Source organism: Coffea arabica, chromosome 1e (assembly GCF_036785885.1).
Source record: "Coffea arabica cultivar ET-39 chromosome 1e, Coffea Arabica ET-39 HiFi, whole genome shotgun sequence".
NCBI classification, from domain to species: Eukaryota; Viridiplantae; Streptophyta; class Magnoliopsida; order Gentianales; family Rubiaceae; genus Coffea; species Coffea arabica.
The window spans coordinates 35,490,857-35,624,808 of record NC_092311.1 but is presented as its reverse complement, the minus strand read 5'-3'; the positions used below and the strand labels follow the sequence as shown (position 1 = coordinate 35,624,808).

The 133,952-nt window shown below is 34.7% G+C and overlaps 10 protein-coding genes, 3 long non-coding RNA genes, 1 other non-coding gene and 2 pseudogenes across 18 annotated transcripts; 9 read left to right on the top strand and 7 right to left on the bottom strand.

Annotated features, from left to right (window-relative positions):
* The first annotated feature begins 1,930 nt into the window (after positions 1 to 1,930).
* On the top strand, positions 1,931 to 2,994 carry LOC113693531 (protein EXORDIUM-like 5; annotated as a pseudogene).
* Positions 2,995 to 10,077: 7,083 nt separating this feature from the next.
* Positions 10,078 to 11,301, top strand: LOC113689148 (uncharacterized). The gene is made up of 2 exons (XR_011825189.1): positions 10,078 to 10,801; positions 10,963 to 11,301. It is a non-coding gene; the product is annotated as an uncharacterized lncRNA (long non-coding RNA).
* Positions 11,302 to 11,690: 389 nt separating this feature from the next.
* LOC113702375 (mitochondrial fission 1 protein A) lies at positions 11,691 to 15,695 on the top strand. The gene is made up of 5 exons (XM_027223559.2): positions 11,691 to 11,974; positions 13,559 to 13,697; positions 14,797 to 14,918; positions 15,134 to 15,197; positions 15,359 to 15,695. The coding sequence occupies exons 1-5, from the start codon at positions 11,882 to 11,884 to the stop codon at positions 15,442 to 15,444; spliced, it is 504 nt and encodes a 167-aa protein (XP_027079360.1). The 5' UTR covers positions 11,691 to 11,881; the 3' UTR covers positions 15,445 to 15,695.
* Positions 15,696 to 16,668: 973 nt separating this feature from the next.
* Positions 16,669 to 16,741, top strand: TRNAR-ACG (transfer RNA arginine (anticodon ACG)). Its single transcript has one exon. It is a non-coding gene; the product is annotated as a tRNA-Arg (tRNA).
* A 348-nt stretch (positions 16,742 to 17,089) lies between these two features.
* Positions 17,090 to 21,981, bottom strand: LOC113702362 (cytochrome P450 94A1-like). Of its 2 annotated transcripts, none has more exons than XM_027223538.2 (3): positions 21,832 to 21,981; positions 18,057 to 19,207; positions 17,090 to 17,917 (listed from the first exon to the last, which is right to left on the bottom strand). In XM_027223538.2, the coding sequence occupies exons 2-3, from the start codon at positions 19,024 to 19,026 to the stop codon at positions 17,271 to 17,273; spliced, it is 1,617 nt and encodes a 538-aa protein (XP_027079339.1). In that variant the 5' UTR covers positions 19,027 to 19,207; positions 21,832 to 21,981; the 3' UTR covers positions 17,090 to 17,270. The 2 variants fall into 2 exon arrangements, with proteins under 2 accessions (XP_027079339.1, XP_027079348.1); XM_027223547.2 differs by lacking the exon at positions 21,832 to 21,981 and adding an exon at positions 20,726 to 21,817.
* A 4,564-nt stretch (positions 21,982 to 26,545) lies between these two features.
* LOC140009380 (uncharacterized) lies at positions 26,546 to 29,997 on the top strand. The gene is made up of 2 exons (XR_011816793.1): positions 26,546 to 28,494; positions 28,691 to 29,997. It is a non-coding gene; the product is annotated as an uncharacterized lncRNA (long non-coding RNA).
* Positions 29,998 to 31,680: 1,683 nt separating this feature from the next.
* Positions 31,681 to 35,621, top strand: LOC113702341 (protein PATRONUS 2-like). 4 transcript variants are annotated; one of them, XM_027223499.2, is made up of 5 exons: positions 31,681 to 32,012; positions 32,816 to 32,920; positions 33,719 to 33,976; positions 34,888 to 34,922; positions 35,026 to 35,621. In XM_027223499.2, exons 2-5 carry the CDS (start codon positions 32,839 to 32,841, stop codon positions 35,224 to 35,226), a joined length of 576 nt encoding a protein of 191 aa, XP_027079300.1. In that variant the 5' UTR covers positions 31,681 to 32,012; positions 32,816 to 32,838; the 3' UTR covers positions 35,227 to 35,621. The 4 variants fall into 4 exon arrangements, with proteins under 4 accessions (XP_027079300.1, XP_071910779.1, XP_027079310.1 ...); XM_072054678.1 differs by having other exon boundaries at positions 32,163 to 32,920; XM_027223509.2 differs by having other exon boundaries at positions 32,141 to 32,920.
* A 1,909-nt stretch (positions 35,622 to 37,530) lies between these two features.
* Positions 37,531 to 41,955, top strand: LOC113693526 (uncharacterized). The gene is made up of 4 exons (XM_072070740.1): positions 37,531 to 38,322; positions 38,427 to 39,455; positions 39,541 to 39,669; positions 41,899 to 41,955. Exons 1-4 carry the CDS (start codon positions 37,531 to 37,533, stop codon positions 41,953 to 41,955), a joined length of 2,007 nt encoding a protein of 668 aa, XP_071926841.1.
* Positions 41,956 to 42,861: 906 nt separating this feature from the next.
* Positions 42,862 to 44,768, bottom strand: LOC113702332 (premnaspirodiene oxygenase-like). The gene is made up of 2 exons (XM_027223487.2): positions 43,808 to 44,768; positions 42,862 to 43,708 (listed from the first exon to the last, which is right to left on the bottom strand). The coding sequence occupies exons 1-2, from the start codon at positions 44,720 to 44,722 to the stop codon at positions 43,082 to 43,084; spliced, it is 1,542 nt and encodes a 513-aa protein (XP_027079288.1). The 5' UTR covers positions 44,723 to 44,768; the 3' UTR covers positions 42,862 to 43,081.
* A 4,628-nt stretch (positions 44,769 to 49,396) lies between these two features.
* Positions 49,397 to 52,247, bottom strand: LOC140016814 (uncharacterized). Its single transcript, XM_072070732.1, has 3 exons — positions 52,150 to 52,247; positions 50,392 to 50,837; positions 49,397 to 49,875 (listed from the first exon to the last, which is right to left on the bottom strand). Exons 1-3 carry the CDS (start codon positions 52,245 to 52,247, stop codon positions 49,397 to 49,399), a joined length of 1,023 nt encoding a protein of 340 aa, XP_071926833.1.
* Positions 52,248 to 61,215: 8,968 nt separating this feature from the next.
* On the bottom strand, positions 61,216 to 63,051 carry LOC113693524 (premnaspirodiene oxygenase-like). The gene is made up of 2 exons (XM_027212055.2): positions 62,124 to 63,051; positions 61,216 to 61,988 (listed from the first exon to the last, which is right to left on the bottom strand). The coding sequence occupies exons 1-2, from the start codon at positions 63,027 to 63,029 to the stop codon at positions 61,365 to 61,367; spliced, it is 1,530 nt and encodes a 509-aa protein (XP_027067856.1). The 5' UTR covers positions 63,030 to 63,051; the 3' UTR covers positions 61,216 to 61,364.
* An 8,311-nt stretch (positions 63,052 to 71,362) lies between these two features.
* LOC113693517 (premnaspirodiene oxygenase-like) lies at positions 71,363 to 72,164 on the bottom strand. Its single transcript, XM_027212048.1, has 2 exons — positions 71,849 to 72,164; positions 71,363 to 71,721 (listed from the first exon to the last, which is right to left on the bottom strand). The coding sequence occupies exons 1-2, from the start codon at positions 72,162 to 72,164 to the stop codon at positions 71,363 to 71,365; spliced, it is 675 nt and encodes a 224-aa protein (XP_027067849.1).
* An 8,874-nt stretch (positions 72,165 to 81,038) lies between these two features.
* LOC140021443 (uncharacterized) lies at positions 81,039 to 81,602 on the top strand. The gene is made up of 2 exons (XR_011825180.1): positions 81,039 to 81,113; positions 81,204 to 81,602. It is a non-coding gene; the product is annotated as an uncharacterized lncRNA (long non-coding RNA).
* Positions 81,603 to 89,873: 8,271 nt separating this feature from the next.
* On the bottom strand, positions 89,874 to 90,401 carry LOC113693509 (premnaspirodiene oxygenase-like). Its single transcript, XM_027212039.1, has one exon. The coding sequence runs from the start codon at positions 90,399 to 90,401 to the stop codon at positions 89,874 to 89,876; it is 528 nt and encodes a 175-aa protein (XP_027067840.1).
* Positions 90,402 to 112,624: 22,223 nt separating this feature from the next.
* On the top strand, positions 112,625 to 114,254 carry LOC113693503 (premnaspirodiene oxygenase-like; annotated as a pseudogene).
* Positions 114,255 to 117,448: 3,194 nt separating this feature from the next.
* On the bottom strand, positions 117,449 to 120,376 carry LOC113702328 (uncharacterized). Its single transcript, XM_027223476.2, has 3 exons — positions 120,195 to 120,376; positions 119,873 to 119,910; positions 117,449 to 117,747 (listed from the first exon to the last, which is right to left on the bottom strand). The coding sequence occupies exons 1-3, from the start codon at positions 120,265 to 120,267 to the stop codon at positions 117,640 to 117,642; spliced, it is 219 nt and encodes a 72-aa protein (XP_027079277.1). The 5' UTR covers positions 120,268 to 120,376; the 3' UTR covers positions 117,449 to 117,639.
* Between the last annotated feature and the right edge of the window lie 13,576 nt (positions 120,377 to 133,952).

Below are 133,952 nucleotides of genomic sequence, written 5' to 3'. Positions count from 1 at the left end.
AAATATATTTAACAATCCATACTGAATAAAATCTAATTATCAAATAAAAATTTGGATGGTAATTAAATGTTGACCTTGTTGAAAAAAATCAACAAAAATTGAATTTTTTAAATCAAATTATCGATTACTAACCGATAAATATTGTAGCTATCACCTTTTGATGCCACCGTATGGAAGGAAAACTTAAAAGGCATAAAATTCGACATATAATATGTGTGATCATATATATACACACACATCAAAGAAGGAACTTATGTCTATATATACACACACACCGAAGGAGGGACTTATGTCCCTCTCTATTGACCATTGGACCTAAGTTTAATAGTTCAATATTGAATTATTGATCGTGTAAATTTAATCCAAATCAGTTTATCCGACTTAGGTTCCGTTTGATAAAATTGAATCTGAATACTGAAACAATTAGTTTACTGAATTTAAGCACTGAAAAGAAATATATGAATGTCTAAATTTTAATACTAAACTTATTTATACTGTTTGGTAAATATTTATGACTGAATGCTTAATAAGTTTAATTTAATAATTTTGCCCTTATATCTTTTCATTCAAAAAAGAAATAGAACCTATGATTTAATTAACTTAAAATTGTTAAGTATGAAAATGATAATATTTATTTTTAAATCAAATTAATATAAAAGATGAAATATATTATATGAGGAGTATGGAGAAGATGTGAAAGTTATTAAAAAGGAAGAAAAGAGAAACAAAAAACCATTAGATAGAGAATATCAGATTGTTTAATTAGATAAGAATTTTGAATATAATTAACAAATAAGGGTAAATTTGGTAGATAAGATAAGATAGTTGAAGTAATTCTATTAATTCTTATAAGAATTAAACATTCAGTTAGGATTCTTATGCTGAAAAAATACACACAAGTTCAACAGATGAATTTTCATTTATCAAACACTTAAAACATTCGAATGTCTGAAAAGATTCAATTTTAGCACATTTATATGTTATCAAACAAACCCTTAGACCGTTGGTTAGCCTATGCAATTACAAATAATTTCGTGTTGTCTCCAAATATAATAAACTAAGTCGTTCTTAAGACCCAACTAAAATGATATGTACATTAGAGTTGACCTTTCTCCTGTTTCGACTAAATTAACGCGTCCATAATTATTTTGAACTGTGACTACAAAACTAATATCTATACATAATTGAAAAGGAATATAAGATAAAATCTTTAGTGCTAATATTAACATCAAAGTAAGATCATCAATACACATATGTTATAAGGCTACTATACCTTTTCCTTTAAGTGTAAGGTGTTATATTTACATTCTTTTTCAGTAGGATAGAGATTGATTTAAAAGTCAAAAGGGGATAAGGGGATTTGAATCTTAAACTTATAATTCTTGATGTCACAATTTCAACTATTAAACTAAGGCCTCATGTTATTTTTGCATGATTGGAGCAATCCAACACAAATTAATCATGAGATAGTGAAGTGCTACATTTATAATTTAGAGGGCAAAAACAAAATGATATTAGTTCAAGGGAGCATTTTTCTATTAATCCCAAATAATTTAGATACCGTCAGTTAAAGGACGAAGTTGGATAAAAGGTATAAAATGTGGCGACTATATAAAGGGTTAATTTCACATTCCTCCTCTTTGGTTTGCCATAATTGTAGGAATCCCATCTCATGTTTCAGAAAGGGAAAATGGCCAATTTAGTCCCTAAACTTTTTTTTCTGTCGATTTCGTCCTTATATATTATTTGTAGCTAATTTGATCCTTAAACTTATATTTCGGTTCAATCAAGGAACTCAGTGGTGGAGCCACCCCACAATTTCCTTCAAACTCCTAATCGAGCAACCCAAAAGGGGTATTTTATGAACTTTAATGTTGGGGTTGTAACAAAAATTAAAAAGAAGTGATATTAAAAAAAAATTATACACGAAATGTTGATTACTAAAACAGCAGTAAGAGGAGGAGGAGGAGGAGGAGCACAGACACTATTGCCATTGCTTCTTCTCCTCCTTATCGTCCCCTTCAACAATGCTGTTGCCGCCTCTAATTCCCCCACTAAGCAGCAGACTCTCCAAACACAATCGGACTCCTACTTCAACCCAAAGCTTGCCCCTAAGTCCCTCTCCGCCTCCAAGAAATTTGAGGGCTCCTCCGACTTGGTCGACCTTCCCTACCACATGGGCCCCGTCCTCTCCTCCCCGATCAACATCTGCCTCATCTGGTACGCCCGGTGGGCCGCCTCCCACCAGCTCCTCATCAAGGACTTCCTCCTCTCTATCTCCACCTCCGATCACCACGCCGCTCCCTCCCCCTCCGTCTCCCAGTGGTGGCGCACTATCTCCCTCTACACCGACTAGACCGTCGCCAACATCTCCAGCTCTGTCCTCGTCGCCGGAGCACTCCGACCCCCACTGCTCCCAGGGCACCCACCTCACCCGCCTCTCCATGCAGCAGGTCATCGCCGCCGCAATCCGATCGAAGCCCTTCCCCGTTGACCACAAGAACGGCATCTACCTCATCCTCACCTCCAGGGACGTCACCGTCCAGGACTTCTGCTGGGCCATTTGCGGCTTCCACTACTTCACCTTCCCATCTGTGGTGGGCTACACGCTGCCGGAGATGTGCGCATACCCGTTCGCCGTGCCCGGGTACATGGGAGGAGGCAGGCCAGGAGCGCTAGCCCCTCCGAATGCCGATGATAAGCGTGATCGGGCACGAGCTGGCGGAGCTGGCATCAAACCCACTGGTGAACGCGTGGTACGCGGGGAAGGACCCCACGGCGCCGACGAAGATCAGGGACCTATGCGAGGGGCTGTACGGGACGGGGGGCAGGGGAGGGTACATTGGGCAGGTGATGAGGGACAGAGAGGGACAGAGAGGGAAGGACGTACAACGTGAAGGGGAGGAGGGGTCGGAAGTTTTTGGTGCTGTGGATCTGGAGTCCTATTTTGAAGGCCTGTGCCAATCCGAATGCGTTGGACTAGGATTCCCGGAGAGGCGATTCCCCTCTTCTCCTCTCCTGTCCTCCACAATCCTACTACTACTACTATAGTTGTAGTTGTAGTTGTAGTATACTACGACGGTAGTACTCCATTATTCTTTTTAATTCTATCTGGTAGTCTACATTCATTCTTTCTTGTTACAGCCCCACCACTGAAATTCCAAAAATACCCCTTTTAGGTTGCTCAATTAGGAGCTTGAAGGAAATTGTGTGGTGGCTCCGCCGCTAAGTTCCTGAATTGGAACTGAAATATAAGTTTAAGGATCAAATTGGCTACAAATAATATATAAGGATGAAATTGACCGAAAAAAAAAGTTTAGAGACTAAATTGGTCATTTTCCCTTTCAGAAATTATACATATCTCCTTTAATTTGAGGTTTTTCTCTAATAAATTCAGTTCATGTCATATTGATAAGATATAAAAAACTGATTTCCTATGTAAAGTAGCATTTTCCTTCCCATAGTACCCTTATCATGGCCTATTTGAAGGTAACATGAAATAAGAAAAAAATGTGATTTGATTAGAATATAGATAAATTGCATGGCCTATAATATAAGTTGACTATGACTTGAAATATTGCCAAGTTCAGTTGGTCGCTAAAAAGCCGTTTGTACTGCAATGGCTATTTTAAGAAATTGAAACATATAAAGAAGGACTTAAAGAACAAATCTGGTGGTCAGCAACAATATAGTTTCATTCTATGAACTTAATATGCTTCCGATAACTAGAACGCTTCATGTATAACAGTTTCAGTTAAGGGTAAATTACATTTTACCCTCATGTAGTTTGATACTTTACCACATAACCTCCCTATAGTTTGAAAATCTAAATACACTGTTAGTTTTCGGTTACAACTAACGATCAATAGTAAAAAGTCAAAGTCAAACTCATAAATTGACAAATTCACATTTACTATGTTTTTTCTTTTTTCCTTTTCTTTCTTTTTTTTTGGAAAGAGAAGAGATGATTTTGAAAATCTATACTTTGGCCTACAAAATCTTAATTTACTCCAAATACAAAAGAAATGGAAAGGAAATAAATAAATAAATAAATAAGAAACAAAAAGATGGAAAGGGAATACAAAACAAATAAATAAGAAACAAAAAATAATTAATTTTTTTACTACAAATATCATTTTAGGTTTTTAAACCAACTATTTAATAGTATTTTTTTTTCTTATTTATCTATTTTTATTTCAATTTCTTCTTTTTTGGTTTGGAGGAAAAAAAAAGTAATGAAAGGATAAATTAAATCAAATTACTAGTTTGACATTGACTTTTTATTATTGACTATTAGTTTTGATGGAAAAACAAAGGGTAACACTTTAATTTAATCCATGAAGGGGTTATATATAGATTTTTGAACCATAGGGAGGGTTAAGTGGTAAAGCACCAAATCATAGGGGGTAAAAGATAATTTACCCAATCCAAAAATATCACCATTACATGATCCCAATGGAGTCATTCCTAGCAAAAGAGCACAAGTATTTAGCTTCTATGTTCAATTGCTACTTGCTATCAACAGAGTAGTACATTGCTTATCCTTGTACTATTATCAACAACAGAAGGCTACTAAGCAATCTTGATTTATCCAAAACACCATCTACTTCCTTGTGAAGATGATGAAGATTGCAAAGGCTGCAGAACTATATATGTATAGTTCTAATGCATTTCCACACAAAAGTTAAGTTCTACCATCCAGCATACCATTTGACAATCACTAGGCTTATATAAGTTTGGTTCTATAGCACCTAAACATTTCAAAAACTACTTTACTACTGAGTTGTTCTTTATAGTATTTTACTACATAACCCCCTTAGTCAATTGTAGATATCTTGCTAGAATTAGCCACAGACGCACTTCCATCCAAACGCGAGTGCTCTTCTGAATTTCTAGTAGTTTGCAAATGGCGAGATTGAGTAGCATCCCAAGCACTCTGTTTAGTGGCTCTCCCTCTTTGTAACAAATTATTTTCTTAGTCAAACTGTACACTTCATTTTGATAATTAGCTTAATAGAATATGTTTACAATGTAACTTTGGAAATCAATTACCCTTTTTTTGTTGAAGATTGGATCTGGCCTGCATATTAGTTTGATTATCTAGTTGAATGGCATAGGCGTTTCCTGTGTAAAAAAGTCAACAAAGCTGAATATTTAATTAAAACTTTAAGTAAAGTACAAGGTACGTTATGCTAAATACCTCAACTTCAAGACTTTGATTGCCACAATGACTCAAGTGGACTAATAAGAACATTTCCAGTAGCATGCTCCAACAGAAATAGTTAGATCAGTGGTATTTGGATTGTAGTTTTCTATCAAAAAAACTCTTGTATTTTCTATGAACACACTTCTCAATCATTTTTTTTCTCACACACATCAAATCATTACAATATAATTTTCTATAAAACTTCAAAAATAGCAATCTAAATAGAAACAAACAAAAATAAACAAGTTACCCAAAGCATGGCCCCTGATAATTCAGTGCCTGCCTCACTTTTGCCTAATTTGGGTCTTCTACTTGGCTCCTGATATGACTTACAACGCATAGCATTTAGTAGACATGAAGTTCATAAGAAATGATGACATTTTATATGATCATTACTTGATTAGCAACGAATGTTTTTTTCCTAGTTGATTTCACTGAAGCCTATATTAGGCATTTTACGAATGGATATTTTGTTGGAAAATTCATAAAATATTTTTGTTTCTAGAGGGTAAATATGTCCAAATGTCCTTTCTGCTGTCTGTTGTGGGACTCAAATAATTTATAAGGGAGGTATGTGTAATTTCTAAAATGTGAGGGGAGGTTTCCGCAACTATGGCAAACCTCAAGGGAGGAATGTGAAATTAACCGTTATATAAATGGATGACCAATTGAGAGACACGAAATTTTAATGACTAAGATGACACTACATTTATATAAAAGTTCAGTGACCAATGGTGTATTTTGCACCTATACCAAAAAAAAAAAAGCTTTTTACACTTAGTTGGAGAAAAACACTCAAATTAATAAATTCAAAAATAAAATTCCAAATCCTTCATGATTTGCCAAAAAAAAGTAGAATGACTCTATATGGTTCAAAAATGAACATCGAAATATGGAACCATTTATTAAAGTTAAAGGGAAAATGACTATTTTGGTTCCTCAACTTTGGAATTTTGACTAATTTAGTCCCTTATTTATTATTGTGACTATTTTAGTCCATTATCTTTACCAAAAAACAAAAATCCAATTTAGGACCTATAATGGAAAATAAAAAATTCTAATAGAGTTCATCACGTGCATGGTATGTGCATCATTAAAAGTGACCATTTTAATCCATTATTATCAATATCGTTTCTAATTTTATCCATTATATATCATTGTATACCAAGTGAAGTGCGTGTGTGCATTTGTTTTTGTTCTATTCTACTTTTTTTTTTTTTTTTTTTCCAAAAGGAGGCTTACAGCGTAAGGAACCAGTATGATTATGGTTTTTTAATTTCCTATTAAAAATCCTTTATTAACTTTATTTTGTGAAAATAAGGGTTTGAATTGCTAAAGGGACAAAATTAGACATGACCTTGGAGAGAATAGATCAAAACAATCATTTTTAACGGCGTACATATTGTGCATGTGACTAAATTCACTAGAGTTTTAATAACTTTTTGTTAGAGATTAGGGAGTGGTTTTTTTAATAAAGATAAGGGACTAAAATAGTTACAGTGATTGATAACGGATTAGATTGGCCAAAAATTAAAAAATGAGGGATCAAAATTACTATTTTTCCAAGGTTAAAATTGTACGGCAACCATCAGCATTGACAAAAGGATGATAATTTATACACTGCTCTCCATTTTAATTTTTTTTTCCTTCCTTTCTTTTTTCTCCTCTATTTTTTCTGTTATATTTTCCTTTTTGCATTTACTCTTTTATTTTCAAATTTTCAGAACTTAAACCTCCAGCCTCCTTCCTTTTTCAAGAATCCATCTGCAACAAAGCCACGATGGCATGACCATGCAGAAGTGGCAGCCTGCTAATAATAGGCACAGGCAAGCATTGACTGGCTAGTTTGATAATTAAGTATCGACAAAATTAGATTAAAGTTTTTGGTAGGTTAGGAAGAAAAAATAACAAACAAGATTAAAGGATTTAAGAAAGGAAAAATAAATAATACAAAAATAGAATAAAAGAAGGGATATAAGAAAGAACCAAGCTCTTTTTTTATTAAGTTTAATTATACATAAAATTTGAAAAATATTTTAGTCATATCAATTATAAAAAATTATACGTGGGCAGCATTTGAAGTTTTTGATGGAGTCTGAAAATGATAGGATACAAGACATCCATAATTTACCATATTCAATTACATGATACGATATACATTCTAGCAAAACAGTTGTAAATACTAACACAATAATATATAAAAATACAACAAATTTTTTTAACACATTAAAATAGATGTCTTACATTTAATCCACTCCACCTAATTTCAAAACACCTCATCTATTACCATGATTATGTTTTGCACTCACATCGCAGAATCTGAGCTCAAAAATCGCTGCTGACTAAATCAAGAGATTCTACTATCACCAGTGATGACAACACAGTATAATGCAGATACTACCATAACAAATGTAGATGCTAATGGCCCCTCTGGGTTCGGTCCCGTGGTTGTAGTCTCAGTTGGGGGAGAGCCACGTCCAGGGATCGAATCCCGGCTACTACCGTGGCTGGTGATGCTTGGGGCAGGCCGCTCCCAACCCGCTGTGGGATTAGTTGGGCCGTACGGTATTACCAGTCCATGGGCCCAGATACCCACAATGATGCCAAAAAAAAAAAATGTAGATGTTAATGTAGTAAACATAACATAATAAGATTGAAAAAACACAACAAAATTTTTGGGCACACATTTTGATGATATAGAAAATTTATTATATTTTTACTTATTGTTGTGTTAGTGTCTATAATTATTATTTTAATATTGATATTTATTATTCTTTTAGTATCTAGGGATAATTTCAGATACCTACCCTAAGATTTTTGACAGTCTCACTCTCCTCCCTTGTAGTTTCAAAAATATCACAAACCTCCTCTGTCAGAATTTAGGTCCCATTTCTTACATCATCCAAAAAGACTTAAATACCCTCATAAGTCAGCTAATATTTCGTGATTATCAGAACAAATATATTCCAACTCACGTAATTACTTTTTTCTATGCTATATCTAATCTTTCTTTTACATATATACATAGTCAAATACCTAACACCTAACATGATATATATTTTTTTAACACCTAACCATTCCAAATTTATGCATACCATTACACTACATTTTATAGATATACACAGTCAAGTAATTAACATCTAACATAATGGATATTTGTAAACTGATTGTACCTCATAGATCACCCCGTGTAAGGTGTTTATAGGTAAATTAGTATTAGTCATATAGATAAAATTACATACCCACTGAAGCTTGTAAGGAGATGCATAAGTGGGTCAAAGCACTAACAACCATTCCAAATGTATACATACCATTGCACTATGCATATTGCTGCAATGACTAATTGCAATATGCATGTAAATAAATAACTGCATGTTCAACAATTTCTATGATTCGTACTTGGTCGATAACACGATGTACATTATTTCAACCAGATTGTACATTCACTAAGTATTTATATACATGCTACTTATTGAAGTAAACTACTTCTCTACTAAATATTTAATGCACTCTCATAAGCACTAATAGTTGATTTAATATGCAATTGGAACAAATAACCATCTAGTAAAAGTTTTTGATATAATATTATTGATGAATAACATATTGTATCTGAAATTATCCCTTTTTTCTAATTTATTTTTTATTTTTATTAGTTTTCATTATTTCACTAATATAATTTGTACACTTACCTCAGGGGCATTTATGGAAACAAAATTCCCTCTCTTTCCTGAAAACACTTTTTTATGTTCACTTTTGATATCATGGGCTGATTTTGTTACAAAATCCTAAACCTCAGGGGAGGTTTGTGATTTTTTGAAACTACAGGGGAGGAGAGTGAGACTGTCAAAAACCTCAGGGGAAGTTTCTGAAATTATCCCTAGTATCTACACTGTATCCTACTATCACTAGGCCCCGGATCCCTATAGACTTTTTTCCAGAATTAGATGTGGCATTTTTTTTCGGGATAATTTCAGAAACCTCCACAAACCTCCCTTGTCAGATGGTGAGGTCCCATTTCTTACATCATTGGTGCCAAAAAGACTTAAAGACCCTTACAATTTTGCTAATATTTCGTGATTATCTGAAAGCTATTAGTTAAGTTAGTTATAAACACAATTAATGTAATTAACCATAAATTAGAGTCCTAACAACCAAAATAGAAAAGCGAGTGTAGTGAAATGGAGCCAAACTTAGGCGCCATGATCTTGATCTGATTGACATAACAGCTTGAAAAAAATCTGTGCATATAGAAGCAAGAAACTTACTGGACTCCCGCCATTGTTGAGATAGAGCAACTGAGCTTAATGGTTGGCAAACAAACTTGTTGATTCTAAGCTTTGTTGAAGAGTCTCTTAGCTTGACCAGAAAAATTTACCAGGTAAGTGTTTAAGATTTCGGAGACTGTTTCAACATTCCTTGGCAGCTTATGATGATTTGTGCGTTGTTTGTATAAGCTTGATATATGTTTGCTTATGATTTTCTGGTTTGTCATGTGACTTGGTTTGCTAAGCCTCTACCAGATTATGCTTGCTTGATTCTATATTTCTCGTCTTACTTGGGTTGTTTGATATAGTTAGATGCCAAACCTCAGTACTTTGAGAGCTCATTCTTTCTCTGTAACTTCAACAACCAATGTTGCAAGATGGTTAATATTGTAACTAATATTTTCTGTAACTTCAATAACTAATATTGTAACTTCAGTAGGCTATGATTGTCTATTGTAGGATGGTTAACACTGATGTTCATGATATTGTGCTCCATTGTATGGGAAGAAAAGTAAGAGTGGCTAAGGTAGATCCCTAAAATACATTAGACATCCTTTATTAGAGAATGCAGCAGCAAGTTTGCTTATTGCAGAAGATGGGCTATAAATCAAATACAAACGATGAAAATAGGTCATAGCATCATAATGTATCATCCTGCCTGAAATCTGACACTTTTACCATTGAGTTATGCTTTAGTTGAAAGTAAAGAATATACAGAGGAGCCTGCAACAAAAGTAAAGTTCCGAACGTCATTAAGCATTCTAGGCTGCTCCACCTCAATGTCATTAACTGGAACTGGTCAGTTTCTCAAACATCCTTTTAGTGCAAATTAAGGAGCTTGCTGCTTGAACTTTGAAATGATTCCATTCAATTTGGGATTGTAGCTGCTGATTGAAAAATTTATCTTCTGCAAATATTAAATTTATTGCAATAATGTCAGGATACAGGGAGAGAGTTTTTGCAATCATTGGTGTCAAGGTGTATGCTGCTGGGCTATATGTGAATCAGTCAATTTCACTAGGATAAAACTGTTTGCATTTATCAAATCTGATTGAACAAGGAAAGAGAGGAGAGGGAAAAGTAAATTAAGAAGCTAATATTGATTGGAAACTGCAGCTCCTTTGGAAAAATCTCTGCAAATTGTTCTGGTGAGAGACGTGGATGGTAAAACGTTTTGGGATGCCTTAGATGAAGCCATCTCTCCAAGAATTAAATCGCCTACTCCAGTTGATACCTCTCTCTTTCTACATTTAGTACTCTGTTTCAAGGAAGGCCTCTTAATAAGGGTACCATTATCTTCTTGACTTGGCCGGACTCTACCAAAATGCTTGTAAGTTGCATGTAGTAAAATTCAATTTTCCTGCATTTCTTTATATACTGATGGCTTTTTGCTAAAGATGTGTTTCCTCTTTTCTTCTTAGTCTTAAGCTTCTACTGTGCTATTTTCTTTCTTGTAAACATATCAGCTTGACTCTCTTAAAAAATCTGAAGGTTTCTGTATCGAGTGATGGGTTGCCTTCTGGTGTTGATGCAACTACTGAGTCAACAAATGTGATATCAGCTCTTTTTGATGTATTTCTGGGAAGTGATTCAGTTTCTCCTACTCTTAAGGCTTCAGTGACCAGTGGATTGACAGCATTGCTGAATGGCTGAAGTAAAGAAAACAAGGGAGATTTTCTGCTCAGTTGTTTTAATTCCTGACACTCAATGTTCATCATAGCTTTCTACATTAATGAACTGCTCTAAATCTTGTTTTGTACACTATGAACACTTTGGAAAGAGCATTGCTCCACTAATCTAATAACCAGAAGTAAGAACCCTCCACTAAAACCTCCCCTGACGTTGTGTGCTTGTCTGTTGATTGGTCTCACTTACACCCCCTCAAGTTTCATTCTTCTTAAATTCCCTCCCAATTCTTCACATCGGATTAGCTCTCTAACCCAAGATAATGAGGGCATTTGTGGTATACACTTGTTTCTCTCTCCAGATACTAATTTTTTATTGTTTGTATTTTTAAATTGGGTCTATTTTGGCATTGCCTATCAAGTTTTAGGGGAGGTTTGTGGAATTTCAGAAACCTCAGGGGAGGTTTCTGCAATTATCCCTTTTTTTTCTTATCTTTCTCTTTCACAAAGTACTAAAAAAAAAATGAAAACAAAAACAAGACAAAGATGCCGCTACCACTGCTTAATGCTTAAGTTCCAGTCGAGAGTTCACACACACAAAATAATTCCAAAAAAACAAAAAAAGTCTCCCAATATTTAAAGCTTTAATTTTAAGGCTTAACTTTGACTTAAAAAGCAAGTTCTCTTTTCTTTGCCGCTCCTACTTGATCCAATAATATTTCCTGAAGAAACTAGAATAGAGGAATAAGATATAATAAAACATAAAAGAGAAAGTAAGAAAGGAAATGGAAGCTAAGATGGCGAAATTCTTCGAGTCTGTCGGAAATTTCTTCAGCGGCGGTGACCAGATTCCCTGGTGCGACTCCGACATCGTGGCGGTAAGTTCTTCCATCCATGTATATCTCTCTATTCGTGTAGGATCACCATTTATGCGTGATTATTGCATGCAGCATTTTTTGAATTCGTGAAATTCAATTAGGGTTTGGAAGTTTGGGGATTTGGGGATTTGGTGATTGGGGTACAATAAATCCAAGATAATACTTCAAAAACCTAATTAAATAAGATTTACTAGAATTTTGAATTTAAACCCTGAGCAGTTGCTGCCAAAATCAAGTCTAAATTTAAAATTTTTAGTTACAGGCTTTTGTATTGTTCAGTGTCTTAACTCACAGCTGCCAGATTTTCTTTTTCCGCCTCTCTCTGAAAAAGAAAATATTTTGCTGCTCTTAGGAATTGGTGGGAGGTTGAACGTTTAAGTTTCTTGTAGGAAAATCATTGTAATCCTGAAATTCGAACTCCAACCTCTGAACCTGACTTGGCATTTACAGTAATTCCCAGAAAAATACAACAGGAAAACAAATTAAGTTTAAGCGTGTTTGGCCCATTGGATCTTGTGATCGGAGTTTGAGGTGTATGGTGATGTATGTGTTATGAGTGGTTTTTTGTCCCAAGAACAGCCTTGATGTTTTTTTCCTTTGGGTGCTTGATGCATTTCCAGTTTTTGTTATTGACCTGTATTTATGGGTGAATGAATTAATTCAACTGTCACAGGCTTTCTGACTGAGAATTTTGGGAAATGCAACAGTTAGAATCATGATAGGGCCAACAGTATGTTGCCTAATTATTTGACCTCAAACTTTGTTAAACTATTAAACTGCTGTCTTTAAAACGAATAGTAAGTTAGCCTGATTATTTGCCCTTGAACTCTGTTAAACTATTGGAATAAACAGCTGTCCTTCAAAACCAACAGAAAATTATTTTTCGTCTTATGACTATGGAAGTATTTTAAACTCATCATCTTGTCCTTTATAATAAGTTTCCAAAGCAAATTAAGGTACATTCCATGGAATGGTGTGTGTATATATTGCAATGTTGAGTAGTATCAATCATACATGCTTTATATTTGTATGTAGATTTCTTGAATCTCATTTTTCGATAGTGAGAATGACTTCCTTTTATAAATGATTCATTGGAATTTGGAGCAGTATTGGTTTTATCTGTGTTCTTTGGGTATGGAACTATAGAAACTGATGTAGGCAAAAGAGTTAGCAGTACTCCTTTTATTAAAATGGGTTTGTCGGAGTTAATAAAGTATTCATAAGATGAGCCAGATAATGACAGCTGTATTTGTTTTCAAGCAACTGAAGCCTTTCTGTTTTGGATGGTGGACTTAAACAATTAATATCTTCTCTATCCCTTGCTTGCTGGTTGTTTACTCTGAAAATGTTGTTATAGAATCTGTGGCCTATGAAGTTGGTTATACCTAGGGATTAACATGCATTTTTTGTGATGATATTCTTATGCTACTTCTCAAACTGCATTTGGTACAGTCATGTGTCATCACTGCTAGGTTGTTTGTTTGGTTGCACATTTGTGCCAACATGCTCATGGCATACTTCTCTTCTTACTTGTTTACATTATGTAATTTCCCTTCGCTGATTTAAATAGTATCATGTCTACAGGGTTGTGAACGTGAAGTTGCTGAGGCTGAGAAAGGTTCCACTGATGAACTTAAAAGTGAATGTATCATGCGCTTGTCCTGGGCTCTTGTTCACTCAAAAAGGCCAGAGGATGTACAACGAGGGATAGCAATGCTCGAAGGTCAGTTTGGAAATGATAAACATGGGTCTCTCTCTCTCTTTGCTGCATGTTTTTGTGCAAATCTTTGAGTTTGTGGGTTTATCCATGCGATTTTTTCATGGTACTCTTTTTAAGTAAAATGAATGGAATTTCCTGAATCGCTGTTTGAGGTTATAAGGTTTTGATTCTAGTAGAACTTGCTTTCGTCTTTTTCACCTTTTTCTGCTTCAGTGGTGTATCGGGACATTTAGTGTTTGATTCTTTCTCGGGTAGGGAATGTAACTTTTGCAGTTTTTCTTCCTCCTCCTTTCTTCCATTTTTATAAAATACCACATGGTTTCCCATTGGTAGCTCTGCTGATAATGCACTTGTCAACTCTTGGTATTTGTAATGTTTGCTGTTGATCAATGCACTACATGCTAGGGCAAAGGTATCCGCACATGCCCTTTTCTACCCCTGCTATTTCTGTGTACGTTCATCAGAAAATCCTTCTTGAACCATACATGTTTTCTTGAAGAAAATGGAAAACAGTATATGACTGATTTCCCCTGTTTATTTCTTCCTCCCATTTTCCTGCCCTGTGTCTTTTTCTCTTTCTTTACATTCTCATGTTACTTTGTCTCTTTCATCTTTATGTGTTACTCTTTTTAATTTGGCTACCTGGGGATTTTTATTCTGTCCCTTTGACTTGCATTTTGATTTTGTCTAGCTGACTTGCCTATTTCTTCTATGTTGCCAATCTTGTGGTTGGGTAATAACTGCTTCATTGTTTGCATAGTTCCTGAAATTTTAGCATGCGCTTCACAGTAAATTATTAGTTGGATGAGGTAGACCTTTCTGCTACAATGCACTTCGCATTTTATGCAGCAATACTTCTTACTATTCTACCTCCCTCTCTTCATTATTTTGTTTACCACCCTTTGTCCTCTCTCTCTCTCTCTCTCTCTCTATATATATATATATATATATATATATATATATATATTATTTTTTACGTATGTTTTCCTTTTACATCTTTAAATGAAGTTTCTTTTGCATAGCGGGTTGGAAATTGTCTCTCTTGATTTTTCCCTCTTCTTGTGTTGAAATGGTTGATATTAACTGTAAACCATGTTTGCAGCTTCTCTGTCTGGCAGTGGTAGCCCACTGCAAACTAGGGAAAGAATTTATCTCCTGGCTGTGGGTTACTATAGAAGTGGAGACTACACAAGGAGCAGACAACTTGTTGAGCGCTGTTTGGAGGTCTGATCTTCACAAACTGAAAGTCGTAATAATTACTTTCATGTTCACTGACTGAAAAAGGGCTCTTTATGTATCTGAGTTACCGTATAGAAAGCAAAAGGCTAATATATTTGTCATCCTTAAATACCCTGTAAATTAAGGACAGGTTCCCATATATTTTGGCCTCTCCCCTGTTTGACTTGTAAGTTGAAAAATGTTACTCATGGTTTCTGCAGGTTGCACCTGATTGGAGGCAAGCCTTAAGCCTCAAGAAAACAATTGAAGAAAAAATTACAAAAGGTGGTAACCTGATTTTTTTTTTTTTGGCTTTAAATTTAGTAAACACTGTATTTCCTTTGAGCGACACATATACGACTCATGAAGGGAAGTATTAGTTACTTCAAGTTGATTTAAGAAGCCAATGGCTAATACTTTCTGGTTTTCCTTTTCCTCTGTTGCAGATGGAGTGATTGGGATGGGCATTGCTGCCACTGCTGTTGGTCTTTTGGCTGGTGGCATTGCTGCGGCACTTTCTCGCAAGAAATGAACTTATCTTAATTAAAACCCCATCTTTGTGCAGGTGAAATCCACAGTACTTAAATATCCAGTTTTGTCTTCTCCGATGTTTGGTTGTCCTAATGAAGCGATGTCTGTAAAATGAAAATAAACCCTTGCCTCTACTTTCTAGTACAGTGGTTTACCTGACCTTTATGTAGATATTCAAAATGGTCTCTGATTTCTGTTTTGTGGGTTCTTATCAGTATTTTATGACGCACTTGATATGGTTTTTACAGTTTATTCCTTCTTTGCTGGTGCAATTCCCCCCCTCTCTCTCTCTTTCCCTCCCAACAAAAAACAATTCTACTATCATTCTTGTGTTTATTCTCATTCATGAATTCGAGTGAGGAATGCTTTTTCGCAAAATTATATCACAAAAAAGTAGTGATACAAGTGAAATGAAATACTGTGTACTTAAATATTGGGGTTACAATTAACAGAAGATGACGTGTTTGAATTTGTGTGCCACGTTGCCGCTGTTGAGCTGTGGATGAACCGTTGAAAAAAGAGTCTACAGTGAAAACGAGGAAATGGCAGTCAAATACCTTTTTCAAACTTCTTGCACAAATTTTTTTTTTTTTAGAAAATTAGCATTTCTCAAAAAAGTAGGTATTCCTTCATTTGCATTAGATGAAATTTAAGGAGTGTCGATTTTTTGAAAAGTATTAATATCATTTTCCTTCTTTTTAAAATTTTTTATTGGCATATCGTCTTCATTTAAAGTGCATGTAAGAAATTAAAAATTAGCGTGACGTTTCTTTAAAGGAGGGCAAAAAAGAGGATGAAACTTAGCCCGTTTTACTTCAAAAAATTGATAGGATAATTGCACCATGAATTATCTCGAACAATCCACTTCCTTATTATTGAGGATCCAAATCAAATGAGGAGGTTAAACAATACAGGAGCAATCAATTTAGAGTTTTTTCTGAATTTGTGTCATTCTCGAGACACATGATAAGCACATAATAATAATAATAATAATAATAAAGAGATGGGTCCAAAATTACTTTCGCAAAAAATTTAGTAAACAAATAAATTCTTCAATCTGGCCTTAAGTTTTTGTTTTTTTTTTTCATCCATTTGTGAGTCAGTTGAAGACAATATCCGATATGTTCTTATCAAATTGTATTTCGGTAACCAGTGTATTGAATGCGAAGGATTAAAAAGATCAGAAATATAGTAATAAATTTTCTGAAGAAACAGATCAACAAGGGACTCCATGGCCCAATGGATAAGGCGCTGGTCTACGGAACCAGAGATTCTGGGTTCGATCCCCAGTGGAGTCGGTTGTTTGTTTTGCTTTGGTACTCTATTATATTTAATCTTGCTCAAATTGTAAATACCTCGCTTAAGCAGTTATGGATCCCTTATCTAGTTATATTGTATATAATAAAAATCAGCGATCTGTGTTTAGGAGTTTTTCTCAATCATTTATTTTCAATTCATGATCATTGATCAAGTTTACCAGATTTTTGGAATTTTATGCAGTCAAATTTCTTTCTTTTGTTTTGAATTTAGTGGACCCTGCATTGGCCATTCTGGATGCAAGTACAACTGATTAAGCCAAAAGATGCATTCTTTGCAATGCTTGAATTGCAATTAAAAGTTTCCAGTAAGCCTCATAAGACAAAGAATTTAGTAATTGGTACGTCAGCAATTGTATTGAGAAAATGAAAGTAAAAAACACATCAAGCCTCTCATGCATATTCCCCCCTATATTATTGACAGAATAGTTTCACTTGTTTTGCAACAAACAGGTATGTACCTGTGTTGATGGTTGACCTTGCATGCTAAAATTTTCCCTAGTAAAATGGTCTATTTCTGAGTCCAACTTGAGGTTGTCAATTGCCTTTTCTTGAGCTTAACAGGCAATCCACCACTCATCTTGAGGAGAAGGGATAATGTGTAAGGTGGATGAAAAATCCTTTCTGGTAATCCACCTCCATCAACAGCCTTAACTTCAAAACTATAAATAACAGATGCAGCAACAGATTTCATTTGCATGTAAGCCATGTCCTTCCCCAAGCACATCCTAGGACCACAATGAAATACTGGGAATTTGAATTGATCACAGGGCTGGAATACACCATCTTCATCCAACCATCTCTCAGGCCTGAACTCCCGACAATCAGGACCCCACAGCCTCTCCATCCTCCCTGCTGCATAAGCTGAGTAATCAGCAAACCACCCTTTACCCACGAAAGTCCCTGTACTCAGGGTATCCTTAGATACAGTTAATCTTGAATTGATTGGCACTGGTGGGAAGAGCCGTAATGATTCTGAGAGGGCTGCATGTAGGAAATGGAGCTTCTTAAGCTCATCATAGCTTAAACTTTCTGGTGCTTTCTCTGGAGATGTCGCAATTGTTGCCAGCAGTTCACTATAGATCAACTGCTCATACTGAGGATGGCCAGAAATTAACCAGAAAAACCAAGTCAATGCTGTTGAGGTACTGTCTTTACCTGCCAACAAAAGTTAAACAAAAGATCTCATATTACTAACAGGCTTGTAAACTAGACAATCAATACTATGCTAACAAATTCCTGTCATAAAGCTATATATACCAATGTGAAAAATATACAGCAGCTGTATAATCCATACCTGCAAGTATGAAGCTGATCACTATATCTCTCAAGAACTTCCTCTTTCCATCTTGATTATGAAATCCGAGATTTGACACTGAATCCATAAACCTAGATAACAAATCTTGATTCTGTCCCAGCTCATTTCCCTCTTGGTTCAGGCGCATTTTCTCTTTGGATCGTATAATATCCATGGCATAATCATTTATTACTTGAATGTCTTCATTGTATTGTTTTTCACTACCAATATTCAGAAGCCTCTTCATCTTCCATATTGCAGGTAAAGGTGACATAAACCTGTCTGAACTAACCTCCACGGCATGATCAAATGCACAGACAAATGACAAATTCCGTGAGTTGTGATCAATCTTGTTCAAGTCTAACCATGCAGGGTCAACACCAAATGCAACGTTGCATATGTTATCGAATGCAAACCTGCGAAAAACCTCTTGTAAATCGATGACTTCTTCCTTATCACATGCGAAGGATAGGTATGGAATCAAGCGGTTTGAAATTTGACCTTGGACAGTGCTTGAGATGAAATGCTTGAGAGATTTGGTGTTAAACTCATGGCTGGCAATTTTGCGTTGTGAAGACCAGAGTTCACCATCAACTTTGAAGATGCCATCACCAAGAAGATCTTGTAGTACATTATGGAAACGGGAGCCTTTCACGTAATTAGAAAAATTGGACCGAAGAAGATGGTCAAGATTGACAGGGTTGGCAGTGCAAATGCCATGAGAAAGGCCAAGGAAGCCATTGACCTGAAGAGTAAGATCTGGGGTGCATGAAAGCATTTCAGCAACCCAATCATGGAAGCGGTGGCGGTTGAGGAGGAAGCCAATGATATTTCCAACCAGAGGGTATGACTGAGGAGATGGAGCACAGTTGGGTACAGAAGAGTATTTCCGAAAGATGAAGTATATTAGTGAGAGGAAGCCAAGAGAGATCGTGAGACAGGAGAGAACATTTGCTTGGAAATCCACCATTCTGACAACTTTCTAGGCAACAACTAAAAATAACTGAACCTCTAAGGTGAAGGGACGAGACTCTGACAGAAGAGATGCCTAATGCTTCTTGCTATCACAGTCATGCAAATACATTATAACAGCTCCAAAATTGGTTGGTCTACACAAGGCTATCCACAATACTTCTGTCCAATATTTTGGCCTGTTTACACGTCAAAAATTGACATGGACTAAAAGAAGTCAAACCATTATTCACTTTAAATCACAACTTTACAGTCAATAAAGCTTTTGCAGATACATTGTAAACACATAAACTGTTTTATACAGCTACAGCGAAATAACATGATGGTGTACATATACTCTTGCTGGTGATGACTACTAAGGGAATCCCATGGCTTTTCTTATATTCAACAAGTTGAACGAAGTACTTCAGTACTTGAATAGTCTGTATCCAAGTATCTTAGAATGATCTGCCTCCCCTATTCTTGTGCATAACCAAATGCTAATTCTACTTACTGCAGGCTAGATTTAAGTCCAGCAATATGTTTGATATATAGAACTAACAGAGTTTGATTATGAATCCTCAATTGTCGAGAGAGGAAAGTTACAAATTAACCATACTACCCTGTGCATCTAGCTGCCTCCCAAACGATCAAAGTCCTGTTTGCCATCAGTTAAGCACTATTAAGGCAACTAGGCAAGCAAAAGTCATCAAATATAAATTAGGGAAAATGATCGGTTTCATCCTTTACATTTCACAAAAATATTCTTTTCATCTTTCACTTTTAAAAGGAAGCAATTTCGTCCTTGACATTTAAAAACTGAAGTTCTTACCTCCTTGAACCCAAATTTCAATCTGAATCAAACCACCAATCAACCTGATTACAAATTTTGGGGGTCTAATTGATAAATCACTTAGTTAACTCAACTTGATATTCATGTAAAATTTAATGAACCCAAAAATAAAAAATAAAAAATTATAACATAAAAAAGAAAGATTAATCTTTTCTATATTATCATTGTATACACTGACGGTTTTATGTACCGCATATCATTTCAATTTAAATTTAAACATCAAATTTTGTATTTATGATACACATCTAGATTCGCAAGTCGATATACTAACGGTGTATGAAAAGATTTACCAAAAAAAAAACTCTACTATTCCAAGACAAAGAATGGTCTTTTATGTTATAATTTTTATTTTTTTGATTTAATAAATGTCATGTGAATATGATGAAATTGATCGAGTTATCTATCAATTCTATTTCCAAAATTTATTACTGGGTTATTGAATAGTTTGATTCAGATTGAAAATTAGGTTCAGGAATGTAATAGCTTTAATTTTTAAATGTCAGGGACGAATTTGCTTCATTTTAAAAGTGAGGGACGAAAAGAATATTTTTGCGAAATGTGAAGGATGAAACAGGTCATTTTCCCTATAAATTAATTGACATGGATGATATTTAATGTCACAGAAGGGATCTACACAAGTTAATCAATCTAGTGATCTACAGAAATACAGTCCATAAAAGCATGAAGGATAACCAGCATGAAGGATCAAATAACCAGCATGAAGGATCAAATAGAAAGACACTATTTGAGATTACAATAGCCAAAGAACAAAAAAATATTACGTAGGAAAAAGCATATCAGTGTTCAGTTGTCCACACTATTGGTATCACATTACACTATACAAAGATGCAGAAGTGCAACTTACTAAAATGATGCATTCTCTAGCATTTCTTTGAACAGATTTTCCTCAAAACTGACACAGGTCATTTTAGTGCAGAATTTAGGCACAATCTTAATTGACTGGAAACAACTTTTCCCCTGGAGCAGTAAGCACCCAAAAACTGTCTGATTGATCCAAAATTTTTTCCATAATAGAAATGTGCAATATGTCAAGTTTATTGCTAAGATGGTTTGACAGCTAATTAACATTTAGTACCATTAGCTGTTTGGAGAGTAGGAATTTGATTAAAAAAAAAAAAGAAAAGTATTGGTTTATCATAAGCCTAAAACTACATATTGGTCATCAAATTACAAGCCTGTTATGACAAACTTCTTTCCTAAACATAACACAAGCAACCTCTCATCCTCCAGAGTCTTGTTTTCTATATCAACCTGGTAAGAACCGATTTTTCTTCAGATAGTTACTCATGTTTTCTTGTTCTAATCACTCATGCAAGAATCAAAAAGCGTCGTTAATATCACACACAAAAATAGGAATTGCACCTAAAATCCCTAGGCTATTGCCCTTGGCAATCTTCAAAGCCAGATACCATCCTTCCTACACCGTTTAAACATGCAAATCTGCATCTAAAGAATTCAGTTCCTCCTCTTACTCGGATCTACCATCAACTGCAAATCCGCTCATTTATAATCCATTTCATATCAAAAGATAAGTCATTAAACGGGACTTCTCCTTTTATCTTCAAACTTACAACTACAAATCAAATTCCTAAAAAGCAACTAAAATTCCAAAACTATTTGTTCTTAAAACTCCACATTGAACTCTAAGCAGTGCGTTGATAATTCAGCTCATTCCCAGCAAAATTCTCTCTTAAAATTGCAATTTTCTATCTCTTTCCCGCTTTCTACCATCTCCCTTTTAACACCCCCTTGAAGATTTCATAATCTCCCTTTTTCCCAGCCTACCAAATCAAAAAGATAAATTCTAACTTCTTTTCAAATAAAGGGCATCAAGAATGTTTCCATCATACAACAAAATATTTAAAATGCAGGCTAACCGAAGAGACATATTCTTTAATTACAGGATAGTCAAGATTGCCCAAGACTAAGAAGAAGGAGAAGAAAGCCTACCAACTAATCAATTAATCAGAATGAAGAGGGCAGCTGCTCTACCAGGGCCACAAACCTCTTATCCGACAAGTAATCTGTTTCTTTATCCAACAATTCTACTCTTTTCTTGTTGAAGAAAGAAGTTCACTTCAGTTAAGGCTATTTCTTTCAAGTTGACTTTCTTTACTGCTAAATTGCTAATCCCACCCCTGATACCTTTGACCTTTCTTTTTCCTTTTCTTTCCCTCGAGAATGTTTTTCTTCTCACATGTTTTTAATTTTTTTCCCCTGCTAGTCTTTTTTTCTTTTCTCTACTTAAGAAATTAATTTTTTCTAAATAAAATACCAAAATGCAATAATGATGTGTAGTTAAGTGATTTTCGTTTTTACTTTAATTACAATGCTTTGTCATTTGAAAGTCTGATTTTATTTCAAATATATCTAGTTGAGTCACTTTTTGACATTTATGCATTTGGATTATGATTCGCCGTCGCGGGTCGTGGTCATGGTTGTTCCACGTTCGTCGCGGCATATCGGTAGACTACCAAGTGATATGCACATTATAACACATAAAATATTTCAAAAATTTTGAAAAAATTACTAAAATTAAAAATATCAAGTGATATACACATTATAACACATAAATTTTTTTTAAAATATCAAAAAATTACTAAAAATAAAAAATGCCATAAAAGACACAATTATCAAATTAAATTTACTAAATACCTACATTATCATATATAGTTACTAATTATTTAACTAAAATAATGCTGCCATTACCATAAACCTATAGCATTAGCAATAGGTGATTTTAGCATCAAGTGTGTCTTCTAATCCTATTTTATATGAGATCAAAAATTAAATATAAGAATAAAATCATCATATCTTACATAATACAATACAAATCAATACAAATCCTAGTACACAAAGGAAGTAGTGGTGTTTAGTTCAATACAATAAAAGAAACACATATCTATCAAATAATATTATAAAATACAAAAACATAAAGAAGCAAGCATTTTCACCATATTCTCAATAAATATTATCACCCTACATTGATCAACTGCCGTGCCCGAGTTATTGATCTCAATTTCAACTGCCGTGCCCAGTAATTAGGAGCTTAGGAGGAGTCCAATCTCCTAATTACTTGAGCCAAAGTTGGACTTTAAGAGTTTTAAATTTTTCCTTCGTTTTTCTTCCTTGTCTTTGGCTCTACTAGAAAAGTCCAACTAGTGTAATTTTAGTTTCATTCTTCTCACTCCAAATTTAGTTGTTCCTTCCGTTCTTTCTTCTCCCTTTCATTCTTTCTTCTCCTCTCTGCTCCCGATGATGTTCATAGAAGGTAGAGATAATTCTCATTCCAATTCCGGACCACCTCCCACTTAATCACTTCCAACTCCAGCGATAATTTCAGCAATTACTTCTCTATTCTTTCCTATTTTTCAATGTAACAAACTCATTTAGAGAATCATGGGTTTAATCAAGGCAACCCGGTGCGCTGCTTGATGCTCCGATTGAAGACAAATCAGTGATGAAATTGCCGATAAATTTCTCCATTACTTGATTCTCTATTGTACTCTACTTTCTACACCTTATCTTCCCCTTCCCTTTTCCTTCGTCTTTATGGCTGAAAAAGAAAAGAATAAAACATGAGGGGAAGGACGTTTGATAACTTTGAGCCTTTTATTGGTGCTTATTACAAGGGTTTTAAATTTGTATGGCAATAATTGAGTTGGATGCAATAACCTTTTTGTTGTTTTCATTCACTTTTTGGATCACTTTCCCTAATCTTTGTATTCATGTTTTGTTTGGTTTCAATTATTAGGTGCTCAATCTTTTGGTAAAAGTTTAAAAAAAAAAGAGGTGAAACAATAGAGATGTGATAGAAAACAATTGTTGTTGTAAAGCATTGGAGTAACTCCAATTTGTTGCATCTAAAATGATGGGGTAATAACTCTCTATTTCTGCAAATTTTTCGTCTTCTTTTGTTTGATTCTTGAGTTGACTCCGAGTTAACTAAAAAATTTGGACGATTTCAGGTATCACAGATTCGACTTGGCCAATATCAACCGAGTCAAAACAAGTCATTGTGGATATGAATTTATCCACAATTCGGGAATCGGTATTGTACCCGTCTCCTCCATTTCAATTATGACTCGGCCAAGTCATATCGGACTCAGCCGAGTTCGAGATGGCTTACCATGATTTGGATAGATGATTATATGAAATATTATTTGAACTAATCACTAAAAAACTTTTTTGTCATATTATTTAAGTAAGATTAAAAGGTAATTAGAAAAATAAAAATTTTATTGATATAAGCAAAATAATATTTGAATTTATTTTACAATCCAAAGACTAAAGTCAAATGAAAACTATATAATTAAAATGATAGTGGGGGTGTGATTAACAAAAATAGGAGTGCAAATAATATTTCCCTTGATTTTTAAGTTTCTTACATATTTCATTGCTAATTTAGCAAATTTTTTATTTCTGTAATTATGGAGGTGTTATCTTAAATTTCTTAAAGCGTGAAAGAGTTATAAACAGTAGAGTTCAATTGATTGGTACAGTTATTTTACAACTCTTGAGTCATTTGTGTCTTTTTGGTTTTTTCTCAATTTAAAAAATTTTCTTTCAGTTTGCTTTGACTCTTTTTTTTTTTTCAATCAATAGTATTATATTTGGCATCTTTTTCTCTTTTTAGCATTTTGTCCTACTATCACATAATTTGTTCATTAATTTTATCCTTATTGGTCTTTTTACATATCAAAGAGCTTGATTTAGGACCTGATTTTGATGGTATTTGATCAGTTTTTTTTCCCTATTTAACTCTTTTAGCACATGCTGTATAGGCATTTTCAGTTTTGGAGCCTTTTTATACATCTCTAATACCATCTTCGAATATTTCATGCGAGTATTCCTTAGTTTTTCTATGCCTTTCTTAAAGGTGGTAGAGAAGAAAACAAGATTCTTCTATTTCTTTTCTTCTTAAAAAATATTCACTCTTTTAATTTGTTCTTCCAAACTTTTGTTGGCTACCATTTCCATCTGCTGTGACAACCACAACTACAGTTGCTTTTTTTTGCTTCATATTTTGATTTCAAAGTTAGGCAAATTTTCTATTAATTCTCATTGTGGTCACTTTTGTTTTTTTTTTATTTAATTTATAAATTCGACTAGGGTTCAACAAAAATCTTAAAAAAATAATATCCAATGGCCAATTGCCCTCATGTATAGTTTTATATCTTTGTATGCTGGACTTTTTGTATTCTTGAAGTGATTTTGTCTAATTTTATTTACCATCAATTTTGTAAGATGTACTGATCATCATCGTTGAGCTTCAACTTTTTCTTCCTATAGTAAATTCTCTTGCTTTCAAAATACTTATTGTTATATTATACTTTTATTGCTATTTATATTAAAATTTTTAATTATTGTCTTCTCATAGTGAACATATTAATAACAATTTTCATTATTTTTCACTGTTTTCATTGGCTAAGAATTCGTATGCATTTTTTCCAATGTTGATTAAGTTCAGTTTTACACTTTTACCTATCCACATGAATTGTCCCTTTAACTCTTGAAACACATTTATATACATTTGCAACATTATGTCATCTATCTTCGGTTATTCTCCTAGCTGAGATAAAGAAGAATGCTTAATTGCCTATTTTATTTCAAGGGGTATAATTTTTTTTTGAAATAAAAGACTTTAGAAGAGTGATACTTGAGACTTAATGTAATTGCATGTTCGCTTGCTAAAATTATCAAGTGTCTCAAAGTTGGAAGAGAAAAAAAGTAAAACATGCTCCTAAATCACTTCGGCAGAGATGTGAGGATATTTGAATAGATATGACAGATAAAAGATAAAACATCTTCCTTCCCACCTTAAAAAAAGGTAGTGTGTATATGATTTACAAAACACTTATGGAAGACTAAGAAGTTTTGTAGTTAACCGTAGGGATGGCAATGGGGGCGGGTGCCCGGGGCTCTCGGGGCGGGGGGGAATTATTTCCCCCCGCTTAGAAACGGGGCGGGGGGCAGGGGAGTATACCCCCGCCCCGCCACCCGCAAAACAAAAAAAAAAATATATATATATATAAATATATATAATATGTAAGTTAATTAGTTATAAACTTATGATAATGATATTATTAGTTAGATGTATTATATAATGTATATTAGTTTATGTAATATAATTGATATTATCAATTATATGAATAATTATGCATGTCTACTAATAGAATTTATTAATTAGTTATACTAAATTTACTAATACATTTATACTAAATTTCTAATTACACTTAATAGAATAACACTTTTTTCTAAAAAAAAAGCACAAACACAATAAAGAATTAGTGATTGCATTTGTACTAAAAGTGAAAACTTGACTATTTTAGTTATATTTATTTCATCATATTGGATTGTATTCAAATAACTTCTGTTTGATTGTTTTTATGAGTTTCAATTGTAAAATTACAATGAATAATAATTTGGTGATGTGTTGATATTTTAGTACTTGATTATTTATTAAAATTTAATTATAATAAAATTTTATTAACCCCGTGGGTACCCCCGCGGGGGAAGTGGGCAAGGCGGGGCGGGGCGGGGGGAGCAGGAAACGGGGGACGGGGCGGGGGACGGGGGGGAACTAATAGGCAACAGGGCGGGGGGCGGGGGAGGGGTCCCCCGCCCCAACCCCGCCCCCCGCCATCCCTAGTTAACCGGTGGTCTTTTTTGAAAGAGACAGACGAACGTCCAGCTCACTAGATCAGTTACAGAGAAAGAGATCAAATTGGCTTTATTTTCCATGCACCCTGATAAAGCTCCCGAACCGGATGGATGGTTTGTCTCCATTATTCTTTCAAAGATTCTAGGGTATCATTAAAAAGGACCTAGTGGAGACTATTCATGACTTCTTTCATATGGGCTATCTTAACAAAGCTCTAAATGAAACTCTAGTCACACTAATTCCTAAAATTGATACCTCATTGAATCTTTCTTGTTTTAGACCAATCAGCTTGGGCAATGTTGTTTATAAAATTGTTTCCAAAGTACTTGTTAATAGAATGAAACCTATTTTGAATGATTTCAATGGTATTGCTCAAGCTGTTTTCGTTCCTGGGAGACAAATAGTTGATAATGTGGACTTCATTTGGATTAGCTATTTTTTGAGGTGTTTTTGAAATATTTTACTGTAACAGTGTATATGAAAAGCTTTTTATTGTGAATGTTTTTTGTGAAGTTTTTGGAGATTTTTTGGCATATATTTTGGGGGTATTTTTAAAGTTTAAAAATTTTTGTATTATTTTTTAACGCACCACCGCCACCATCCCCTCCCTTGTCTTCTCTCTCTTTCTTCCTCCTTCTCCCTCCTCCCTCTCTTTCTTCCTCCTCCATCTCTTTTCTCCTCCCATTTTCCTCATCCCTTTCTTTCCTTCCCTCCTTCCTTCCCCTTTCTCTTCCTCACCCTGCCACACCTCACCCCTCCCTGATTTGCCCAAGGCTAGATCGATGCCTCTAGTCATGACATCATGGTTAGATCATAGGAAGGGGAAGGGAGGGAGGTGTGGCAGAAAAGGGGAGGGGAAGGGGAAGGGAGAGGAAAGAGGAAAAAGAAGGGGATGGTGGTGCTGATAGGTAAGGGTGGTGGTGAGTGATGGTGATAGATGAAAGAAGAAAATAGTGTAGATTTTATTTTTTATTTTTTATTTTTGTATATTTGAAATTGTTTTTGATATATTGTATGAATATAATGTTTTTGGAGTTATTTTTGTTTGTGTGTGTAGTGCAGTATTGTATATGAAAAACTTGTTTTTCAAAAAATAAGGAATCCAAATGGAGCTTTGATTATTGCCCATGAACATATTCATCGGATTAACCATAAGAGGGGTGGTAAGGAGGGGTAAGTGGCTCTTAAATTGGACATGTCTAAAGCCTGTGAGGGAAGAATGGAAGTCTTGGCTTTGTGTCCTTAATAAAATGGGTTTTTGTCCTTTGTGGATCAAGGGATGCTTGTCTTCCTATTCTTACCCCTTTAACATCAATAGGAATAAGTTAGGCTATGTTTGTCCATCCAGAGGTATTCGCCACGGAGACCTACTATCCCCCTACTTGTTCTTTTTCTGTGTTGAAGATCTAGCTAGTCTTTTGAATCCTAATTGCATGAAAGGATAATTACTGGAATAAAAATCTCTAGAAAGGGCCCTGCTATATCTCATTTAGTTTTTGCCGATGATTCATTGAAATATTGCAAAGCCAATGCTTAGGAAGCTAGGGAGATCACTAGGATTCTTCAGGTCTATGAACAAGCTTCAAGTCAAAAAATCAACATTGAAAAGTTTATTGTCCTTTTTAATAGAAACACCACCCAAGCAAACAAACATGATGTGCTCCAAATTTTTGGCAACACCTAGCATGTAACCCAAGCAAAATATCTTGGACTTCCTATGGTTATAGGAAGATCCAAGAACAGCACCTTTAGATTCCTCAAGGATAAAATGACAGGTAAGCTACAAGGATGGAAAGGAAAAATGCTGAGCAATGTGGGCAAAGAAGTCCTCCTCAAATCTGTTGCACTAGCACTGCCATCCTACACCATGTCTGCTTTCAAGCTTTCAAATGGACTATGCAAAGAACTGAGTGGCACGATGGCCAAGTTTTGGTGGGGAAACAATCAGGGTAAGGGGAAAATACATTGGAAGAAATGGTGGGACTTGACTGACACAAAGGGCAAAGGGGGTCTAGGTTTTGAGAAATCCAGTGCTTTAATAATGCACTATTAACCAAACAAGTTTGGAGACTTCTTACTAACCGAAACTTGTTGGTTAGTAATGTCATGAAAGGAAAACACTTCCATAATTCCTTTATTTTGCAGGCCAAAGTAAAAGACGTGTTCTTCATGGATCTAGCAGAGCCTCCATGGTGCCATCCCCTTGTTGGAAAGTGGATCGGAAATGGAAGCACAACAGCAATCTGGCAAGATAGGTGGCTTCCCTATAGCAAATTTGAATTGATAACCTCAATAAAACCCCAGAATTGCAGTGTGGAAAGAGTTAGTGACTTGATCACAGGCAAGAGATGGAACACCAACCTCATTCAATCCATTTTCTCTCAAGAAGGAACTGAACAAATCATGATGATTCCCCTCAACATATAGGACAGGAATGACAGGTTTAATTGGAACCACAACACCAATGGAAATTATATCACCAAGTCAGATTATGTACAAGCTAGAATCAGGATGATTGACAAGTGCATGAAGGATCAAATATCAGGTAGCACTAGTACAAGAAAGGATGATTCAAGACTCTGCACCAAGTTTGGGATCTGAACATTAAGCACGAAGTGAAACATTTCTTGTGGAAATATCTTCATAACATTCTACCCACCAATGTGGAAGTGTATAGAAGAACAGGCAAAGGAGATAATTGGTGCAAATGCTATGAAGATGTGGAAACACTAGAGCACTTGGTGTTCCACTGCAAAGCAAGAAAAGATGCCTAGAAGACTTTCCCAATAAAATGGGATGCTATAAAAGAACAATCTTGGAATTCCTGGAAGTGGTGGGAAGCACTGCAGGGAGTTAGAGAAAGAACTGAGGGTATTAGCCAAATAGAAGCCACAGCAAATCTTCTGGGCAATTGTGGAAGGCTAGGAATGCATGGAACTTCAGCAATGAAACGTCTAATGCCAAACATATATCTAATAAGGCTATGGAGGAATGGCTCTAGTACAAACATCTGTTGATTACTGGAAAGATGGGAAGGAAAGACCTAAACTAGAAATACAGAGGAATGCCACCATCAAAGAATTCTAGAATCAACATGCAACTCTTATCTTTACTGATGCATCAATGGACAAGACAAGGAACAGAGGGGGTTTAGGTATTGTAATCAAAACCATAATGGTAACCTTGTCACTACTTGGGCCATCCCAACAAGAATGAAAAAAGATGTTGCCATACTAGAAGTAGAGGCAATCAGGACAAAAATGATTAAAGCCTTGGAGGAATGTTAGACATCTCTTCTTATCCACTCTGACTGTAAAGTTTTAGTGGTTAGAATTAATCACAGATGCACTAGAATCTCTCAATTAGATGCTTTGATAGATGATATTGTACATTTAGTAAGTCTTTTTGGCAATGCTCCTTCATATTTATTGGAAGGGAATGCAATCGCACTAGTCATGGTTTGCCAAAATGCCACTAACCTAATTGATGATTCTAGGTGGGAGGTATCCTTCCCTGTGTCCACAATGATATTCTAACTTTTGCCGGTAATATGCAATGGTAGTACTACTGTAACTACTTCTCATACATAAAATGATGACCTTTTGACAATAGGAAAAAAAAAAAATCTCATGATACGTTTATATATGAAAGATAGAATGGTTTCTCCTTGTGTTGATAAAGTTGGCAAATAGGGAAATTTGGAAGAAGAAGACAAGGATTTGATGAGTGGTTTGTTTGGACTTTCTATAGAACTTCTTGATCTTTATTTATTTTTTGAGATGCTAAACCTTTTGTTTTAGGTGAGAGTCTTTTGTTCACTCATGAAAATATTTAACACCATCTACTATTTGTTAAATTAGAGGAGATGGCTGATATTTTCTAAATCTCGGGATGTATCGATAGTTTGGAGTAAATGTAATTAAATCCACGCTTGATTTTGTATTGTGCTATAAACAGATATTTTTTTTTATTTACAATTATTTTTCTCTTTTTGTTGTCGCTCTCTCTATATGTATGAGAATCAAAACAATTATTATCCAAAAGAGGCACCCATGAGTCCATGACCCATATGGGGAAGAAAGACCAGGTTAGTTTATTACTTTTATCATTTATTTGACTCAAATTATCTATTACTTGTAAATTATAGACATGCAGTTTTAACTTTGGGATAATTTCAGAAACCTCCCTTGAAGTTTTTGATAGGATTAATTGGCACCAATTTTAAGAAAGTTTCACTTGTCTCCTTTACTTTAAACATTTTATAACATTTAAAATTCATTAAAAAATATAATATTAAAAAATTCATAATTTCATTCTAAATTTACCTTTATATTGCTCTTTAGTACAAAAACCTTTCTTTGGCTAGCTCTTTATATTATGAATATATAAAAATAAAGAAAGGAGGGAGACTAGACCAAAACCTCCAATACATTGTGATAAAAAAATATCAAATAAAAGACGAGTACTACTCTTTAATATTTATATAATAATTTTAAAAAAATTGAATATATTAATAATTTAAAAACAAAATCCAAAAGCAAGAAGGCTTAATTCTAATGGGACAAAATACAGTGTGCTTTTTAAAATATAAAGAATTAATATTTTGAAGTTTATTTAAAGTTTTTGCAAGTTACAAAAATGTTATTTTCTTTACAGTAAAGTGTGTTAAGTTAATTTAAGAAGTTTTATAAATTGTTTACCTTTTTTTCGAATTTTTTTAGTTTTTTTTTTGTCTAGATCAATGTCTTGAAAATTAAAAGAAAAAGAAATGCAGAAGATATATAATCTTTTTGTGATGTTTTCAAGTCAGTACAAAAGGTTATTTTCATTATTATAAAAATATTTCAAGTTATTTTACAAGTATTGTAAATTATTTATAATATTAAATATGTTAATATTTCTTGCCTAAACTAATGACACAAGAAAACAATTAAATGGTCCTTTTTCCATTTTCAATTAAAGAACCAAACCAATCAAGTGTATAAAAGTTAAGAGATAAAGTTAACGTTTTATGACAATTAAGAGTCTTAGGAAAAGGATAAATTTAGAATGAGATTATGCTTTCAAAATGAGGTTTTTTAATATTATATTTTAAAATACGTTGCAAAAGTTTAAAAAAAAAAAAAAATCACCTTAGAGCAGGGGAGACAAGCGAGAATTTTCAAATTTCAAAAGCGCCAATTGATATTGTCACAAACACGGGAGTCTGGCGTTCATTCTTCTTCCCTACTTCTCTCCAAATTTCACCGCCATCACCCGTGCGGCTGTGCATATGATATGAAAGCGAAACGCTCCTCGTCTTCTTCGCCCTTTTAGTTTTCCGTCTCCTTCTCTTGAATCTCTGCCACCCACTTGCTGTTTCGTGAAGAGTCTTCAAAGAGAGAATTTTGGGTTAAAGATTGATTTGTTACGGCTGTCTTTCTGTGCAATTTCTCATAAGTATTGATTTCCGTGCAATTTGTTACTGGTAAGTTTTTTTTATTTGCTAATTTGTTTATACCTTAAAAGTCTCTGAAAATCATGGCGAAAGCCTCAGTTCATGGATATCTGATGAGTCAATACGGGTTGACTCGGCCATTCTTTTGGGTCCCGGAGTCGACTCGGCCCGAATCTTCAGAGTCTAAATGAGTTTCCACCGATTCTACCGTCTCCGGAATATTGCGGACCTGTCGCGGAACGGAAGCTGAAATTCTCGCGACGACTCGGCGGGGCCGACTGGGACAGGGACTCGGCCGAATCTTTGAACCAATGAATCTTTGGATTATCAGACTTTTTAGAGAATCAAAAGAGATTGCACTTTAAGTCTTTCCGTCGTATCATTCATCTGATATCAAGTCTCTCTGAATGTGTTAATTGAAGTATCTATGTTCTCCTTATGGTTACTCTTCTATTACTACCACATATGTTGCCGGTGAAATATCATGTTTCTTCCTTTAGGTTTTCATGGTTTTGATTTCTCAATTTGTTTTATTTGAAATTGGTTTTATCTTTTCTATGTGCTGGCATGATTTATGGAGATAGTAGCCCATATTTTAGTAGCTTCATTTGTATTCAGAAACTAGCGATTGGATTACACAAAAATCTTTCAGCTTATTTTTATAGGGTTCTAGCTCACAGAACATTGCAAATTGCAAAATTTGCAAGATTATCGAAACTAATCTTTATATGCCAATTGGCTTCTTTTAATAGTATTGCCAAGAATATCCACAAGGAAGTAGATTTCTCTTTCTGTGTAGTATTAGAGCTAAGTGTGATAATTTTGTACTGCAGAACAATTTTAGCTTAGCTGTCAGATGCAACAGAGAAGCATGGCAAGACAGTTAACTCAGAAGCAGTTGATTCCGCAAGATGAGAATTTACATTTTCTAAGGAAAGGTAGAACTCCTTTCATTTGTATGTCTACCCTTCTTCAGTAGGAGACAAGTTTTGGTTGAAAGAATCTTGTTGATAAGCTTCAGCATTGAGCAGTCTAATAGTGTAAAAACAGATGCTGCTTAAGAGGGGATTGAATCTATCTCTTCATGAGCAGCATAAAGTTGAGCTTTTTTACATGGACACTTGATCTGAACCACAGTTAGCCATACCTGCATGATATGATATTGTATGAGATGTGTGTAGGATCTGGTCAAAGTTTGGCTTGGTGCACGAATGTGCTTTGACTCAAGATGGGGTTCTTGGACCCTAGTCATCCCTACTTAGAACAACTGCAGAGCTTAATGATAATTTTATAGCTTACTCATGGATGACACTATAGTACCGCATGTTTTTGTGTTGCTTCCCAAGTGTCTGTCATTTCGGATCACTAAACAACCTATTAGCTATAAGAACCGTGTTATATATCACAGTAGATAGAGAATGCTTTCTCTGCTATGTCTGTGTGTGCAACAACAATAATTTGTTCTGAATCATATGCATGAACCATTGTCTTATCTTTCAGCAGTATACCGGTATCCTGTATTTTAGGAGATCAGCGGACTTGACACCTGGATACATGCTCTTGCCAGATGCTGAAGCCATAGTCCATGTACCATAGGAAATTACAATTGAGATTTTAATCATTGCAGTTTAAGATCTTTGGACATTAAATTTTCTGCATTTTGTAAATATAGGTGGCGGTGTAGCTATTTCAGACCAGGCTATTTTAATACTCAATCGAATTAAATTCTTTTGTAGGGTCTGTTAAGGGTAAATCAACTGGCTTCAAACTGGAAAAAAAGAAAATTGGTACAGGGTTTGGGAATCGTAAAGCCCTCGGTGACATTACAAACAAGTCATCTGTTCACCATGAAGCATCATTGAAGAGAAAAAGTACACCAAAAGAAGAGCCTAACATGTCAGAGGAGATGTTTCTGCATGATCATAACAAGTGCATTGAATCACAGAAGGCAGCCATGAGAGCATCTTTCTGGGACACGCTGTTGCCTGGATGTGGTAAGTTTCATAGTTTGACTTGTCTAATTGTGGTATCTTTCACATGACTACTTTACGCAACACAAATGGACTGCCACTTAATCAAATCAATTCCTCTATGGTGTTAGATTAATATTTTGATTGGTAAAAATCAGCAAGTGTAAATCTGATGTCGTCAATAATTGGATTGGCATACTGGTGAGTGGCACATGTAAATGGCCCTTGGAGACTAGAATTTTTCATCCACAGCACTGTAATGTACATTATCTATTGGCTGTTAAGGATGTCGTCAATCAGATAAGTTAAAATTTGAACAAAAGGTTGTTGAAAACTATATGCTGGACATTTATTATATCATTTACAGTCTCAAACGGGGGAGGTTATGGCTGAAATTGATTGCTACCTTTTGGTTGACAGAAGTTAATGTCGGGCAACAGTTTTGGATATTATTGTTAGAACCATGCAGCTGAAGAAAGCATCCATCTTATGTTTCTAATTTTGCATGCCCCTGCATGGAGCCGGTAGTTAGGCAGATAAAATATGAAATCTTTACCCTTGAAAGTGAAGCTGCTTAACATAAACCCCTGGCTTTCCATACAAGTAAGAGGTGGATTTAGCTGAATTAGAAGTAGTGAAAAGCTGTTTTCTGTTCATGATTCCCTTTCTTAATTTGTTGACAGGTTCTAAAAAAAAGCCCCATCCCAGTCTTCTTGCCAAAATTTAGCTGATAACACGCTTTATTATACCTTTTGCCAGTGAAACCCGGACATTATATTGAATGAGATGTCCTAGACTTGCCTAATAAGTCAACCTCTCAGGCGTTAGAATACTGTCTTTATTAGTGAATGGAACACAAGTATATTCATTTTGTTGCTATATTTGATAAGAGTCACATTTTTCTGGATATGTTGATAGTATTATCTCTGATGCAGTTCCCCTCGAAATTCAGAAGATGAAATCTGCAAAGGTACTTGTCCTTCATCTTTCTAAGTTACACTACCGTATGGACTGAATTTCAATGGTTAAAGCATTTGACACATTTCAATTTTATCTTTCTATTTGAGGTCCAGAGTGAAATTGATACAGACAGTGAATGCTTTCATCCAGAACCAGTAGAGATCCCCATGTCTGATTACTCTGATCTTTTTCAGAGTTCAACATTTCCATCCTTGCCTACTCAAATATGGTTGGACTCTCCACCCTCGTCTCCATCTGAATGGGATCTCGGGCCAGTGGAATTCAAGCTGAAAGAAGACAGTAGTGATCCTTAAATCTAGAGCATGTTCATGATACTGTTCTCAATTTCTCTATCAGAAAGCATCTTCTAGTGGGTAGAATCAGAGAACTTTCTATCTTCCTGTTCTTAGATTCTAGGAAGCAGGTTTATTTACAGCAGATGATGAAGGTCGAGCTGAATGTGAACCAATATTGAAGTCGAATTTTGATTAGCATGACGATAGAAAGTTCATTCAGGATTCACACTTTTCATTCTTTGTTTACGTTAGAGAAAAATAGGTAATGCTATTGCTTCAATGAAAAATCTGTCATGATTTCACCGTCCTTTATGTTTGGTTATGGATGTTTCATCTAGGATCGCTTCGGTAAACAATGTCATGGAGAACTGAAGCTACGAAATGTCGATAAATGCAGATATTTTTTCCTTTTATTTTGTGTATATCTTTTGTTTGAAGTTCATTTATCTTTTGCATGTAGCGCATTTTTTTCCTTTTTGTGGTTGATGTTTTCTTTTTTATTTGAAGTTTTTTTCTTTCTTGAATTGTGAATTTTTTGGTTGTTTTAATTTTTCTTTTGTTCGTTTTATGAAGAAATTGTCGTCTCTAATTTTTCACAAACTCACATTCTCTATATGAGTTGGGAGGAGAATAATTAAAATTAAGGTTTCAAAAATGGGATAATATCAGAAACCTCTCCTGAGGTTTCTTGAAATATCACTAAGCTCCTCCCACATTTTGGAAATCTCTCTTACCACCCCTGAAGTGATAATGGGGTCAGAAGTCACTATGAAATTCATCAGCTGCCAATAGTACTCTTGTTTTTGCTGTTACCTTATTCAGCTGATAAAAGGAAAAAAAATGACAAAAAAAGAAAGCATGCAACTGTATAAAGCCTAGGAAACAATTGCTGCCTAGAAGCTGAGGTCCGTATGTATTGCATGGCGCCATTTTGCTCTGATAAGATGTCTAAATGCCCGGGAACTGAAGAGGAATGAAATACTACTTATAACTGTGATTGTTATTTGTAGCTTGGAGAACGAGTTGAAGCTATCTTTCTGGAAATCTCTCGCTGGATATTGCAGAGGAGGAGAAATATGGCACTTCAATGAATTGCATGCGTTCGGTTGGAGTGAAGTGATTTTGTCAAAACTAAGCTATACAACAGGTAAAAATCTTCCATTGTGATTTGCCTATAATATCTCTCTTTTAAGAAGGTGTTTTTGTGTTTTATTGGACTTGATGACCGAGTTTAAGATCCAACCAGAGCCTTTGTATGTGATCCTTATATTAAGTATTGTCGATGTTGGATGCTGTAAAGAATGTCTAATTTGATGAACTATGCTTGACCTTGATTTTATTGGTTCAAAAAAAGTTGATTAATATTGACTTTTTTCAAGCTGTAATACATAAGAACAGCTTAGCTTTGTAGCTTAAAGCTGCAATACATATGACAAGCTCTAAGTGTAGTGTATACAGTTGGTTTGTAGACAAAAGTGAAATTAGAAATGAAAAGCTGGTGTAGTTGAAAGTTCATGGAAGCTGCTATGAAGGTTCTATTTTGCAACCTGAGTTTGACTTTGAATGAGCATGCGTGTGTTATACTATGTCCCTTGTGAGCATATGTGATCCTTATAGCAACTAATTGAAACTTTTCTTGTGAACACACTGATATGTAGGATGGGAAGAATTATTGCACATGATATTGTAGTTCATTACATGGGAAACACTGTTAGAATTCCTAATGTCGATCCAAATAACTACCAATATATTGACCTTCTCGATGATGTTATTGATAAGGCAATGAATGATTTGCCTGGAAATTTGAACATGCTTGTGCATATGAAATGTGCGATTCCTAGGACAACAGGCTTTATGGACATCAGTAGTGACAAATTAATCCTTGATATGCTCAAACTTCATGAAAATGATCTTGTCATAAACTTGTACTTGCTGTACCTGGATATTATTCCTACTACAGAGGAGAATATGGTAGACAACAGGAATAACCAATTTCAGCTGGCACAGAAAGACATAGGAATCGAAGAAGCTCCTATTCCTGTAGTTGACAGTGAGGGTGATGATGAGATTTATGCTTCTAGTTCTGATGACTCTTGGAAGGATGACATAGATAGTGACTTGGAAGATGTCATAGCTGAAGATAGGGCCTTAATTTCTTCCAGTGACAAGGAGGAAAATGATTTGTCTGATTATGAGGAGATTGAGGATGCACAAGTTGTGCCTGATTCAGAATTTGACCAAGAATCAGATCCTATGAGAGCAATCATGCAGTAAAAAATGTGGACTTAAAATCCAAGAGAGGACATTGAGTATGAGAAAGGGATGCTATTTACCAATGTGGATGCATTTAGAGCAGTGTTGAAGGACTATGCTATTCAGAAAGGATTTCCGTTGGTGAGATTGAAAAATGAAAAGAGCAGGTGCACTGCCAAGTGTGGTGCTGAGGGTTGTAATTGGAGGATTCATGCATCCCTAGTTGCTGATACAACCACATTCATGGTTAAGACATATACACCTGAGCATACGTGTGTCATGAATAGGAAAAATTCAGAAGCAACATCTGATTGGATTGCAAAGAAATTAATTTATGTTATGAGAGATCACCCAGAGATGACAAGTAAGGGAGTAAAGGCTGAAATGCAGAAGCATGGAGTCTTGCCAAGTAGAATGCAAATTTACAGGGCAAAAAATAAAGTCTTGGAACAGATAGAAGGATCACACAATGAGGCCTATGGAAAGTTACCAAAATATGCTGAACTTTTGAGGATGCACAACCCAGGAAGCATCATGAAAATTCACTATGATAGGCCAAACCTTCTTATAGAGCCTAAATTTCTAAGATTGTTCATCTCTTTCAAGGCACAAAGAGATGGTTTCCTGGCAGGTTGCAAGCCATTTATTGGCTTTGATGGTTGCCATTTGAAAGGTGCATTTGGGGGCATTCTGTTAATTGCTGTTGCTCTTGATGGGAACAACAGTTTGTTTCCATTAGCTTTTGCTGTTGTAGAGTGTAAAAACAAGGAAGCTTGGAGTTGGTTTTTTTATTATTTTCAGGAATTCTTTGGACCATTTCCAACCAATATTTCACTCACCTTCATGAGTGATAGACAGAAGGTATGTTACCTGAATTTCTGTTTCATGTTTCAGATTTCTTCCATTGCTGTTATAGTGGCTGAATCAAGTATTTGAAGGAATTTGTTTCTAAAACTTCTGTATAGGGACTCAACCTTGCTTATGAGGAACAAGTGCCTGAAGCTGCTGCACGATATTGCTGTTGGCACATCTACTACAACTTCAAAGTGAAATTTCCAGGATCGCTTCTAAGGAGATTTTTTTGGCAAGCAGCTAAAAGCTATGATCTGATAGGACACAATGAGGCTATGGAAAGAACAAATAATATTAACATAGATGCTTGGAGATACTTAGTAAATATTCCTAAGTGTAACTGGGCAAGGCATGCATTTTCTATTGAAATTAAGTGTGATCATGTTACCAATAATTTCACAGAATCTTTTAATGCATGGGTTGGAGAACTGAGAGGGAAGAATATACTTGCTCTGGCTGATGGACTGAGACAAAAATTCATGAAGAAACTACATAAGAGGTATCAAAAAGGCTGCACATGGACATCTAGTGTTACTCCACATATTACTAGTAAGTTGAAGGGTATTGCGGCTGAATCAAGAAGGTGTTCACTAACAATGGCAAGTGAGAACACATTTGAAGTAGCAGATGTCGATAAGTCCTATATAGTCAAGTTGATTGAGAGGACATGTGCATGCCGGGCTTTCCAGTTGACTGGCATTCCTTGCAAGCATGCTGCTCTAGGAGCTACTTATAGAAGGGAGAAACTGAAAGGCTATTGTGATGCAGCCTTTTCCAATGATCAATATTTGAAAACATATGCATTCATGATCAACCCAATTTTACATATGAATAGGTGGCCTCCTATGGAAGATGTGACACTAGCAGTAGTTTTGCCACCACCACTTAGAAGAAGAGCTGGCAGACCAAGAAGAAATAGAAGAAGAGCACCTGATGAAGGAGCTTCTGCATCTCAACACAAGAGATCAATCAGTTTCAGGTGCTCTAAGTGTGGTGCATTTGGACATAATAGGAGAACTTGTCAAGGAGCTCCTATTGCTGAAAAAAGAGGCAGCAGTACTTCTACAAATCAGGTATCAAGTCGAAGAGGAAGACCAAGAAGAGGCATTGCCAATACTGGATTAGCAGGATCTGTTCTATGGGTAATTGTAGCAATGTCAACTTACAGTATCTTTATGTGTATTAATTCCTTGCAAATGAGCTTAGCTTTTGGTCATGATTTGTCAGGAACATGCACAAGGAAATGTCCCAGTCATTGTATCAAGTCAAGGGAGTAATGGAAGCACTCAAAATCAAACTGCTGGAGCTAATGTTCAACTTAATCATTCTGCCTGCACTAGTACTAATACCAGAAAGGTATAGTACATCAGAAATTAGTTTCATCACTTATTGCTAACTATTCTAACTATCAAGGCCATTAGTTTAATAGAATTTGTTGCATAGCTTCAGAGAGGAGGGCCAAATGCAGGGGTTGGAACTAGGGGTGCAAACGAGCCGAGCTCGAGTCGAGCTTTGGCTAATCGAGCCGAGCTCGAGTTAATTTTGTGAAGCTCGAACTCGAGCTCGAGCTCGAGTCAAATTCGAGTCGAGCTCGAGCTCGAGCTCGAGTTTAAAAAATAAAAAAAAATAATAATTATTATTTTATTTTTAAAAAATAAAAAATAATTTTTTTTAAAAAATGAATAAAACAATAATTTTTTTAACAAATAATAAAATATTAGGGATATATATGTAATTTTACAATTAAAATAAATAATAAAAAAATATATATAATTGAGCTCGCGAGCCGCTCGCGAGCCAACGAGCTTAATGTTTTTGAGCTCGAGCTCGAGCTCGAGATCGACTTAATTAGCTCGAGCTCGACTCGAACCGATATTGACGAGCTCGAGTCGAGCTCGTATTCGAGCCGCTCGCGATCGGCTCGCGAGCGGCTCGATTCGCGAAACACCCCTAGTTGGAACTACTGTTGCTAACAACAATAAGAGAGCCAGACCTTCCATTGCTGTTTGTCCACAACAAACTCCAGTAGTCACTCCATCTGCAAGATTTCCAACGGTCACAGCATCTTCAATATCCACTTCTGCAATTACGGGATCTCATATTGACAATAGCAGCATCAGTATGTGGTTCTAATTAGTACTAGTATTATGAGTTTTGCTTTGGGAGACTGATATGGTATTTTTGTATATGTAGCAATCCTCATCATCTAGAATGATGTTTTTAGATGATGTTTTCTGAGATTCTTGTTGATTGCTACATACTTTTGATTAGTTGTATATGTAACGTATGCCAAGTGCTTAATTGCATTCCCAGTCCCAGTGAACGACTAAACGACACATGTTTTGGTACTTGCTTGGGAATTGCAATTTACTCTTGTCAAGTATGCTCTGCTGCTATCCACAGATCTTGGAACATATGACTTATTACCTTTATGTATGGAATCTGCTAACTTCAAAGATGTCATGTTGTGGTTTTTTTTTTAACTCTATGACTCGGATTCCTTAGGATTATGTATGGAATATGAGCTGTTGTTTTCCAATGAACTTACCAGTAAAGTATTGTTGTACTTAAGGAACTTCACTTGTGTGCTTAATGCATTTTCTATCAAATATGATTGAAAGGTACAACAGTAATGCAACAAATTTGGTAGGCATACCTATGAAGTAAAATACAGCTTCAACTCTTTTTCACATAGCTTAACATCATGTCCGACTTACACATGCCTTCTGGTTCTTTCATGTATGACCAGTAAGGCTCCAAACAGCTTGGAACACATATACTATTATTGGAACAAGAAAGTGTGATTGCTTTAACGATTTGAATGAAAAGATAAATTGCTAAGAGTACAAGATTGATGATGAACAAGAAGGTGATGCATGCATTCTGTTGAGGCACAAAGTTACATTCCTGATTTGCTTTCCTCAATGGAAGCACTGCAGAATCAGCTTCATTTCTTTGGCTCTGCAACTCTTCACCTTCATTTCTTTGGCTCTGCAACTCTTCACCTTCATTTCCTTCATACCACTGGAAGTAGTTGCACTTTGAACAACTAAAATATAGCTTATTCGGATTTCTTTCACTCTCTGAGATTCGTAATGTAGTCTTGCGATTGCCTTTACAATACCGGTTCTTCATGCTTAATGATGAAGATGATTGTATGACTGCCCTTCAAAGGGTGAACTAGGCATTTCTTCATCAGTTACCTCTCCAAGTTTTGCAGCTATTTCATGCGGTTCCCTCACCTTTTAATACCGCTGGAAGCACTCAAAGTAGCCGTTGCATGTCCAACGGTCATGCAACAGTGCTCATGCCAGAAAAATACTCTCCAATTCAAATTTTCCACCTACTGCAACTTTTTTATGTCACAGGATTCAGTCAAACTAAGGGTATGAAGGGAATTAAAATACTTTCCCTCCTCCAAAATGCATATTCTATTGTTACTTTTGCTTAGAGGGGCTGACATTGTTAAGAAAATGTCAATTCAAAGGGTGGTAAGAGAGATTTCGAAAATGTGAGGGGAGCTTAGTGATATTTCAAGAAACCTCAGGGGAGGTTTCTAATATTATCCCTTCAAAAATTTGACAGATTGGAGTAGGGATCTGGTATGGTGATGATATGATGGAGACGTTACTGAATCTGTGATGGGGATGATATTTTAGAAATAATAAATTGGTGACTCGATTATTTGAACCGGTTGAATCGGGAAAGGTCAGAACCAGTTATATTGCTGGGTTAAGTCCAGAAAACCCTGATTCTTTGTTTGTTTATTTTGTTTTTAATTCTTGGCGTCCAAAACAACCAAAGCTTAAGAATATATGGTCAAATTACCTTAATGGCCCTTGAATTTTTCAAATTGTATACTTTTGGGCCCCAACTGTTGAACTTAATTAAAGTGTATGTTTTTAGCTCTCTTGCCAGTTTTAGGTGTCAAGGCTGACCAAAAGAGCAATAGGAGCAGTGAACAAGCCAAAATAAAAGTTTTTTTTTCCAGTATAGTAAAATGGAAGAGCCCCAATTTGGAGTTTCTTGATTGAACACAAATTAGACTTAGTAAATTATGTAACTGGACACCTTTTAACAGAATAGTTTATTGCAACAACAATAATGGAAAATTTGACATCAATTGGGCCTTGAAATAGCTAGTAACAGTCGAGGTAGTGCTTAGTTCTGCCATGGAAATTTGCAAATATTTGTGCCGAATTTCTAATCAATTTGAACTTTTCATACTTTACAAGATAATTTGCACCTATATATTTGGTGAAAGAATTTTTATAACAATGGTAGAATTCTCATCTATCGAGATTCATTGAAGTCAAGGCTGAATTTGGAATCTGTGCAAAATAGAATCCATGGGTGTAATTTGGTCAAATTTCAATAGGTACATAATGATTGGTAGTCACTGAAAATTGCTGGAGGTAAAAGAAGATTAAAACTATAAACTAATCTTTTGTATAACGATAATGTATACACTAACAGGCGGGTTCTTTCACTTTTACAACTAAAGTTTATAAATTGGTTAAAAGCATATACAGATTGGATAAAAAGGTATTCTTCTAAAATTGAGTAGTAATGTGATACAATTAATAGTCGAAGGCCAAAAAGTATACAAATATAACAGTTCAAGTGCCATTTAGATAATTTGCTAAAATGGCATATCAATTGAAGAACTAGACATTGCTTATTTAGTATCTTAATATCCTCAAAGCTTTCAACAATTTTTTATCACATCCCCCTTTGGCCCTGAAAGAAGTGCTGCACGTATGACTGTTTATTCCAAATCAGTCGAAGGATCATACAAGGAAGGGACCAAATAAAGGTTGTTTTTCCTTGTTGCTGTTATTCCATTATTCTCTAACATGTCCAATTCTTTTGACTCCATACCATCCGGGAGTCTCCAGTTGAAATGACAAAGCAGTAGAGCCAATGGAAGCTCAACATTGACCAAAGCAAATGACATTCCTGGGCAAATCCTCCTTCCTGCACCAAATGGCACAAACTCGAAGTGATTTCCTGTGAAATCAACCAGGTTATTATCAAATCTCTCTGGTACAAAGCTCTCCGGATCACTCCAATGCTCCGGATCCCTTCCAATTGCCCAGAAATTAATCATGACCTTTGTTTTGATTGGTATGGTATATCCATTTAGTTCACATTGCTCCCTGCATTCTCTAGGCAGGAGCAAAGGGAAAGGAGGGTGTAGTCTTAGGGTTTCTTTGGTCACCAACTTCAGGTATCTCAATCCTTGAACATCAGCCTCATCTATGTTCTGCTTTCCCTTGAAGGCTTGCCTGATTTCTCTCTGCGCCTTGGCCATCACATCTGGTTTTCTGATCATCTCTGACATAGCCCATTCAACGGTTGAAGATGAAGTTTCAGTTCCAGCAGCAAACATATCCTGCATTAGTAATGCAACATTGTTCATTATAGTAATAACTTAGTACCCAAAGAAAGTAAGCAGAGAAGGAAAGAATTCAGGGTCCGTAGCATGACTTACAAAGATGATAGCTTTGATATTGTTATTGGTGATTGGAAACTGAAGGTTCCCACTATCTCTAATTCGCAGTAGAACATCAATAAGATCTTCTTGACTAGCATCAGCAACCAACTTCTTGTTCCTAGTCTGGTTCTTGATGTGCTCCTCGATTAACTTTTCAAATATACTGTCCATTTTGTGGTGGATCTTTAGCAATTTAGGCTTCATTCCAGTCAGGACATGAAGAATTTTGTAAGAAGGAAACAGATCAGCAATGTCAAAACCTCCTGCTAAAGCTGCCACTTGCTTCATTAATTGTACGAATTCGTATTGATCTTCTTTGGAAACTTGACCAAATGCTGCTCTACAGACCATGGAACTTGCATATGAGAAAACTTGTTCAGTTAAATTCACCTTCTTACCTGCTAAAGGCCTTATTGCTTCAACCAGGTGCAAAACCTCATCCTGCCTAATATTTTCGAAGGACCGGACACTTTTGGCACTAAGAAGCTCCAATACGCTAATTTTTCGCATTTGTCTCCAATAATCACCATAAGGCGAAAATGCAATATCTTTACTATCATAGCAGATGATCTTGAACGCAAGAAGTTCAGGCCTGGTCGCGAAAGAAAGATCGTGCGTTTTCATGATCTCTTTCGCTAAGTTTGGTGATGTAACAACGATGAGTGAAACTTCACCAAGCTGCAGATGCATCAGGGATCCATATTTTTGAGCTAAGTTTTTCAGACAGCGATGTGGAAGTGAACCTATCAAATGATGCATACATCCAATAAATGGCAGCTTCCATGGACCTGGAGGCAATTTCTGGATGGTTTTGGTTTTCTGGGATCTTTTCAATTCTTTGATTAGAGTCAAGAGAATGGCTGCAACCAAGAAGCAAGGGATGAAATTTGAGGTGATACTCTGAAGCTCCATTGATTGGTGATGGATGAGTATTCTTTCCTCTGAATTTGTCTTTGTATCCACATCGCAAGTTTATAAAAAAATCTTTCATTGTGGCGGTTATAAATATAATGGATTTGAGTTTAAGTGTGTTATAGGCACCAACTCAAGTATACATTAGTTTAAGAGAGTTTTAGGAGATTCACGCTTCATTTTGAAAGGAGTTTTAATTAGGCATCAAACTAAAAGAGCAAGTTATGGGTCTTTGGACCGTTAAATAATTTGTACTATTTAGATTTTTTTGTGTTTCAATTTTAGGTGACTTTTCGGTTTGGAAATTATTGTTTAGGGTTTTGTACTCTCTTTCTTTATATCGAATCACGTAAAATTTTGTGTTTTCCTGTTTGATTTATTTGATTTGTTATTATTTTTATTGGATTGCTAAGAACCATATATTATTCTCGTTACTAATTTCCTGAAACCAGACCTTACAGTACCTATATAATAAAAGTAATTCTTGTATACATTAGACAATGTAGCCATACGATAGAAATAAATTTTATACACACTATTACACACGCATGATATATTCTAATTATTGAGTCCTCGTAAACCTAATTAATTCATTGGTCACAATTCCCAATCTCTTGTCAGTTGCAGAAAGTTTTGGTTAGTTTCTTTTATATTATTCTATTATCCTCTGTCAGAGTAGATCAAATTGCTGAAGCACGAAAATCGACAAGGAACGGTAGTTCAAGTCAAAATAATTGAACATCAAGTTGTCAAGTGGCCAACAGAGTTGTCAAATTCCCTCGTCAAAGTTGTTTCATTTGCAACCTCCGCTGTTTTTGAGAAGGAAAATGACACTCTGGCCGATAGAATGCATCGGACAAAAATGGCCAACAGACGAGGCAGTTTTGAAAAGGGAAAATGATCAATTTAGTCCCTATACTTTTTTTTACTATCAATTTAGTTCTTACATAATTTTTTTAGCCAATTTAATTACTATACTTATTTATCGGTTCCAATTGAGGAAGTCCGCGGCGGCGCCACCTTATAATTCCAATCAAACGTCTAATTGAGCACTTAAGCAGGGGTATTTTGGATACTTCAGCAGGGGCTCCTTTTCAGAAGTAAAAATCAAGACCAAAAGTGACCGGCACACTTTTATCACCACTGAGAAAACCTACCTGAAACCTCAACTTTTTCTTGCAAAAATCGACTGAAATCTTGCAAGAAATTTTCTGTTGGTTATTGACATGTATCTACTTCGCAATATTGCATTAATAATGCAGTGTTCAACTTTACAACTGGAGCTCATGATGTTGCTGTGGTGACATCAAAGTCAGCCTATGATTCCTGCAACACCTCTGCCACCGGAACCACAATGAACACCGGTCCAACCAGAATTACCCTGACCACCCCAGGTCAACATTTCTACATATGCACCTTCCCTCGACACTGCTCACTAGGCCAAAAGCTAGCCATCAACGTCATCGGAACTGCTGCCACTCCATCACCAACTCCGGCCCCCACCAGGCCTCCATCCGGCCCTGCCTCTGCTCCTGCTCCTTCATCGACCGGCGCAACTCCACCTTCCAGCTCTTCCACCCCACCACCCTCTAGCTCTCCTAGCACGTCACCTTCGGGCTCTACCACTCCATCTCCGTCTGGTTCTCCAGCTGGTGTCTCAGCTCCTCCTCCACCAAACTCTGCTCCATCTTTTGCGGTAGCAGTGTTGCCATTCACTTTCTTGTCGATTGCCTTGGCTTTCTTGTATTAGATTTAGCTAGCGACCATTGACGACTTTTATTGTTTGCTATTATTTTATTTTTGTTACCATTTTCGCATTACTGCTATTGTTATTCCATATTTTTCAGTCATCTGTTCGGTATTATTCCGTTAGATTGATTGTCATATTTCAATTTTTCAGCCATTGATTTGATTGATAAATTGAGTAATTGAGAGAAAAGGTGCGTGCGTTTTGACTATTTGTCTAGCTTGTGCCAAAATTTCCAAATGCAAGGGGAAAAACAGACAATCTTGACCACCCGCATCCTTTGAAATCGACTGAAATCTTACAAGAAAAAGTTGAGGTTTCAGGTTTGGGTTTTTTTCAGTGGTGATAAAAGTGTGCCAGTAACTTTTGGTTTTGTTTTTTACTTCTGAAAAGGAGCCCGGCAGTGAAGTACCCGAAATACCCTTGCTTAAGTGTTCAATTAGACGTTTGATCGGAATTACAAGGTGGCGCCGCCGCGGAGTTTCTCAATTGGAACCGATAAATAAGTATAGGGATTAAATTGGCCAAAAAAATTATGTAAGGACTAAATTGACAGTAAAAAAAAGTATAAGGACTAAATTGATCATTTTCCCTTTTGAAAAGACAACTCCTCATATACGAACAGTCCACAGTCCAGCTTCCACTCAAACGAAGAAACAGTACCATGATGAAATTTTAGTTACGTTTGGGGACAAAACCTGACTTGGGGGTGACATTCACAGGTTTGGCTGATTGACAAACGCTGCTGGTACCATTTTTTCTTTTTTGGTGCATGCGTTTGAGTGAAGGGGCTAGTAAGGTCAGAGAGATGGTTGGAAAATGAAAAGGAGAGCCAAAGAAGAAAGCTCATAAGTTTCAGTTGAAACTGATTACATAAATTTGTAAATTCATATAATTTCGATGTAATTGTTCTTTTTTTATACCAAATTAATTGTATAAGTTACAAAATTGAGTTTTATATCCAAATTGTACTGGTTTATACAAGATATTGTAAGAATTACACAACTAATTTGAATTGGACAACAACTCAATTTGTAAAACTCTGAATCCACTAAAAATTGGCATGATTTTAGGCCTATAGCATAGCAAATAGAGAGAGAAATCCAAAAAAAAAAAAAAAAAAAGAAGAAGAAAGATGACACGATAGTGTTTATGTTTAATGCGGATGTCAGGTGCACCACTCCTCCCAAAAAAAAAAAAAAAAAGCCCCACGACGTGATTCATACTCTAGGGTCTCATAATATATTATTATTATTAGTCTACCACTCCTTTCTAGTAGCTGTTTTGAATTAAATTAGTAAAAGATTTATCAATTGAATAGAAGGTGTCTAATTTTTTTTTTTTTAACCGAACGACAACAGTAGATATATTGCATCTGAATAATAATATTTTTACAGGACTGGAGCAACTGCTTCCGGATCATCTCTGGCTAATCTAACCAAAGAGGGAAGGAATCCTTACAAGTGATTTCACTGACCAAGATTATAGCAAATTTTGCTTAACTTGTGACTAACATATATTATAGTTACCTTCACTTTCAACAAAGGAAAAGTGAAATTTTCAGGAGTTTCCTTGGCTGTTTAATGTTCTCTACAATTGTACCAATTCGTGCATCTTCAGCGCTCTCCTGCTCAATCTTTTCCACTATTAGCTTGCAATCTGATTGGATTTCAATTTTTCTCTTTTTGATTTGATGACTGCGGTCCACCAGTGGCTCACTACACCTTCTGTCAGGTCCTGCCCATGCTTTCATGATTCAACCATCTGCCTTTCTTGCTACAATTCCCCAGCCAGCTGTCTTTTTTCTTTGGGTCAAAGTGCAGCATTATTATTCAGCTTAACACCATCATTTTGCGGTGGTTGCCATCCAATATTTGTAGTTTGGTTTCTATCTTCTGTTTCCTTTTCATTTTCCTTTACCTATTACACCATTTGGTACTCCTGCTACTCTTGCACAGCTTTGTTCATAATTATTCCTGGACCTTTCCTTTCGTTATTAAATTGAATCTAGTTCCTTGATTTCCAAATTTGCTATAGAATATTAACTGTTAGTGCAATATGTTCTCTCCCTTCATTCCTCAACTTTGCCTGTATAAGACCATTCCATCACAACCAGAAGTTCTGTCTAAATTCACTTAATCAATCCCGCTTAATTGGTGCAACTCTCCATATCGTGTCAGCATGCTTGCAAAAGAAAAACATGTGCTCTAGAGTTTCTGTTCCATCCCACGCAGCAGACACATTTGTCATCCCCTCTTCCTATTCTGCTCCTTATCAGCTCATTGATAGGTAAAATTCTGTTAAGACACTTCCATATAAAGTGCTTTAGTTTGTGCTTCATATTTAAACTCCAGAGGAACTTCCAAGCTTCAGTATTTTCTCATTTCTACTGTTGTTTTCCTCTAGTTTGTGTTTCCTGTTTTCACTGTATAGTCTCCTGATGCTGAATAAGGCCATACCATCCTATCTTTGCCATCACCAATGTTGACTGGGATATTGGCAATTTTCCAATAGTCTTCTTCATTCAGTACCTTATGTATCAAGTCCATATCCCGTCTTCCATCTTTTATCAGCTTATGAACTTTTTGAATTGGGCAATTTGGTGGTTTTTAAGATATTATCTTTCCTTTACCTCTGTCCAGTATGCACTTGTCATGCCATATATCAATGGTGTGCCCATCCCGTACTTTTTTTGTAGCTCCTCTTTCCAGTAGATCTTTTGCACTGAGTATGCATCTCCACATCCATGAGTCACTTCCTTTTGCTTTCATTTTCCATATTGATTCTCCCCTAAAATATCTTCCTCTCAAAGTTTTGCTCATCATCAGGTTTGGTTTGGTTAGCGTTCTTCATAGTTGTCTTGCTAGCATTGCTTTGTTAAATTCCTGCAAATCTCTGAAGCCCAACCTCCTATCCTTTTACCTCTGTCATTTTTTCCCACCTAATCCAGTGTACTTTTTTCTCTTTTTTAATTCTCCCAACCAGAATATTGCCATCTCCTTGCAGATATCCATACACAGACCTAACTTGCAGCAAGCCATTGCATATGCAAGCATGGCCAAAATCACTGATATCAGCAATACTTCTTTCCCTGCCTGACTCAACAATCTTTTCTTCCACCCTTGCAGCCTGTTCACCGCTTTATCCTTGATATAGCTGAATATCTGTTTCTTGGGTCTGCCAATTGCCATTGGTAGGCCCAAGTACTTGCTTTGCTTAACATCTTTCATTCCATCAAGAGTTCTCAGAATTTCTGTCTTTGTAATCTCCTCTATGTTCTTGCTAAAGAATACACAAGATTTTTCAGCATTGATCATTTGGCCAGATGCCTCTTCATACACCTTTATAGTCTGCATCACCTGTTGTTCCTCCTCATTTGTAGCTTTATAGAAAACAAGGGTATTATCTTCAAAAACAAATGAGACAGTGCTGGACAGGCAGGTACTATTTTCATACCAGAAAATTTGTGATTATTCATGGCCTGTTTAAGCAGACTAGAAAAACCTTCAGAGATTATAACAAAGAGATAGGGTGAAAGGGGATCCCCTTGCCTAAGTCCCCTCTTGGGTCTAACAAAACATTTTTTCTCACCATTTATTTTAAGAGTATAGGTGACTGAAGACATACATCTCAATACCCATTGAGTCCAAGTGTGACAGAACCCATTTTTTGCATAATTTTTGCAAGGATATTCCTTTCAACTCTATCGTATGCCTTAGACATATCTAGCTTAAGTGCCATATAAGCATAATTTCCTTTTCTTTTGTTGTTAAGGTAGTGGATGACTTCATAAGCTATCACCACATTATCAAGAATCTGTCTTCCAGGAATGAATGCTGATTGGTTTGGGCTAATGCAAAACTTGAGATGGGTTTAAGTCTATTGACCATGATTTTAGAGATGATCCTATATACTACATTACAGAGACTAATAGGCCTGTATTGAGACACCAGAACAGGATAGGGAATTTTTGGGATCAAAAGAGTTACAATAGTCTCATTGATAGCTTTAAGCATATTACTAGAGTGAAAAAAGCTTCCAATTGCAGCTATGAGATCATACTTAATAATATTCCAAAACTTTTGAAAAAAGATTGGTGTCATACCATCAGGCTCTGGAGCTTTGTTTGGATGCAAGACGAAGACTGCTTTTCTGATTTCAGCTTCTATCACAGACCTGACTAGCTTTGAGTTCATTTGACTTGTAATAGTCTGGGGGATTTCTTCAAAGATTGCATCACAGTGATCAGGTTGAGTAGTCTTGAAAAGTTTCTGGAAGTAATCAGTGATCTCCTCTTCAATCTCCTTTTCAAAATTACACCATTCTCCGTTCTCTTTTTGCAAATTAGTTATAGCATTTCTTTTCCTTCTACCAGCAACAATGGCATGAAAATAACTTCTATTTTTATCACCTTCCTTCAGCCATTTTATTCTTGATTTTCGTCCCCAAAATATTTCTTCTCTTTTGTATGCTTCAATTAATCTCTTAGGTAATTCGTTCAGCTTGTCTTTCTTGTTTTGGTTCTTCTCATTCTGCAATTATTCTGCACTGCATTTATCTTTTGCTTCAGCTCTTGAATTTCCTTTCTTGCATTGTTCTTCAATTTTCTGTTCCATTCTAGTAAAGCAACTCTGCATTCTTTAATTCTATGCTGTAATCTAAACAATCTAGAAAATCTCTGATTTCTTTCCCAAGCTCTTTTCACCACACACCCTACCTCTTTATACTGTAACCACTTTCTGTCAAAGTAAAATCTCTCCTTTCACATTTTTTTCCCCTTGGTTTTGTTCTAAATGCATGATACAATGATCAGAAGCCTCATTATGGATATGTGTGCATTTAGCTTTGCCAAACTCCCTCTCCCACTCTCTACTGCTGAAAATCCTATCTATTCTCTCCTTGAATTTCCCTTCTTGCTGGCAGTTGTTACACCATGTCCATGGTTTACCCTCAAAAACTAAGTCTACAAGCTGATTGTCTCTTATGAACTCTCTAAACACTATAAAGCTTCTCTCAGATCTTCTTGCTCTACCCCACTTTTCATTCATATCACTAGCTAATTAATATCAACCTACTACCCCATAACTATTTTCTTTGCCCAATAATCTTCCATTGTTGTTCCCTAATCTGGTCATTAATACTGGCACATATACAGATAAGTCACCAGTTTTTGTTCCTGTTATGCTCCTCTACCAGTAATTCCATTGCAAAATCAGTAACCAGAAGTTTGGTAATATTCATATCCTTCCTCCAAATAGCAGCTAAACCACCTGACTTACCCACAGGATCCACTACAAATAGGTTATCTTATTTTAATTTTATTTTAACTTTATTCACAAAGCATTCTCTATTTTTTGTTTCAGAAAGGAAAATTAAATTTGAAAGTGGAGTCTCAACAGCTTCCTCAAGTTAGGAACTGTCAAGGGGCTCTTGGCATCTCGACAATTCAACACAATAACTTTCATAGGGATTTGGGAGCCCCATTAAGGTTGGACTCCACCACCTTCAGCATCATTTCATCGCTTGATCCCATTTCTGTTATTTTGCATATTTTCTGTTTATCATGCTTCTTACTCCAACTCATCTCTTTACTTTCTCCTGCTATATTCTTTGTCTTTTTGCCTTCCATTTCTCCCACGGTTCTCCCACTACAGTCAAATAGTGGTTTCCCTTTTCCTACCTCTCTAATTGGTATTTTCCAGCCTTTTCCACCTTTATAGCTAACCATTCTCTTCTCTTCTCTTCTCCCCTTTTTACTGCCTTGCCCACAGTGTTCATTGCTACAGACTCTATCTATGTATTACACAGCTTTGCATCATCTTGTTCTTTCCACTCTCCTAATTTGTTTCATCTACCCTCATGGAATTATAAATCTCTATTCCATTCTCCTCCTCCTCTATTTCTATACTGTCTGCACCTCCCTTCCCACTTGATCCTATTTCCCCCCTAATTCCACTGTACCACCAGTATTTAATTCTTTTTCCCCAGATACATCTGTCTTTTCCTTTTCCACACCCCTATTTTCCTGGTTTTTTTTTCCTTTTGATTCTTTACCATGCTGCTCCTTTCTTCATTTTTTTTCATTTGTCATTTCTCCTTTGTTTTCCAAGTCAATAGAAATTTATCATTTATCCTCCTTTCAGCTTGTGATTGCCTCTCCTCATCCCTTATAGGGACTTCAGTTTGTCCAATCTTTGTTGGTTTTTTTGTTGGGCTTCTAGCATTACTAGCTCTCAGCAATGCCCCAAACTGAGCTTACCTCCCCAAATGAACCCCTTTTATCCTTACAGCTTTTCTCATTATGACCCATAATCCCACAGCAACAAAAAAAGTCAGGGCACTTTTCATATTTAAAATCATTCCACCTTACTATTCTATTCATTCTTAAAGTTGTGGCCCTCAAAAGAGGTCTAGTAGCATCCATCTTAGCTAAAATTTTTAAATGTTTCCCTTCTTTGCTTCCAGTATTTGGGAAAATAACTTCTTTGACTGAACTAAACACTCGTTCTATCTTTTTGCAGCATCTTTAGTTATCCAGTGGATGGGTAGATTCCAAATCCGGACCCAAATCCATGTTTTGTTAAATGCCTCATTATCCACTTCCAACCCTTCTTTCCGAGGTAGAATAACCATTGGCTGATTGTCATAACCCACGGCCAACCATTCAGGACTTTCCCCTTGTCATGGATGTTTTGAAACATATTAAGTCCTATTTCAGTAACCTTCAACATTTTTTTATTTGGCATAAGCCCACATATTACTAATAAAACTTCTGATACCTATAACATAAGCAGTCTTCTCACCAACAATCTTTCAAATAACACTTCGGGCCGTTTAAGGTTGCAATAACTTATTGAAAAGTATTTCTCTAATAGAGTTTTTAATTTAAAAAAAAAGGTACTTTAGCAGACAAACAAATAGAACTCAAACAAACAGAGATAGGGAAGATGAGACACTGAATCAGAACTCTACAACTAAGGAAATGGTATGAAAGGAAAAAATGATCCAACAGCGTATGTCTGAGAGTTTCGAACAATTGAAGGTGTCTAATTGAACAAACGCGAACAAGGCCTAAGGCCTCGTCTGAGAGGTTGCAGTGTTTTGGTAAAAAAGTAGTTTTAGGTGTTAAAAGTATATTTAAAGCGTTTGGTGAATATTATTTCATAAAATTAGAAATGGAGTTTTTTTGTATGAAAAATACTTTTAATAAACTCAAATTTGGTGTTTTTAGAGTAATTTTTATGATTTAAAAAATAAAACATTAAATTAAATTTTTTAATTTTATATTATAAACTAAATAAAGAGATACATACATTTAAAAATTTTCAAATCACACATAATCCAATACAGTAAACTCTTATTGAATTATATTTCCAAACATCATACTCCTTAAAAGCACTTGAGCACTTGATAGATATTTTTATTAAAAGTTTTATTAAAGAAGTATTTTTCAATAAATCACGTAACTCCAAATGAACTAAATGACGCTGTGATGTATTGCTCCAACGAAGTTGTACGCGTATTTCACCCATGCATACAAACCACATAACTCATACATACTGCGCTGCGCTAAACCAAGTGGGTTGGGTTTTATCATTTATGAAATCATGACATTTTTTGTCTTATTAGTGAGCCGATTGGAGATGCGATCTTACTTGATGGATCGTTGCATTCGTGGATAGTTTAGGAATTGACAAGAAGTTATGAGCTGTGAGTAAATAATTGGCTTACACTTCTCTTGATTATGCATGCATATATTATTAATGGAATACCAAATTCATCGCAATAATTGGGATTTTTAGTACACCTATTGTTGGGATCTGGGCTCTACAGTCACGACTTTTATTATTGGGGCTATTTTCATAAAACGAGGTTTCTAAAAATTTCAAGGGTTAATTACATTTACCTCCCTTGAGGGTTGACCAAATAACGAATCGATCCCTAAGATTTGGACAAATAACAAATTACTCTCCCACGCTAAGTTTGTCAGTTATATGGAACGGAAATAGCCAAAAGTCTGAACAACCCTTATTGATTTCCATCAATTTTTAAAGACATAAAAATAGAAATATGTACTTACCATTTTAGCCTTTAGGCGGGAAACAATATAGACAGAGACTTTATCACTTCAACCCCACAATCCCAACATCAGTTTCCCATAAAGAGTTGGTATGTTATGGGCAATTTCTTTTTTTTTTTTTAACTTTCACATATTTAATTTATGTTAAATACAAAATATACTAGTTTTCCTTTGGGCGCTATTTAACCAATTTTTCCCATAAAGAACTTGTATGTTTCCCATAAAGAGTTGGTACAAAACATACTACAAAACCTGCTAGTTTTCCATAAAGAGCTGGTATGTTATCCGCTATTTAACCAATTTTTCATATTTAAGAATCAAATTTTCAAATACGTTATTTTAATTTTCGTAAATTTCAAATACATTATTTTAAAAAGCGCAACTATCAAATACGTTATTTTAATTTTCGTAAATTTGTTTAAATATGAAAAATTGGTTAAATTGCGCATTAAATACAAAACTTGCCAGTTTCCCATAAAGATCTGGTATGTTATGGGCAATTTCTTTTTTTTTTTTTTAACTTTCACATATTTAATTTAATTTATGTTAAATACAAAATATACTAGTTTTTCTTTGGGCGCTATTTAACCAATTTTTTTCATAAAGAGCTGGTACAAAATATACTACAAAACTTGCCAGTTTTTCATAAAGAGCTGGTATGTTATGCGCTATTTAATCAAATTTTCATATTTAAGAATCAAATTTTCAAATACGTTATTTTAATTTTCGTAAATTTCAAATACGTTATTTTAAAAGCGCAACTTTCAATTACGTTATTTTAATCTTCGTAAATTTATTTAAATATGAAAAATTGGTTAAATAGCGCATTAAATACAAAACCTGCCAATTTCCCTTAAAGAGCTGGTATGTTATGGGTAATTTCTTTTCTTTTTTTTTTTTAACTTTCACATATTTAATTTATATTAAATACAAAACATACTAGTTTTCCTTTGGGCGCTATTTAACCAATTTTATCTTTAAGTTTTTGTGCTCGTTAAACTTGGGGAAAAATAGGGGAAGTCTTTTTCTTCTCTCTTTTTGTACAGATAAAGGTAGGCAAGTCAAACGTGATTGGGATGTGAATGATAAAGAATTATAATCCCAATATTATATATATATATATTTAATGAAAAAGGTATTTTCGAAACTATAATTAATCTTGATGACAGCTGGATACAATAAAGGCAATTTCGTCATTCCTAGTTTTCTTTTTCCTGATGTCAAGTAGAATCACTAACATCTCTTAACAGCAGATGGGTAATTGTTAAATGTCTGGTTATTCAAAGGGGTGGACTGTTATTTGTCCAAATCTCAGGGATCGATTCGTTATTTGGTCAAACCTCAAGGGAGGTAAATGTAATTAACCCAAATTTTAATTGGCACCCATACAGTTTTCAATTTTACATTTACATCACTTATTTTCAATTTTAAGGAGACTTCAGTGTTTTTCTCAAGTGTTCCTAACCATCAAATTTTAGATTTTTTGTTCTCTCTATGGCATTGATTTACTTCATAAGCTTCATAATTAAATTTTCAAGATGAAGTTATCTCCTCTTTATTGCAATTTCCAAGTCCTTTTTTCTAAATTTAATTGAATTTATGATATGCAATGGCCATTTGGAAAAAGGACAGGCCCTTTAACAAATTATGAAAAGCTTTTTTTTGGATGAGTAGTTCGACTTTTTTACATTAAAACTGAAAATAGGGGAGGTAAGTGTAACATTCAAAATCTCAAGGGACCAAAGTGAAATCATCAAAAAAACTCAGGGGGGTTTTTGAAACTGTCCCTTATTGTATAGTGCAATTAATGGCGGAAAATTGGTTTGACTTGAAATTGGATGGATGGAATTATTTGTGACACAATTTCAATAATTTATGAAAATTACTTGTGTTTGAAATTACAAGTTTTTTTTTATGTCTATATTTGTTATTTTAGTATGGATTAATATTCTATACACTAACAGTATTTACATTTTCACCATTAGATACATGATACAAATTTGAATTTGAATTTGAAATCCAAATTTTGCATATGTATTATGCTTCCAATCGTAATAGTTAGTGTATATAAGATTAAATCTTAGTATTTACATATATTTTCTCCATACACATTTATGTGAAATTGTGAATGACAATTGTAGAAGGCGAATCCATCGCTTGGTTTATATGTCCGATTGCATGAAAACTTAATTTCTTTTTTGTTTGATGATCTCTTTATCTGCAGTATGGCACATTCGTCAATGAGAAAAGTGCTATAAGTCAATCTCTATTTGTAGTTTGGGAATAAGCTTAGGACCCTGTTACATATGTGTCCTACAATGAAATAAAATTTTGTGTTCACTAGAATTTAAATCCTTATCCTTATACTACTCCCTCCGTCCCATTGAAAGTGTCATACTTTCCTTTTTGGTCTGTCCCAAAATTAATGTCACTTACCACAATTGGCAATAAAAACTTTCCCCCATTTCCATCTCATGCCCTTAAATATACCAGATTCTTTTAAGATTTTGATGGGCCCCAAAAAGTTACAAGGATTGCACTTGATATGCGTGAGTTTCACAGCAAATGGAAACAATGGTCGTGCAAAGAACATTCCAAAAAAGCGGCTGAGACATTGTTTGAAACATGGGTCCCACAGGTCTGTCACCACTCCATTATCATTCTAATAGTCAATAAGTTACGCTGCTCCATAGAAACCGGATAGGGGCATTGCTGGAAGTTACACCAAAATCGTTTGAAATCCAGACACTGTTGAAAATAAACACAACTCCCGAAGTGCGACAATTATTTCGGGACGGAGGGAGTATATAATAACGAGTTTAAAGGAAAAATGATCTTTGGATTTCAACCGCAAAGATAGGGGCATTTTGGAGTTGTGAGGTTATCTGAAATGTTGTTATAACAGAGTGTACAATTGTTGATACAACTTTTGTTTTTAGCTTTGGCATAAATAGTCTTCCATGTGGTAAATGCCTATAGAGCGTTGTTTGCAAAAGGAGTGGGCATTGTAGGAATGTATCATTATTTTAGTTGTATTAACAGTGGATACAAGTGATAACAGCATTTGTTCCACTGAATTAATGTAAACATCCTTAATTCATAACTAAACTTAGGAGAAAGTGGTTTATTGACAAATTAGTGATAGGAATTAATTAGGGAGTGGTATTTGGGAAATGCCATTTTGTTGTAGTGACCCTTCAAGCAGTTGGTACAAGTGCTAGTAGCCTTTGTGTTGGTGTAATTACTTAAAGCTCTTTAGTTCTCAATTAAGGCTTGGAGAACATGGTTTATGACAGTTTCATGTCTGAGCATTAGCTTTAGTTGCACCTCTCCATATGACTTTTGCTTCAAATTCTACTGTTATGATCTTTCAAGCTTCTTGTAAAGGTTTATTTGTCTTGGTTGTGTACTCTGCTTTCCACCATGCTCGTTGGGCGAAATTATCCCTTGTGGTTCAGTTTGGGGTTCAGTGTTGTGGGTTGTATCCACTTTGATGGTGTCATCTATCTTCTTAAATGGTAGTTTTTGTTATGAATTCAATGGAGGCATTGTTAAATTGGGTGTTATTCACATAGAATTATTTTTTTGGTGTGATTGTAATGGCGTGAAATTTATTTTGCTATTAGTGTGTAGTTTATGCTGTTGATTTCTCATTACAGTGTAGTTTGTGCTGCTGATTTACTTTGCTTATAAAAGTCATTCATTTATGTATGTATTTATATGTGAGATTGTTTGGCTTCCGGAAATACCTGATGCATTTGATTAGTAGCTTGTTATTTGTATCAGTGGTGATTTGCTTTGGCAATAAAATTGATCTATTCGTGTATTTATATGTATGGTTTGATGGTTTACTTCTGGGCATACCTGACATTTGATGGTTTACTTATGGGCATTTGTTTGCTCTTTCGTTGGATAGATGTGCTAATTTTAATGTTTCTATATAAGTGACTAAATGTCAAAAATCTGTCTATTCATCTTATTATTAATACCATTACCTCAACAGAATTGTATTACTATTCATTTCACCTATTAGTAAAACAAATGACCTCATTTACAACAAATTTTTTTGGTTTGGATTTAGCTATAATCCAATGAATTTTGACTACAATAAGCACCCTCAGCTACAGATAAATTTTTAAGTGTTCGTTAACATATTCGATTCTAGTGTAACTAAATTCAAGAAATATTTCAATTAACTTATAATTTAGTCCTAGTAGATAAATTTTTCTTCTTCAAATTCATTATAAAAATTCCTTGGATTTAAAAACTCAATTACAAAAGATATGAACTTTTTAGCTTAAAATATGAATTTTTATTAAAAATATATAAAAAATGTATTTATTTCTCTGAAAATAATGAATAGATTTATTTCAATTTAGTTTTTCATTCTTATTTCAAAAAAATTTTAATTGAATTGCATCATTTCAATTTGTGCAATGATAATTTTAATTCATTTCACCTATTAATAAATTTATGTTAATTCATTTTCTTATTTATGTTGTTATTACATACTGTAAAACACAAAGTACCAACTATCTTAAATTACATGTACCAAACTCCCGCGCGTTGCATGGGCCCAACCCCCTAGTAAAATAAAATAAACCCCAAATTTGGTGCTCACATCCAATTATTGATTGATGATACCTCTAATCCAAACCAATCCCTTCTTAAGATAACTGAATTGCATTTTAAATTCTTAAATTTGTATACTTTTATCCAACAATTATTAAGTGTAGTCTATCAAATCAACCCCTGAGGGTTCGTTTGGTTCACAGACCAAATGAGATGGAATGACTCATTTTCGAGTTGTTATTCTCGGATTGAATCATCTTCGAATTAATAATATAAGTTATCTAGTGTTTGGTTGATTCTGGGTTGGATAAGATATATTGGACAATAATCTTATCTTGTGTTTGGTAGGAGATTGCATGAGGTAGAATTATTGTTTTAATGACCAAAGTGCCCCTTAATTTGCATATCCTTTTTAATAAAATAATTTAATATTCTATAAAACATAAATAAAAAAACTTAATATTTTAATAAAATAATTTAATAACAATTTTAATATTTATAACTTTTATTAAAATAGAGTATATTGAAATGTTAAAATTATAAAGTAAATCAAGGATTTTGATATATAAAAATTTGTATTTACTCAAACTCAGCCCATTCGGGCTCTTAAAAATAGATTTTGACCGAATTTTTGAACCTAAATTTGAAATTTAATTAAATAATGGGCTGAGTTTTGACTAAGTGAGGATTAAATCGATTAAAACGTAACCCATTTAAGTGCTTTAAATAAGTCGAGTTCAAGATAATATAGAAGATTTTTCTTTGGACCTAGTTTGAACTTAATTGCAATCCTCATTCACAAAGTCCAATTGATAGGGTTATGTGTTTATATAGAATTTGGTTGTGAAAATAAGCTTAGTAAGGGCAATTTAGTCCAAGGGCAATATAGTTCTTTTATTATGACGTTAGTATAAGCAAATTAGTCAAAATTTTAAATTAATTAATAGGTGTAAATTAGTCAAAAATTTTAAAATAATGAATAGGAGCAAATTAGTCAAAATTTTTAATATAATTAATAGGGGCTAATTAGTCTATCTATTATCATATTATTATGTGAGAGTATGGTTATATAATAGTCAGTATGAATTTGTATCATTCATAAGGGTAAATTAGTTCAAATATTGTTATATTGGTAGTAGGGGCAAATTAGTCAAAAAATTTTAAAATTAATTAGTAGGGGCAAATTAGTCTATTCTTGTTATATTATCATGTGGAAGTATGGTTATATAATTATGAGAGTATAAATTTATACCATTTGTAAAGATAAATTAGTTTAGAGTTTTATCATCCTATTTGTTACTCATTTCCGGATGACCAGCATCACATCCCTTATGGGATTGTTTTATCCCATGAATAGGGAATTAATTCTGTTAATTGGAATATGTCATCCCATGTATAAAATGCAACCAAATATGGGATGATACACGATGATTAATCTAATCCTGCGTCATCCATAAACCAAACGGATCCTGAACTTATTTAAAGTGTATGCTTTTAGCTCCTTCATCCACTTTACGCTTCAAGGTTGATGGAAAGAGCAACATGAGCGGTAGACAGGCCCAAATCAAAAGGTTTTTAGTTAACATGGTAAAAGGGTAGATCCCCAACCAGGGGTTTCTTGATTCAAAACAAATTAGACCAAAAAAATCATGTATCCAGTATCTTTATGATATGAAGTGTTCATCAGTATAAAATACTAGAGCGTTTGATGTCAATTAGGCTTTGAAGTAGCTAGTAATAGTAAAGGCAGTGCAAAGTTTTGCTGTGGAAATTGGAGTGCTTTAGTCTTATCTACATGATTTACTAAAACTCGCGGTCAAATTTAGCATCTATGTGAAAAACTGAGTTCGTTAGGTGTAATTTCATCAAAATTTGATAGTTGAATAGTGATGGTAAAGTGTAAACCGTTAGTTAACTGTAATGACCGGTGTCTGGAAGTTGCAACAGTCACCGGACGTGGCTGAAGGAAGAAGAAGATCAAAACACTGTCATTTTGCAGTGGATTCTACTAAGATTGACAGCTAAAATTGACTGAATTGCTAAAACTACACGTTTTTTATGTTCGGCGATACCAAAAAACTTACTCTTTAGGTATTTTGCCAAAAAGATATAGTTTAAACAGACTACATGTACTTATTGCACAACTTATTTGAGAATAGCATCTCAATATCCACAAAGCTTTCAACAATTTGTGACCACATCCCCGTCTGACCCCGAAAGAACTGTTGCACATATGACTGTTTTCACAAATCAATTGAAGGATCATACAAGGAAGGAACCAAATAAAGGTTGTTTTTCCTTGTTGCTGTTATCCCGTTGTTCTCTATCATGTCCAAGTCTTCGGAGTTCATACCATCCGGGAGTCTCCAGTTGAAATGGTAAAGTAGAAGCGCCAGTTGAAGCTCCATATTGACCAAACCAAATGACATTCCAGGGCAAATTCTCCTTCCTCCGCCAAATGGAACAAACTCGAAGTGATTTCCTGTGAAATCAACCGAATTGTTATCAAATCTCTCTGGTTCAAAGCTTTCAGGATCACTCCAATACTCTGGATCTCTTCCAAGTGCCCAACAATTTACCACGACCTTTGTTTTGATTGGTATAGTATATCCATTTACTTCACATTGCTCCCTGCATTCTCTAGGGATGAGCAAAGGGGCAGGAGGGTGCAGTCTTAAAGTTTCCTTGATCACAAACTTCAGGTATCTCAATTCTTGAACATCAATTTCATCTATTTTCGGTTTTACCTTAAAGGCCTGCCTGACTTCTTCCTGTGCCTTGGCCATCACCATCGGGTTTCTGATCATCTCTGACATGGCCCATTCAACAGTTGAGGATGAAGTTTCAGTTCCACCGGCAAACATATCCTGTTTTAGCAACAATATTGTTGATTAAAACAATTTGTTTACGAATGGTCAAACAGTCCCAGAGAGTTTTGGAGTTAAATACGTTAAACATACAAGAAAGCAGAGAAGGAAAGAATTCAGGGTAGTTTGACTTACAAAGATGATAGCTTTGATATTGTCGTTAGTGATCGGAAATTGAAGGTCCTCACTATCTCTTATTCGCAGTAGAACGTCAATAAGATCTTCTTGATTAGAATCAGCAATGAACTTCTTTTTCCTAGTTTGGTTCTTGACGTGCTCCTTGATTAAGTTTTCAAATATAATGTCCATTTTGTGGTGGATCTTCTGCAATTTAGGCTTCAGTCCAGTCAGAACATGAAGAATTTTGTAAGAAGGAAATAGATCAGCAATATCAAAACCTCCTCCTAAAGCTGCCACTTGCTTCATTAATCTTACAAATTCGTATTGATCTTCTTTGGAAACCTGACCAAATGCAGCTCTACAAACCATCGAACTTGTATGTGAGAAAAGTTTTTCAGTTATATTGACACTCTTGCCTGCCAATTGCCTTATTGCTTCAACCAGATGCAAAACCTCATCCTGTCTAATATTGTGGAAGGACCTAACACTTTTAGCGCTAAGAAGTTCCGTGACGCAGATTTTTCGCATTTGTCTCCAGTAATCACCATAGGGGGAGAATAGGATATCTTTAGAATCATAACAGACGATCTTGAATGTGAGAAGTTCAGGCCTGCTAGCAAAAGAAAGATCGCGTGTTTTCATGATCTCTTTCGCCAAATTTGGTGATGAGACAACAGCAGCTGAAACTTCACCAAGCTGCAAATGGATTAGAGGTCCATGTTTTTGAGCTAAGTTTTTCAGTCTACGATGTGGAAGTGAGCCTATCAAATGATGCATACATCCAATAAATGGAAGCTTCCATGGACCTGGAGGCAATTTCTGGATGGTGTGGGATCTTTTCCGTTCCTTGATTAAAGTCAAGAGAATGGTTGCAAAGAAAAAGAAAGTGATCAAGTTTAAGGTGAAACTCAGATGCTCCATTGATTTGTGATGAATGAGTATTTCTCTCTCCTACTTCTATATATATATCTATCATATGATACGTCACATATAACGTTTGCCTACAGAAGTTTGATAATGTTACTCTTCCATGTGAATCTCATTGATCGGTTGGCGTGCGTACTTTGTGATAATCTTTTGTCATCTACAGAAAAATTGGTTAGTATTATCCTTGGCGAGGTTTTACCATATATTAAATTTTAATAAAGACTAAATACCCCATTTTCTACAAGTATACAGATCGTTTATCGATTATAGAGATATTAAGTATCAATCACACAAGAAAGATTGTCAATTACTGATGGTTTTCAAACTCCTTTATTATTTAGACTATCACAAGTGTAAGAAATTAAATCTACACTACAAACATGAAATAAAAGTAATAACAATAATAATAGAAGGCTCCAAGAATTATGGAATTTCTCACTACTCTTGTAAGTGAAATTATCGGTTAATTGAATGTTATTATCTTGATTAGTTATGGTGTAATTTCCTAATGTATGTGAAGCATATTCTCGCAGTGAATCAATTATTCTTATAGTTAAGTCATAACTATTCTCGTAGTTATGAAATTAATTACAAGTTTATTTCTTCTGTGAAATTAAATGGAACAAACTATTAAAACTACAAATGTGTACATCTACTCTCGTGAGTGCACTCCATAAGTTTACACTTTTTTGAACTAGTATCAAATCCTAATTCTCATTACAAACTTAACACCTTATGATTATCACAATTAATGACCAATTGATCATGATTAGAAAAGCAAAAGTGTTAAATAACTTGCTCAAAAATACAACTCAAATAACCATGAAAAGATCACACAACAATCATAGAAATTCATCCACATCCAAGGTATAAAAGCTAGCATAACATGAAAGGCACGAAAATAAGATCCAAACTATAACCAAACATTAAAATCAATATAAGAAATAAAGTGATAGGAGAAATGTCACCCTCGTTACATTAGTTCCAAACTCCCCATCTTCATTCTCAACATCATCTATGCTTAGTTATATACAAGATTTGGATGAAGTAAATTATACTAATCTACCCTAACTAATGAATTAAGGAAATTTTAATGAAAGACTACATTTATGTATTGCTTTAGACTCCAAAGTTATACGAAATGTTTTCCAAAGCCTCTATTTATAAATGAATCAAGATCTAATCAATCATGTTAAAGTTGTGCAACTTGTATCTTGAAATTGCCAAAAGATGCTTTTTCAAGTTTTTAATGTTACTTCTACAGAAACTGACCAAAATTGATCTGTAAATGAGATGGAAAAGCTGTGTGAAAACTGAGCAAGTGGCTATACAATTTGCACAACTGTTTTAGAATACGCAAATACGCACCCTCAATACGCGAGTGAAGGTTGTGTATTGAGCCCATGTATTGCTTCCCCTATATTTTGTTTGTCTTTTTCTACTTCAGCTAAGCGTATTGAGCCCATGTATTGCTTCACCTACATTTTGTTTGTCTTTTTCTACTTCAGCTAAAACAAGAAGGTAAAATAGAGGTCCCTATGTATTTAGGTCACGCATTGCACCAAAAAAAAAACTGCATTTGTTGGCCTAGTCATCTCCAAATCATCCTCGAGTCGTGTCTAATATTATTGCATGAATCCTCCGTAGTCCAAAATGATCATTAATCTTCAAATCCTACAAATGCAACAAGTTTTAGATATTAAATTCTTCAAATGCAAGTTTTAGCTATAAAATGAAGCTCATAAAAATAAAGACTTAAAGAGCAAGTTTCATCCTTAAAAATCCTAAAATCACACCAAACGTAAAAAAATAAACATACTTAAAAATGTACAAAATAAACAATTATCAGATAGCCCCACACTTGAATATTGCTTGTCCTCAAGCAATAAAAAATACTAATCTACAATGATCCGAAAAGTTTGGAATAACACATGTACACAATTTGAATTTGTTCCCTCAAAAGAAGGTAAATAACCATTATGAAATGATTCATTTTGCCTCAAATACTCATAATATCAAGCAAAGGAAAAATAATTATACCATAATTTGAACACATCAACTCAACTTCTCATCCTCACCCAATTTCACAAGTCAAGTAGCTCACAAGGTCAATAAAATGCTTTTCTAAACCCATGATCATCTTTTATTCAAACTCAAAAGAGAGTTATTCATATAACATATCAAACATTCATTCACGTTGTGAAAATGTCTTTTGACACAAAAATCGATATTTTTAGATGAAAATCCTCGATTACTCAACATTTCACATTTATCGATATTTTTAGATGAAGATCCTCGATTACTCAGCACTTCAAAATTTTCTATTGCTTTGTATACTCTTAATTTAAGTACCATTTTATGCGAAGATAAAAACTTTTGGTTACTAAGTACATGAATCATTGGAGTAGAACTACAACTTTTACACTTCTTCTTTCTTTTTTTTTTCTTTTTTTTTTAAAAGTTAAGATAGTAAATAAACATTCCCTCAAAAGGATAATCATAGGAAGAGAATTTGCATTTATTGACCACATTTATCGCCCAACTATGTAAAATCAAGTAAAAAGAAGAACCTTCATCAAACACGCAAATTTTAGGTATAACTTTCTGCACTTTACAAGATATACTTTCCTAAAAAGGTAAGAATCCTTAATCACATTATAGCTATTTCCAAGTTAAATGAGAAGTGAATTTCTCAAGTCACATATATTTACCTTAAAAGTAAAAGAAATTTGAATTACTAATGGTATGAAACTTGTTACCCTTATGATGAAATTGAAAATTTTTGGGGCAAATTTGAAATTTTGGATAAGACTTTGAAAAAAATTTGGTAGAATTTCCTTATAATTAGACGAAACTCCTGCCAGCAAACCCAATTTTGAAAATTTTCAAAGCACAATAACATTTTCAAGCACAAATCCACTATTTCCAACCAACAAATCAATCACATATAACGCATATAATCTCAAGTTCTCTCCCCTTTCCTGCCCCCCCCCCACCACAATTAAAATACGCATTGTCCGCAATATGTCAAAAAGGAAATCAAGATAAAGAAAGAAATACTTCCCTATTGATGTGATTGAAGTGAACAATATGAAATTCAACAATTCATCATGAAATTTATGATCCATTTGCCTCAATTCTACAAAAAAGAAAACTTAATGAGTTTCATTTGCAATCAATAGTACCAAAAATGTGAAAATGAGAAACAAACTATTATGGTTCAAGAAATGCAAAAGTAATAATAAAGGCATTAATAAACATGAAATGGCGATCCGTAACTCAATGCCTTTTGTCTTGGTGTTGTACCTGTATAAAATTGACAAGAAACTTCTCAAGGTACAATGAAACATTTCACTTCATACAATTTGCCCTAAATACCTAACTTTTCAATTATAATGCATACATCTTTTTCTAGATATTTACCATAGCATAAATGAAACTAATTGAAGAGCAAAATTAAATTAAGAATCATACATTATGCACATGTTCAAAGGAAACTCCTAAAATTCACTAAAATTGCAAAATTCTTTAAATATCCAACATTTATCATTAAATCATGTTCCAAATGAAGATGCTTCTTCAAGTTTCTAATGTCACTTCTACAAAAACCAGCCAAAATTGATCTGTAAATGAATCGGAAAAGTTGTGTGAAAGTGGAGCAAGTGGCTGTGCAATTATTCAGAATATGGACCATCAATGCACGGGCTAAGGTCACATATTGAGCCCACATATTGTTTTCTTTGCGTTTTGTTTGTCTTTTTCTGCTCCAGCTAAAACAAGAAGGTAAAAACAGAGGTCTCTACGTATTTAGGTCACGTTTTGCACAAAAAAAAAAAAAAACAGCATTTGTTGGTCTAGTCATCTCCAAATCATCCTCAAATCGCGTCTAATGTTATTACCTGAATCCTGCGTGATCCGAAATGATCATTAATCTTTAAATCCTACAAATACAAGAAGTTTTGCACATTAAACCACTCAAATGCAAGTTTTGGCTATAAAATGAACCTTGTAAAAATAGAGGCTTAAAGAACAAGTTTCATCCTTAAAAACTTTGAAATCACACCAAAAGTAAACAAATAAACATACTTCAAAATATGCAAAATAAACAATTATCAATCCTTGACTTGAGTAATATTAATTTATTTCCACACCTAAAATTGACGTGGAATAGTAATTTATTTGGTATTTAGAACTAGTGCGATTGGTGCAATTGCAGGTGCAGAAGCACCATACAATTGATAGCTTGGATCAGACCATCCAAGCCGGGCTTGATTTATTTCTAATAATGGTCCAGCTCAGGCCGAGCTCAAATGGCCTGATTCGAGCCGTCAAAAGTTCTTTGTACTTGTAGCTGCAACTGTAGAGAACTCGAATCCATTTACTTGCAATCATTGCACTTGTTGTCGGACCCTTATTAAAATTTGTTACTTTCACTGCCTCCATTTTGTTTGAGGAAGGAAAATTTGGTGGATCTGGTCCTCAGCAGACAATTCCAATATTTTTCGGGGTAAAATGATGATTTTAAATTTTTTTACACATTAATCCAATTTGTTTACATCGTATCTAAAATTATATTTACACCCTACTCCAACTTGTTTATACACTTGGACAAATTAGTGTGAAATGGGACATGTGAAGCCCATTACCACATTAGGTGTGCATATCTAATGGTTTATCTTATGCATTAGCTGTAGAAAAATGATGCGGTACCGAAGTGTGAGAAGGTGAAGGAATTACACGAACACGCTCAAAATGAGAAACATTACATGAATGAATTCTGGAAACACAAGGTTTAGACAAATTTTACCCAAGGGCACAGCTTAGGAACATGGCAGAGCCATTACACTCAAGAGAGTTAATTTTCAATAATATCGATAGTAGTCTATTAATAACAACCCTAAATATGCCTGTTTATAGGCTACAATAATATCCTACTAATCCTACTAAAAAGGAAATAAAAAATACAAGAAAACCCTAAAATGAACAAAATATCGTATCTAGCTGCAATGTTGATCCACGGACAGACCTAATAGGGAAGAGGGGCAGTCCTGAAAGTTCATGGCCAAAATTTGGCACAAAAAAAAAAAGGTTCAGATTTTATCTTGTATCTCATTTTTCACATCATACGTGAGACCCACAAAATTTTATTTTATAGTTATGCGTTGTTGAAAGTGAATTACATCATGTACAGATAGAGTTATGTCGTATGCATTTTGCACAAAATTGTCCAGACTAGTTTTCCTGGTAATCGTTTGAACCCCTTGTCCATCTAATAGTGAAGCCAGCGGATCCAAGGCATGGATTGGAGGGATTCCTGGCACGAATTGCGTTCATAATCGCAATCTACTTCCTTCTTCAACCGTTCTTTGTGCACCATCATTTATTGACATAACTAAAATAATAGATAAACAATTTAAAATACTAATAAACAACAAAATGACCCTAATTAAGAACCCTAAAGAAGTTCTTGGGTAGCATTATTGATACAGACGAGGAATTCTTGAACCCGGAGTTCCTCGTTCTATATTAAAAATTTTTCAAAATTATGGCCAAATAAGCACAAAAGGAGTCAATTTTGTAACCAAACTCCAGGCCTGAGTTTACCAGTCTTCTTTCCGGTTTGAACAAGATGGCACCTTACCGTGTGCGTCTTCCGGGTTGCTTTCCATGACTTTCTAATCCCTTTATGTGCCACTTCAAATGCAGTTTGGGACAAATAAGATTAGAAACACGGCACTTTACCTGGAAACTAAATAGTGACCAGTTATTGAAAATGGGAAGAAAAATTTTGAACTCGTTCAAAAGATTGTTGAACAAGTTGAGAAAGAAATGTTGCAGGAGAGACGGATCTTGTGTTACTGGATGAGAAAAGATGAAGATTCGTGAAATTCATGGGTTTAATAAAACTAATAGTTGTCCAATGACCATGACAAAACTTTTTTCAAAGATGTAAAGAAGTAACATGATCAATAAAAATTTATTTTACACTAACACGGTTGGGTAAAAAAAAAATTTTTTTGAATGCTGATTAGTACTATTATGCACTTGCACCCTCTAGCGTAAAAGAAGTTTATTCTGCCAATGTATGAAAAATTAATTCTTAATCAAAATTAAGCTCTCCTTTGGGAACAATGAGAGTTTAACTACTTAAAAAATCTGATTCTCTTACCTTCATTCTTCTGGTTCTTAAATGAAAAAGAAAAAGAAAATAAAATTTTAAGTTAGATTATACCTATCTAGTAGACAGTCTTAAGACAAGTGTCTGCTTTATCTGGAGTATTAGCACTTCTTAAGATCATGAGTCCCACAAATTGAAACTTGTCTGATTCAAATTGATTGATGTAAATCCTGACAACTCTAGTGTAAATTTGAATTTGACAATTATAACAAAGTTGTGCGGGTTTACACCAAAAGTTATAAGATTTACACCAACTAGCTTAAATTGGACAAATTTCAACTTGTGGGGGCTTGGTCCCACCTCTTAGGGTAATACTTCTTCGGCATATTCTAATAGAGACTATAGAAAAATGGTCAAGCCTAAAGTTCATTAATTAATGGGTCCCCATATGCTCAATTGGAAATTTTGTGGCAGAAAAATTAATCAAACTGCACAATAACTTCTAAAGAAAATGCCCGCAACGTGATTCATAGTATAGGGGCTTCATAATATACTATTTGTCAACCAATCGGTTAAGGTAGCTGTTTTGAATTAATATAGTAAAAGATTATCAATTAAATAGAAGGGATCAAATTGAAAATAAACTAAACTTTTTGAATTGATAGTATATTATGAGTAGTTTTATCTACGAGGCTCCACAGACTTTTTTCTTTTCTCTTTTTTGCGCCCCGGGGGGGGGGGGTGTGAGGGGTTTTCCACACTCGACAGCACATATATGTACAAATCCAGAAAACAAAATTATATTATATATATATATTATATTATATATAAAGTTTATATATAAGAGTAACGATAGATTTGCAACTTGGCGGTTTTCTTGATTGTTCAAAGAAATTTGATTTGATTATAGAGATGGGTCATGATCTACTAGTTTTTATAATATTGTTATTTCACCTTCGCTTATGCGGACCTATCAGTGCGATGCTACATTTTCTTGAGTGAAATGCTCCTTTTTTTTAACCACAAGCTCAGTGGCTACCATCAAAATCGGTAAGACTTGGTGGGTGGAAGGTTTTAAGGATTTAGACCTTGCCTCTCACTATCTGCTACTATATGTGGTCTACCACTTTAAAGTGGTTTCAGACGGGTGCATTCGTCTGGATCAGTGGTGGTTCAATCTCTACTGATTTTCCCTCTTCAGGTTCCCCGCCCTGCCCCATAGTATATAATAAAATGCAGGACTATTGTGTTGGGCCAAAAAAAAAAAAATAGAAATGCTCACTTTTTTTTACAAGAGAGAATTGTAGTTTTGATCCCCAGTATTCGGCCTTTGTGTTAAATTGATCCCCACTATTTTGACCAAATAAATTTAATCCCCAAATTTTGTGATTTTAGACAGATTTACGATAACTAAGGAAATGATACAATGGCTAACGGTAATGCTATTAAATTCAGATCGGATAGTGACTTAGTTAAACTATTAGATCAGGAGTCAACTTGTCAGATCGGTTGGACCATTCTTAAAAATCCGCTAACGTTAGCATGATGTCATAATTAGTTTTTATTTTTATAAATTTTAGAAATATTGAAATTAAGATTTTGGTTTTATTTGGCCAACCATACAAAATGTTACACATATATTAGATTTGAAAGCAAATATACACCCAAAAATTATATCTAAAATATGCCCATTCTCCAAAATTAATTGAAAAAAATAAATTAAAACAAATCATACCCAATTTGAGATTTTTTTGTTGTTGAGAATATGGCTTTATAATGCAAGTTGTAATCATTGCTGATAAATTGATAAGATGATAGGAATGAAAATTTCTTGATTTAAAGACCATTTAGGGAAGTGGGTGATTTTGATGTTTACACCGAGTGTGTGGCATTTTCTTATTCCTATTTATAAATGAAAGTTTAATAATTTAGGTAATTCAAATTATATTCTGGGAAAACAAGAAAGAAAAGTTTGAGAACTGGGTCAAGCAGTTGAACAGGGTTATTGGTTTAGCCGATTTTTTATGAGTTTGACTGGTTTTTTATTGAAAAGATTTTGTGCTACTAACAAATTTGGAAAGAAAGCCGGTTCACGATCGGATTGGCTGGATTGATCGATTCGATCCGAGTCTAATAACATTGGCTAATGATCAACATCAAATTGCCATTTTGACCATTAGTCATTAACTTTGACTTTGCACTTTTGGTCCTAATGTTTTGATTTTGAATCAATATATTTTTCTCTAAATTCAAGAAAGCAGGGAAGGAAAGAATTCAGGGTAGTTTGACTTGCAAAGATGATAGCTTTGATATTGTCATTGGCGATGGGAAATTGAAGGTCTCCACAATGTCTAATTCGCAGTAGAACATCAATAAGATCTTCTTGATTAGAATCAGCAATGAACTTCTTGTTCCTAGTCCGGTTCTTGACGTGCTCCTTGATTGAGCTTTCAAATATAATATCCATTTTGTGGCTGATCTGCAGCAATTTAGGCTTCAGTCCAGTCAGGACATGAAGAATTTTGTAAGAAGGAAATAGATCAACAATATCAAAACCTCCTCCTAAACCTGCCACTTGCTTCATTATTCTTATACAAATTCGTATTGATCTTCTTTGGGAACTTGACCAAATGCAGCTCTACAAACCATCGAACTCGTATGTGAGAAAAGTTTTCAGTTATATTGGCACTCTTGCCTGCCAATTGCCTTATTACATCAACTAGATGCAAAACCTCATCCTGCCTAATATTGTGGAAGGACCTAACACTTTTAGCGCTAAGAAGTTCCATGACGCAGATTTTTCGCATTTGTCTCCAATAATCACTATAGGGGGAGCATATGATATCTTTAGTATCATAACAGATGATCTTGAATGCGAGAAGTTCATGCCTGCTAGCAAAGGAAAGATCGTATGTTTTCATGATGTCTTTCGTCAAATTTGGTGAGGAGACAACAACAGCTGAAACTTCATCCAACTGCAAATGTATTAGAGGTCCATGTTTTTGAGCCATGTTTTTGAGCTAAGTTTTTTAGTGTACGATGTGGAAGTGAGCCTATGAGATGATGCATACATCCAATAAATGGTAGCTTGCATGGACCCGAAGGCAATTTCTGGATGGTTTTGGATGTTTGGGATCTTTTCCATTCCTTGATTAAAGTCAAGAGAATGGTTGCAAAGAAGAAAGTGATCAAGTTTGGGTTGAAACTCAGAAGCTCCATTGATTTGCGATGGATGAGTATCCTCGTCCTACTTCTCTCTCTCTCTCTCTCTCTCTCTCTCTCTCTCTCTCTCTCTCTATATATATATATATATATATATATATCATATAATGTTTGCTTACAAAGTGTTTGAATAATCAAATTTTTTCAAAAAATGTTTCGTTCGAATGATAAATATATTTCTCAATTCACTTTTTTGTATTTTTAATCATTGTTTTATTTCACACACACACACACACACACACACACATATATATATATATATATCACATAATGTTTGCCTAAAAAGTGTTTGAATAATCAAAATTTTCAAAAAATGTTTCGTTCGCATAATAAATATATTTCTCAATTCACTTTTTTGTATTTTTAATCATTGTTTTATTTCACATATATCAAATCACAAAAAATATTACACTAATTATTTTAAATTATATTTCAAGTAATACTCTATGAGTAATATCCAAATATGTTACTTCCATGTGAATCGCATTGATCGGTTGGCGTGTGCAGTTTGCGATAATCTTTTGTCATCTATTTTAAGAAAAATTAGATGGCGCTCTTCTCGGTTTGAGTACTATTAATTTATTTCCACACCCAAAATTGACCAGGGATGATAATTTATTTGATAAGAAGTTCCGGTGCGATTGCAACCATACCATACTATTGACAGCTCGGATGACGCCATCCAACCGGGCCTAATCTAGGCTATCACTGTGAAATTCATGGATGGCTTGGTCCCGGCCATCGGTGTTAAATTCATTTGAGTTTCAAATTGACGGTCCAGTTGAGACCTATCCCGAATTGCTTTATTGGAGCCGTCAAAAGTTCTTTCAGTTACACCTGCAACTGCAGAGAACCCAATCCATTTACCTGAGATCATTGTACTTCAAGTCTTCTTAAAATTTGTTACTTTTGATGCCTCCATTTTGTTTAAGGGACATTTACTGGATCTAGGCCTTACCTGTCTGTTGGCCCTAGAGCAACTTGATGTATGTAGGGGTGTGCATCGAATTCGAAATCGGTAATTCGGAAATTTGAATTCGAAATTTTTTAAAATTTTGATATCTGATAATTCGATTGAATTCGATTTCGAATTCACCAATTCCGAATTCGAATTCGTATCGAATTCAATTCGGAATTCGGTAAATTCCGATTTCACCGAATTCGGGAAAATTTATATATTATTATATAATATAAAATTTATAATATAATATAATATTATATAAATTTTATAAATTTTATATAATACAAATTTTATATTACGTGTATGAAAAATATATTTATATATTAAAAACGAATTTGAAATCGAAATCGGAATTCGAATTTCGATTTGAAAAACTCCATTACCGAATTCGAACCAAATTTGAAATATATGAATTCAGAAAATCCGAATTCGATTCCGATTTACCGATTTCGAAAATTCCTAATTCAATTTGAATTCGGTCGATAAATCAAAATTTTTCGATTTTGCACACCCCTAGATGTAAGTGTGAATTTAAAGAATGAAGTTTTGCAAATAACCAACAAGATTTAAAGAACAAGGAAAATTAAATTAAGAAAATTAAGAAAATAAGAATCGCAATTAATATAGAGAGAGCAGGGAAAGAAAAATCAAATGCAAGAGATTTATAGTCGTTCAACTGCCCTTTCTAGTGCCTATGTTCACTCCTGAGTTTCTTCCAAATATCGGTAATTCTCCGCCATTATCCCACTTTCAACGGGTGAGGTGAGAAACCCACGTACTCTTCAAGATCAACTTTCCTCAATAAGTTCATCAACTCTTAAACCAAGGTTTTTACTCTTCCATACAGTAACCTCAATGTATTACAACTGAAGATCACCTTCTCCAAAATTTTTTTAAAGTAAGAATGGACCGTTTACAGAATAGAGTAAGAAAGCTTACACATTGCAGCAATGAGCTGTGTTTACATCCTACTATCACCTATAACTATACAAAGAATTATAAAAATCTACAAAACACCTATCTAGTCATGATCAAAACACTTGTATGTAATTCCCCAATCATTGATCAAGCTTTAGTTCACTCTTAACCTTGGAATTCCGCTCCATGTAGCACCAACATGTCTCATTTCTGTAACTATACTATGTATAATACCAGTGGGAGTAACAAAGACTTGCTGGAACATCACCTTGTTTCTTGCTTTCCATGTATTACAGTGTTATAACCAGAGATAACTTTCTAAGCCTGTCTATAAATGAGTTGTCATTCCAATGCATAATTAACCAAGGTTTTAATTCTTCTCAATGAGAAACCTCACATAAACACACAGTGGGATTGATGAATCTCATTCCAATTCAAATACCCCAGTGTGAATCAAACAATTATCTTTACCTGATTCCTAGTTGTTATTATAATTTCACATCAGTTTTTTTTGTGAGAATTCATGTCTTTATACTCATAGAAAAGTATGTTCTTGGTTGATTATTTTAGCTAATTAAAGATTCTGTAGATTTTGAAATTTTCATTTTTTTTATGTTTTCGTTTGCTTTTATATAGATTATAGATTTTTTGATAGCCAAAAGAGTTAAAATTCATCATCTATCAAGGTGTAGTTTTTGTTGATTTTGATTATTCTCTATGCTCACTTTCCATAATCAAATTTTATAAAATCTAAAATAAACTAGAACAAGGCCTAAATGACGTTGGGATGTATTGTTCCAACGAAGCTGTACGTGTATTTCACCCATGCATACATAGCCTGTAGCTGATACCAATTTGACATACTGCGCTGTGTCAGCCTAAGGGTCTGTTTGATAACATAAAAAAGTGCTGAATCTGAATTTTTTCAGACATTCAGATGTTTTGAGTGTTTGATAAATGAAAATCTATTTGCTGAACTTGTTAAGCAGTGTTGAACCTGTATGTATTTTTTTCAGCACAAAAATCCTAACTGAATGCTTAATTCTGATAAGAATCAATAGAATTATTTCAACTACCTTATCTTATCTATCAAATCTACCCTTGTTTGTTAATTATGTTCAAAATTCTTATCTAATTAAACAACATAATATTTTCTATCTAACGATTTTTAGTTTCTCTTTTATCCCTTTTTAATGACTTTCACATCTTCTCCATACTCCTTATATAATATATTTCATCTTTTATATTAATTTGATTTAAAAATAAATATTATCATTTTCATACCTAACAATTTTAAACTAATTAAATCATAGATTCTATTTCTTTTTTGAATGAAAAGATATAAGGACAAAATTGTCAAATTAAACTTATTAAGCATTCAGTTATAAATATTTATCAAACAGCATAAATAGGTTTAGCATTAAAATTCAGACATTCATATATTTTTTCCAGTACTTAAAATTCAGTAAATTAATTGTTTCAGTATTCAGATTTCAGAATTCAGACTTCAGAATTCAGATTCAGTTTTATCAAACGGAACCTAAGTGGGTTGAGTTTCATCATTCATGAAATCATCACATTTTGGTCGTAATAGTGAGCGGACTGAAGATAAGATCTTACTTGATGTATCGGTGCATTTATGGATGTGTTTAGAAATTGACAAGAAGTTATAAGCTGTAAATGACGAATTATCTACACTGTTTTTGAAAATATCTACTTTTTTTTTAAAGCTAAAAAAAAATTATTAAACTAAAGATAGATCCAAGACAATTGCTGTAGAAAGAAAAGATGGTGAAGAAGATCTCCAATTACAAATGTCTGAAATAGAACTAGCATTTCTAATCGATAAATGAGCAGCCTCATTTAAATTTTTAGGAACCCAATTAGCGTCCCAAATGACAAAATTCTGTAAACTATCAAAGATATCATCTAGCAGAACTCCATAGGCTAAATCGTTAGTTTCTAGATTTTTAGGCATGCTAATGATCTTTAAAGAGTCTTCCTCTAAAATAATCTTAGGAACTTGCAATTGAAGCAATAAAGTGACTGCTGATCTTGCATCGTAGGCGTCAATTACTCAAGAGTGACGACACCTAAGATTTTGTGAGAAATGCTAGCAAAAAAATTACCCCACTTATCCCTCACGACAACTCCAACTCCAGAGCAGCTGTTTTAGTAGAGTATTGCACCATCAAATTAGCCTTTAGAAAACCTGCAGGGGTTTTACCCAATGAAGTTGGCATCAGAAGAACGCATTGTACTGTTTCCAGATGTGTTTGCTTCTTAATATTTTTGTTGGGAATATTACAACGAATCGGCAAATATTGTGACAAGAATTGGCTTCAAGTCATAATAGAATATCACTTTCCTTTAACCTTTATTTGTCCGGTATAACGTGCAATAACCTTGAACAAATATCCTTTAGGATAAGATGAAGTTTATTTGTTTTAGACTCTTGCACAAAGTAAGACAAATCCTCTTGAATTAAGGAGTGCTTTTTGAGAGAATTCAAAATAGTAGGAAAGTAATTTTCTGCAGCAAATCACTCTTTACTTGACCTCTTTATATAGAAGAGATTGTTTAAGAAACAAATGAACTTAATAAATATTTGTATGAATAGATTCAAGGTATTGTGTACAAATTCATGTATTCTAATTCATGCATCACATGATTCTATAATAAAAAATATGAATCTATCCTTATATTCAAGGATCCCCACATATATGAATATATTCATGAATAAATATACATTTATCAAAATGTATGTACATCTTAGAATCATTTGATTGATAATACAATACATTTATGTACATTATACAAATTTTGAAACTTTCTAACAAATCCCCAGCCATATTCAAAATTTAGAAAATGGACTTCCAAAAGGTCACCGAATAATCTCACATTCATATGCATAAATAATGGTACCTTTCGATTGAACCACTATTTTAGTAAAGGTTCTTTGAAATCAATCCTACAAGATGATAGACAAGTTTTGAACCACTTGTTTATTGGACTAACCTCATAAACACATCACACATCGAGCAATGCACAACCATAAGTTTTTCAATAATACATTTTACGGCCTTGTATCACTATCCTTTCATGAATGCTACAAAGCAAATTCCTTACCTTTGTGGTTTGCCGAAAACCAACATTCATATAGGCGATATCTTAATGCCCCCGCCATTGATAGCACTTTTAAGATTCGTTAAGAGTTCAATGACTTACCTTTACATTTACACTGGCGAGAATAACATGCACTATTTTACATTGGGATGTCTAAACTTCACATAGTGCACCAACCGCTAGAATGATGTACTTTCATTCATTGAATTCAAGATTAGACATTGTGTCTAGCATTAAATTGAGGTTCCACCATTAGTGATCAAGAATTTTGGACTTTAAATCCACCCCCCTTGATGTTCTTAACACCAAGTTCTTTTATAACCCTTTTGTTAAAGGATCATTCAAATTTTCATAAGATCTCACAAAGTCAATTGATATGACTCCATTTGTGATCAAATCTTTGACATAACTATGTTTTAAATCGATATGTTTTGACTTACTATTATACGCTTGACTATATCATTTACCAAGTGTAGCTGCATTATCACAATATATTGAGATAGGCGACAAAGGTGTTGGCCACAATGGTATATCACAAAGTAAATTATGCATCCATTCAACTTCTTTACATTTCGAAGCAAGTGCTACAAATTCTGGTGCCATTGTTGAATCAGTGATATAAGTCTATTTCTTAGAACCCCAAGAAATTGTATCTCTACCAAGCATAAAGATCCAACCACTTGTCGACGAGTGATCATCTTTATTAGTGATCCAACTAGCATATGAAAATCCTTCTAAAATTGAACGATAACCGATATAACATATACCATAGTCGTTAGTGGCTTTTAAATACTTTAAAATTCTAGTTACACCATTTTGTTGTGGTGTATAAGGAGCAGTCACCTCATGTTTTATCCCTCTTCAACCACATGCACTTTTGAAGTAGAATCTTTGTTCTCTTTAAGGATTTGAGTATCCTTCTTTTCTTGCATGCAAATTTCCTCTTATACTCGAAGAGATTTAGCAAGAATCTCAAGAGAGATATCCTCGTTTTTATGTTTGATGTCTCTCTTGAAATCTTTCCAAGAAGGTGGTAATTTATCTATTATAGAGCAAACAATAATGGCTTCATCCATGTGCATACACTACAACAAAAATGACCTTTCCTAACATGCCTATAAGGACACTTGCTGATTTTTGTCATTATAGCACTTCTATCATGACAGTAGTTATCAATTCCATAATATATACTTTAATTTTTTTATTTTATCTGATATAAAAATAATAATGTGTCTTTAGATTCCCTATCATGACACTTGAGAAAATATGAGATACACCAAAAAATTTAAAACATAAAACGATGTCATTTGATTTTGGCAGAAGATTCCTTTGCCAAAACACTTAGTGAAATTTCAAAACTTTCATTTTGCCCCATTTTGGTTCTTCCGTCTCCTGCCTTCGCCGCCGCCCCACTCCCCTATTTTCAGTTGCTAAGTCGGCCGCTTCTCTGCCCTGTTCGGTCAACCACGACACCTGCACCAATAAGCCTTCGCTCTCTTTGCTAGGACAAAAAGAATAAGAAAACAGATACTCGTGCTCTTTCTTTTTTCTTCTTTCCTCTGAAACCCATCCCCATGCTTCTCCTTACTGACTAGATATTCAGGTTGAGCGTGCCGAGGAGTAGACTAGGCGAAGGTTGCTGCCATCGTCTCACTGGAGTCCAGCCACTATAGTGGAAATCATCACTGTAAAGTTTCCTGCACTCTTATACCTTTTTTTCCCCCTTAACTGTATTGTTTTCTTCTTTGTCTACAATCATGTCGGTTATGCTTTACTTTCATCTTGTTAATCGATTTTAAGTGGCTGGAATTGATCATAGGTTTGAGTTGAGTTTTAGATTTAAAATTCAAGCTCAGGCTGTATAAGGAATTGATGAAAAAGAAATTTCAAAACTTTTCATGCTCATAACTTGTTTGTCGGAAGGTTCGAATGAAGAAAGAAGGAAATTTGCAAGGAAGCGAACAGAGAGATGAGAGTGATTGGAGAGTGATGAGACGGAATAATTACTGCTATGATATGACTATTGTGAATCTCATTCTATCTTTTATTAATTCACTCCAATTTGTGCTGAAAGAGAAATTTTGTGTGTTTATACATGAGGCAGCAGGTCCATTGAATACAACTTGGGACTCCAGAACTTCGAAAGAAAACATGGTCTTAAGACATCATCTTTTGATGGACATTCTTTGGTTGGTTATAGCATATGGTTCTAGGATTTGGCCACAGAAAAAGTAAGATATCCAAGTACGATATTCTTTAAGCGAAATTTATACCCGCTGATATGCATAAAGCATTTTAATGCATTTCTTATGATTTGGGAAAAGAATAATGATTCTTGTTTGGGGTGACTTCTATAAATTCCTTTTTCAACATTCTTTTGATATTCTTGTACTAATATTAAATACAGTTGACCCATCTCTTCAGTTCCTTTTGAGCACTTCTAGCTTTTCTGCTAAGTTAATCACATAGTCAAAGATTTTTCTTGGTTTTCACCAAAATCCATACTTAATCATGAGCTTAGAACTGCTTTCACTTCCTCATAGGACTTCTGAGTTTATGATGAGTCATCCCTATACCTGAAATTTTCTCCTAAGGTTGTTGATGTAAGGTTTCAACTTTTGGTGCCACATGGAATCTGACTTCAAGGTGAAACTTGGTCTTGTGGGGTAAGTTGCCTCTAGTATGCTTGGTTATCTCTCTAAAATTGGTTTTTGGCATGTTAAAACTAGCATACTGCGATTACATCCTGATACATTCTTCCCCTAACTTTGCTCCCCTTGTCCATGTCAAGAGGTTTGTTATTATTCATACTAGCTCTCCCCAGCATAAGAGTTTGTATTGAATAGCAAATTTCTAGCTCAATTACTTAGTAAAAAAAAACCACTCAACCCCCCAGAAGAAGAGAGAAAATAGAAGAAAAAAGCAACACCAATTACGTCTTACACGCTTGTGATTGTCTGTCAGTTTTTCTCTTGACATTGTATTTTGGTTCAGTTTAATGCAGACTGATCCCAACTGGAGCAATTTTTATACGATGAATCTGCAAAATGCATCAATCTTATTGATTTCAGAGCAGCTCAGGACCACCCTAAAAGTTTTGTCGATGACTACTTGAGGATGGTAATTGGTTTTGCTTTTGCAGTATCCCCAAGCTTATGCTTAAGATGTGTCTCCATTGGTTTCTGATCATGTTAGCCTTTATCTTGTGAGCATTCATAGAACATGACATGATTTATATTTTCTCAATTTTGTGGAATTTGTTTCCACACATAATGCTGGAAGCTCATGTTCAGGCTGGCTTCATAGTAGGACTGCCTTTTGCTAAGCCTGGGGGTTATGACTGGTTTGTACCTATATTCTTTCAATTGCTATGATTTAATCATAGGATGCCTTAAAGGGGACAAAACAAATACTCAAGCAAATATCTTAATGTTATTAATTAGTTCTATAATTCGGAAATCACTCCTTTATCCTTGTTTATTAGTATTTGGTATGTTTACTTACTATATAGTCTACATGTGCCTCGGTGCTTCCTCCAAAGTTGCATGTTTAGACCAATTTGCTTCTGCTTTATGATTGAAGTGAACATTTCTTTGCATTCAGAAGCTACGTTGCTTTAGATACATGTCAGCATGCTGCGCGTTGACTAACTTGTCGCATTCAGTGTTTGGATAGGTGGGAGTATATTGGTGTCACTTGGTTCCTTTCAGCAAATGTGGTTTTCAAAATCTGAGTAAGCTTTTACATCCACTCTACTTTTCAATATTCAGCTTTTCTCCTTTTTTCTCCTCATTTTCAGTCTGTTTTATCTCTCGATTAACAGGTTTGAGGAACATAGAGCTTCTCATGTTCAAAGAAAATGTCCGTAAAGTACTTTACTGGTGCGGACAATTATCACATTAGACAGAAATTTATGGAGCTGACTTCACTTTGATTAGTTCGCTAATGGTATGGGTTGCTCGATTTTAATATCCTGCTTTATAGGAGCCCAAACAATGTACTATATATATACTGTGCCTCTCACGGATCGTTGCTAATGTTGTACAATTACGTTACCTGACTTTTAGTTCAACAAATTAAACTTGTTAGGGAATCTTTCAAGTTTGTACTTGTTAGGGATTTGCTATGTTAGTACTTGTTACTGACTTTTAGTTCAACAAATTATATTTGAGTATTGACTTTTGCTTTTAGATTACTATATGCATTCTGTTCTTTGGGATAATTTTACAAGTCTTTTGAATTTCTGATTGACGGAATGTATAACAGGAAGCACTACCTGCAGGTTGCTTCTATATCAAAAAAAAAAAAAAAAAAAAAAACTCCTGGCAGTTAAAAGTGTCAGCATAGCTCAGTTAAAAAAACTCCTGCTTGTTACTGACTATAGCTATGCTGACACTTTCGATTATCAAGAAAAGGGATTTTTGTTGGCAAATGAGATGCTATAACAGCATAGTTTTTCTGACACATTTGAATGCTACGAGCCTATCCCCACATTGGAAGGGACGACACTCGTCCGAGGTGTGAGGAAAGGTAAAGTGTCAGGTTAGATTATCTATACTGACACCTTTAAATGCTGTTAAAGATCATTTTTGTTGTAGTGATATTGTGTTGTGTGAAGCGATTAAGAAGTCTTTCAATTTCACTAAATTGCTCCATAACAGACCTATTATCTACCATTTTATAATTACTAAAAGATGAGACAAGAAACTTCTTACTTGTAGCATTTTCTTGTATGTACTTGGACTCCAAACGATCCCAAAATTCCTTGGCGGTAGTAATTGAATGGTAGATATAAAAAAGGCTGTCACTCATGGTATTGAGAATGTGACCACGACATATTTCATCGTTGTTCTCCCATTTCTGACGTTTTTGGATGTCTTCAAGAGTTTCTTCATCAGGATTGATGATCAATGGCTTTGGGATAGTCAAAACACAGACCACTTGGAGTGCAGTGAGAAGGAAATGAACATGTTTTTGCCAACAATGAAATTTCCTCCATCAAACCTCTCAAGCTCGACAATGTTGGGTGCCAACTCTTTCAAAGTATGAGTCATTGTAGAGTACAAAATAAAACCTAAAAATTGTTGGGAATACTACAACGAATTGGCAAATATTGTGACAAGAATTGACTTCAAATTGTGATAGAATATCACTTTCCTTTAGACTTTATTTGTCCGGTATAAGGTGCAATAACCTTGGACAAATATCCTTTATTATAAGATGAAATTTATTTGTGTTAAACTCTTACACAAAGTAAGACAAACCCTCTTGAACTAAAGAGTGCTTTTTGAGAGAATTCAAAGTAGTAGAAAAGTGATTTTCTACAGCAAATCATTCTCTACTTGACCTCTTTATATAGGAGATATTGTTTAAGAAACAAATAAACTTAATAAATACTTATATGAATAGATTCAAGGTATTGTGTACAAATTCATGTATTCTAATTCATGCATCACATGATTCTATAATCAAAGACATGAATCTATCCTTATATTCAAGGATCCCCACATACATGAATATATTCATGAATGAATATACATTTATCACAATGTATGTACATCTTAGAATCATTTGATTTATACTACAATACATGTACGTACATCATACAAATTTTGAAAATTTCTAACAATTTTTGTAAGAAACTGAGAGATAGAGAGACCAAATTGAGTGGATCACAATAGGAGCACCAAACAATGCTCCATTTTGATTAAGCTATAGATTTCAAAGAATTATGCTTACCAATTCCATGTCTCATTTTTTGCAAATAACGAAGAAGGCCAAGCAACCAAGATGATACTTGGAAGTCTGAATTGCTATGGATAGCACAAGAAAAGATGATTTACATCTTCCATAGGGGACTTACATAGAGAGTAAATAAGATCAAGAAAGTCTCCACAACTATTTAACTTGAATGTCGTAGGTAGAATACTGTTAACTGGTATTTTGGGAGGAAACATCTAGTCACTGTATTATGAGTGACCAACTAGTATTTATAGGAGTACAAACCTAACAAACTATTTACAAGAATACCTTTACTAATTTATTATCTACAAGAATACTTATATTCTCTTAACACTCCCCCTCAAGTTGGAGCATATATATCATAAGCACCCAACTTGTTACAAATGTATTTCACCCTAGAGCCCTCTAAACTCTTGGTAAACACATCAGCCAATTGATCTACAGACGGTACATGAGATGTCTTGATGACTCCGTCAAGCAATTTCTCTCGAATGAAATGACAATCAACTTCAATATGTTTTGTCCTTTCATGAAACACTGGATTAGACGCAATATGAACAGCCGCCTGATTATCACACACTAAATTCATAGGCTGTTTATGCTCAAACCCAAGTTCAAGTAACATGCTCTTCAACAAAACCAACTCACACACAGTGTGAGCCATAGCGCGGTATTCAGATTCTGCACTTGATCTGGATACAACTGTTTGCTTCTTACTCTTCCACGACACTAAATTACCACCAACAAACACACAATATCCTGTAGTCGATCTTCGATCTGAGGCAGAACCAGCCCAATCTGCATCACTATATCCTTCAATATCAGTGTGTCCATGATTTTGATACAGCAACCCTTTTCCAGGAGCACTCTTAAGATACCTGAGAATCTGTATAACAGCATCCCAATGACTAGTACGAGGGGTATCAAGAAATTGACTCACAACACTCACTGCAAACGAAATATCAGGTCTCGTTACAGTGAGATAATTTAATTTACCCACAAGTCTTCGATATTTCTTAGGATCATCAAGTAATGCACCTTGATCTCCTGCAAATTTCACATTGGGATCCATAGGAGTATCTACAGGTCGGCAACCTAACATCCCAACTTCACTCAACATATCGAGTACATATTTCCTTTGACATAAATAAATCCCATATTTAGACCGAGCTACCTCAATACCTAGAAAATACTGTAGATGACCTAAATCCTTTGTCTGAAAGTTTGCCTGCAGATTGAATTTAAGTTTCTGGATCCCCACAACATCATCACCTGTAATCACAATATCATCCACATAAACAACTAATAAAATTTTACCAGCATTAGAATGCCGATAAAATACAGAGTGATCTACTTCACATCTTGTCAGACCGAACTCCATGACAACACTACTAAACCGGCCAAACCAAGCCCTCGGAGACTGTTTCAATCCATATAAGGATTTTTTCAAACGACAAACCAACCGCGGATTCTCCCCCTGAACAACAAATCCAGGAGTTTGTTCCATATATACCTCTTCTTCCAAATCTCCATGCAGAAATGCATTTTTCACATCCAACTGATGCAATGACCAATTATAAGTTGCTGCCAAAGAGATAAGAAGACGAACAGAGGTAATCTTTGCAACAGGAGAAAATGTTTCTAAGTAGTCTATTCCATACACCTGAGTAAATCCTCTAGCTACCAGACGAGCCTTCAATCTATCAATAGAACCATTAGGCTGCACTTTTATAGTGTACACCCATTTACAACCAACAACAGGCTTACCTGAAGGACGAGGGACAAGATCCCAAGTACCATTTTGTTCCAAAGCAGACATCTCTTCTTGCATAGCTAATCTCCAACCAGGATGATTAAGAGCATAGGTAATAGACTTAGGAATGGAGATAGAATCAAGGGAAGCAACAAAAGAAGAATATGACATAGAGAGACGAGAATAAGAAATAAAATTAGAAGAGAGAGCCAAACTCGGGGAGAATTTAACCATGAGCTAGAATGGGAACCACAACCATGGGCTTGACACCACATCCAACCCAAAACCTTAAGGCTTTGGGTCTATGGATCATTCCCACTTATATGTTTCTCATTCTACTCATCTCTTTCCGATGTGGGATATTGATTCACACTTGATATCCCAACAATTTCCCCCTCAATTGTGAATCTCTTCCACATCGGACCTCTCTCCCTAGCCCATCCACTCCATCAAGCCCACTTCAATCTGGAGTGTACGATTCTTACTCAAGAGCCCACATGCCCTTGCCTCACTGCAGGTCTGCATGATTTTTTTTTCCCGCTCTTATCCAAGCCACGCCTTACCACTCCCACTGGCTTTTTATCCTGGAGTCACTGCCCAGCCGAACCATCGACTCTGATACCACTTGTTGGGCTCTGATACCATGTTAACTGGTATTTTGGGAGGAAACATCTAGTCACTGTATTATGAGTGACCAACTAGTATTTATAGGAGTACAAACCTAACAAACTATTTACAAGAATACCCTTACTAATTTATTATCTACAAGAATACTTATATTCTCTTAACAAATACCTTTGCAAATTCGCCACTAGAATATCTTAACTTTACTTAGAATGTTGAGTTTCCACAAGTGGGGCCTAATATCATCTACAAAACCATTACTCCCTGAAGCAACATCTTGCCAATTAGTAGACTGTCTTTTGATGAGATAATAGACATTTTTCATTGTGAAGGTACCATTTCTGGAATATTGCCAACAAGCTTATCTTGATTTCGTCTATATCACCAAACGGAATGCTCATAATCACCTCAACCACATCTTGCCAGAAAAGCTCTTGAGGCAATTCATATTTCCATCTCTTGCAGTCTTTATCAATTAAACAATCTAGAGTGGAGTCTTCTGCTATCACGTGAGAACAAGATATTATTTTGAACTTGGAAGGACGTGGGACCCATCTATCTTTCCAAATTTTGATTTGATTCTCATTTGCAAATTGCCATTTGCTACTAGCAACTAGATATGTCCGAACCTCTCACATTTCTCTCCAAGTAAAAGAAGGCGTAGAACTAGGTTCGACATGAAAAAATTCAAAATTAGGAAAATATTTAGCTTTAAGAACCTGATGTAGAAGAGTGGATTGCTGAGTTGCAATGTGCCACGCCTACTTAGCTAGTAAAGCTAGTTTAAAAGCCTTAAGTTGCCTAAAGCCCATGCCACCTACATTTTTTGGATGAACACATCCTATCCCTACTTATCCAATGAATTGATCTCTACTTCGTACCATCACTCCACCAAAAGTTACTCATCATAGATTGGATGTCTGAGAGTAAGGCTTAGAACAAGACAATCAATATGTTGGAATAGCTTGGACCACAGCCTTGATCATGATTTCATTACTTGCCTTTGAGAGACGTAGTTCATTCCATCCTTGTATTGTCTATCAAACTCTCTCTTTTATTGATGAAAAGACTTCAAATTTAGAGCAACCAACAATGGTAGGAAGACCAAGATATTTATCATTAGTAGGAACTTCTTTAGTGTTAAGAAGCTGTGTGATGCTTTGTCGAACTACACGATCCGTGATAATTTTTGTTGAAGACCACTGCTGATTTGTTAAAGTTAACCTCCTGACCTAAAGCTACTTTTTAAAGATTAAGGATTGCTTTTCCAAACAATAAAGTGTTCTCCGTGAATAATAAGTGAGACGGGTTCGGTCCACTTGAGCCTGTATGAAAACTAGATGTACTTTCACAACATTCAGCTTTATGCAATAAATAAGAAAAGCCCTCAGCATAGATCTAAAACAAGTAGGGTGATAAAGGATAACTTTGTCTAATACCTCGATGAGGTTGGAGATTGCCAAATTGAGACCATTCATTAAAAGAATAAGAAACAATAGAAACAATATCCATAAAAATGGAATGAATACCTAATGCTAACACAATATGTCTAAGAAAGTCCACTCAATCCTATCAAAGGGTTTGCTCATGTCCAACTTAATGGACATGGATCCCTCATGCATAGAAAATTTCAACTTATGGGAATGGTTAATTTAACAAGAAATTAAAATATTATAAGTGATAAGACACCCAAGCATGAAAGCAGATTGACATGGTGAGATGACTTTAGAAAGAATACTCCTAATTCTATTAGCTAATACCTTAGAGGCTAACTTATAAACTATATTGCATAGACTAACAGGATGAAACTGAGTGTTATTATATGGATTTTGACACTTAGGATTAAGAACCACATAAGTATGGTTAATATTCGTGGGTGAAATATCTTTATTCAAGAATTTAAGAACCTCACGAGTGACATCCGAACCAACAATGTACCAATATTTTTGATAGAAGATTGGTGACATGCTATCGGGTCCATGAGTTTTAAAAGGATGCATTTGATCTAAAGCTTTTGTTACCTCAATGGAATTGTAAATACACAGAAGAGAATCATTCATTTCATTGGAGACACATCCCTACACTCGTTGGATGACTGCATTAATTGCCTTAAAAGAAAGCATCGAAGTAGAAAAATTGTGCCAAAATGTTTGAGGATGATAGCTTCTAAATCCTCTTTAGATTGACACCAAGATCCATTTTTGTCATAAAGGCCAGCAATTTGATTATGTTTCCATCTTTTAGAAGCCAAGGCATGAAAGTAAGTGGTATTTTGATCACCCTTCGAGTACCATTGTGCTTTACTCCTTTGTTTCTACATGATATCTTGTTGGTCAAGAAGGTCCTCTAACTGATTAGTTAAAGAACTAATTTCAACCTTTACAGAGTCTATCGAAACACCTTGTTGGAGTTTGTTGCCATAGTTTTTTTCCAGCCTTAGTGCGGTTACACAAAAACTATTGCTCCATTGGTAAGACCCAACCTACAATTGTTTGTTTTCAAAATCAAGATTTCAGAAGCATTATTTGCTAAGCCGTGATCCCAAGATTCCTGAATTTTATGCTCACAGTCCTCTGATTTAATCCACATTGCTTCAAACATAAATGGCTTATCTTTTTTGGCATTCCTGCAATCTCTTAATAACTCATTTGAATAGGATAGTCTTAAAACAACGGGAATATGATCTAAAAAAAGAGTGGGTATGTGATATATCTTGGATCCAGCAAATAAATCAGGAAAATCATGAGATACACAGGCACAGTCTAAATGTGCTTTAGTCATATTATGAGAAGGGTAATTTCGACACCAAGTAAAATGAAAGCCTTCACAACCTAAATCAAACAAATTACAGTCTAATAGTTCCCTTCTAAAATTCATGATTTGCCAATTCGGTGTCAAAACAGCACTTCGAAAATTCAAGTTGAGTAAGTATCTCATCAAAATCACTGTTGCATACCCATGGAAGAAATGATAATGTGTTGAGTTTGCACCAAATATCCCAAGAATGCTTCTTTTTAGAAAACTTTGGATGACCATAGAAACTAGTTAAATGCCAAGGAGAGTCAGCCATATGCACCTTAACATTAATAAAGCTTTCAGAGAATCACATGAGTTCAATATCCAAATCCTTTCTCCACAAAAATGTTAACCAACCTGAGTTTCCTTGTGAGTCTATTCCCAAACCAAACCATAATATCATTTTTCAACTTATTCACAACTTCCTTTGAACACTTTGTTTCTAATAGAAAAACAATCAAAACTTTATCTCTCCAGATGACATTCCGGAGTTCCCGAACTGTCTAAGGAGGGTTATTTAGCCCTCGGTAGTTCCAACTCAAGCAATTCATGGCTCTGGGTGGGACTCAGATGCAGTCTATATTGCTATACAATCTGATTGAGAAGAAGCTAATGAATTAGCTGTTTTCAATTTCTTGAGACTAGGACCATCAATTGCAGCATCCACTAAAGAAGAAGTACCCAAGTCCTCTCTTTTGATCTTGTGCCTTGACATAGTAGTAACAAGATGAACACTCAATTTTGAAGATGTTGAGGCTGTGCGAGAAAATTTGTTTCCTTTCTGTTTTATGTTAGTAGCAATTGATCGCATGTCCTAAATGCTTGAAAACATGTTCTGCCATGTTAAGGTAGCATTAACTAGAAACACTTCCTCTATGATCGACTCTAAAGATGTCGTAGGAATGGTAACTTTTTGGATGGTGTGTTGGGTTTACTGTTTATAGATTGGGCTTTGGCTCAATAGTACAGGGATGAAAAGAAGAGACAAGGTTAGGGTTTAAGTTTTTCGATGAAGAATGGGTGCGTGTTAGGTTAGAGTGTTGAATAGGCTGCTGTCGTTTGGGAGACATGATAGTAAGCTGGGTTGCATATTTTTGTTTTGCTTGAGGGGTAATGGGTTTGATTGAATGGATCTGAGAGTGTTTAGTGGTGTTGGGCTGATTTAGTTTTCAAGAGTTTGAGATTTTGGGCTGTCCAATGGGCTTTAAAAAGGTCATTTGCTTTAGAATTTGCTACTATGCTTGAGGGCCCATCTTGAATGAGTGTACGGGAAGGGTTTTTGGCTAAGGGAGAAAGGGAGAAATTGCTTGTGTTATCCTTGAAGTGTCAGATTTCAATTTCATTACAATTATCCACTTATATGTAAATATATTCTAACGAAACATCAAGTTCCTAGAAATAATTGGGAATTTTTGTCCAGGTATATTTGGGATTTAGGCCTCTATAATCACAACCTTTATTATAGGGGATGCTTTCATAAATGAGGTTTCTAACAATTTCAATTGATTTCACTACAGTTTTCAATATCATGTTTACCTCACTTATTTCCAATTTTAATGCAAGAATTTCATCTCACACCTATGGATCAACTACAAAGATGATAGCTTTGATATCGTCATTGGAGATTGGAAATTGAAGGTCCCCACTATCTCTAATTTGCAGTAGAACATCAATAAGATCTTTCTGATTAGGATCGGCAATGAACTTCTTGTTCCTAGTGTGATTATTGATGTGTTCCTTGATTAAGTTTTCAAATATAATGTCCATTTTGTGGTGGATCTTCAGCAATTCAGGCTTCAGTCCAGTCAGGACATGAAAAATTCTGTAAGAAAGAAATAGATCAGCCATATGAAAACCTTCTTCTAAAGCTAACACTTGCTTCATTAATCGTACAAATTTGTATCGATCTTCTTTGGAAACTTGACCAAATGCAGCTCTACAAACCATCGAACTTGTATGTGAGAAAAGTTGTTCAGTTATATTGACACTCTTACCTGCCAATTGCCTTATCACTTCAACCAGATGCAAAACCTCATCCTGTCTAATTTTGTGGAAGGACAAAACACTTTTATCGCTAAGAAGTTCCATGATGCAGATTTTTCGCATTTGTCTCTACTAATCATTATGGGGGAAGAATATGATATCTTTAGTATCATAACAGATGATCTTGAATGTAAGAAGTTCAGGCCTGCTAGCAAAAGAAAGATCGTGTGTTGTCATGATCTCTTTCACCAAATGTGGTGATAAGACAACAACAGCTGAAACTTGCAAATGCATTAGAGGTCCATGTTTTTGAGCTAAGTTTTTTAGTGTACGATGTGGAAGTGAGCCTATCAAATGATGCATACATCCAATAAATGGTAGCCTCCATGGACCTGGAGGCAATTTCTGGATGGTTTTGGATGTTTGGGATCTTTTCCATTCCTTGATTAAAGTCACAAGAATGGTTGCAAAGAAGAAGAAAATGATCCAGTTTGGGGTGAAACTCAAAAGCTCCATTGATCGGTTGGCGGGCGTACTTGGTGATAATCTTTTGTCATCTACGGAATAATTGGATACTGTTACCTTGGTTTGAGTAAATATTAATTTGTTTCCACACCCAAAATTGACAGGGAATAGTAATTTATTTGGTATTAAGGACGAGTGACTGCTCGAATTTTGCGATTATACAGAAGTTATATTAGTTTTCACCAAATGTTCTCGGGTTTACATCAATTAGTTGGAATTGGACAAATTTCAACTTATGAGATTACAGAAAAATGGTCAAGCCTAAAGTTCATTAATTAATTTATCCTTATATGTTCCATTAAGGATACTTTATGGTAGAAAATTTATTCACACTTCACAATAACTTCTACAAAAAAAGGCTCTCACCTCTTGTTTGGTACGTTGGAATGCCCAGAATGGAAAAATTTTTCCACACAAAATACCTTTCCACCTAGAATGGCTAGAAAAAAAAATTTATTATTTCAAGATTTGGTAGACAAGTCAAAATGAAATATTATTTCAATTTTCGATATTTGGTATAATCAATATTTAGATGTCAAAATATAGTATGCTAAATATAAATTGGATTAATCTTATATACACTAACAGTATATACACTATCAGTATTTAAAATCTGAATTTTAAATTGAAATTGAAATTTTGTATTGTTGTTAAGTACCCAACCGTGATAATGTATATACTATTAGTGTGTATAAGACTAACTCATATAAAATTGACTTTATTGTCCTGAATTAGGTTATAGGACATAATATGTCTTATTACTTGTTGTTTTATTTATTCTACAATAATGTTTATCTATTTATGTGAAATTTTAGTATTTTTACTTTAAAAATAAATGAGAATTGATGTCAAAGTTCTTCAATTGTAATATTTGATTCATTCTAATATTGTTTTACATTTACTAGCAATATAATTAGTAATGCAAAATATAAATTACATGAAGTCAAACAATTATAATTTATTTTTAATCTATTTTCAATTTTTTATATGAGATTCAAAAATTTCTTGCACAATTGTTTGAAAAACAAAGAATAAAGTATCTTAAAATGTTTGTTTCCTAGTGTAAATTAAAAATTATTTAAATACAAGGAAAATTAGTTATTATGAAAAATTACATTCAAGTATTAATTGAGCTTACAAATAACCTAAGATATTGTGATGCGATGCAGTATAAGGATTTATAAGGATAACTTTGACATCCTACAATTTAGGTGCTCTACGATGAAGGCGGAAAGACTTTTCTCTAATTTTTTTTTGGTTTGATGAATGGGATTCCAATAAAAAGTTGGAATCTACATTCAAAGGAGAAAGGGTTTTTCACTTAAATGAACTATACCAAACTCTAAAAGGTGATAGATAAATTGGAAAGCCTTTCCTTTCTAGACCATTCCTACATAATAAACTAGGGGTTAGAGTTTTTTTGCTATCAGATTCAAGGTCTGAATCATGTGTCTAACAGTTGGGGTGAGAAAGGTGTGGGGTGAGAATGGTGCGGGCGGAGGGTAGGCGGGCAAAAAAAAAAAAAGCCAACCACTCAGTTTAGGTAGCTGTTTTGAATTAAATAGTAAAATAATTATCAATTAAATTGAAGGGTTCTAATTGAAAATAAATTAAACTTTTTTTTCCCTGCGGGAGGGGGTTCCACACTCAACGGCACATATATGTACAAAACCAGAAAAAGAAATTTTATATACAAAAGAGTAGCGATAGATTTTTATTTGCAGCTTGTAAGGCAGTTTTCTTGATTGTTCAAAGAAATCTGATTATAGAGATAGGTCACGGTCTACTGGTTTTCATAATATTGTTACTTCACGTTAACTTGTGCAGACTTTCCAGTATGATGCCACATTTTCTTGAGCGCGATGCTCTGTCCTTTTACTATAAAAGTATTCTGACTTGTAGTTTGAATCCATATCCAGTAATGCCTTAGTTTAAAAAATGAAAACTTCAGAAAATAATGCACTCTTTCTTGTTTTCTCTAAAGATCTTCCTATCTATACATTGTTTTAATTTTTATTTTTAGTTATGTATAAGATGCATTATCACTCTTGAAGCCAACATGTCACCTCCAGGAACGAACAGTTTCTTTTCTTTTCTTGTTCTTTTTTTTTTCTATAAGTGAGAGATTTAAATTTAAGACCTCTTAGTTACACTAATTTTCTTCGGTATTGTTCAATCTATTCCTCCCTTCCCCTCTGCAGAAACAAACAGTAACCTCATCCGTGTGGTTGCTATTCACCGGTTAACGAGGTTAAATGCCAAAAATATCGTGTAGATATCATGTGCATATCACATGGTGCAAATTCTGTCTCACTTATTTGATTATTTAAACGGAATGGTCAAAATGAAGCATTTTAGGAGTTTGGTAGGTTAATTAGTATGAAAAAAAAATATTGTTAGAAGATATTTTCAAAACATTTGTACAAAAAAACAAACATCTCAAAGGAAGAACAAAAATCCATGCAAAGTAGTAAATCAAACACTGAACTTTACTTGAAATTCTGGTCGTGGACCTTTTCATTTTTTGTTTGTTTTCCTTTGGGGTACGTACATTTCATGTCTATTTAAGGAAAAAGTAAATGACGCTACGATATTGACCTAATGAAGCTTTGCATATATATCGGATTGAATAGCACTTGCGTTTGAAATACGGCTCTGTCAAACCTAACACGGTTGAGTTTCATATCATTCATGAAATCATGACTTTGGTCTTATTAGTGAGGTGTCTATTGGAATTGGAGATGAGATCTCACTAGATGGATCCATGCATTTGTGGATGAGGATAGGAATCGACAAGAAGTTCTGAGCGGCTGCTCACGAATTATCTACCCAAACTCTTCTTTAAAATATGCACTCATGTATAAATTTATTCTAAAGAATTCTTACAAATAATTTAGATTTCTAATCCAGATATCTTTTAATGGATGTATGCTCTAAAACCAATCATGTGATGATGCATGTTAGGAATTATTTGATAAATATATTCCGACCATATTTATCATTATCATATTTATATGTAAAAAACACTTATTTTTTGGACTAGATTTTGTCTAGATGATTCAGAGTCAATTAATTAAGATATTTTATTTTTGGTTATTAACACATCTAAACATATTAAGGTCTGAACCAATTAAATTTAAGTGTTGACTTCGATTATCAAATAGACATAAGAATGTGGGAATTTTATGCATATTCTAGTGTATTCAAATTAGTATATAAGAACAAAAATTAATATATAAGAAGCCTATGCATAGGCATGAATGTCTTAATCAAGACAATCAAAGAATGTCATAACAATCTAGACAATCAAATCTAATCCAATTAAATCTTAATCTAGTCAAATCAAATATTTATAGATCTTTATCAAATCAAATCAATATTTATAGATTTGATCTAACCAAAGCTAATTTAGTCAAATTAAATATTTACAATTACGACAATATTAGATATGATAAGAGAGGGCATTCATCAATACCCTAATTTTCTCTTACCTCATTCTCTCCTAAATTTCTAAAGAGTTAGAGCTTAGGTTAAGAGATCATCAAGTTCCAAAATTACCTCGCATCAATATGCCTTAAAGACCAGATGTTTGTGTGTGCCTGTGTATGTGTACACGCATACACACACACACACACACACACACACATATATATATAAGTGTGCGCATGTGCATGCGCACATATACAACACATATACATATTCATACACACATACAAACATACATACGTACGCACGCACGTGTATATGTATGTATTGTATGTACATGTGTGTGTGTGTCTATATATATATATATGTATGTATGTGTGTGTATATTTGTTTGTTATAATAGTTATAAAATATAAATTGATAAAAGTGAAGAACTAAGAAAGTAGAGAGAAAATTTATTTCATTCAATTGCCCTTCTAAAGATTACAAACAAAGCTTGTAAGTCCTCTATTTATTGATGTTACAAGGTGAAAGAGACATGTACCAACATTAATATGGAAACATGAATTGAGTAGTTTCACAATGAACTAACAAATTATGAGAAAATAGATGAATTACTAATGAATCTTTTGGGGAATGAATGTTCCAATGTACCTCTTCAGTAGATGTATGGACTTCTACACTTATTATTTATTAATTTCTATGCCAAAATTTAATAACTGATCTAAATCTATAATCCTTGTTTTTTTTTCATAACATCAAAAGCTATATTATATGTAAAAGTATTACCACAATTATTTTTCTTCGGTTGCAAAGTCTTACTGTAGTACAAAATTTATGAAAATGTTCATAATTTCATTCTCTTCAGGAGTATGCTGCTAAAGAGCTAGAATTTTGTCACTAGTAATTTCTTGGAGTCATTGATTAATCTTGGACTTCACTATTTTGTCATTAACTAATTCTTTTTTCGTTTGAAAATTTTTATTTTTAGAACTAGGAGTTCTACTACATTTGATACGAACGTCGCCAACCTTGTGGCGAAACCTACAAGAGGCGAGTCTAAGGATCTAGAATTGGTATCAAAGTTTGGAAGCGGAAGATCTCAACCCGTTAATCACATGGTTAACGAACTTTGGTATAAAGTAGTTGACGCCACAATCAGACGCGATCTTTGATTGATAAGTCGTGAACACTTGAAGTTGCTCTAAGATGTTCAAGAAGCTTTCAATGAAGCCAAGTGAAGAAACTCTCAAATTTTTGTCCATTATTCAATGTTCAAAACGTCACTTAAAAGCTATTTTTACAGCCTTACAAATGACAATCCTAATGTGACTTGGACAAGACTAAACATGACACTTGGATCAACTCACATAAGTGACGGGCGTGGCGTATATATACACAATTAGCTCATCCACAATCAAGTTTTACATTTATAAATCTTAAACACCCCACATGCGATTTTTCTGCAAGTATACAGGTCGTAAGCGAGAATAGGGTATTAAGGGTCGATCCCACAGAGAAGAATTTCAATTACCGGTGTTTTTCAAACTTCTTTATTATCTAGACTACCATAAACATTAAAGTAATGAAAATAGCACTAGAAAGCTCCTAGAGATATGGAATTCCTTACTACTCTTGCAAATGACATTACCGGTTACGTGAATGCTATTATTTTGGCTAGTTATGGCGTAATTTCCTAATATATGTGAAACCTACTAGTGAATCAACTATACTTGTAGATAAACCATACCAACTCTCATGGTTATGAATTAACTACAAGTTCATTTCTTCTATGAAATTACATGAAACAAGTCACTAAAGCCACAAAGGTGCTCCTTTACTCTCGTGAGTGAACTCCCTAGGTTTATCACTTACTTGAACTAGTGTTAAATTCCAATTCTTGCAAACTTAACACCTTTAGATAATCGCAACTAATGGCCTGTTAATCATGATTAGAAAAGCAAAAGTGATAAATAACTTGCTCAAAATAATATCATCAAATAACTAAGTAAAGATCATAAACAAGATGTAGAAAGTTCATCCATACTCTAAGCATAAACTTTAACTAAACATGATAAAAACAAGCACCAAACTTGTATTATAGTTAAACATGAATTCAAATACAAAAGAGAAAGTGATAGGAGAGAAGTCATCCTTGTCACATGAGTTTCAACTCTCAATCTTTGCTCCTCCAATCTTCATCCAAATCTAGCTACAAATACAAGATGGATAAACTACACCACCTATACTATATTACTCTAACTAATGAACTAAGGAAACTCTAGTGAAAGTCTACATTTTGGTGGAGTTTCCCTACCCTTCCAAAGTTATGAAAATGTTCTCCAAAGGCCTCTATTTATAGAGGAATCAAGAGTCCAATGAGTTGTTTCTAGTTATCATTTTTGACTCTTGAAACTCTCATGAGTTGTTTCTCCAACTTTCCACCCTTTTCTTGGTCAGATATAGCCAGAATTGCTAGCTGGAATTGAATTGGAAAAGTTGTGTGAAAGCAGGGCAAGTTGATGAGCAAATTGCAGAAATCAGGTGAGAATACGCGACTTGAGCCATGTATTCATGAGTCGCGTATTCACTTCTATGTACTTGGCACTACTTCAACTGCTATTTTCTCACTAATGGAGGCCAAACTAGCTCTTGTGCAAAACACGAAAGTTGTATCCCTTTGAGTTAGCTTTCCAATGCTTAAAGAATCATTCCATTTGGAGCTCTGTGGACCGAGTATGACCAGAATACCATTAACTAGTGAGAACTCTGTTTCATCTTTCGACAACAGAGTTACACTTCTGTATTTTGACTTTTTGACAAGGAATACGACTAAACTGGACTTCGATGTCTTCATACCAAATGTATATCTGTCTCTTAGCTTCAAAATGGTTCAAGAATTACCTCAATCCAATACTTGTAACTCAAGATATAGCCGAAATACTACAAGGTATCGAAACTGTGAAAACTTGCTTCTTTTGTTCTTGATTACATTTCCTCTTTTGCACTTCATATTCTCTTTAAACCACTTTAAACCATCATCAATCATCCAAAAATGTTCTCAAATCATGCCATTTGATGATTGAATCATTAAACCTACAAAAACATGAAGTTTTCACCATCAAAATCCATAGAAATGCAATTTTCATCACTTAAACCACAAAATGCATATTTTCACTAGAATCTTAGTTAATTAGCTATAAAACTAAATAAAACACACCAAAACTAACCAATAAAACACACTAAAAACACGTAAAACATATACTTATCAAATATCTCCACACTTGAACCATTGCTTGTGCTCAAGCAATTAAGAAATACATACCAATAATGATCCAACATTTTGAAAATAAACATATGTGCACCATCAACTTCATTTCCTCAAAACAAGGCAAATGACCATTATGCAATTACTCAATTAAGTTCAAATACTCATAATATCAAGTAAAGGAGAGTCAATTATACTGCTATTATAACAAGTTCAAGTCAATCATCCTTACCTAATTTCACAAGCAAGTAACTCATATGGTCAATAAAATGCTTACTAAACTTATGATCATATTCTTATTTAAACTTAAAGAGGGATTTATTCATATAATATAACTAAATATATACTTAAGTTGTGAAAGTGCCTTTTGACGCGAAAATCAATATTTTTAGATGAAAATCGCTGGTTACTCAACGCTTCACATACTCAAGTTGCTTTGCATACTCTTAATTCTAGTACCGTTTTATGCAAAAGTTGACATTTGTAGATGAAAACTCCCGGTTACTAAGTACAAGAACCATTGGAGTAGAGCAAATCTTATTCTCTTTTTTCTTTTTTTCTTTTTCTTTTCTTTTTTCTTTTTTCTTTTTTTTTTTCAAAGCAAAGATAATAACATTCCCTCAAAAGAATAATCATGAGAAGAGTGTTACACTTATTGACCATATTTATCACTTAACTTATAAAATCAAGTAAACAGAAGAAATTTCATCAATATGCAAAATATAGGCATAATATTCTCCACTTTACAAGATATGCTTTCCTATAAATGCACAAATTATAATCACATAATAGTCATTTCCAAGTTAAATAAGAAAAGAAATTTTCAAGTCACATATATTTATCTTAAAAGTTGAAGGAATTTGAGTTACTAATGGTATGGAACTTGTCACCCGTTGAATAAAATCGAAAAAATTTGAAACTTTTGGGGCATTTTTGTAATTTTGCAACCAACAAGTCAATCACATACAATGCATATAATCTCAATTCTTCCCCCCCACACTTAACATGCACATTGTCCTCAATGTGTAAAAAGAGAAACCAAGATAAAGAAAAGAATACTCTCCTATTGATGCAGTTGACACATCATGAAGTGTCATAAATCATTGTCCGCTTATCTCCAACGCTTCATGAGTTCCATTTGTAACCATTAGTGATAATAACCTAAAAATGGAAAATGAGAAACAAAGGGTGATAACAAAAACATTAATAAACATATAACGGCGATCCGTAATTCCTATGCCTTTGTCTTGGTGATGTATTCATAGAAAATACACAATAAACTACTCAAGGCACAAGGGAATACATGAGGAAAAGAAGAAGAATGACTAAGGAACCTGCATTGTGATTCTTTAAAAAGGAACCCTAAAATACGATTGCAGAAAACGAGAGCTTGAAGTCGCGTTTTGGATGCGTATTTTCTCTTTAATTTTGTAGAATACAATACGCGACTTCAACGAATACGCGACTTTGAGTCACGTATTGAAGTCGCGTTTTCTTTGTTGTTGGTGCAGAATTGAATACGAGGCATCTGAGCTTGTGTTTTCTTCATACTGCAATTTTTTTGCAGAAACTTTAAAAATCGTGCTTTTACCCCAATTACTTAAAATGCATCTTAGATCATTCGTTTGCCAAAATATTCAATGTACGCATATGTAAAATCATCAAAACATGCATTTTAACCCCTTCTAACGAATCAAAAACAACATTTACTCAAATCGGGGGGTTGAGTTCCTTGATCGAACTTTGCCTTTTTCACCTTATTTGGTCACTTTTGCTTCAATTTTGAATACCTACAAATGAAAAACAACAAAACAACTCAAACATATAATTTAAACATAAAATCACACAAAATTAACATAAAGTACTAAAACATTGGGTTGCCTCCCAACAAGCGCTTTTGTTTATAGTCATTGGCTCGACTATTGAACCTCATTTTTCAAGAAGGCTTGGTTAATGAATAATCCACCATTTTAGGTTGTGGTGGATTATTAAAAGGTGACTTTATGACAAAAGCCACATGTTCTAAAGATATGAGAGATGGAAGAAACTTACCTATCTCAAGTGATTCATAAATATTATCTTGAATGTGTATCACCTGAAAACTCACCAAAGGAACGTCCGCTTGGTTTTCTTGGGCAACAATACCTTTAGAACCTATACTCTCAATACATTCCTCAAAAGGGGTGAAAAATGAGTCGTTAAGACTCACCTCTTGAGATTCACAGTTAGCTCCAAAGGTACTATTATGTGAAATGGACATTTGCTCATTGAAACACAATTGAGATTCATCATTTTCATCAAATGCAATCCACTTTCACTTGCAACATGCTTACCATTCATGCTAGGATCATTTTGTATATGATTAGAAGAAATAACTTCACACAATGCATGTAATTGGTCTTGTAATCTACTAAAGTGAGAAGCTAATTCATCTAACCTTTCTTCAACTCTATCAAAACGATCGGATGTTGCATTAGCTAGTTTTTCTATAGCTAATTCCCAAGATGGCTTAGAATCGTTAGCTAATAGTTCACTTTCTAATTCCAAAGGTGAAGGTGTATTAACTAACCTTTCTATTGCCAATTCCCAAGATGGTGTAGATTCAAATTGGGCACATTCGAGTGGATAATCATAAAAACATGGAGTATCACTATAAGTACATTGATTATCCCAACCATAAGCATAAGAATTCCCCCGATTAGGACTATATTGATCAAAACAAGGATTGTAATGCCCAAATTCACCATAATAATCCACATTTTATGCCTGTCTACATGTATAAGTAGTATGATAATCTCCACACAAATCACAAATCACATGATAAGAATTAAAAGCATTAACATTCCTCTTTTGCTCAAGCATATTCATAATGTTGTCCATTAGAATTTTTAACTTTATAACATCAAGTTTAACCTTTAAACACCTCAAACCATCTTCAAATGATATACCTTCGGTAATTTCTTGGTTACCTCTATCCAAGGAGCTTTGCATGTAGTAACCATCCATTGTCGATCTTTCACTTCTCATGCATTGTTCTCCAAATTGACCTACTCTCCTCATTACCTAAAATTACTTTTAAACAATCTCAAAAGCAAGATTAGTCAAGAAAGGTAGTTTAAAAGACACAAACTAAAAAAATGAAAAATGACTCAACAAAACACTAAAAATGACACATAACACATAAGACACAGCAAAAATAAGTAAAAATCTCAACAAAGGAGCGGAAGTGAAAAATGTTGCAGTAGCGGAAGCGTAGGAGAGAAAGGGATTCGTGAACACCCTCCAAAGGAGAAACATTACACGAACAAAAATCTTGCAGGTAAATCAATGATTCATAAAAACGAGAGACAAATCTCAATAATTGGTAAAACCAGACAAAGATATATAATTTAATTGGAGAAAAGTCTGATTATAATACCCTAAATATACATATTTATAGACTATATTAGATATCTACAAAGGAAACAAAATAATGCGTAAATCCTAAACAAACTCAACTATGTGTATAGATGTGTTGAAGATCCTTATTGACATAGTTAACACTAAAACTAATATTGCTAATTAAAATAAATAAAAATATAGAAATCTACCCTAATCTATTAGCAACATAGACAAGAATTCCTGAACATGGGGGTTCTTGATCTGTATCAGCCCAGGACATCTTGGGTCAATAAAGACGAGAATAATAATTGAGAATTCACATGGTTATTCAACAAATTTTTATGTGTTGTTGGTTCTAAAATAAAATTAATTGTGAGACCATAACTAGCTAGAGTGGAAACTAAATTCCCTACTTTTCTCGATTGAATTTATGGTGGTATATGTAAGCCTATTAGTCCAACATGTGAGTTATTTAGATATTTTATGGTGTTAATTGATATATCTACAAGATTGTCACATGTATGTTTATTATCAACTCACAACCTAGTATTTGAGGAATTGCTTGCTCAAATAATTAAATTGTGAGGACAATTTCCTGATTATCCAATTAAGAGAATTCATCTACACCATGCTAGTGAATATTTGTCTTATACTTTTGATAATTATTGCATGTTCATTGAAATAAGTATTGAACATCCTTCATTTCATATTCACATGCAAAATGGCCTAGTCACATTATTTATTAAATAGTTGAATCAATTACTAGACTATTACTAACGAAGCCTAAGTTACCTCCATCAGTTGTTTGGGGATATTCTATATTACATGTAATAATACTTGTAAAAATAAGGTTGATAAGTTATCATGCATGACCTCTTTGCAATTAGATTTTGGTTATGAATCTAATATTTCTCATTTAAGAATTTTTTTTACATACGATTTATGTTTCAATTGCACTACTCCAACATACTAAAATAAGCCCCCAAAGAAGGTTGGAAATCTATGTCGGGTATGAATCACTTTCTATTATCAAATATGCCAAACAATCAATTGGTGATTTGTTTACTAGAAGATTTGCAATTCGTCATTTTAATGAATCATATTTCCTGACATCAGGAGAGGAAAAGATCAACTGAAAAAATGAAATCACTTGAAAAACATCGTTGGATTTTCTAGATTCTCGTACAAAAAATGTGAAATTGAAGCTTAAAGGATTATTCATTTGCAAAAAAATTACAAATCAATTGCTGCGTGCATTTACTGATACCATAAGATTTACTAAATCATATAATCCTACTAAAAATGTTCCCATTAAAATTGATGTTCCTAAAGGACAACTTGCAAGTGCTAATGTTTAAAGCACGTTTAAAACATAGTAGACCTCCTAGTTCTGAAGATAAAAATTTTCAAAAGAAAAGAGAATTAGTTAATGGCAAAATAGTGAAGTCAAAGATTAATCAATGAATCCAAGAAATTACTAGTGACAAAATTATGGCTCTTGAAGAGCTAGCTCTTGAATGGCATACTTATGAAGAGAATGAGATTATGAAAATTTTAATGAATTTTGTTACTACAGGAAAAAGTTGCAACCGAAGAAAAATAATTGTTGGCGATACTTTTGTATATAACATAGCTTTGATGTTATGAAAAAAGACAAGAATTAAAAGCTTAGATCGGTTGATGAATTTTGGCATAAAAATTAATAAATAATAAGTGTAGATATCCATCATACATCTCCTCAAGAGGTATATTGAAACATTCATCCCTTAAAAGATTCATTGGTGCATTCATCTACTTTCTCATAGCTTGTTAGTTCATTACTAAACTACTAAATTCATGTTTCCAAATTAATGTTGGTACATGTTAGTTCACCTTGTAACATTGATAAATAGAGGACATATAAGCCTCATTTGTAACCTTAAGAAGAACAGTTGAATGAAATAAATATTCTCTCTAATCTCCTTCTCTCTACTTTCTTAATTCTTCACTTTTATCAATTTATATTTTATTATTTTTATAACAAACACACACACACACACATATTTATATATAGATATATACACATGTCTTTATATATGTATGTATGTATGCATGTTTATGTATATGTATGTATGCGTATGCATATGTATATACATATATATTTGAATATGTGTGCCGCACACACACATACATATGTATATATGAATGTGTGTATGTGTATACACATATACACACACATATCTTGTCTCCAAGGCATATTGATGCGAGGTTACTTTGGAACTTGAAGATCTCTTAACTTGTGGTCTAACTCTTTAGAGATTTAGGAGAGAATGTGGAGAATGCCCTATCTTGTCATATCTAATTTTATCATAATTTTAAATATTTGATTTGACTAAACTCGATTTAATTAGATCAAAATCTATAAATATTTGATTTGATATTGGGAGAGGAAAAGATTAACTGAAAAAATGAACTCACTTGAAAATCATCATTGGATTTTCTAGAATCTCATACAAAAAGATGTGAACTTGAAGTTCAAAGGATTATTTATTGGCAAAATAAATTGCAACTCAATTGTCACGTGCATTTGTTTATTCCAAAAGATTTACTAAATCACATAATCCTACTGAAAATATTTCCATTAAAATTGATGTTCCTAAAGGACAACTTGCAAGTGCTACTAAGTTTAAAACATGCCTAAAATGTTGATACAAATCTGGCTAAGTCATTGAACAAGTTTCAAGTTCCATTAGGACCAGTCACACGAGTTCGAGCTAAGAAGCTATGTGAAGGACTTCAAGGGCTGGTTCGTGGTATTCAAAGTCAAGAAATCGTGTCAAAGGATATTGAAGGGTTTGAGCATGATGATTTGAAACTTGTTCACCCTTCCAATTGAAGGAAGAAGCCAAAGTTCCAAGCCCTAGTTGATCCAGTGTCTAGGGTTTAGTCAAGTCCGGATTCATGCCTAATGGATCCAAATTGATGTTTAGAGTTCTGTCGTTTGGTGTGCTTTCTAGTAGTGATTTAGTCATTTTATTTAGAAGAATAATTTGGCCAGCTTAGTGCTTATTGACAAGTATATATTTTACGTGTTTTTAGTGTATTTTATTGGTTAGTTTTTGTATGTTTTATTTAGTTTATAGCTAATTAACTAAGATTCTAGTGAAAATATGCATTTTGTGATTTAAGTGATAAAAATTGCATTTCTATGGATTTTGACGGTGAAAATTTCATGTTTTTGTAGGTTTAATGATTCAATCATCAAATGGCATGATTTGAGAACATTTTTGGATGATTGATGATGGTTTAAATTGGTTTAAAGAGAATATGAAGTGCAAAAGAGGAAATGCCATCAAGAACAAAAGAAGCAAGTTTTCACAGTTTCGATACCTTGTGGTATTTTGACTATATCTTGAGTTACAAGTATTGAATTGAGGTGATTCTTGAACCATTTTGAAGCTAAGAAACAGGCCTACATTTGGTATGAAGACATCAAAATCCAGTTCAGTCGTATTCCTTGTCAAAAAGTCAAAATACAGAAGTGCAACTCTATTGTCAAAAGATGAAATAGAGCTCTGACCAGTTGATGGTATTCTGGTCATACTCAGTCCACAGAGCTCCAAATTGAATGATTCTTTAGGCATTGGAAAGGTAACTCAAAGGGATACAACTTTTGTGTTTTGTACAAGAGCTAGTTCGGCCTCCATCAGTGAGAAAATAGCAGTTGAAATGGTTCCAAGTGCGCAGAAGTGAATATGTGACTCATGAATACATATCTCAAGTCGCGTATTCTCACCTAATTTCTGCAACTTGCTCATCAACTTGCCTTGCTTTCACACAACTTTTCCAACTCAATTCTAGCTAGCAATTCCGACTATATCTGGCCAAGAAAAGGGTGGAAAGTTGGAGAAACAACTCATGAGAGTTTCAAGAGTAAAAAATCACTACAAGAAAATTTCCCTATTATGGCATACTTGTTAGGGCACTATTCAATAAATGCCTCAAATAAACACTTATTAAGGCATTTGGTAGTTTGTGCCAAATTAGCACTTATTAATTAAATAAAAAAAGACAATGTATAAGGGACAAAGCTTATAAGAAAAACTGAAAACAAAAGAATATAAAAAAAATATTTATAGAGGCATTTTAGAGATGTGCCTCAACAACTATTAGAAGGAAAAACAATTGCTTCATGAAAAAATTTAAAAAAAATGCCTCTAAAATTGGCGCCTAAAAGAAGCGGCAAAATTGTCCCAAATCCCAAATTTTGCAAGATACATTTTTTATTTACCCATCTTTCTCCCTCAGTCTCCCTCTCGCAGTCTCCCTCTCGGTCCTCTACCAATCTACCCCCAAATTCTAATCTAACACTTTCATTTTTCATTTACCCATCTCTTTCTCTCACACTCTCTCTCTCTCGGCCCTCTATCCCCAAATTGTTCTCCCAATCTCTTTCCTCAAAATTTTCCTAAAAATCATTGGCGGCTCTCACTAGCTCTCATCCTCCCAATCTCGTAACTGGAAGACAGCGGCGTCTCCCTTGCTGTGGCATTGGCCTTGGCTAGTTCCTGTAAGCGGTTACTTTGTTAATGAATTTCAGCGAGCTATCTTGTAATTTTATCTGCTGTTCTATGGGGTGTTCTCTCTCTCTCTCTCTCTCTCTCTTTTTGGTTTCTTTTGGTCTTTATGAAATCTGAACTTCTATTCTAAGAAAAGGTGTGTCTGGTTTGTCTTTTTCCTTCCCAATGAATTGTTGATCATTCTGCTTGCATTAGCCAAGGCTTTTCAAGTTTTATTGGATTTGAAGACAGGAAAAAGTTGAAATTATACTTATGCTTTTCATCTCTATCCTTAATATTGCTTATTCTATATCAGGTTTCCAAAATGGAAGCCTTGAGAGAAATTGACTTTTATGAATAGCTGTTGGAGCCTTAATTAGGAATAGACTGTAGTGCATAGGCTTTTCTTTGACATTTAGAACTATAGCTCTTCACTTTAGTGCCTGAAGCATAATCTGTTTTATTCTGATAATGGAGAGGAAGGATGCGTAGTAGCTATCATGTAGTTACATCATTTTCGATATTATACAAAGCTATGTACAGCATATAAACATATCCACTTACTGAGGTAGCTACAGGTAAGTTTGGCTTGCCCAAAACTTATCCATTTTCACAAGCTCATTTTCTAGTAATGTTCTAGAATGGTACAATAATATATCTACATGATATAGAAAGAGATTATTGTGAAACAAATAAAACTCTACCGAGGGAAACATCTGTGAAGGATTATTGTGCATTTTCGACTTTAACTATCAAAAATCAACGTAGAGAATTTTTTTATCCCAAAAAAAGATCATAATCCATATATACTTTGTCACATAGTACAATTCTTCTTTTGGTTTGGGGTGTAGGGGTCAAGTATTTGGTGAAATTTGCACTACTTGAATTTAAGAGAGGTAAAGGATATGGTTTACTCTCTTACCAGTGGTACCATTAGAGATAACAAACTAGAGCCAGATGAGAGTCTTGGAGAGAAACAGAGCAAAAGTTGAGTTCTAATCTCCCCAGCCTGCAATGAAAAAAATGAAAAACTCAACTACATCAAAATAATACCATCAAGATATTCAACATGGAACTCATATCTGGTGCACAACATTATGGTGCTTGCATACAAGTAATGATTGCATTTTTTAACTCAATTTCACTAGCATTTCCAACCGAGTTGAATCTATTTTAATACAGTACAGAGTTATGCAAGATAAGTATCTGAAATGCTATCAAAATGGCTAACCTGTAGAGTGCATTGAGCTAAAAGTACCATGGATGGCCCAATATTACTTGGTACTGTTGACTGACAGGGCTACAAATGGATAACAGACTTGTTTTCATTTGGCTTACTTCTGCAGATTAGAATCTCTTAGATAACTGTGATGAGGAAATTTTTTCAATGAATTGCAGCAACAGCAAGCTCTGCTATGCAATTAAAGTCTCTTGTTTACATAGATAAGTGAGGAAATATGTGTTTCTTCTATCCATTTCCACTATTTACATAGATATCATTCATCAATAGCCAACATCATACAAATGACATGATATCTTATTAACCACTGCATATCTGCCTTCAGTTTTAGGGTATGCTGTATCACCCTAAAACTAGTAATGTTCAATTGGTGCTCCTATAGCTTGGCCAACAAAACTAGTATGTTTTTCATTTTCTAACTTTCAAATTATGTTAATTGTTAATATCTCATATGTTTGTCTCATTCGATAATTATGATGGATTTTAATACATAATATACTTATGCTATAGGTAAAAATTTGCGAAGATTAATGTGCTGAAATTCAAAAGTGGAGAAGGTGTTGCAGCATATGGATACTTATCCATTTATATGGAAGTGCTATAACTGTAAAAGGACAAAGTGTTGCTGCATATATTACAAGAAGTTGGTCTACTAGCAGTTTAGTTGATTTTAGTTTAGCTGGTGCTATTTAGGTGAAATCGTTGGTTATGAGTACTTTAATTGTAATCATTGGTTATGGTGATAATTTGAAAGTGGTTTTTCAATCAAATATTGTTGGTTTTGGTCATTGAATGTGAGATGTCCAATATTGCCGTTTGTTTCTATTGATACAACAGGAATGTCATATTCACAGTAGTACCCGTGGCTAGGCATAAAAAAGAAAAAAAAATCCAGTCTATTGAGGCACTTGTAAGTGTCATGATAAGGGTTTTTTGTAGTAGAAATTTTCTTGTTACGCAGCAGGTTTTTGAGGCATTTTAAAACACCTTTTAAAGGTTAATATAGAGGCACTTGCCAATATCTACATTAAGATATATAGTGACACATTTGCGTGCCTCAATAACAACCATTTTCTGACAAATACTATTGTCTCAATAACCTTGTTATGGCACTTTTAGATGTCTGAATTGTTTTCTATGTCATGGCACTTAATTGTGCCTTTAAAAGCTTTTGTGACATAGGTTTTACATGGTACATTAGGTATGTGCCTCAATATATTAAGTGCCTCAACAAAGTGTGACTTGTGACATTTTGATGTGCCTCTATAAGTTGTTTTTCTTGTAGTGAATGACAACTAGAAACAACTCATTTGGCTCTTGATTCCTCTATAAATAGAGGCCTTTGGAGAACATTTTCACAACTTTGGAAGGGTAAAGAAACTCCAGCAAAATGTAGACTTTCACTAGAGTTTCCTTAGTTCATTAGTTAGAGTAATATAGTATAGGTAGTGTAGTTTATCGATCTTGTATTTGTAGCTAGATTTGGATGAAGGTTGGAGGGGCAAAGATGGAGAGTTGAAACTCATGTGACAAGGGTGACTTCTCTCCTATCACTTTCTCTTTTGTATTTGAATTCATGTTTAACTATAATACAAGTTTGGTGTTTGTTTTTATCATGTTTAGTTAAAGTTTATGCCTAGAGTATGGATTAACTTTCTACATCTTGTTTATGATCTTTACTTGGTTATTTGATGATATTATTTTGAACAAGTTATTTATCACTTTTGCTTTTCTAATCATGATTAACCAGCCATTAGTTGCGCGATTATCTAAAGGTGTTAAGTTTGCAATGAGAATTGGAATTTAACACTAGTATAAGGAAGTGATAAACCTAGGGAGTATACTCACGAGAGTAGAGGTGCACCTATGTGGCTTAATTAAGTGGGGGAATCTGATATAAAAGGAGGACCCTCGAGCTCAGGAATTCTCATTTGTATTGCTAATAGATTGGGGTAGATTTCTATATTTTATTTATTTTAATTAGTAATATTAGTATTAATATTAAATGTGTCAATAAGGATCTTCAATATATCCAGATACATAGTTGAGTTTGTTTAAGATTTTACGTTTTATTTTCTTTGCTTTCATAGTTTATCTAATATAGCCTATAAATAGGCATATTTAGGGTATTGTAATAAGATTTTTCTCCAATTAAATTATATATCTTTGGTTGGATTTACCAATTGTTGAGAGATCTCTCGTTTTTATGAAGCGCTAATTCATGTTCAAGATTCATTTGTGTAATGTTTCTCCTTTGGAGGGAGTTCATGCAACCCTTTCTATTCCTATGTTTCTATTCCTATGTATCAATTTTTGTGTAATATAAGGCAAAAAAAAAGAGAAGGCAACTTTTCTAGTGCCCATTCCTGGTAAAAAAATGTTACTTGTAATCAATAGATATTCAATATTTGTCTCATTTATTATTTTGATATGATATCCATGTCAGCTGATATTCTTAAAACTTAATAAATTTCTTGGAAACGTAGCATTATTAATAACAAAATTCGTTCTGTCAGAAGAATATATAGTGGCTCTTTCAAAATTTTTTTATCAATTTTGCACTACCACTTATAGTATTGACATTTGTCTCTCCTATTTTCAAATGGTGAAAAAAATTCTTTTTATGTTTTAGTATGATGTGTGTAGTTACACTAATAGGCTGCAATTTGTTGCTAAATTTATAATTATTTTTTCCTTGATTTTAGCCAAATATTATTTTAATTGTCGAATTCTACTTATATTTGGTGTTCCCTGTCAATTATAGGGCGTTGGAACGAAAAGTGCTAAAAAGGGGCAATTTTCTTGAAGTTGGTCGTCAAGTGCGAGTTTCCAAAAGGACCAAAACCAAGATGGAGTCTACGTGGAGTGTCAAGCAAAAATTTGGAAATTACCATTTTTCTTAGATATTTTTAATTAGGAAACAATTGGCATTATTTTTGAAGTTTCCTTTTTCAATTAGAATTCTAGTTTCGGTTGACTAAGTAAGAAATCGAATTGGTAGTACTTAGAGAGTTAAGAGGTCGTGACTTTTTGGAGCATTGTCATAGACAGCCGTCGCTTGTTTTCTTTGCTTCTCCTTGTCTTTCGATCATTTTAGGAAAAAAAAATGATACGCAATTATTATCAATGGAGTCTTGTGGATTTTCCTCGATCATGCACAGCTAAATTCTTTTTTAGCCTGGGGATAGCTTGGAGACTTTGTTCTACAAACTGTGAGATCAAATCAATTACACTATTAATATTTGTTTTATTTGTTGATATTTATTCGTTTTTTGGTTTTAATATTTATGACTATTATGTTATTCGAATATCAAAGGGCCCGGTATGTGAATTGACTTGATAGTCAATTGCTAATTGAAGTGATTTAATCCGTTATTGTTAGATTGCTTTAATCATGGTAGCAACTGGCATAATTAAATTTGTATTAGGAAAACGAATAATTTAATTTAAAGAGACCCTCGCAGCGTGTTGATTGGTTAGAATTAGGCTTTTCTTATTATTCATACAATTGAAAACTTAACTTCTATGATCGTACCTAGGATTGTTTCCTGATTAGAGAAATAGTCAACGATCGTACCTTGACTATCGACAAAATAAGGAAGAGTTGGATTTTATGATCGTACCTTGCATCTAGATCGCTTATATTTTTGTGAGTAAGAATTTTATTATTGCACAGACGCGACGCCTGTCATACACTATTAATGAGAAAAATATCATCATCACAATTCTTTAATCCCAATATTTGACATCTATTTCTTCTTCAAGATGAATAGTTCTTTTTCAGAAATATCAAGATGCACAAATACAAATTTTTATGATATTAATGATGGTGAAATAAATTGAACTCAACAGGAAAATATTATCTCAAAGATTATCGAAGAGTATAGCACTTTTGCTGAATGATTGCTAATTAGTAGAGACTTGCACTTCATTGCTCAAAGATAGAGACTTGTGCTCACAATTATTCAAAGATAGATTCATGCTGATAATGTATTATAAAACTAATAAAATATAAACTAATAAAAGTGAAGAATAAAGAAAGTAGAGATGAGGAGATTAAAGAGTATTTCATTCATTCAACTGTTCTTCTGAAGATTACAAATGAGGTTTGTAAGTCCTTCATATATAGATGTTACAAGGTCAAATGTACATACTCCAACATTAATATAGATACATGAATTTAATAGTTCAAATATATAAATTTAATAGTTCCATAATAAACTAAGGAACTATGAAAGACTACATGAATGTGTCAATTAACCTTGTAGAAAATAAATATTTTAATATATCTCTTAGAGGGTTGTATGGACATTCACACTTATGATTCATTAATTTCATAACAATAGTACATTAAACTTCAATTCTACAAGATTAACTCAATAATTGAGATAGCACAAGTTATGCCTCACTCCAAGCCACACTATGAATCTGGACTCGAGTAGCTGACAGTTCGACATGGAACCTGGAAGCTCCCCAACTAACTGGACTCAATCACATGGTGATTCAATCCAAAGAGTTAGCAGGTGTTTGGTTTGTATTTGGGAATCAAAATCACAACAGGAATCATAAACCTAAATGTTAGTACCTTGCATGTTTGGTTCAAAAAATGGAATAAGTTTCATTCTATTAGAAAGTTATTAATCAATTTGAAACCCAAACTATTTGTGAGGAATGATAGAAGGAAGATCTAACAGTTTCATTCTCTTTAAATAATTCTCAAATGAGCGAGTTTGGACAAAATTAATTGAACCTCATATTTCGCGAGAATCAACCTGGAGTACACCACTATCCTCAAGGGTTACAAGTTTGAGAGTGGAAGACTAAAGCTGATACAAAAAATTCACTACCAATTAAATAATTTTTTACTTTTATATCCCTATTATTCTCTCTAAGTTTTAAGTACTAACTTAAGCATCGAAAGAAAGCTCTTGGAGGAACAAAAGTCTCATTGTTTACTTAAATTTCTATTCGGTACGTGGATGCCTACTCCAAGCGTATATTCATCAGAAACAATATATCTTCCAAGAATGTTGAAAATTATTGGTTAGCAAGATGGAGAAATTTAACTACTGCACATTTACACTCCAGCAGGATTCATAGTTCACTTCTGGACGTATTTATTTGTAGCATCAATAGAAGTTATTGTGCAGTATGACTAATTTGTCCACCATACAGAACCCCATGAATAAACATAGAAGGATATGATCTATTGAACTTCAGACTTATCCTTCTTTTTATTTGGTCTCCATTGGAATATTTTTGAGAAGTATAGAATCCTAGGAATGTGTTGGTTTTGAAGGGAAGCAGAACACTTTTCCGACTATCTAAATAGATATATAGATATTCCATCACTTTTTAAATTTTTTTTTTTTTTTATCTTTTAGGACCGTAAAAGAGGCTGGAGATAGGAGAATCAATACATTTCAATATATTTTTTCTAGTGGGTATCCAATGGAGATTCATTATCACAGTTAAATTGAAACTAATTTATTTTATCGACATATAATCATAATTACTACACCTTCTACGGTTGAACACTTTTCTAAAAAAAATAAAATAAAATCCTTAACGACTATCTAATGGGCATCGATCCGTCAACCAAATCACATTCCTATAATAAAGAATCTTTGATCCTCATTTTAGGACAAAAGTTTGATACTCATCTTGTGTTTGGATTGAGAGATTTGAAAAAGCATTTGAATTTCTCTCAAATTCCCCTACGCGAGGATGACTTGAAACATGAATTCTGTCACTTACTTTTCTTCCGCACTCTTTTTTATTTTTATTTTTTAAATTTTCTCCTGCCTTCCTCCAACACTAAGCAGAAGCAATCCGATAACCACCACCGTTTCAGGTCTAAAATGTTTAGTTTTCTAAAATACATAATCTTGAGGATCCGTTCCACGTGTGCTCTCCATGTAGGAGATAATGCTTCGGTGACGATTTTGGCGGTGATATATATCCGTACTCTTCAAAATTGTACATGGCCAATGATATATACGTGTAGGAGGAATGAATACTATTCCATCACAAACTAATGGAGCGTCAAAACTTCGCCTCAAACTTCATCGCTTTCATCTTGTTTGCAGCCATTTTCTTGACATTTATCAAAGAATGGAAAAGATACCAACAATCCAAAACCATCCAGAAACTGCCTCCAGGTCCGTGGAGGCTACCATTCGTTGGATGTATGCATCATTTGATAGGCTCACTTCCTCATCGTTGTCTGAAAAACTTAGCTCACAAATATGGACCTCTAATGCATTTGCAGCTTGGTGAAGTTTCAGCTATTGTTGTCTCATCGCCAAATGTAGCGAAGGAGATCATGAAAACACATGATATTTCTTTTGCGAGCAGACCTGAACTTCTCACGTTCAAGATCATCTGTTATGATAGTACAGATATTGCATTCTCCCCTTATGGTGATTATTGGAGACAGATGAGAAAAATTTGCACCCTAGGACTTCTTAGTGGTAAAAGTGTCCGGTCTTTCAAAAATATTAGGCAGGATGAGGGTTTGCACCTGGTTGAATCAAATAAGGCCTTTGGCTGGTGAGAAGATCAATCTAACTGAACTAGTTTTCTCATATGCAAGTTCTGTGGTTTGTAGAGCAGCATTTGGTCAAGTTTCGAAAGAAGATCAATATGAATCTGTACGATTAATGAAGCAAGTGGCAGCTTTAGGAGGAGGTTTCGATATTGCTGACCTGTTTCCTTTTTACAAATTTCTTCCTCACCTGTCTGGATTGAAGACTAGGTTACTGAAGATCCACCACAAGATGGACACAGTATTTGAAAACTTAATCGAGGGGCACATCAAGAACCAAAATAGGAACGAGAAATGATTTGCTGATTCTGGTCCAGAAGATCTCATTGATGTTCTACTGCGATTTAGAGATAGTGGGGACCTTCAATTTCCAATCACCAACAACAATATCAAAGCTATCATCTTTGTATCTTTCCTTCTCAGCATTCCCATATGTTTATCATACTTCACTCTAAAACTGTGTGGGATTGTTTTAGATTTAGGAAATGAATTTTTATAATTCCCAATGTTGCGTTAATTACGCAGGATATGTTCGGTGCTGGAACTGAAACTTCGTCCTCAACCATTGAATGGGCTATGTCAGAGATGATAAGAAATCCAAAGGAGAAAATAGATGAGACTGATTTTCAAGAACTGAGATACCTAGGAGAGCTGGAAATCACTTTGAATTTGTACCATTTGGGGCTGGAAGAAGGATTTGCCCAGGAATGTCGTTTGGCGTAGCAAATGTTGAGCTTCCACTAGCTCTTCTACTCTATCACTTCAACTGGAGACTCCCGGATGGCATGGATTTTAAAGACTTGGATATGTTGGAGAGCAACGGGGTAACTGCAACAAGAAAATGTAACCTTCATTTGGTCCCCTCTTTGTATGATCCTTCCATTGATGTCTAATAAACCGTCATATCTGCAGCACTTCTTCAGGGCCAGAATGTGATGTGCTCGCAATCAATACTTTGTTCATATTAAAGATGTATCTGTAGCACTACAACTCATGCTATGTCTTTGTATTTACCTACCAATAAAAGAGAAGAAGACGTTGAGAATCCAAACCTTTTTTTGACAATTTTTGGGACCCCTCATCCGTACGATCCGGCCTTTATTAGTTGCATCAGCAATGTTTTGAAAACCAGACCGGACCGGCCGGTTGAACCGCGAACCGGCCATGGCACCGGTCCGGTTCAATGATATTGTTGACTTTGCTAGAAAACCGGTCAAAGATCGGTTGAACCGTGAAAACCGCCGAACCGGATTGAACCGGCGATTTTCCGGTTTTCAGCTTTCCCTTTTTTCTTTTTTTTTTTTAAGTTTTGCAAAATATAGCTATCAAGATTCGAACCCAAGACCTTTGTAATAAAAGACCAATGTATTAACCGTTGCACCATCACATCTTATTAGTTTTTTTTGATAACTTATTTATATAAAGCAAACACTTATATTTCTTTTTTTTATTTTTCTTACAAAATCTCATCCCCTCATGGCTCTTTCTTTTTAATTTTCAACTCTCTCTCTCTCTCTCTCTATCCTCTTTTCTTTTGTCACTCCCTTTTTAATCAAACCTCTTTATTTTTAATTTATTGATGTTTTCTTCCATCTTTTAATTTTGTTTTTGTCCATTAAATTGAAAAAAGTTAAAAAAGAATTTTTTTTAACCCAAATTATTTAATGCCACAACCGCTCACTTTTATCTTATTTTTTGTTTCTTATCAAGTTTACATTTTTATTTTCGATTTTCTTGATTTCCTTCGAACTCCAAATTTCTTTTTTAAATTGCAATCTCTAAATCCCAAAACGAAAATTAAAATTTAAGTTCATAATATCTAAATTCTCAGAGACATGAATTTTGTATAATTTCAAAATATTGTGATATTTTGGGGTTGGATTTAGATATAATTGAAATTGAGATGAAATTTATTTGTTTTAACTTATAATTTAAAAAATTTATTTTTAAAAATCCAAGTTATTAAAAAATAGTAAACTTTTCATCATATAAAATATTAAATTAGTCCATTACATGTCTTATTTTGTACATATATATATTTATATAAATTATTTTTTAAAAAATTCATTGAACCAAGGTTGAACCGGTCCGACCGGTTGAATCTCGACCCTTTCACTTCACCGGTTCAATTAACGGTCCGGTTTTTAAAACATTGTGCATCAGTTGACTGTCCCTGGTAAATTGCTGCCAATTGAACGTTACAGAAATCGGTGAGAATTATTATTGGATGCCACTGCAATCAACTTAATATGTTACCCTTCTTCAAACAAAAAATAATAATAATGATAAAGGACTCGATATGTAATGCCTAAAACAACAAAGTGTAGCTTAGTTATTTAGTTAGGGCAAAAAGTCCCAGTGGCCCTCAAACTATTACCCAGATGAAGTTTTGGCCCCCAAACAATTAAAAATAAAGTTTTGGCCCCCGATCTATTCAAAGTACAAATTGTTAGACCTTCTGTCAAATTCATCAGTTAATACCGACGGAATCTACGATCACGTGAGAAGCACGCCGAAATACGAAGAGCATTTTTGTTCATAAAGAGCTGTCATCCACTTGGTGAAATGGGACTTCTTCCTAAACTTGAACAAAGAAAAACTCAATTGGTGCATGACAATGTACTAGTAGTACCAAATTTTCAATAAGAAATGCATGACAACTAGACAAGATCACAAGACTATCATTTTCTTTGGCAAAAGAACAGAGACTAAAGAGGACGCACTGGAGGTGAAGGACGGAAACCTAAGGCACCAAAAGCGGCCCTGAGTTTGGCGGGGAACGACATCAAGTCGAAGAAAGGAAGGTCGGTGGGGCTTGAGGGGACAACTCTGAGCTTGCCCTCCCAGAAAACGAAACAAGAGGCTTTGGGATCTCCCAGTACCAAATCATCCTTGAGGCCGCTATCCACGACCAGGGTCAGCATTGGGTCGGAGGGCTGGAAACTGTTGGGACCCTCTTCCCATAGATATCTGTCCCTCTCCATCGTGGTAATGTTGCCGCCCACTCGTTCTCTGGCCTCTGTCACGAGCACATTGTTACCAGACAGGGCCTGGGCGATGGTGAGACCGGTTATACCGGCTCTTGTGGCTGCAATTGAGTTTTTCTTTGTTCAAGTTCAGGAAGAAGTCCCATTTCACCAAGTGGATGACAGCTCTTTATGGACAAAAATGCCCTTCGTATTTCGGCGTGCTTCTCACGTGGTTGTAGATTCCGTCGGTATTAACTGATGAATTTGACAGAAGGTCTAACAATTTGTACTTTGAATAGATCGGGGACCAAAACTTTACTTTTAATTGTTTGGGGGCCAAAACTTCATCCGGATAATAGTTTGAGGGCCACTGGGACTTTTTGCCCATTTAGTTATAAGGGGGCTGGTGGAGTCCATCTATAGATGCAAAAAATGAATGAAATAAAAAAAATGAAATGCCTAAAACAGATGCATTTTAAAAATTTATAAGATAAATTGACTTTCTCAAGACTTCCATATGGTGAACCCAAATGCACAATTTTTCTAATTGTTTCAATTGATTACTTATCTTTACCTTTGCACAAAAGATTTGGTTCCATGAATTTTGCGAAAAGTGGCAATAAGGCAATGTTAATCGGCCTTCATATACTGATCCAAAAGATACTCGTCAGTGCAAAATGCATTCAACAGGATGCTTTTCTGATAGCTTCACAACTTATCTGTTTACAAATTTCAACAGATGTATTGTTTCAAATTGCTGTTTTTCATGTAAAAATAATTAAATTGGGTTGTCGCTGTCAGTTCAATGCCTTGCAACCATTGGGCTAGTCTCTGAGCTCAAGCTATCGAATGCACGTCTATACAAATTAAAGAATATTTCAAGGCCTATTGACATTCATCTGCCATCCAAATGGGAATTGGGTACTTAGATAAGACATAGATTCACCTCACAGGCTAGCCACTGCTGGTAGGTAGATATTATATTTAACTTAGGATCTGTATGGATTAAGTATTTTTGGAGGTGTTTTTAAAAAACTACACCGTAACGTTATATCAAAAACTTTCTACTGTACTAGTTTCTTAGAGAAATCTTGTGCTCATTTAGAGAGAAAATAGAGTATGTCCTTTGAATCTGGGTTTCATCAGTGGAAAGATACTAATGCAACTATAACTATTCTCCTTGCATTACCAGAAACTGTAAACGGAAGAGTGCATCAAGTATTCCAATTTCCAATATAGAAATGATAAATGGTAAAATCACAGCACAGATACAAGGTATTGAAACGCTGTACTTAAAAGAAAATTTGATCTCCACGAAGCTGTTTATGTAACAACCTTGAAACGAGCTACAGAAATGTTGCCAGGACAGATTCATAATACAGAAACTGTTCTGTGAATATCATATTTAAGGGCCAGGTCAACGTCAACTAACAACTAACATCAAACGTAGAAAAGCAAAACGTAATATCACTTCGTGCAATGTATCAAGCTTCCAGCGCCCAAGAAAAGACCAAAGACCGCAGCACTTCCCAGCGTGGATTGTCCAATATATCTGATTTTCAGAAGGCCAGGAACCTGGACAGATACATCAACATAATGTATAAGCGATGACCAAGAAACAGATACTAAAAATATCATTCTAGCTTTCAGCATATAAGACCTAATAACATCTGAATTTCAATGTGTAAAAGAATCCTTTGTCTCAGATACCAAGTCTAACTTCTGCATATTCGTTAACCAAAAGCAGGCATTAGCTTACGAAGTCATATGTGAAGTTTGAGAAAGTAAAGAGCAACCAATAGCCATGTTTTCCATATCATTTCATCTTTTATGTGCAGCAAGAAATTGCTAAACTAGGCAGATCACTAAACACTTTAACATATTCTCCTTGGACCATCCACATCAATCAGGCAAACAAAGACCAAGACAAAAATGAGGTCTTTTAACCAGATACAGGGGAAAGGGAATTAGTAAATCTATAAAGCAAAATAAGTAATTGAAGTACATTATTCCATTTGACCTAAATTCACAATCTATTACTTGAACTTCAGGTGAATCACACATCAATGACTCATCCCCCACACACAAGAAGAACCTTATACGGCCCATTATAATGTTGCAAAACTCCAAGCAAAAACCACGAACACATCATCTAGTAGCAGAAAAGCTACAAACTGAAATGAAAAATTCTACTGGAGCAGGGCAGGTACTACAATCTATCTACAGGTGCATAGCCACACATTGAGAAATAGTGTTAGTTTAAAATTGCCACCTCAATCAGTAAGAAACTGGATGTGAATTTTAAGTGCAGAGCATTCTCCAATAGGAACAAGTTTCAAGTTACCAAATCAGATTTACAATAAAAAAAAGGTTCATTTAATTCAAAGCAACAAAAAACAAGGGAACCAATAGCCATTCAATATCCAAAATGGCCACTTCGTTTACTAAGATATTTTGCTTATTCATATCCAAGTTCATAGATAACTGATAGACAATACTCTATTACTCCTTTATTTTTTTATCCACCATGTGTAGCAAAATAGAGGGGAAAAAGTCAGCTTTTGTAGGCTTTGCAGTAAAATTAAATGGAGGTAAAGCTCTTCGAAGGAACAATGTAAAGATAGGCACCGGTTAGAACTTGAGTCTCCAGGTACCCAAGATCATGATATTATCAATGTCTTCATACAAATTTGGATGTTAAGAGGTCCTTTACATCATTCAACCAAATAGCTTCAACCAAAAGAAGTGAAATGTTGGAAATCATCATCTAAAACTGAGTTGGTAATTAATCTAGCCATGAAATTGAGGCAAAAATGGTTAGCACTGTAAATATCTTCAACCATCCATGATGAATTGAATTTAAAGAGTACCAAGACTGGTATTAACTGGCACCCCTCTAGTTTTGAGGCAGTTTGCAAAACAACAACGAAACACACATAAAGAACATGGAGACAGAATATCAAATTTTTGCAAGATACGAAGTAAAGAAGGATAATTTAGTGAAAAGGAAGCAATAGATAATTAAGAAATGCTTCAGTCACGTAGACCAAAATATTACTCAGAACTGGGTTCAAAAGAACATCTGCGAAACCCAAATTTACAAGCCTGATATGGCAATGTTCTGAGTCAAAAGACTCTTAAAAGGTTGACATCCATCCAAACAAGAATGCAAAAGTGAACTTTGATACTAAAAGCAAAAGTTGAACTTCTAGGCTAATCATAATCCCCCAATCTACATAACTGATTATCAACATAGGATAACTTGTATATTGTTCTGTATCAGTAATACTAAGACAACTAGGGAAACCAAAAATTCTCAAACTTATCAAAGCTAAAAACTTCTGCTGCCATTAATTGTCATGCATTTTAAGCCACAAGCCCTCAATCAAAACCATGTCCAAAGGAAATAAGTTGGCATAAAACCTTCAAGAATTATATGGCTATCATATAACGGAATTAGACACTGTACTGCAGTTTTCCTGCTAAATTAGTATAAGAAAACTCAAGTCTACTAAGCCACTTCTAGATGACCAACCCACCCACCCATCCACCACCAACACCAAAAAATAATAATAATAATCCCCCAAAAGACATTAATTTCAAACGAAAAATAAGAAATATCAGAAGTAATAATGTATCTAACAAAATTACTACGAAGAAAATGAACAAAAGCTTATTTAAGGGGAAAAAACCTATTTACCTTGCATCTAATAGCGTCAAAAGTTCCATAACAAGCACCTGGGCAACAAATTGGAAAAATATCAAATTAAGCCTCATATTCTCCAAAAAAAAAAAAAATCAGTTAAGAATGAAAACACAAGGAACCATTTTTCACAGGGGACTAACTGGTAAGAAATTCCGCTAATCTCGGGCAGATAAATAAGTGAAATTAAGACCTGTCATTTCTCTAATTTCTAATTTAACAAGAATGCGTAAAAATTAAACTAAATTCTAGGGTTTTGACAAAATAATAAAAAATTAGGGTTTAAGAGGGGAAAAACAATTGGCGATGCAAATTTTACCAACGGCACCGCCAATAGCGCCGCCGACGACAACGCCAGCAGTCACTTTTGCCAAACAGCTATCTCTCCTCATATTCACCACCGGATTTTTTCCCTTTTTTCTTGGGCCTCTCTCTCTGATTTTTTACAAGGAGAGGAGACTGGAGAGTGACAATGGAAACAAGAAACCTCTGTTTTGTTCCCCAAGAAATTTCCCGTTTTTAGTCTTTCTTTTTTTAGTTCTGGTCCTTGTATTTTGAACTAATCCAAGGTTTAGTGCCATTTTGACTTGTGCAAAGTTCATATGAGTGCCCTATATTTAAACTAGATTTAAGAAGGCAATAGGGATAGATTTCGTCCCTTAAATTTTGAATATTTCTAAATTTATTTCTTTGAATTTTGATATTTGCGTCATTGGCCTCATGTATTTACCCAATAAGGAGTTTCAGACATGTTTGGATAGAGTATAATTTGAAATATTATTTGAAATAATTACTATAACGCTTCTTGTGATGCGATATATGTAAGATAAAAAAATGATTGGAAATAAAAAAACGTGAGTTGAAAAATGTGTTTATAATGCAAGTAAAATATTATTTGAAAAATTTGTTATCCAAACATTCTGAATTGCAAAATTCATGAGTGAAGCTAAGCATTGAAATTGAACTATGACGAACTAAATTGGTAAATAAAAAATACATATATTTTCTAAGATTTAGAAATCTTTGTTTTAAATCTTTCTTCTCCTACATATATACATACATATGTGTGTGCATATGTGTACATACGCACGAGGGGCAAATACATAAAACATGAAATTTGAGGGACTTTATATATTTTTAGAACGAAAAATCGTTCAAAACGTCCTTTACATTTTGTAAAATGACTTTTTTCATCTCTTACTTTTAAAAGTGTACTTTTATATCCCTTACAAATTCACATTAGTCAAATTTTATCCCTATCTAGGTTTTCGACTAATTTTTTGTCAAAATCCACCACGTGCTTTGCACGTGATCATTTTTTAAGTGCAAAATTATCAAATCAAAATTTACATAATCCGATCCATAATCCCTCACATTTCACAAAATGAATTATTTCGTCCCTTTTTTTTGTGAAAACAAGATAATAATCATTCTCTCAAAAAAAAATCATGAGAAGAGTATTGCAATTATTGACCATATTTATCACTTAGTTATGTAAAATTAAGTAAAGAGAAGAAATTGTATTAAATATCCAAAATTTAGGTATAAATTTCTCCACTTTTCAAGATATACTTTCCTATAAATGCACAAATTATAATCACATAATAATCATTTTCGAGTTAAATAAGAAAAGAAGTTGTCAAGCCTATATATTTGTCTCAGAAGTAGAAGGAATTTGAATTACTAATGATATGAAACTTATTACCTTTGGATAAAATTGAAAAATTTTGAAACCTTTTGGGACAATTTTATCATTTTGGACAAATTTTCAGAAAAAATTTGGCAGTCTCTCTTTATAAATGGACAAAACTCCTTACCAACAAACTCAAATTTGAAAATTTTATAAGCACAATAACATTTAACAAGTACAAGTCCAATATTTCAACCAACAAATCAATCACATACAATGCATATAATCTCAATTCTCCCCCCTCCCTTACCCCCTCCCCAACACACACACTTAATATGCACATTATTCTCAATTAGGGATGGCAATGGGGCGGGGTTGGGGCGGGGGATCCCTCCCCCATCCCCCGCCCCGCTGCCTACAAACTCCCCCCGCCCCTGCCGCATCCCCCGCTCCCCCCGCCCCGCCCCGCTTCCCCCGCGGGACTAATAAAAATTTATTATATAATTTTATTATAGTTAAATTTTAGCAAATAATAAAGTACTAAAATATCAACACATCATCAAATTATTATTCATTGTAATTTTACAATTGAAACTTATAAAAACAATCAAATAAAAATTATTTGAATACAATCCAACATGATGAAATAAATATAACTAAAGTAGTTAAGTTTTCACTTTTGGCACAAATACAATCACTAATTCATTATTGTGCTTGTGCTTTTTATTAAAAAAAAATGTTATTGTATTAAGTGTAATTAGGAATTTAGTATAAATGTATTAGTAAATTTAGTATAACCAATTAATAATTTGTATTAGTACACATATATAATTATTAGTATAATTAATAATATCAATTATATTATATATACTAATAGACATTATATAATACATATAACTAATAATATCATTATCATAAGTTTGTAACTTAATTAACTTAGATATTATATATATAATTATATACATATATATTTTATATATTTATTTTTTTAAAGCCGGTGGCGGGACGGGTGTACACTCCCCCGCCCCCCGCCCCCCGCCCCGTTTCTAAGCGGGGGGAAAAAAATTCCCCCCTCCCCATTAGCCCCCTGCGGGGCGGATGCCCGCGGTCACCCGCCCCCATTGCCATCCCTATTCTCAATGTGTAAAAAGGAAAGGGAAAATCGCCAATTTAATCCCTAAACTTTTTCACTTAAACCAACTTCGTCCTTTACAGTTTTTTTCACCAATTTAGTTCTCGAACAATTTTATCGGATTCAATGTAGGACTTATGGGGCGGCGTCACCACTATTTATGTATTTCGCACGGCGGGCCAAGGATATAATTGGAATGACAAGTTTAACTATCTAATTATTGGGATTATAACAGAGACCTTTAGACGATCAAGAACAAAAACCTCTAAAAATTGAGAGAGAAGCACGGTTTCATTTTTTTCTCAAACGGCATGTGAGAAACAGGGTTTCATGAGGATCAAAATTTAAGAAAAGGCTGGATCCGCTTCATCAAGGAAAAGAAGCTGGATGCCGGGGACATCGTCTCCTTTCAGCGTCGAGTGGGTGAACTAGGCAAGGTTCAATTGTTCATTGATTGGAGGTGCTAACCTGACGCTCCCGATCACCCCCAGTTGCCTCCTTCCATGTCCACTACTAGTTTTTCGCGGCCGCTTCCACATCATTAGTATTCTTTCCGCCATCCTTGGAACCATCCTTTCTCCTTGCAGCATCATCAGCAGCAGCAAACCCCCAGGTACCATTCCCAGTTGCTACAACTAAATAATGCTGCTACTGGTGTCGGTATTAACAACAACCCCAACCATCTCATCCTCATCATCTAAGCAACAACTACACCTATTGTAATGTAATGACGGGAAACCCTTGTTCTAGCCCATTCATTTATCTCAGATCCGCTGCGGCTGCAAGGCCACACCCGGTTAATTTGGGAATCGGAATGGTGCAACTGGTGCAGAAATGAGGAGGAGGAGGCAGCGTTGGGCTGAACCCGGAGGAGGTGATGGTAGAGGAGGATGGGGAGAAGGAGGAGCCAATGGCGTTTGAGTCGGTGCCACTGGTCCAAGGGAAGGCCGCAGCAAAGCGGCTAGGGCTCTTTGGAGTTAACATGGATTTTCTTAAATCAGCAAGGGAAGGCCGCAACACAGCGCATTCAACACAGATAGGTTGCATTACAGATTCTTCATGCCTTTTGTCTAGTTATAATTTTTATTTCTTATCTTTTCCTTGAATGCGCTGCCACCTCCTTTTGTGGGGTTTTGATTGCCCAACGTGTATCGTCGCTATATATAGGCTTTTTTCCCGTGGAGTATTGCTTCCAGAAAATCTTTCATGTCACTTCTTCAGCCTGTTTCTTTCCCTTGGAACAACTTACTATGTTAATCTTTCATATATCTTTCTCTTTAGTGTTGTACTTTGGGCGGCATTAGAGGAGTTGTGAAACAATGAAATGCGGAACCATGTTACAGCGCTAAGAGTATGTGGAAAATGTGAGGACTCAAAATTTTTTGTTTATTTATCGAATATTACAAGTTTACTTAAATAATTAGTTACTCATTTTCTCCGAATTATTTATTTCGACCATTTAAAATCCATTTATATGGAACAATGCCCCTTTTTATATTTTAAAGCGTTTTGTTAAAAAATTCTCTTTTCGAAAATTCGTTTAGTTTGGAACAACGAGTGCACATCTTTCGAGGCTATACTTGAATCGGGAGTGTATTAATATTGGAGAGTTAAGAATGATCAATGGTAGATTAAAAAAGGTTAATTGAGGAATTAGTACTCGACTCATGTGAGGACTCGCAAAAATTTACCTATTTTAAACTCCTATTACTAGCTCATTTAATTATTTATTTGGCAAATTGCTCCGATTATTATTTTATAACCTTTTTAGACCTAATTAAAGGGATCTATAGTTTAGTTATATTTTAAAGTGACTCATATCAAAAATTAATTTTTAGAAACTCGATTAATGAAAATAGTGAAAACGTGTTTGAAAATTTTAGCCAATTGGGAGTACAATAAGCTCGGAAATTTGGAGATATGTACAATGGTCATAAAATAGGTAATTTTAGGTTTAAGTACTCAAGTGATAGTTAGTGGTACGATCGTTATAAGAATTTCTCGAAGGTTTCACTTTATCGCGTCTAAATTGGAAATACGCGTTTTCACGCGCGCGATTAATTGAGGGACTTGAGACCATTATTTTGTGACAATTAAGAGTGAATAATATCTATATGATTATAAGTATATTGGAGGGTTAGTGCACTAGTGAAATAAACTCGAGAGGAATCGAGCACAAAACGCGCGCGTACGCGCACTATTGGAGAGTTGACTTTTGTACACTTGAAACCCACAATTTGCTAAGCTTCTCACGGAAGCCTCTCCATCAGCAAACACTCTCTATTTCTGCCTTCAACTCAACCGAACAGCAAGGGAAAGAAGAAGACCAAAAGCTTCTTCATCTTTTCACTCCATCTTGCACAAATCATCTCCAATTCCTTCCAAATTTCACACACACATAGCTTAATACTTGGAGAGTTCATCTAGCTACAAAAGAAGGGAGCTTTCCACGGTTTTCTTGGACCAAGAGAGGATCGAAATTTCTACTTAGCTCATCAACCAAAGTAAGTAATGATCAAACCTTCTAGTTTTGATTTATGGAAGTTCTAGTACACCTTTAAACTCTTGTATTCATGTGGGTGGCTTGTTATTGTTGAAAAATTTGGAAGGTGGGCTCTATGAATTTCCACCCTTTGTCTTGATGGCTGATGTTATGATTGATGATGAATTTAATGTTGGTTTAGTGCTCAAAATGGTAGATTAATGGTGTATTAGTAGTATGAACTTCAAGAAATGCATGAGAGGAAAAGTTCCAATTCTGCCCCTGCTTTGAACGTATCTATTTCTGTAGAATTTTGGGGTTGTAATGACTTATATATGATGTTTATATGTTGTATAGATGGTGCATAAAATTTCATTGAAAAATATTGAGGTTTGGTGGGTCAAATGAATTGATTTCACAAAGCTAGTAAATCTGGAACTGTTCCTGTAATGCTCTGACCAGCTTTCGTGTTTCGGCCATAATTTTGTGCTCCGACATTGAAATCGAGTGCCGTCAGTGGCATTTGAAACTAGACATTCCAACATTTCCGACGGTATAAAATGCACATTCTGGTTCCATGTATGTGAGCCGAACCAACCATTTAAAGTCGGCCGTTCTGTTTCTCTGTTTTACTAGAACGAAATGTTGAGGCTACAACTTGTGGCTCAAATTCGAGCTAATTGTGTGCCAAATTTCAAAATAATTTCTTCTGTGAAATTATATCTTTATGAATGTGTTTTCCAACGCCATAAACCATGCCCAATTCCAAGTTAATTTCAGTGATTTGGGATCAAAATACGGAACTTTCCCTGCTCTTGAAAACCCTGACTTTTGGACAGATTTGATGCAAGGCTTGGTATAGACTTGCTAACTGAATATTTTGGTGCTAAACACTTACCAAATGTACCATGAATATTCCTTAGGCTTCGCCTACACTAATGAGCCATGTTTGAGGAATTTTTCCTTGACCAAATGTTTGAAATGGAAAACAAAAGTTTCAAGGCAGTTTTGTCTTAGTATTTTTGAAAATTTGGGTGTTTGATTGACTACCTTTCCGAAGGTATTTTTCCATGAAATTTGATAGAGGGATACTCTTTATATAGGAGTATTATACTACCGAATTTTGTACCAATACAAGTCCATTTCGATACCTAACTAAAGTCCCAAAGTTGGAAGCTCAAATCTGGAAATTTGTTCACCAGTTTTGAATTTTTCCCAAACTTCGAGCTACCGTATCTCGGTGCTCGAAACTCCGATCCTTGATCCTCTTTTTCTGTTATAAATCTTACTTGTAACTGTAATTTAGTTACAAATTTTAGAGACTAGCTCGCAACGTGTGAATTTTGACGAATTTCCAAAGTTAGCGAAAAACCAACCCCGGCTCAATTCTGAGTGTTCTGGAACAGCAACTTTAAGCCCATTTTTGAATATCTTCCACTTAGATTCATGGAAAAGTATCTTCTAAAAACTTTTAGTACCTTCAAAGAGGTTTCCAAAGGTACCAAGTTTTCCAATTTTTGACATGTAGAATGTGAGATACGATTTTTCAAAATATCGTATCAAAACTAAAAAATTTTCCGAATTCCAAAGGAAGGGAGTTTTCGTGCACTCCTTATTCCTTCGATATTACTTGAACATGTTATACCTGATTTTTCAAAATGAAAACTCGATCGCTCTTGTACTTTAAGAAACTCTAATTGAATCTCGATTTACGAGTAATTGAGGTTCGATTTCATGAAATTTCCTTAGATTGTACTAGTGTACAATCTTCTTTGACAATTGGGATATATGAGTGATGCTTCACTATTATTTTGCTCAGGCACACACGAGAACCCACAAGAGGATCCCACGGTGGATGCTTAAATTTCGAGTGCCATTTTCTTCTCGTTTTACTTGGTGGGTGTCAAGTGTGTGTTACTTGAACTCCTGTGAATTCGATACGTGATTACTTGTTAGTGATACTTGAGATTTTGAGAAATGGAGTCGAGTGTGTATTTTATCGCACTCGTTCTCATTCGAAATGATTTAACTCATGCTCAAATTGCTTGAATATATCGATTGCTTGGATACACCGATTGCTTGTACGTATCAATGCTTGATACATGATATGGTATGCTTGGCTGCATACGTCGTTGGAGTGAATCTCCTCGACACACAATTGCACATGGGGACGCCCACATCTCATTGGCCGACCTTGGACTCGAACCGGCATGGGCTTGGTCGGGAATCTTGGCGAGCCATGAGATATATAAGCTTGACCTAATGAGAGGTCTTGCTTGGCATACTCGAGTAGTATCGCCACAAACAAATGACAGGCGGACCCGATACAGGGGTGTGTAAGGTGAAAGGGGACAGGTTAAGTGGAGTTCTACGGAAAAAACCTACCCGATTGACGGAGTGTCAATTCGTGGAGGTTATTGATCGTGCAAGTGGAATATAGCTCCTGAGAGCTCCTATATCCTTGAATTGTTTCCGTTTACTTTCCGGTAAATTGTTAATTATTGAAACATATTATTGTTTAGCTTGTAATTGGGATTGTTACTTGAACTACGTGCTTGCATGTGTGTTCTTGGCCTCACGAGCGTTTTGCTCACCCCGTAGATTTGTTTTCCTTAACAGGGATGGACTTGAAGTGAAACTCAAAGAAACCCTTGGGATGTACATTTATATTAGGGTTTCAAATGTAATTGATTAGACTTTTGACTGTTGTATATTTTGGGAATTGATGTATCTTTTGGGTACCCTGATGTAAGAATTGGATGACTTATGTATCCTGAACTTATGGTGTAAGATTAGATGTTATTTATAGAAGTTTCTGCACTTATTGTACTTTGCCTTGTCGCTTTGGGATGCTATTGTATTAAGCTTGAATGGGAATTGCATCGAGTCCTGGCGAGAGTTGGGCAGGCGTCCCGTGGATACCCTTTGGTTCGCTTTAGGGAGAAGTGGGGGCGTCACAGAAAAACTCTGGTTTAGTTAGCTTTGCCTGGTAAAATCCCAGTGACAAATGCAAACAACTTACTATACTATAGTAGAAGAGGAGAGTGTACAACGCAGCGACATCATGTAAGGATCGAAGACAACCTAAGAGGAGGGTGAATTAGGTAATTTAAAAACTAGCCAAGATATGAGTCACCTTTTTGAACTTGCTTTCTTTTTCTAAAGGACCTCACAGAGAAACAATTGATGGACTAGCACAAGTAATTTGTGAGTAAAAGAAGTAAGCAATATATATTGCAAGAAAGTAAATAAAGGGATGGAATGGCAAACCAAGTTTCAAACTTGACTAAGTTTGAATATCACTTTATATACCAAACTTTTTCAAGTTGATCAACTTTCAACCAATCTCTTGTGTACAAAGGAAGGATCACTTCCTCCTTGCCTCAAGTCTCACTCGATCAAGCAAGGAAGTTTTACAATCACTCGGATAACCCTCACAAAGCTACACTATTGAAGAAATTGAATCACACTTGAAAAGTTAAATGAAAATTACACAACTAAGAGTACAAATCTTCTTTTTGGAGTATTCTTACACTATAATCACTCAAGATCTGATGTAGACTTAATGTGTCAAAGTTGTTTTGAAGAGTTGACTAATCTCAATTTATAAGAGACCAAAAAATTCTTCAATAAATGCTGTCAACGGATAGAAGGCAGTTGGAGAGTCAACTAGCCGTTGGTAGTGTCGGACGCCCGGTACTCTGATTTTCTGCGTCTGAACGAAGACAGTGAGTTCAAGACAATTTCTTGAGATTCTTAGGACGTCCGGTCCTTCCACAGTATACGTCCGAAAGTAAACTTGCAAATCCTTCTTCATTTGTCGGACGTCCGGTCCTTCCACAGTATACGTCCGAAGTATCGCAACGTTTGTCGAACGTCCGGTACTAAGGTATTGTGTGTCCGATCGAGGTCAGTGATCATAAAAGATTTGGCTTATTATCTTCGAACGTCCGAGTGTGAGTTCTTCATGCGTTCGAAGTTACTCAATGGTTGTCGGCCGTCCGATATGGTCCTTTCATGCGTCCGACAGGTATTTCAGTAATTTGCCAAACTTGATCATGTTTTGGCTTCAAGTCTTTGACCTTGTTTTTGTTCCAAATCCTGAAACAATCTCTTCAAAGAATATTAGTAACATCCAATTATTTTGTAATCATCAAAAGTTATGAACTGAGATATACAATCTCTCCCTTTTTGATGATGACAAAACATTGGATGGAGCAAAAAGAAATTTAGAATTTTTGTTGCAGCTCCCCCTTGCACAACTCCTCCTCAAACCGACTTCCCCTTCCTTATAGATTTCATGACAAGAGTATTCGCAACTCCCCCTCACTTATAAGATCCATATCCATTTACTCCCCCTTTTTGTCATCATAAAACAGCCATATGATTAATAGATGAACCAACCAAATTTGTCAACATTCAATAGAAATTATCAATCAGACGAAATAGATCAATATATCAACATTATCAGCAAAACCAAACAGCAAAGGATAAAGACATCCATCAGTTAACAAAATAACACCAATTTTACAGACCAAAAAAGGATTATAATCCTCAACATATAGCATACCAAAAGTTTTTCAATGCATAAGATGAACTATTGTCCTAATGATGAAGTGCAGTGTCCTAGTAGTGCTTAGATGGTGATTTTAGATGATTCAGGCCTTCTCCTGATTAGACGAAACTGCTCATGATCCACTTGGTCTTCTTCCTCAATTTCTTTATCATCTTCTTCAGTTGACTCCTCAGTTACAGGAGCCTTGCCTTTATCTTTGAGTTGAGAGCTAGAAGCATGTGCCTTTGGAGTGGCTTCAGTACCAGGAGTATGCTCTGTGGGCTGAGATCTTGGCTCTTTTTGATGAGCACTTTCATTGAATTTAGGGATTGGAGGCACAAGGAGATTCCTTTTTCAATAAAAATAGACTGCTGGGCAGGGGACATGGTCATCATGAGACCATCTTCAATGAGCAGAACATGCTGTTTGAGATCCTCAAGCAAGGAGATGACCTCAGAATTGGAAGAGAGTGACTTGCTGGCTGATTTTCTAAGGTGGATGGTGAATGGAGAGACATACATGGACGGATCACGAGGAGTTCTAGGAGTGACAGGGGTTTCGTGAAAATTCTTTCTCCTAATTTCTGTAACAGTCTCCTTATAACATCAATGGCCCTTAAAAATTTCAGATTTTTTCTTTCAAAATATGCTTGTGAGAAAACTGTTGAGGCACTGTCTTTGGGTGATTTTTCAGTAAAAGGGATTTTAAAATGGGCAAAGATAGGAGTCAGAAATTTTCCATAAGAGAGCTTCCTACGACTATCAGTGCTAATCTTGAGCAGAAATTTGCACATCACAAATCCAAAGTCAATTCTGACTTTTTCAACAAAACAGTAAAAAAGATAAAGCTCCATTTTGTTCGCATTAGTTCTGTGGCCATCAGTGGTGTCGCGCCCCACTTTTCGATTGATGTGAATGTGAGTGATGAAGTGTGGTGTGAATGTGTGCAAAATGGAAAGTAAAAAGGCCATGGGACTTTGGAAAGCGACGATTTGGCCAAATGAAATTTTAAAAAGGGTTTTTAAATATGAAAACGGAGTCGCCACTTGGTATAGATTTGGGGTGTACCAAGTCACCCAAAAAGTGTTTTTTAAAGACAAAGTAGTAAAACCCTTTTTAAAACGACTCCTAGTCCACGTAAGCCAAAGAAAAAGGTTCGGGGGTCACGTTTGACAAAGGGGAAGGCAAGGATAGAATCCAAGGCACCCCTTTGACCTAGCCAAGGCTAGTTGCGCGACTTAACCTTACCTTTCCTAACTTTCTACCCAATATATGTATCGCGTATTGGATATGTCTATATGAATGCAAAAACCTAGACCTAGGGGGATTGGGGGAAATTTCTCTTCAAAGGTTGAGTGGTGCCAATCACATTAATTGTGAAGCCCAGTAATGATCCTTTTGGAGAGGTCACACCTAAACCTAAATGACGTGAAAAATGAGTGGAATGCATGCCATATGAAAGTGTGAGTTTGTGTGAAGTGAGAAAAATGATAAAAGTAATAAGATAAGAGTGAAGGTGTGCAAATGTAGATGAAAGTACTCGTGTGCGAGTGAAGATAAAATGCTCGTGTGCAAGTGAAAATAAAAGGGTTCGTGTGCAAGTGGGGACAAAAAAGTGTTCGTGTGCAAGTGAAGGTGATAAAAAGGTGCATGTGTGCAAATGAGACAAAAGTGAAAGTGTAATGATAGAGTGGATTGAGAATGCATGAGCCTAGGGAATTCATGCATATTGGGTACGGGGAGACCTAAATCGTGACTTGATTTTCCCTTTGATTAGAAGGCGAAACTAGCGTGCTAAGGCTATCGAGTAGCCACACTCGCTCGTTTCCCTTATCGGAAGGGGACACTCAAGCAAATGGACCCTACAACTATCATGATATGCAAAAATCCTAAAATGAAGGGAAAGGGGGTTCGAGGAGCATGCCAAGTGATGAAACTAAGAAAAATGCATGATATGTGGTGAACAAGCAAATGATATGCTAATGAGGGGAAATCCCTAAGGGTCTAGTATTGGACTAGCCCATTCTATGAATTCCGACTAGCGTTGGACTAGCGGAAACGTACATTCATCCATTCCATTCATTCATGGCTATGAAAGCAAGTAGACATGCCAAAATACTCGTAAACACATAGCACATAGCATTTAGCATGCTCGACTAGATGCAAGAGCCTAATAAAGCAATTAAACATGTAGCAACAAAAACAAGCAAGCAAGGGGAAGGGGAAGTGGACCAGATGCTCTCCGAGCCCTATCTATTACAAGCCAAGAGGTGTACACATACCCCATGAAAGCATAAAGGGGAAAGGGAAATGGACCAAATGCTCTCCGAGCCCTATCTATTACAAGCCAAGAGGTGTACACATACCCCATAAAAACTTAAATAAAAGTAAAAGCAAGTAAATGCATGCAAGGAGGTAAGGAAAGCGGAGTAGGCAGGCATATTCACATAGCACGTAGGAGCACATAGGGTCAAATGAAGTGCAAGTGAGGGATAGAATGTACCTCCCTTGAAGCGACGCCCTAACGTAGTGAAATTACTAACTTACCCTCCAAAATAATAAAAAGGTCAAGGTACCACTTAAATTATCAAATAAATCAGAGAAAATGGAAATAAACGCCAAATTGAATCACTTGAGGCCTTCCAAAGAAAGTAAACTACTCGTACTTAACCAATTAAGACAAGCAACGACCCAATTGAGAAATTAAAGAGGTTTAAAGAGCCAATTTATTATAAACACTAAGGGACTTGAAAAAACATAAAATAAAATTAAGAATCTAAGGTGAAACAAAACCAAATCAAACAAGAAATTTCACAAAAAGGTAAATGAGAAGCAATTTACTAGTATCTAAGTAACAAAATGCCCAAGAATCCAAGAAAAATCAAATTAACTACAAATATGGGAAAAAGATATTACTAGACCCTTTAAATCCATTCTACAACCCCTTAAGTATCCACTCAAAACAAATCAAGAAGTATTAAAGAGGAAATGGCATATTAGGAGGACAAAATTAATTAAGTTTTCCAATTAATTGGGCCATGGAAGCATTAGATGGAAGCCAAGGGGTCGGAGTGCAATTTTTGGAAGTTATTTTCCATGCAAAACCATGCAACCTCACGTGAAGATGACTTCTGCAAATATTTCCTTAGGCTTTGAAGCCTTTACAACTTTGCATGACAGATTTCAAAAGAACAAAACAAGAGCTCTCAATCTACCACACTTATCATGCATGCAAGAGCCAAAACGAAGATGATTTCGATGCCAATTTGATACGACAACTGAAAAAAACATTCCAGCACCAACAACTTTCAGCAACAATGAATGAAATTTGCTGCCATTTTCTTACCACTTCTGCGGCAACTTCATCATGTAAACAGATTTTCCCAACCAGAGATTACTAACGATCTTTGACACTAAGTTCTCAATCATGCACAGAACATTTCAGTCAAGCTACAAACCGAATCAACGTTTGAAACAAGGATCAAAGCTTCGGTCATCTCAAGAAAAGAAAAGGCCTTCACGCATGCTGCTGCAATTTTCAGTTAGCCAAAAATGATTGGGCAATGGGAAAGGAGAATGAACTAAAGTGGGCTTGTGTGGACTTGGGATAGTGAGAAGGTGAAATGCAGCTCTATGACACACAATTCCAACGTCCCAATGAATCAGAACACAGAAGGAGAATCACACCAATGCTAGAGCAAGAATGCAGCAAGCTTTCGGCAATCAGAAATTTATCTTTTAGCAAAGTGTTTGATCAACAGTTCAAGTGTTGTAAACCTCAAACGTACAAACTCATCACCAAAACTTTCCTTTTCTTTTCCTTTAAACCAGATTAGCATGCAACTGAAATGTAAGGGTCAATAAGCAGCCACGGAAAAGAAACCGAACAGAAAACACAATTTCTTTTGTTTTTTATCGCGGAAATTAGCTACTTGTTGCCGTCTAATGGTATACCGCATCTTGCTACTCAAAACGACAGCAAACATACACATGTGATGCCATGGAACAACAAACAAAACCCAAGAAGTAGCTTGATCCATTCTGGAAAACTTTTTAACAACCCCAAAGGATTGATTTTTCTTCAAAACTGCGGTAATAAAACCAGAATTTCGAAACTTGTTGCGGCAAATCTTCAAACACACGTAGCCAAACTAAAACTCAAGCAAACCTCCTGGATATTAGTCAGATTTGTCCCTAAAACCTTATACATGTAATGGGTTTGTTATTAGCCAAAAGAAACCAGAGGTAGTTTCTACACAAACAGTCTACACATACGCAA

Coding starts and splice junctions, on each gene's coding strand:
- LOC113693524 (XM_027212055.2), bottom strand. CDS start 63,029: ATGGAGCATCTGAGTTTCACCTTAAACTTGATCACTTTCTTTTTCTTT. Junction 61,989..62,123: donor ATATCAAAGCTATCATCTTT/GTAAGTCAAACT, acceptor TTGCTAAAACAG/GATATGTTTGCCGGTGGAAC.
- LOC113702341 (XM_027223499.2), top strand. CDS start 32,839: ATGCAACAGAGAAGCATGGCAAGACAGTTAACTCAGAAGCAGTTGATT. Junction 32,921..33,718: donor TTTACATTTTCTAAGGAAAG/GTAGAACTCCTT, acceptor ATTCTTTTGTAG/GGTCTGTTAAGGGTAAATCA. Junction 34,923..35,025: donor AGAAGATGAAATCTGCAAAG/GTACTTGTCCTT, acceptor TTTGAGGTCCAG/AGTGAAATTGATACAGACAG.
- LOC113702375 (XM_027223559.2), top strand. CDS start 11,882: ATGGAAGCTAAGATGGCGAAATTCTTCGAGTCTGTCGGAAATTTCTTC. Junction 14,919..15,133: donor TTGTTGAGCGCTGTTTGGAG/GTCTGATCTTCA, acceptor TGGTTTCTGCAG/GTTGCACCTGATTGGAGGCA. Junction 15,198..15,358: donor TGAAGAAAAAATTACAAAAG/GTGGTAACCTGA, acceptor CCTCTGTTGCAG/ATGGAGTGATTGGGATGGGC.
- LOC113702332 (XM_027223487.2), bottom strand. CDS start 44,722: ATGGAGCTTCAGAGTATCACCTCAAATTTCATCCCTTGCTTCTTGGTT. Junction 43,709..43,807: donor ATATCAAAGCTATCATCTTT/GTAAGTCATGCT, acceptor TTACTAATGCAG/GATATGTTTGCTGCTGGAAC.
- LOC113702362 (XM_027223538.2), bottom strand. CDS start 19,026: ATGGTGGATTTCCAAGCAAATGTTCTCTCCTGTCTCACGATCTCTCTT. Junction 17,918..18,056: donor GATCAGCTTCATACTTGCAG/GTATGGATTATA, acceptor TTTTGTTGGCAG/GTAAAGACAGTACCTCAACA.
- LOC113702328 (XM_027223476.2), bottom strand. CDS start 120,267: ATGAGGAGAGATAGCTGTTTGGCAAAAGTGACTGCTGGCGTTGTCGTC. Junction 119,911..120,194: donor CGCTATTGGCGGTGCCGTTG/GTAAAATTTGCA, acceptor TTTGTTGCCCAG/GTGCTTGTTATGGAACTTTT. Junction 117,748..119,872: donor TTGACGCTATTAGATGCAAG/GTAAATAGGTTT, acceptor GTATCTGTCCAG/GTTCCTGGCCTTCTGAAAAT.
- LOC113693509 (XM_027212039.1), bottom strand. CDS start 90,401: ATGCGAAAAATCTGCATCATGGAACTTCTTAGCGATAAAAGTGTTTTG.
- LOC113693526 (XM_072070740.1), top strand. CDS start 37,531: ATGCTATTTACCAATGTGGATGCATTTAGAGCAGTGTTGAAGGACTAT. Junction 38,323..38,426: donor TCATGAGTGATAGACAGAAG/GTATGTTACCTG, acceptor ACTTCTGTATAG/GGACTCAACCTTGCTTATGA. Junction 39,670..41,898: donor CTAGTACTAATACCAGAAAG/GTATAGTACATC, acceptor AAAATTTGACAG/ATTGGAGTAGGGATCTGGTA.
- LOC113693517 (XM_027212048.1), bottom strand. CDS start 72,164: ATGGCTCAAAAACATGGACCTCTAATACATTTGCAGTTGGATGAAGTT. Junction 71,722..71,848: donor TGTAATAAGGCAATTGGCAG/GCAAGAGTGCCA, acceptor AGCAAGTGGCAG/GTTTAGGAGGAGGTTTTGAT.
- LOC140016814 (XM_072070732.1), bottom strand. CDS start 52,247: ATGAACACTGTGGGCAAGGCAGTAAAAAGGGGAGAAGAGAAGAGAAGA. Junction 50,838..52,149: donor GGAAAATACCAATTAGAGAG/GTAGGAAAAGGG, acceptor TGTTGCTGGTAG/AAGGAAAAGAAATGCTATAA. Junction 49,876..50,391: donor ATACAGGCCTATTAGTCTCT/GTAATGTAGTAT, acceptor TTGTTTTTGAAG/ATAATACCCTTGTTTTCTAT.